Source organism: Euleptes europaea, chromosome 1 (genome assembly GCF_029931775.1).
Source record: "Euleptes europaea isolate rEulEur1 chromosome 1, rEulEur1.hap1, whole genome shotgun sequence".
Taxonomy (NCBI): domain Eukaryota; kingdom Metazoa; phylum Chordata; class Lepidosauria; order Squamata; family Sphaerodactylidae; genus Euleptes; species Euleptes europaea.
Window position 1 is genome coordinate 167,023,259 of NC_079312.1, and position 121,896 is coordinate 167,145,154.

Here is a 121,896-nt window from a genome sequence, read left to right on the forward strand (position 1 = left end):
CCTTCTATTTCCTGAATCTGGAAGAAAACAAAAAAAAAGCCTTTCCAGATTTCTGCTTCTTTCTGTATGTCTGGTGTGTGTACATTACACTCCCATGTAGAGATCTAAGTAGCAACATTATAAATTCTTCCAAAGCATCTCCCCCCACCCCCCAAAAAAGAATAAAGGAGTGGACATAAAAGAAAAGGGATGGGGGGGAGGGAATAGGGAATTACAATCATGCATCAAAAATATTACATCTATTGTTCAATTATATCGAAGAAAAAGTATATACAGGGGGTGGGAACATTATAAATTCTTTAACTGTGTGTTTTCTTGAAAACGTCTTCTATGAGATTGTTTGCCAAAGTAATGATTCCATGCAGGTCTACAGCTGAGCATACCTCTTCCCCTTTTTAGGTTTTCAGTTCCAGGTGGCCAGTATATGGATGACTGTGTGATAGAGAAGGGAAACTCATGCGTTGTGTGACTGGATTCACACTTAGGCGCTGCTGAGTAGATACAGGAAATACAAGTGCCTGGAAATGGATAACGTAGGCTCCAAGCTGCTTGTTGGATTCCTGGAAAGATTCCCTTACAAAAATGCAGAGAGAGACCCAGTGACTTACTGACCCTTCTTTCCCTTCTGCCTAAATCTCTTTAGGTTGAAGGACGTTTCTCTCACTCTGTGCCGCTTGGTGTCTTTCCTTGGGGCAGTTAATTTGCCTTGAGATTCTCTTCCCTCACCCATCCATAGATTTGAATTTGAACATGAGATATATGTTTTTAAAATACCACTGGGGCACATGGATGACCCATCCTTTACATTTTGGAGTATGCAATAATCTACATGAGGTATTTGTTCACACATTTGGAGAATTGTAGTTTCCGGAGCAGTTTTTGGATGTTTTAAAAGGCATGGATGACTATTTCCAATGTTCACAGCATTTTGTCAGTATTATGTCAGTAATCATTACAACAACCCTGTGTGGTAGGCCAGTAGTATCCTTATATTGCAAGGAGGGGACTGAAGGAGAGAGAAAGTGGCTTATTTTATGGCATCTAGTGATCTTGTGGTAGGTGAAATATAAGGTTTCCTGGTTCATGGCTTAGTGTCTTAACCACCGTGTTGTAGTTTTTTTGTGCTTGAACACATGAAGCTGCCTTACACTGAATCAGACCATTGATCCATCCTGGTCAGTATTGTGTACTCCAACTGGCAGTGGTTCTCCAGGATCTCACAGGTCTTTCACATCACTTACTACCAGATCCTTTTAGCTGGGGATTGAACCTGGGACCTTCTGCATGCCGAGCAGATTCTCTACCACTGAGCTGTAGGACTCTTCCTTTTCTTCTACCCCAATTCCTGAGGAGGTTGCTGTGCTCAGAGGGGATGCGCTACATGTTACTCTCTGTGTTGTATTCCTCTTCAGATGTTGGGGAAAGGCAAAAGGCTGAAGTGTGCGGTTCTTCATATGCCACAAACTCACGAACTTCCATGGTGGTTTCAGCTAATAATATTTGCTGACTAGCAACTTGTCAACTGCCAGTAGGTGATAAAAGTAGAAAATGGAATTTCAGCAGACATTGCTTATCGTATAGTAGTGTTGCAGGGGTTAAGAAAACTCTTAGAAAGCGCCAAATGGAGCACAGGCTTGAGTCTCAATAGAGCTGAGCGAAAATAGTATATCCTCTCCAAAAGAGTGCCAGGTTCAGTGAATTAGTTCAGACATCAGAGGGCTGGAAGCCACCAATTCTCTCTCAAATAAGAGTGAATTTTGGCTGATTCCTCTGACTTTTCCCCACCGTAAAGGAGACTCTTTGGACAGTTGCTTTGTGACAGCAAATGTGCTTTTAGCTTGGTAGTGAGTTTCCTTGTGTGAGCGATCTGGTTTCATGCAAGGGTTCCACGTTGTCCATTAAGCAGTTATCTAAAGGAGTGTTGAATCTGTACCTCATCTTCTGTTAGCCATTTATTGCCACCCTGTTGAATTTGTTGCTGATTGTTGAACATTCTCCAGACTGAACATTCTCAATTCCTTCAGTCTTTCCTCACAGGGCTTGGTTTCCAGGCCCCTGATCGTCCTCGTTCATTTCCCCCAAGAGGCCGTGGGACTGGTTCAGCTCTCCTGCTCCCATAGTGAACTGACAAGTGTTTGTTTTCATAGTTCTCATTTACAGTGGCGTAACTACCGAGGGGACTTCGTCGCAAGAGAGAAATTGTAACACCCCCCTTTTTTTGTCGTCTAGGCTGTTTGGAGCATGTGAAACGACGCCCGGAACTTGGGTTCCAGTATGTGGTATATTATGCAGAGCATTCAGAGTAAATATTCTTTGTCTGAGCGTTTGATCCGGACCATAGCAGCCATCCGCTCCTTCCCGCATGACAATGTCGAAGACCTTATCAGAAGGGTGAGTGAGGCCTTGCGCCGGAGTTAAAGCTTTGTTTCAGAGCTTACATTTTCGTTATCGGCAAAAGCCGTACGAGATGGTGTCAGATTCAGTCACGAGGCTGTTCCCTTAGGCGGCGCTTTCTCTGTGCCTCCCTTGTCTGGTACATGTTGAGACGAATTAAAGTCTTGTTAAGTTGGACAACTGGGAGAGGGCAGGGAATTTGCTGTCTCTCCTCAACTCAGTTTGGCAGCAAAGCTCATGACTGCACGGACCCAATATTTACTGTCTTTCCCCGCTCCCTTTTATTTAACACTAACCCAGCCAGTGGAAAAAAAGGCTCCCATTTCTCTCTTGCAACCCCCTCTGCTTTTTTAAAAAAGAAAGTGAACAGGGGCTGCTTGTGTTTTATTCTGGTACAGCACTTAAAATATTATAAATAATAAACTGGTCGATGAGGATGGTCCCCAATAGAAGAAGAAGAAGAGTTGGTTTTTATATGCCGACTTTCTCTACCAGTTAAGGAAGAATCAAACCGGCTTACAATCAACCTTCCCCTCCCCACAACAGACACCTTGTGGGGTAGGTGGGGCTGAGATAGCTCTAAGAGAGCTGTGACTAGCCCAAGGTCACCCAGCTGGCTTCATTTATAGGAGTGGGGAAACCAATCCAGTTCACCAGATTAGCCTCCGTCGCTCATGTGGATGAGTGGGGAAATCAAACTCGGTTCTCCAGATCAGAGTCCACCGCTCCAAACCACCACTCTTAACCACTACACCACGCTGGCTCTTGGAGAAGATTTGTGTTGGTACACCTAAACAGCTACGGTCCGACTGGCACAGCTTCTTATCTTGGGATTCCTAATCTGCATATTGTATTTGGGGCCTCTGCCACTAAATGGGCTTAAATATGGGGATGCCCTTAAAAATCCATACCCTCCAGAATACAGAGTCACAGCATGACTGCTGTGTGTCTGATTATCTTTGTTCAGTATGTTTTGGGGCTGGGGCGGTGCTGATGGTAAACTTACAGTGCAATTCTGCGCAGCGTCCTTCCACTTTAAACCTCCCAGTTTCGATGAGATTAGACTGGAGTAATTCTGAATAGGATGACACTGTTGTTGTGGTTTGTGCTGAGTACTAGAGAGAGAATGGGAAGAATGGGTTAGGGCAGGGGTGTCAAACTCATTTGTTACGAGGGCCGGATATGACATAAATGTCACTTGGTCAGGCTGAGCCATGCCTCGCCAGCCCAGATTGAAAGCAGGGTGGTGGTGGCTGCCTCAGCTGGTGACCAAGCAGCAGGCTCGCCAGTCCAGACTGGGAGGGGTAGTAGTTGCCTTAGCTGGCTCGCGGGCCAGATAAGAGCTTTCAAGGGGCCAGATTTGGCCCATGGGCTGAATGTTTGACACCCCATAGTTAGGGATTGATAAATCCCCTTGTGAAAGAATGGGATGTGAAGGTTGACTTTTAGAATATAGTTGGGGAGCATGAGGGTAGGAGCAATAACTAGGAGTTGTAAAGCTTGCTGCAGGATTTACCCCCAAAGGTAGTTAATACTACGGTTCTGACCTTTTCTTGTGTCTTGGGATCGGCTTATTTGGAGTGGTTTGGAGCTGTGGAGTCTGATCTGGAGAACCGGGTTTGATTCCCCACTCCTCACATGAGCTGCAGAGGCTAATCTGGTGAACTGGATTTGTTCCCCCACTCCTACACATGAAGCTGGCTGGGTGACCTTGGGCTAGTCACAGCTCTCTCAGCCCCACCTACCTCACAGGGTGTCTGTTGTGGGGAGGGGAAGGGAAGGTGACTGTAAGCCAGTTTGAGTCTCCCTTAAGTGGTAGAGAAAGTCGGCATATAAAAACCGACTCTTCTTCTTCTTATATTGTAATTTGTCTTCAGGCTAGATAGCGTGGGAGTCTACAGTCTGAATAATGCTGTCAGTTCTGCTTGCCGTATGATGCAAGAGATCTGGCCTTCGAGGCTTTCGTGGGAGGCGTGCACGGCTCCTGTGAACAGAGCAGGCATGAAGCTGCTCCACGTCTCTCCTCGTATCTGTTTCCTGGTGGTGTCAGTGCGGAGAAATGCAGCCTGGGAAAGGCAAGCACTGGAAGGACTTCCTTCTGCTTCTTCCTCTGCCTCTTCAGCAGAAGAACAAGGGAGATCTTGCTTTGCACTTAGAATCTTAAGGAGAGGAGGCAACACCTGTAACTGAAAAACGTTGCAATCTTTTTCTGAAAGAGGCCACAATTAATTTATATTGTGAATATATATATCTACTGACAGAACTGAAATAAGCATATTGTGGTTGCCTGTGCTAAAACGATCCCTGTGATCTTAGTCTTTTCATGTATCATATACTCTTATTCTGGGCAAAGGCGTACATCCTCCAGATGTTTTTGGATTCTAGAAACGCTTCTTTCTGACTGGTGTCTGTGTCCACTTCTGATCTGATTTACAAATGTAGGCAATTGCCCTGTTAGCCATTCTACAAGGGCGGTGTGCTATCAAGTGAGCAGTTTGGAAGGGGTGGCTCCCATCAACAAATCTGTATGGGTGGGGAAGCACTTTTTTACCGATTCTCCCCCCCACACACACACACACCGCATTTCTTGGCTGCAGTATACTTTTGCATGTACGTGTAAAAGTAATGCTCTGTGGGTAGAAATCTTATCACGTGTGGTCAGATTCACTGGGAATCCATGTCTGTGTAGAACAGAGAAGGAATTTTGAGAAAAGCTTGCTTTTTAAAAGGTCCTTGGCCAGAAAGTACTTCCTCATCACTAATCTGTTTTTTGCTAAGCGTGTGTCTATGTGGATTTTGGCTGTATAAAGAAAGGAGATCCAGGAAGATCATCTACTTCCCTTTCAGTGCAGATGCTCTGGAGTTTCTTGAATACTGCTCCTCTAGCTAGCGTGGCGTAGTGGTTAAGAGCGGTGGTTTGGAGCGGCAGACTCTAATCTGGAGAGCCAAGTTTGATTCATCATCATCATTAACCTTTAATAGGCATAGTTTGATTCCCCACTCCTCCACATGAGCAACAGACTAATCTGGTGAACCGGGTTGGTTTCCCCACTCCTCCACATGAAGCCAGATGGGTGACCTTGGGCTAGTCAAAGATCTCTTCGAGTTCTCTCAGCCCCACCTACTTCACAGGGTGTCTGTTGTGGGGAGGGGAAGGGAAAGTGATTGTAAGCCGGTTTGATTCTTCCTTAAGTGGTAGAAAAAGTCAGCATATGAAAAACAACTCTTCCTCTGTTGAAATGTGACATTCTGTTCTTCGAGGGAAGGGTTTTAAAGCCTCTCCAGCTTCAAAGGGCAACACTAAGATTTCCTCTGTTTCCGATGACTCAGCTGTCGTAGATGGAGGTTTTCCAGATCGCATTTGATGGACGCCGCCAGCTGCTTGGGTATATTAATTCCTTGGTCTCTAGAGACTGCCCGAGCCCATTAAATAAACCATACTTCAACCTAGTGGCCAAAAAGTGCAACAAAGATGGTAGTCCTTGGATGTTACCCAAAGAAAGCCTCTTACCAGTGCTGGAAGGGGCCGTGGCTCAGTGGATGAGCCTCTGCTTGGCATGCAGAAGGTCCCAGGTTCAATCCCCGGCATTGCCAGTTAAAAGGACCAGGCAGTAGGCAATGTGAAAGATCTCTATCTGAGACCCTGGAGAGCAGCTGCCAGTCAGCTTAGACAACAATGTCCTTGATGGGCCAGAGGTCTGATTCATAGGGTTGCCAACCTCCAGGTGGTGATGGGAGATCTCCTGCTATTACAAACTGATCTCCAGGTGACAGAGGTCAGTTTACCTAGAGAAAATAGCCACTATGGAAGGTGGACTGTATGGTATTGTACTCCATTGAAATCCCTCCCCTTCCCAAACCCCGCCCTCCTCAGGCTCCACCCCCAAAATCTCCAGGTATTTCCCAACCCGGAGCTGCCAACCCTACTGATTCAATATAAGGCAGCTTCATCTGTGTCCATGTGTAGAAGGCAGCATTAGAAGAAGAAGAGGAGTTTTTATATGCCAACTCTCTCTACCGCTTAAGGAAGAATCAAACTGGCTTACAATCACTTTCCCTTCCCTTACCCACAGTCTGCCAGAGTGAAGCAGGAAGTTTTTTAAATAGGCATTCAAGCAGGTAGCTGAGTTCTCTCTGGGAAGGTGAGGAAAAGCAAGCTCTGGCCACATCTAGTCCAGCTTCCTGTTTCATACAGTGGCCGACCAGATTCTCCTCCTCCCCCTCCCCCCGGAAGAGCTACAAGTAGGGTACAGAGGCAAGACTGTCTTTGTTCCTGTCCCTTAACAATGACATTGAAAGGGTTACTGTCTTTGAACATGGCAAATGGCCCATCAGTGGCTTATATGCCACACATTTGCCTAATTTTTCTTTTGAAGCTAGCTAAACTAGTGGCCATTGCTGCATCCTGCCGTTCGTTAATCCACCAGTTGACTTCCTTCTGTTTTCCTAAATCTACGCCCATCAACTTTATTGGGTGTCCAAATTCCAGTCATATTGGAGAAGGAAGATGAAGTCCTTTTTCTACTTTCTCCATCCGATGTGGCTGCACTATAAACCTGTAGTGTGGAATTACAATACTGGCCGTCTTGTTTATCAGTCCTTTTTTTTTGTGTGGTAAGTTTTTGGCTGTATTTCAATAGCCTCAATTAGTTTGTGTGTCCCCCTCCATACTATGTATGTAGTAATTAAGAAGTACCCATCTGTACTGCAGGTTGAGTATCCCTTATCCGATATCCAGACTGATTTGAAAACCGGACCTTCTGAGCTGGTATGCAGGCATTACTCACAAGCCCTCAGCAGTGCCTTGATGGTTCAATGTACACAAAATTATTAAAAATGTTGTTTAAAATTACGTTCAGGCTATGTGTATAAAGTATATACAAAACTTATATAAAACATCAATGAATTTCATGTTTAAACTTGGGTCCCATCCCCAAGATATCTCATTATGTACCTGCAAAAATTCCAAAATATTCCAAAATACGGAAAGATCCGAAATATGGACCACTTCTGGTCCCAGTCAGTCTAGATAAGGGATACTCAGCCTGTATTGCTTTTTATCAAATGTCATGTTTTAGAGAAGAGTTGGTTTTTATATGCTGACTTTCTCTACCACTTAAGGGAGAATCATACCGCTTACAATCACCTTCCCTTCCCCTCCCCACAACAGACACCCTGTGAGGTAGGTGGGGCTGAGAGAGCTCTGAGAGCTGTAACTTGCCCAAGGTCACCCAGCTGGCTTGATGTGGAGGAGTGAGAAAACAAATCCAGTTCACCAGATTAGCGTACGCCGCTCATGTGGAGGAGTGGGGAATCAAACCCGGTTCTCCAGATCAGAGTCCACTGCTCTTAACCACTATGCCACGCTGGCTCTCTGCCTTAGCATTAACAACACTCAGGAACAGATAGATTTGCTGAACCCTCTCTCTCTTTTTTTCCCTTCTATGTTCCTCCAGGGAGCGGATGTTAACTGTATGCATGGCACACTGAAGCCACTGCACTGTGCTTGCATGGTTGCGGATGCCGACTGCATTGAGCTGCTGTTGGAAAAAGGAGCTGAGGTAAGGACGCACACAGAAAATCTGCTCACACATGAGAGACGGTAGTAATGAGTAACAGTTATGCGGCACTCTGAAGCGTACCAATCAGTCTTAACTGCATTGTCTCAGAAATCCTTGTGAGATCAATTTTGTCCCATATTGAAGGTGGGCAGAGACGGGGTCAGAGTGTTATGTCTAAGGTCCAGCTGTTGATTTCCCAGCAAAGATGAGATTTCAGGTTTATAGCCGAGTCTCCTAGCCACTGTCCCGGTCCAGCTTCCTGGTATAGACATCAAGTTCTTTATAGTGGCATGGAAGGTCAGGATTTCTGCCTGTAAAAGATGGCTGTTTGCCGCAAGTTACCTTGTTCACTTGTGTTAGGGTAACTAAGGTATGCAATAAAACATACTAAGGATCATTATGGGTAGATTATATTGAGCTGTTTTGGGGGAAATGGAGCTTTCCTGTCACCTTTGAATCTGATAAACATCTGGGTGGATTAGAAGTAATCCAGTGTGATGTAGTTGTGCCATAGGGAAAATAGAAGTAATATAAAATTAGTATTAGGTTGCACAGTTGTCAAGATGACTTATACTAAAGGTGTGAACTGTTCGCTATTAGCAGTTGATACCTTCTTTGACTGTCATGTTAAACATTGGAAAGTATTGTTGGTCCCCTCATTTTGGAATGGAAAAAAAATCCATGAATATGTTGCAATGCCTAAACTAACTTGTGAATGGTTGGTTAAAGAAGGCAGATAATACTGCAGTAAAAATAATCTAAAGGTAAAGGTCCCCTGTGCAAGCACCGGGTCATTCCTGACCTATGGGATGACGTCACATCCCGACGTTTCCTAGGCAGACTTTGTTTACGGGATCGTTTGCCAGTGCCTTCCCCAGTCATCTTCCCTTTACCCCCAGCAGCAAGCTGGGTACTCATTTTACTGACCTCAGAAGGATGGAAGGCTGAGTCAGCCTTTAGCCAGAGACCTGAAACCAACTTCTGTTGGGATCGAACTCAGGTCGTGAGCAGAGCTTGGACTGCAGTACTGCAGCTTACCACTCTGTGCCACTGGGCTCATGCTTAAATGCTAACAGGGTTTTATTCCAGCATAAACTGTTTTACAAAGTGGCGGATTCTCAGGGACAGGGAAAAGAAGCCCTTTGGCAGTGTGTATTTCTGCCCTGAAACGCCTGCATTTCAAAAGCAGCTTGATTTGGAGCAGGGTTTTTTTTTAATGGCACAATGCATTTCAAGATCCACAAGTGAAACTTTTTTGGGGTTGCTGAAGTTGTTGTGGACTTTTTTGCTCCGCGGCTTGAGGTTAGGTTGACAGCGTTTGATGGCAGCAGGTCGGCTTCTGCCACCTGTCAGCAATGAATGTTGTATTTCAATACTCTCAGCAGTGGAGTCGCGCCCTGCACTTTATATGTTCTCTTTTCTTATGATAAAAAGTTCACATTGGGAGGGAGATGCCGAGGCCGCCAGGACCAGTGTTCAAAAGAGAAAAAAGATTGCAGGCCCTGATATTTTCAGAGCAGTGAGGTGAGATGAGCTAATCTCAGAAGCTTAGCAGGGTTTGTCAAATCACAGAAGTTAGCATCCTTTTAGACCATATTTATATTTGAGGACCGAGGCCCAGAGAATGCAAGATCTGCTTTGCTGGGCCAGGCAAAAGTTTTCAGCCCGGCCACCTGTTTCCCCAGGAAGCCCAAAGACAGAACAAGATGGAAACAGCCGTCCTTTCCTGCCTGCCGCAGAGATGCCGATTCTGAATGTGGGGGCAGAACAGTAGTGGAATCTTTTGACTCTTGAGATATGTTCTAGGCCCTAGGGTGAATTTTCAATTGAATGGATCTTATATGAAGGTAGCTGCACTTTTTTTATTTTTATGATTTTATGATGGAATCCGAACATAGCTGCACTGTGAATTTTATGATGAAGTCAGAACAAACACCATTTCTCCTCTGCTATCTTGTTTCAAGCATCTGAACTATTTTCTGGGGGGTATGGAGTTAGCCCTGGTAAAACTGTTGTTTGCGGATAAGGAGGCTGCCGTATCCCATATAATGGCCTTACATTCGCAGTACAAACATACAATGCTAACCCCTCTATGGTTATGCAAGGCAGAATTTTGAACATACCATACCCAGAAAGGACCTGTCCTTGCTCTTCTGGCCCTACTGATTCATTAGCTCATGCCCTTTTACAATGACGCTTTTATGAGGAACTTAGATCACATTATATCTCTCCTCTTTTAATATATAAATCTAATGCCTCTGTGTCTGACATAATGCCTTTTTTATTAAGTGACAGGGATTCCAAGGCTACATTGTCAGCGGCAAGATTTATTTCAGTCCTTATATCCCTCAAACATTAGATTTAGAATTACGCTGCTCAAGGTCAATGGATCAAGGTGCTTCTAAGGGATAAAGGAAAGTACTAATGTATATTGTAGCTGAGGTTCACATAACTTATTAATGATAGTCATCTAGCTATCCTTAGCCTATGTATTCAATGTAGTTTTTAGATTTTATACAGTTTCCTTCTTTCTTTTTACAACTACTGACTAATTTGTATGTTTGCTGGTCTTAGACTGTAACAATAAAGATTGATTGATATATGAAGGCAGCGTGTGTTGAGGGTCTTTTTTGGTCTGAATTGGGGGTGGGAGTTGAGCCTTCCATCCTCTGACTTGTTTTTTAAAGTGTGCCTGACCAATGCTGAACTTCTGAGTCAGTTTTTATGACTAAATCCTTTTAAGGTGTCATCGTCACCAAAGAATCCTTTCTCTGCTTTGCAGGTGAATGCCCTTGACGGGTACAACCGGACCGCCCTTCACTACGCAGCGGAGAAGGATGAGACTTGCGTGGAGATCCTTTTAGAATACGGGGCCAACCCAAATGCCCTGGACGGTAACAAAGACACCCCGCTGCACTGGGCTGCCTTTAAGAACAACGCAGAGTGTGTCCGAACGCTTTTGGAGAGCGGGGCCTCTGTCAACGCTCTGGACTACAACGACGACACCCCCCTGAGCTGGGCAGCGATGAAGGGCAACCTGGAGAGCGTGAGCATCCTCCTGGAGTACGGGGCGGAGGTCCGGGTGGTCAATCTGAAGGGGCAGACGCCTATCTCCAGGTTGGTGGCCCTGCTGGTCAGAGGGCTGGGCACCGAGAGGGAAGACTCCTGCTTCGATCTCCTGCACAGGGCCGCCGGGCACTTCGAATTGCGGAAGAACGGGGCTATGCCCCGCGAGGTCCTGCGGGACCAGCAGCTGTGTGCGAAGCTCACCACTTTGTGCTCGGCCCCCGGCACCCTAAAGACACTGTCGCGCTATGCCGTGCGCCGCAGCCTGGGCGTCCAGTTCCTGCCGGATGCAGTGAAGGAACTACCTTTGCCGGAGTCTCTGAAGGAATATGTCCTGCTGAAGTAAAAAGGGGCGGGGGGGAAAAAAGCTTTGTAGGATTCTGGTAGTTGCACAGATCAGTCGGCAGCTGCGCCACTCCTTTCATGGCATTTCATATGGACCATCGTAGCAAACGTCCAATAGATTCAGCGGCACTCTCTGTAGCCTTGCGGGCAGAATGGCTCCTTGGTCCGACAGTGGCTGGTGGTTTCCTTCGGCTTCTGCCTTTGCTTCTTCGGCGAAAGCGGGCGGAAGGTGTCTTTGGTGGCCACTTGCGGCTGGGAAAGCCTCAGGCACTAGCCCTGCTGTTTATACCCCTCAGGTGGATCTTTGTTAGAACCTTAGCGAAGATTTCTGCCGAGACTCGTTGACAGAAAGGGGAAATAGAGTTGTCGTCTGGAGCCGCTTCTGAAGGACAGCAGAGTGACAGCGGGGAGTGGGGGCTAATGCCTTTTATACACAGTGAAGCATTCTGATGACCCAACTTCCCTGTTTCTAGCTTCATAGTTTGGGATTTGCATGCCTACCCCCATTGCTTCATTTTGTAGCAGGAGCTGAACCGTCCCTTTCGGGGAGAGCTGCGGCTTGATGGATTTGAGCCAAGGGATCTGGAGGTCACTCATTCGACCGCCTTCTTTATATCTTTCCTGTTCACTCTGATGAGAGGTTCTACTTAAGCAGGCGAGGTGGGGGGGCAGCCCTTCTGACAGCGCTACTGAATCACAGTGTTTGGTTATTAATTTTGGGCCAGGCCTATACATGGATTAGCCTGAGGCAGTAGTGGAAGCTTGAAGCGCCCTGCGTGACTTCGTCCCGAAGGTGCAGAATATTGATTTTGAATGCTCCCTTGTCATGGGTGGAGTGGAGAACAATACATCCTGCAGATAGCAAAACTAGCATTTTGCCCCAGTTCAAGGAGCTGGGGGGAGGGGGGGGGGAGAGACACAGAGAAGTGTTCAAAATTGCACAGTTCATTCGGCTGCGCATGTAGGTGCAGCCTTCGTTGATCAGGAGTTAGCAGTAAGTGTCCCAGCCAAGCCACTTGGCTCACTGCTTGGACAGATGTAGATCATTTAAAAAACACACACACACACACCAAAATCCTAGTAGCGTGACCAGTCTGTATCTTGTAGGGTGATAAGGAAGTGAGCTCATTTCCGCACTGTGTGTTTTGCGTAACTTATTCACAGCTTAGAAGCTCAATAAGCACACACTTCAGCTTGACTCGCCGCTCCGAAATATAGCCCTAGCTGACGGCGTTCAGCTAAGCCATAGCGGCTCCTGTCATATTCAATCCACACCTGGGTTGCCTTCATACTTTACAGCTTCTTTTTAACATTGGCTATTTTTTTGCTGAATTTTCAGTGTGTGTAAGGAGAGAAATAAAAAAAAACCTGGAGGCGCCTGCTTGCTTCTTGGGGGGGGGGGGCGGAAGTTCTGAGCTCACTTTCTGGGGCTGTGCTTTCTGATGGTAACGTTCGGGCTTCCCCTGTGTCCTGTAACATGGACTGCAATCCAGGTATTCTGTCCTCTCTCACTTGATTGGGAAGATATCGCTGCCTATGTAATGGGGTGTGGGGGAGAATAAGGCTGCAGAAGGCTTCCTTGTTTTTGAGGGGAGGCATGGATATATCAGTCCTGGCAGCTGAACTTTTCAAGCCATGCTGTTGCTCCCTTGGGGACATACAGTTTTGTAATCGCAGCCCTAATCGATTTGTAAAGTAAACATTAGTGTACGTGAGACGCAACCGTGATGTCCTCCCACTGTTTAATGTAAAAAGCCATTAACTTCTTGGGAGATGCATTTGTGCCCCCAGTATGAGCAACTAAGGAACAAGGGCTGCTACTTCTGACTCCTGCAGGTCCTGCCTTCCATAGAAAGATGCTTAGGTACAGTGCAGTACTCTTCTCCCCCCAGAGCTATGAGCCTGCCTGTGCACATGCTGAGTATTCAGAATCCTAATCCCAGCAGGTGAAAATCATGCTGGGGGCCTCTCCACCCTTTTTGCAAGAGTCGGTAGGTCAAGGTACATTCAGAAAGACGGTGATTATTCGCATGGAGCATTTAACAGTTTGCTGATTAAACTTGTGATGTACTGGACAGCATTTAGTCTGCTGTGAATGTGTTCAGGGGGTGAAATGTTTATATCGATCATACTGTTTCCTTTTGCACTGTTTGTACTAGGTTGTTGCCTGATCTCTCCCACAAAGGAAGACCCTTGTTCTGTGATCTGTACAATGTGAAAGAGGCTTTATAGATGTAGAATGAAATGTATTTCTGCCCAGTTAGGAAAACCGTGTATTCTATAGGAGCAGACAGGCCTGTTAACATCTTCCCTGCAGACCCTGCTAGTTCAAGCAGTGATGCCCTGATCAGTGTTTATCCACAGGCTTCTGTAGCCAACTTTTCAAATTGCTGAAAGACCTTAAATCTCTGCTCACATGAAGCTGCCTTATACTGAATCAGACCATCGAAGTCAGTATTGTCTAAGACTGGCAGCGGCCCTCCGGGATCTCAGGCAGAGGTCTTTCACATCGCCTACTTGCCTGGTCCCTGTAACTGGAGATGCTGGGGATTGAACCTGGGACCTTCTGCATGCCAAGCAGATGCTCTACCACTGAGCCACGGCCCCTCCCCACTAACATGAGGGCTGCATTTTTGAGTTGAACGAAGGCTCAAAGGGTTGACCATTTTGACACTGCTCGCTGGTTCTCTCTCACACAAGTCAAAAACAAACCGGTAAATGGCTCTCCTTTGGCAGATCCCCTCCTCTTACCCCCCTTCAGCTGCTTGTTCCCTTCTGCTTAAGCAGATCCTGCAGAGCACCCTCTGGCAACTGTCAAACCTCTGGGAAAAAGCGACTGGTTTACCCTGAGTCAGCAAGAGACCTTTGAGGACGAGCCTGACACAGCGCTCGTCAGGCTGGGCTACTTTGCCCTTTGTTTTCATTGTGGGGATCCTTAAAACTAAGGAATGCATTCCATATTAAAGCATAGAGCTGGAAGGATCCACATGTTCAGTCACCATGACAACCTTAGGACATAAGAAAGGCCATGCTGGATCTGACCAAGCTCCATCAAGTCCAGCAATCTGTTTATACAGTGGCCAACCAGGTGCCTTCTAGGAAGCCCACAAACAAGACGGCTGCAGCAGCACCATCCTGCCTGTGTTCCACAGCACCTAATATAATAGGCATGCTCCTCTGATCCTGGAGAGCCTTTTTTTAGTGTGAACCTGGGACTTAGGGAAGAAGTAAACCTCACCTCTTACCTCTTTTGCCCCACAGTGCTCATATACTTCTGGTTTAGTTTTCAACAGAATAACTAGTTGCTTTGATTGCTGGGCTGGATTTAGCTGTTGCAAGGACTTCATGAGACGGGAGACTTAGAAGAGACCCATTCAGCTTACGGAGACCAGAGGCCAGTTTTACTCATGAGCATTCACAGGGGCATCAACCTTTGTGCCAAAATATTCCCGTTCTCCATAGTCAATGTGTTTTTTTCCCCTAACGAGCCCGGGGGCACCAGTGGCAAAAATAATGCGTGTCAAACCCTGCAAGTGTGAATGAACTGAAGAGTGCTGGAGTATAGAACTGTGAATGGCGGTATCTGTGTTCCTTTCATGCACTATGTGGAGTGGCTCTTAAAAGCAACACACACCTCTTCAAATCAGGATTATCAGAGAGGCAAGAACAGCTGCCAGCATCTCATTCAGTGTTTCTCCCCCCCCCCAGTTTGGTGCTCTGTTTCTCAGTTTAAGCAACACAAGCCTGTTGAATGGGGAACACTCTGCAATGTTGGGTTGTTGGGGAGGGGCTGTGGCTCAGCGGCAGAGCATCTGCTTGGCATGCAGAAGGTCCCAGGTTCAGTCCCCGGCATCTCCAGTTAAAGGGAGTAGGCAGGTAGATGATGTGAAAGACCTCTGCCTCAGACCTTGGAGAGCCGCTGCCAGTCTGAGTAGACAATACTGACTTTGATGGACCAAGGGTATGATTGTGTATAAGGCAGCTTCATGTGCTCTGCAGAGGCATCCTAAGGACTGGCACCATCTATTAGCTAGAAAGTCCCTGAACAATTCAGCGTAAAATATGGAACAGCTAGCTGCTCGCATTCACTGAACGGACCATGTCTCCAATGCATTAAGGAATTAAAGAGTGCAGAGGAGATCAATGTTACAGCCTCTGGACAGCCAACCTCCATTTTATTTTAGATGCTTTGAACTCTTCTGGCTTAAGGTGACGCAACTGTAAATGTACCCCTAGGGAAGCTCTGAAGCAGTTCTTGTTATGTTCAGATCGAGAATGCATTGTTGGTAAAATAACTTGCAGTAAAATTCTGATCAGCTAAAATAAATACTGTGTTTTATGATCATTCAGATGGCCACTGAATGGCCTGATCCTACAGCACTGATAATGCTAGAACAAGGTGTGTTACCCGGCCATTACATAGAGGAGAAAGATCAGCACAAGCCCCGTCTCAGCCACTCTTTCTACAGGAACAATGAGAATATTCCTTAACCCATAGATGCAGTACCTTTTCACATACCAAGATATAAGAGCCAGTGTGAATAGGTTCTTGCTTTTTAAAAAAAAATCCATCTGTGGCAGATCTTTGAGTGTGTGTGCATGTGCTGTCACATCACAGCTGCCTTATGGTGACTAGGATTTTCAAGGCAAGAGACATTCGGAGGTGGTTTGCCATAGCCTGCCTCCGCATCACGACCCTGCTATTCCTTGGAGGTCTCCAATCCTCAGGCTAGCCAAAGCCGACCCTGCTTAGCTTCCATGATCTGATGAGATCAGGCTAGCCAGCGTGGTGTGGTTAAGAGCAGTGGTTTGGAGTGGTGGACTCCAATCTGTAGAACCGGATTTGATTCCCCACTCCTCCGCATAAACAGTGGATGCTAATCTGGTGAACCGGGTTGGTTTCCCAACTCCTACACTTGAAGCCAGCTGGGAGACGTTGGGCCACTCAGCTCTCTCAGCCACACCTACCTCACAGGGTGTCTGTTTTGAGGAGGGGAAGGTGACTGTAAGCCGGTGTGATTCTTCCTTAAGTGGTAGAGAAAGTTGGCATATAAAAACCAACTCTTCTTCTTCTAGCCTGGGGCTATCCAGTTCGGGGCGTGGCAGATCTACAGCCCCAAGTATTACACAAACACCAGGTGGACAGCCACACACTACAATGAAGGAGGAACTGAAAATTCAGAATTTATTTCTGATCTTTCCTAAAACATCTTTGTTGAGAGAGAGAGTGAGTCGTAGCTGCTTTCCCGGCCGTTCAGAGTGCGCCTTCCCCAGATACCCTCTTGCGCGTGATGTGCTCTAAGTGGGCTTTTTCTGAAGTATCCAGATCAATCTTGTACTTGGCAAGAATCTTCAAGATGGGCCGCAGCTTCAGCCACCACTGCTCTTTTGGGATACGGTGCCTGTTGGAAAGAGAGAAGGCGGGTGTCTTATAAGAGGTATCAGGTTCCCAGTTCGGTGACAGTGCACGGCAGGGATTGACCATAGCTGCTTCGTCTTTGCAAGATAGTCATAGAATCAGAGTTGGAAGGGACCCCCAGGGTCATCTTGTTCAGCCCCCTGCACAAGGCAGGAAATTTGCAACTACCCACCACACCCCCAGTGACCCCTATTCCATGCCCAGAAGATGCCCTCCCTCTCATGAACTGCCTAAGGTCATAGAATCAGCGTTGCTGACAGATGGCCAGCTAGCCTCTGCTTAAAAACCTCCAGGGAAGGAGCGCTTACCACCTCCCGAGGAAACCTGTTCCACTGAGGAACAGCTCTGTTAGAAAATTCTTCCTAATGTCTAGACGGAAACTATTTTGATTTAATTTCAACCAGTTGGTTCTGTTCTGACCTTCTGGGGCAACTGAAAACAACTTGGCACCATCCTCTATATGACAGCCTTTCAAGTACTTGAATATGGTTATCATATCCCCTCCTCTTCAGGCTAAACATACCCAGCTCCAGTCGGGCCCCATGAACGCATTACCAACTTACTTTTTTAACATTAAGAAACAATGTCAGGCCAGTCATTGGGCCCAACTGAGTATCTGGTTAAATATGCGTTACTAAGGCTTTGTGACCACTACCGCCCCAGGTGAATATGACATGGTTTTTCAGTTAAGTACGTCACAATAACACGGATAAACTCATTTCTCAGTTGCAAGATGCTCAGTTGGGCCCTGTGAACCCATTACCAACTTATTTTTAACATCTGGCTTTAGTTGGCACAGATCTCAATTTGTTATCACCATCTTAGGACTGCTGACCTGGACTCGGGAGGTACAGAAGGTACCTAATGGGCTTTGTGACCACTACCACCCTGGCTGAATATGACATGGTTTTTCAGGCAAGTACGTCATACTAACACGGATAAACTGATCTGGCTTTAGTTGGCACAGATCTCAATTTATTATCACCATCTAGGACTGCTGATCTGGACTCTAGGGGTACCGACGGTAGGTACCTAATGGGACGGTGAGTGTAATCTGTGTGAAAGCAAAGTAGCCCCGACCTTGCGATTATTACACCTATGGCCACGACTACATTACATTTCAGATGTGCATTTAGCACACAAGCCAGCGTAGTGTAGTGGTTAAGAGCGATGGTTTGGAGGGATAGACTCTGATCTGGAGAACCGGGTTTGATTCCCCACCCCTCCACCTGAGCGGCGGAGGCTAATCTGGTGAACTGGATTTGTTTCCCCACTCCTCCACATGAAGCCAGCTGGGTGACCTTGGGCCAGTCACGCTCTCAGCCTCACCTACCTCACAGGGTGTCTGTTGTGGGGAGGGAAGGGAAGGTGATTGTAAGCCGGTTTGATTCTCCCTTAAGTGGTAGAGAAAGTCGGCATATAAAAGCCACTCTTCTTCTTCTAAAGGGAGTGCAGCCATTGCAAGCTGCAGTAAGTAAGCTCGTTGAAGGCGCTGTAGTTGGCTGCAGCTCCGTATCAAAGTTTGCCTTTATGTCATACGCGGAAAGGCCCTCTACTTCCTAAATACTGAGACGATATTCCAGGTGTTTACATGTTGCACTTTGTAACCCACCCACCTAGTTTCTCAGATTTCTGTTGGAATTCCAAAGTTTTGGGGTGCACCCCCCCACACACACACATTTGCAGAAATGTGTGATCATTTATTTTTATTTATTATTGGTCTTATATCCCTTTCTATATTCCGGCCGAGGCCACGAGCAGAGCAGCTAACTGTCATAAAAAATAATACATCTAAAACATAATGTGTAAATTAAAAAAAACCCCAACTTCCTAGAGACCCTGTGGGATTTAGAAAGTGGTATGAACAATTCACCCCACACCTTCCTTGTTAAAACTCAGAACTGTTCACATATATTCTCCAATATCTTTGCAATTCACAGCCCTGGCTCCCTATCTATTGACTGACGAAATTTATATACTACCCTTTCCCCGCCAAGATGGCAGTCTACAGACTCTTGCCTCTACCAGCTTCTTCCTAATTCTTCTCAAAATCATTTGCATCTCCTGGGGCGTGGGGAGGGGAGATAACAGGCTTCTTACATCTGCTCCCCTTGTTTAGAAATCTGATATATATAAAATATAAAATTATGCATGGTATGGAGAGAGTGGACAGGGAGAAGCTCTTCTCCCTCTCTCATAATGCCAGAATGTGGGGTCATCTGCTGAAGCTGGAGGATGAGAGATTCAAAACTGATAAAAGGAAGTATTTCTTCACACAACACATAGTTAAATTGTGGAACTCCCTTCCCCAGGATGTGGTGATGGCTACCCACTTGGAAGGCTTTAAAAGGGGAGTGAACATGTTCATGGAGGATAGGGCTATCCATGACTACTAATCACAATGGATACTAGTCATGATGCATATCTATTCTCTCTAGTATCAGAGGAGCATGCCTATTATATTGGGTGCTTTGGAACCCAGGCAGGATAATGCTGCTGCAGTTTTCTTTTTGTGGGCTTCCTAGAGGCACCTAGTTGGCCACTGTGGGAACAGACTGCTGGACTCGATGGACCTTTGTCTGATCCAGCATGGCCTTTTTTATGTTCTTAAGGCTTGAAGAGGGGAGTGGACAAGTTCATGGAGGATAGGGCTATCCATGGCTACTAGTCAAAATGGATACTAGTCATGATGCATACCTATTCTCTCCAGGATCAGAGGAGCCTGCCTATTATATTAGGTGCTGTGGAACACAGGCAGGATGGTGCTGCTGCAGTCGACTTGTTTGTGGGCTTCCTAGAGGTACCTGGTTGGTCACTGTGTGAACAGACTGCTGGACTTGATGGGCCTTGGTCTGATCCAGCATGGCTTTTCTTATGTTCTTATGATAGTCACCTGCCAGTGGTACGGCGTGAGCTTGTTTCCAGTCCTCCCAAGGCAGATCTACAGAACTGAATTCTCACTGATTAATAAGCTGCAACCCAGGGAGGTTACTATCATGATCCTATGCGGGCAATTTTTCAGTCTCCATTTTAAGATTTTTTTTCCTCTCTGGCATCAATGAGGGCTAGAAACTGTGGCGTGAGATCCTTAGGCTTTTAAGACAGGTTGCCCAACTCTCTTTTGCTCATAGAGCCCTCAGAGGAAGGAAGGAAAAAAACTTACTCAAAATCTGTCTGTTCTTTGATTTCGGCAAGAGGCTGGAAGACGAGGGCTCTTCTGCGCATCCCCAGGAGGCAAGCGGAATCGGCAGTGTTGGCAAAGATACGGCCTGAAAAGAAAAACGGGGGTGAAACGCTCACTGAATTAACAAAAAAAAACCTATACAGGTGAGAGAATGAGGTTGTAAAATGGACCACACCGCATTAGAGCACAGGTAGAAGATGATAATTTTGCAACATTCTCCCCTTTAAAAACAAAACGCGACAACCCTGCAAATAGAAAAGCAGCACAGCAAATAAAGTAGGGTAGAAGCTTCCTCCTTGCCATGCTAGCTTTCTATCTGCATGGATTTTTTTTTAATGTGAAGAAGCACGCAAGACTGAAAACCACCATCTGCTGCAGTCCATTCCACTACCTAATTCTCCTCCGTGTGTGAACCAGTTCTAGGAAATGGGGGTGGGGAGGGGACCTGGCGGTTGGCAACCTTCACTGCACAACCACCCCATGGAAAGTGACCACCTACCATGCCTGGAACACTCTTTAATCTTGCCAGACATCCACGCCACTGCTTTGGCACCCATCTTCGTTCCAAAGTTCCTGTCGAATGGAGTTGGTGTCCCACCCTGTGATAAATAGAGGAAGAATGGGTTGGGTTTCCCATAAAAGCCCCACCTGTGGGAACAGGGTTTGTAGATGACTCCAAAGGAGGGATTTTACTGCACCAATGCTGCTCAGTCAGGAAACCTAAAGCCCAGGGGTCCACAGCGTGGTGCCCGCCAACACCTTTCCTTGTGCCCGTGAAGTGTGGGGGGTAGACGGGACCGGGGGGAGGGCTTTTGCCAGTATGGCTTCGAACTGGCCATTGGAAATCAGATTGGCGGTAGAGAATTTGAAAAAGCTGCTTCGGCAGTAACTACCTCCACAGCATAAGGAGCAGTGTATATGCAAGAAAATATTTTAAAGCAATATGTTCATTTTAAAAGGCATCCTGCTAAGCAGAGATTCTGCCTGAAAGGCTGAAGAGTTAATATTAGTTATGCAAGACCTCACTCCCTGAGATTTTGGTGGTTGCCTCTGCCTCCTGCAGCAGCCATTTTGTGGCTGCCCCTGTCTAGGGTTGCCAGGTCTCCTGCCAGCACCCCTAGGTGCCAGCTGCTATGTGGTACAGCAGCAGCATTTTTTTTAAGTTGGCGTCGTGTGCAGCATGATGTCACTTCCGTTGGGAAACCAGAAGTAAATGTCATGTCGCTCTAGGAATCAACAGAAACTCTATGGCTTCCTAGAGTGCCCTCCCCATGTTCCTGCCGGTTGCCAGGCACAGTGAGACACGGAAGATAGGCATAATATTGATCACAAATTCTCCGTCTTATCATCCCTGCAGCTTTGTGATGTAGGTTAGAATGAGACTGGCCCAGGGTAACCCAAATAAACTTCATGGCTGAGTGGGGATTTGAACACATGTCTCATGACACTATGAGGAAAGACTGAAGGAGCTGGGTATGTTTAGCCTGAAGAGGAGAAGACTGAGAGGGGATATGATAACCATCTTCAAGTACTTGAAGGGCTGTCATATGGAGGATGGTGCCAAGTTGTTTTCTGTTGCCCCAGAAGGTCGGACCAGAATCGACGGGTTGAAATTAAATCAAAAGAGTTTCTGTCTAGAACTTAGGAAGAATTTTCTAACTGTTAGAGCGGTTCCTCAGTGGAACAGGCTTCCTCAAGAGGTGGTAAGTGCTCCTTCTCTGTAGGTTTTTAAGCAGAGGCTAGATGGCCATCTGCCAGCAATGCTGATTCTATGATCTTAGGCAGTTCATGAGAGGGAGGGCATCTCGGCCATCTTCTGGGCATGGAGTAGGGGTCACTGGGGGTGTGTGGGGGGGAGGAAGTTGTGAATTTCCTGTATTGTGCAGGGGGTTGGACGAGGTGACCCCGGTGGTCCCTTCCAACTCTATCATTCTACTGTAACCACTGCTCTACAGTAGCTCTCCTATTATCCTGCATCTGAGTTTTGACTCAGAAAAGCTTACGCTGGAATCTTGTTAATCTTTAAGGTGCCACTAGACTCTTGTTTTGTCATATAAATGAAGAAACTGACGAGAAAGCATCAGAACTATTGAGGGGAAGAAAAGGGATTCTGCTAGTAACATTTGAATAATATTCCTTATAACAAACCTTTAAATGGGTCACATGGAAAGGAAGGAACTGGGAGCTAAAAAATACCGGCTTGCCTACTATGGGAGATCTGAATCGGGGATTTCCTGGTTTACAGTTTAATCATTGCCCGGGCACCAGTTGATGAAAATCAGCTGGTGTGACCTGAAAAGCATACCAGGGACGAAGTAGAATGTCACAGACGCCAAGAGATCCAAGCACCGAAGCAGTAATTTCAGGTTGCCACTTTACTTAGGACACCATGTGTCCAACTGGTGGTCTACGAGTGAGACCAACCCTTTACGGCTCTTCCAAAAGGTCTACCTATTTGTCTTGCGTCTTGATTCAGCGGTGGCACCATCACATTCAGGGAACATCTAGCATGATTATTAAAGACTGCTGTGGCATCAACTGAATACCATGTTCTCTCGCAGCAGACTTACCTGCTGCATGTGACCCAACACGTTCTTTCTGGTGTCAAAGATGCCTTTCCCTTCCTCAGAGTACAAGTTGTATACAAAGTCAGTGGTATAGTTCTCATTGCATTTCTCATTTCTGGAAAGGCAGAAATAAAAATGGCATGTATGAATGCGGTTGAAGGTGGGCATCCACCGTTAGCAAGAATTACAAGCACCAGCAGAAAAGGAAAGCGATAAAGAAGAGTTGGTTTTTGTGTGCCGACTTTCTCTACCACTTAGGGGAGACTCAAACAGGCTTACAATCACCTTCCCCTACCCTCCCCACAACAGACACCCTGTGAGGGAGGTGAGGCTGAGAGAGCTCTAAGAGAGCTGTGACTTGCTGGCTGTCACCCAGCAGAGCTGTAACCCAGCTGTAACTTGCAGAGCTGTCACCCAGCTGGCTTCATGTATAGGAGTGGGGAAACCAAGCCAGTTCACCAGATTAGCCTCCGCTGTTCATGTGGAGGAGTGGGGAATCCAACCCGGTTCTCCAGATCAGAGTCCATCACTCCAAACCACTACTCTTAACCTCACCACGCTGGCTAGCCCGATCTCATCAGATCTCAGAAGCTAAGCTGGGTTGGCCCTGGCTAGTATTTGGATGGGAGACCTCCAAGGAATAGTAGGGTCATGATGCGGAGGCAGGCTTCACGTGGAGGAGTGGGGAAACCAACCCGGTTCTCCAGATTAGAGTCCACCGTTCATGTGGAGGAGAGGGGAATCAAACCTGGTTCTCCAGAGTGGAGTCCACCGCTCCAAACAACCGCTCTTAACCACTACACCATGCTGGTTCTCAGAGATGGAAGGTTCAATCCTGTGCTAAGAATGTACTCTCTCAAGAGACGGTTGACAAACTGTCTTTCAAGTTATCTGGCAGCCATATTTAGAGCTAAGAAAGAGTTATGCTCTGCTTACTCATTGGCTTGATGACCCTCCAGCTTAGCTGGCTATTTATTCCGCAAAACAATCCTGTGTGTTTATACGGTGGCACTTGCAGGTCCATTTCCCCCTCTGCCAGAAAACAAAGGAAATCCCTCCCCCACCCCCACCAAAGGCTTGCAAAATTGTTCTGAAGATTTGGAGTTGAATGGGAGAGAAGAGAAAGTGGATTGATGATGTCACAAGTGCCAGCCAATAGGCATCTTCATAGCCAGATGTCTCCTCATTCAAGCTGAACCATGCTGAAAATCTAAAGAACTGAAGGGTGTTTTTTGTTTGTTTAGTTTGCCTCAGAACAGAATAAGGTGTGCTGGTTTCGAGAGCAGTCAAATGCTTCCACCCCTCCTATAAGGATAGGGAAGCCACTTATTTTTTTAAAAATTGACAAGACTTGAAGGTTACCTCAATACTAGACCTCTCTTCACTGTGGTCTTCATTTTTTCTGTCAGATGCTCCACGTTAGCCTGTTAGCCAAAGAAAGATTGGTTAACGTTGATCACGTGGTTTCTTATGAAAGCAGGAGGCTGTTTCTCCAAACCATACGCAAGCCATGGTCTTTCCACACAACTAAGGCTTACGGCACTGTCTTCCGAAAGGGTGCTTCCCCCCACCCTGACAGACTGTTTAGTGCTGTGGTATGGGTTGGGGGCTTGAACGCTGCACCACAATGTATAAAATGATGTTTGGGCCATCACTTGGCAATGTTTTTTTTCAAGTGTGAAGTTCTGAATCCATTTACATCAGCAATATCATATAGTCCCTGTCCACAAATACACTCATGCTTAAGAACCTGAGGTATACTGGTCTCCTGAATTTAAACTGAAAAGAAACTGTACTCTTTGACTTGGAAAAGTTGTGTGCGTGTGTAGGAGTAAAAGATTTATCTGCCTTCAAGAAAAAAATCTACCCCCTGTTGCTCTGCGTGTTTCACTGTTCAGGGCACGTCTCCTGGTTGGAAGGAGCAAAGCCCATAGGGATGATTCATACAGAGACACAACAGGTAGCCTCTTTTGAACAGGGGGATATTGCTGCATCTTATTGCTGGGAGCAATTTAATCTTTGCTCTTTTTACCATGATGCAAAGCTACACCAGCATTACTCATCCCCCATGAAGGCTGATTCCAAGAAAACAGCAAGAGTACATCTGTGGATCAATCATGCAGAGATTGTGAAGGTCACCTCCTCCAAGGGTTAATTAATTTATTCCTCGTGGTGCATTATTGGTTGTATCATAGCCCCATCACACACTCTGGGAAAGATTGCTTCCATATTTGTGGTGGAGGCTCTGGGAGAGGTAGAAGAAGAAGAGTTGATTTTTATATGCTGACTTTCTCTACCACTTAAGGGAAAATCAAACCAGCTTACAATTTCCTTCCCTTCCTCTCCCAACAACAAGCACCTTGTGAGGTAGATGGGGCTAAGAGAGTGTGATTAGCCCAAGGACATCCAGCTGGCTTCATGTGTAGGAGTGGGGAATCAAACCCAGATCTCCAGATTAAAGTCCACCGCTCCAAAACACTGCTCTTAACCCCTACATCACCAAGATTTCCATTAACCTGAGTCGTACTGCAATGCACTCTTAGGAACAGGCCTGCTTTTACGAATCAGCTCTTAAGAGGTCTAGAAAGATCTTCACCTCCAAGTCGCGGATGGTGAAAGGGTCTTCATAAATATACGCCGCGTCAGCTCCTGCAGCCAAGCCCGCCATGGTAGCCAGGTAGCCGCAGTAGCCTCCCATCGTCTCAATGATGAACACCCGCCTCTTGGTGCCGGCTGCAGATTGCTTGATACGGTCACATGTCTAGGGATGCAACAAGTGACACAGCAAATAATACATCAAACAGCAGTGACCAGTTTTGAATGAGGGTTTTGAAAAAAATGGGTGTGTGTAAAGTGCTGCCAAGTTATGGCTCAGTTTGTAGCCAACTTATGGCGACCCCTTATGGGGTTTTCAAGGCAAGAGACGTCCAGAGGTGGTTTGCCAGTGCCTGCCTCTGCGTAGCGACCCTGGAATTCCTTGGTCGTCTCCCATCCAAATACTGACCAGGGCCGACCTTGCTTAGCTTCCGAGATCTGATCAGATGAAAAAATTACTGGACGGGAAAAGGTTCCTCTGAGAGGCTTTTGGGGGGCTCCAAAACCAGGCTCGGCTACTACTGAATCTCAGAGGTTCTGAGGTTTTGTGAAGACAAAACTAGCTCTGAGATAAATGGAAATTTTATTACCTATATTCCTCTTAAAATCTGAACTGAAGGTAAATATGAATCTTGAGAAAAATGTAATTTATTTGTTGAAATTTTAATCGATTAAGACATAAACACTGTTCAAAAACTGTAAATAAGATGTTATAGATAAACTTGATGGGAAGGTAATGAAGAAGAAAATGTAGAGGATTGTAAATATAATGTAATACCCTTTTAGTTATATAAAATCTAAAGTAGTAAGCTGGATCTATTAAAGAATGTATAGATGGTGGTGGTTAGATAATGTGAGGTAGTGGGTCAGTTTAACTGAATATGTAGTAGTAATATTAATATGCTAGTTTAACTATGTATCGTTGGAATCTCAGTTTGATCTCATTTATAGGTTTTTTATAACTTTTATATTCTTTCTTTTTTTTGTAAGCTTTGTATCTTTTATATTTCTTTGCATCTTTCTATATTTATCATATTGAAAGATACAAAGAAATATAAAAGATACAGAGCTTACAAAGAAAAGAAAGAATATAAAAGTTATAAAAGATCTTTGCAAGATCTGAGCAAGGCTGTTAAAGATAGGACGTTTTGGATTACATTGATTCATAGGGTCGCTATGAGTTGGAAGCAACTTGACGGCACTTAACACAAACATATTTTTCATAAAATTTAAAAAATAAAAAAGACAAGACTAGCAAACTTATAAATTAGCATATTCCCCTAGTTTGCATAACTGTTTTTGCTTCTGCCAGTGATGAGGAGAAACAATAAGCTATGCATTGGCCCAGAACCCCGCCCTCTGATGTCACATCAAATCCAGCCCTGGCACTATGTGGAGTCACCACAGACTCCATATAGATCATCCCAAATCTTCGCAGTCCCAAATGTTTGCTTTTCTTTAAAGGAAAACCGAGGAGTCCTAACCATTTAAGGACTCTGTCGCTTTGAAAATCCGATGTTAACAAAGTCTTGGAGGACACGTAAAAACCTTCCTACCTACAATGGCAGCAGAAAAGGAACTCAGGGGGAAGGGGGGGGGGCTCGGGTCATGTGATGGTTTAGAATCAAATCGTCTTACAACCCCCCCTCCCCACAACAGACACCCTGTGAGGTAGGTGGAGCTGAGAGAGCTGTGACTAGCCCAAGGTCACCCAGCTGGCTTCGTATGTAGGAGTGGGGAAACAAATCCAGTTCACCAGATTAGCCTCTGCCGCTCATGTGGAGGAGTAGGGAATCAAATCCGGTTCTCCAGATCGGAGTCCACTGCTCCAAACTACTGCTCTTAACCACCACACCATGCTGGCTCTCTCTGGAATTTCATGTTTTCTGCGCTCGCCTGGAAACTGGAGAACAGGTACAATGTACAGAAGGAGTAGGCCTTCTGGCTCTGTTCTTCAGAACCAGCCTGCTGCTCTGGGGCAGGGCAAACACGTAAACGAGGATGGCATTCGCCCTTGCAGTAAATGCGACTGCTCTCTGCGGAGCGCTACTTTCGACAGCTGCCACACTGCTCAGTGGGTAAAGCCAGCCTGGCACACAATGAACCGGAGCCAGGAGGAGAAAAGATGCTTTACCGCTGTGATGGTGTTGAGAGCGGTGTCGGCGCCAATGCTGAAGTCTGAGCCAGGAACGTTGTTGGAGACGGTGGCCGGGATAACGCAGATGGGGATGCAGAGCTCCTCGTACTTTGCTCGGCCTTCGATCATCTCCAGGCTGCCGGTGAAAGCCTAGGGGAAGACCAAACATTGTTGCTTTCATGGCCTGCGTTAGAAGCAGGAAGGGCACCAGGAAGAAGAAGAGGAGTCAGTTTTTTTACCCCGATTTTCTCTATCTTTAAGGAGACTCAAACCGGCCTTCAATTGCCTTCCCTTCCTCTCTCCACAACAAACACCTTGTGAGGCAGATGGGGCTGAGAGTGTTCTGAGAGAACTGTGAATGGCCCAAGGTCACCCAGCAGGCTTCAGGTGGAGGAGTGAAGAAATAATCCTGGTTCACCAGATTAGCATCCGCCACTCATGTGGAGGAGCGGGGAATCAAACACCTTGTGAGGTAGGTGGGGCTGAGAGAATTCGGAGAGAACTGTGACTGGCCCAAGGTCACCCAGCTGGCTTTGTGTGGAGGAGTGAGGAAACCAACCCGGTTCACTTGATTAGCATCTGCCACTCGTGTGGAGGAGCAAGGAATCAAACCCGGTTCTCCATATTAGAGTCCACCGCTCTTAACCACTACACCATGCTGGCTTTGCATGCGAGCTGTTCTGAGCATGCTTCTAAAATCCCGAAAAGAGCTTTCGATGTCAGCCCCTCACAGCTTCCTCACTCCCTTCTGCCAATTTCTTTTCACCTCTGTTCAGAAAACGGGCTTTCCACTCTCATCATCTCTCTCGTCCATAAGAGATACTAACTCAACCACCACCCAAACCTCACCCTGCAGAGGGATACCCTTTCCTGGCTTGGCTTAAGATGCAGATGGTAATGGAGTATGCAGTCATGGCGAAAATGACCTATATCATAAATACAAGTAACAACCTGAAATACCAACAGTTCTATGAAAAATGGAAATTATTTTATAAATATGTTGAGGCTTAAAATTAACAATAATAAAATAACAAAGTAGATAATAGCAAATGTCAAGGATACTCAACCTAATTTTACACCCAGAGAATAATCTTGACTGTCGAGATAAAACAGCAATGTAAAGAAATAATTCTGATGGTAGAGTTATAACACAGATAGTCAATATGTTGAATAGCTTATAAAATGGCCATCTTTAGAATATATTATATGCTTTAATATCTTTTTCGAGGAGCCCCATGGCGCAGAGTGGTAAGCTGCAGTACTGCAGTCCAAGCTCTGCTCATGACATGAGTTCGATCCCAACGGAAGTCAGTTTGAGGTAGCCGGCTCAAGGTTGACTCAGCCTTCCATCCTTCCAAGGTCAGCAAAATGAGTACCCAGCTTGCTGAGGGTAAAGGGAAGTTGACTGGGGAAGGCACTGGCAAACCACCCTGTAAACAAAGTCTGCCTGGGAAACATCAAGATATGACGTCACCCCATGGGTCAGGAATGACTCGGTAATTGCACAGGGGACCTTTACCTTTTACCTTTACAGTGTCCTATAATTAAGCAGCCTTGCTCAGGTCTTGCAAACTGAGGGCCGTGGCTCCCTTTGAGTCGATCCATCCCTACTTTTGATAGCTGCCATACTGCTCTGTGGGTTAAGCCAGCGGGTTAAGTTGCTCTGTGGTTTACACCATGCTGGCTCTGCATGCGAGCTGTTCTGAGCATGCTTCTAAAATCCCGAGAAGAGCTTTCGATGTCAGCCCCTCACAGCTTCCTCCCTCTCTTCTGCCAATCTCTTTTCACCTCTGTTCAGAAAACGGGCTTTCCACTCTCATCATCTCTCTCGTCCATAAGAGATACTAACTCAACCACCACCCAAACCTCACCCTGCAGAGGGATACCCTTTCCTGGCCTAGCTTAGGATGCAGATGGTCAACAAAAGGACACTCTTTTGAAGCCCAAAGGCAATAGTCATGTCATGCCTACTGAAGAGCTGTTACAAACATATTCGGGAGGCCTTGATTGTTCCTATAACTAAGAGCTCGCCAGGGAGGAATAAAATGTTTTACCTTTATACTATGTTATCAGATAAGAATCAGGAGTTGGCTTTTAAGGTAGCAACATTTGGCTGGCTGGTCTTAAAGATCAGGAAATCATGGGCTACACCGGTACAGGAAGGATCATAAGCAATTATTATTGTATATCTTCCTTTACCCATTTTAATTTTTTTAAAAAAATATTATTTTATCTTATATTTTAGTGGTGAATGATTGTCAATCATATCAAGTCTGATTGATATGATATTTGTATTTATAACCCATGTTATACTTTTAATTCTACGTATATAACAGCATTCTGATCTAGGACCGTAATAAATATTTACTTACTTACTTACTGAAGAGCTGTGCAGAATGCAGAAAATTGGGGTAGGAAGTGCCATTAAGACACTGCCAGTTTATGGCAACCCTTCATGAGGTTTTCAAGGCAAGAGAAGTTCAAAGGTGGTTTGCCTTTTCTCGCCTCTGTGGAGCAACCCTGGACTTCCTCGGTGGGCTCCCATCCAAGTTCCAACCAGGGCTGACTCTGCTGAGCAGCTGAGATCTGATGAGATTGGGCTAGCCTGGGCCATCTGGGTCAGGGCATGCAGAAAATTACCCACCCCTAAGCAACACCAATAATCCCGGAGAAGATCGCTTTCGATTTCTGTCATCTCAAGTTCTGAACAGCCAAGGCTTTCCTGAGGGCCTACCTCAAAGCCTCCAATGATGATCAAGCCATGAATGCTGTAGTCGGCGATGGTGTTACTGATTTGTTCGAAGTATTTTTTAGGCAGAGTCCTGCAACAGAATAAGTAGAGAAAACATCAGTTCCTCTCTTCCATGGAATGGTTCATTTTAAGTTCACTTGTGGAAAACACAAGGTATCTATTTCAGTAATTCCCAGAAGGCATGCTGAGAGATACTAGGGTACTGCTAGACAACTGTTAGTGTGCCTAAAGTACCTATACCATAGGGAAGGTTGCCTGTTGCATCTCTGTATGGTTTACTGCTCTAGCTAGGGCTCCTTCCAATCAGCCCTGCTTGGGAGCGGGTAGTTTTGCTGCAACTCAGCATCAGGTGAAAGGGAAGCATTCAATCGCTCAAGAAGAATGACTATCCTGTAGTGGATGCTGCTTGTTGTATCTCTGCATGAGTCACAGCTCTGGCCTGGCACCCCTTTCAATTAAGGCAAAAATATAGGTAGTTATCTCTACTGAGGGTGGTCGTTCTTACTCTTTCACACCCAAAAAGTAAGCATTTCTGGGGGTAAGATCAAACTGCTTCTTCAATTTTAATTTAAGGGCGGGGGGAAATCAGCAACTTTAATTACCTTTAATTTAAAAAAGCGTAGCTCAGAAAAAAGATTTTTTTTTCAGCCAGGGCTGAGGATGACTAACTCAGCCCGGCCCTCCCTGGTGCCGCTAGAACTATCAAGATCTTTGCCTGGACCGGAACTTAGACCTATCCAGTCTGAGATGTGGTATATTTGAGATATTATTTTTATTGTTGTTTGAGTGTGGCTTACAATGTAAGCTGCCCTGGCAGGAGAAAGGCGGGGTAGAAGCTTTTTAAAATAAAGAAAACACTTCAAAGTTTAATTGTAACAAACAACAGCCCTGGGGACATGTAAATCAATAAAGCTGTGATTGTAAAGGATCTGCGGTAAGGATTTGATACTCAAAAAGAAGGATGTAAATACAATCAATTAAATCAATTTCTCCCCATCCAGATATGGTTGCCAACCTCCAGGTGGGGCCTGGAGATGTCCTGAAATTACAACTGATCTCCAGACTACAGAGATCAGTTCCCCTGGGGAAAATGGCTGCTTTGGAGGGGGTATTCTATGGCGTTATACCTGGCTGAGGGCCCTTCCCTCCCCAGGCTTCACCCCCAAATCTCCAGGAATTTCCCAATCCGGAGTAGGCAACCCCACATCCAGATACCTTTTGGTTCCAAGGTTCGAGCCACCTTTTCCCGTCCAGCCACCAACTCCTCCCCATCCAATCTCTTCAACCTGTGGGGCAGGGGTAGGGGGAGAAGGAGAGAGAGAAGGATTCCTCAACTCGAGTGGCTCTTCCAAACTGACAGCATGGTTATCAACCTCTGTCACATAATATCACCACAATTAGAAGAAGAGATGGCTTTTATATGCCGACTTTCTCTACCACTTAAGGAAGAATCAAACCGGCTTACAATTACCTTCCCCTCCCCACAACAGACACCCTGTGAGGTAGGTGAGGCTAAGAGAGTGTGACCAACCCAAGGTCACCCAAGCTGGCTTCATGTGTAGGAGAGGGGAAACCAACCCGGCTCACCAGTGTCTGCTGCTCATGTGGAGGAGTGGGGAATCAAACCCGGTTCTCCAGATCAGAGTTCACCGCTCCAAACCACCGCTCTTAACCACTATACCATGCTGGGCAATTACAGAAGAATGAGAAACTCTTCCTTCGATGAATAAGTGAACCAACGTATAACGTACTTTTCGTTCAGCCAGGCCTTCGAACCCATCGTGAATGGCTAGCATCCTGTGGCCATGGATTAACCCGATCCTGACAGTAGACCTCACTGCGGCATTCATGCCAGCAGCTGGGGCACCCACATTCATTACGGCCAAGTTGTAGCCACTCTGCAGGAGAGAAAGGGACAAAATTACAAACCATGTCAAGTGCCCGTCGCCCATGCTGAGGTACCTCTAAGAAGACGAAGAAGAAGAAGAGTTGGTTTTTATGTGCCGACTTTCTCTACCACTTAAGGGAGACTCAAACCAGCTTACAATCACCTTCCCTTCCCCTCCCCACAAGAACAGACACCCTGTGAGGTTGGTGAGGCTGAGAGCTCTAACAAAGCTGTAACTAGCCCAAGGTCATCCAGCTGGCGTGAGTAGGAGCGGGGGAACAAATCCAGTTAACCAGATTAGCCTCCGCTGCTCATGTGGAAGAGTGGGGAATGAATCCTGGTTCTCCACATCAGACTCCACCGCTCCAAACCACCGCTCTTAACCACTACACCACGCTAGCCAGTCCTAAAGAACAGAAAAGAAATAGCCTGCCATGGTCTTTAATACAAGGTGCAGATGATTCTGCAGAGATGAAACAACTGCAAGGGGGACACAAAATTGCCCCCCTTCCCCCAAAGCAGGAGTCCCCAACATGATGCCTACCAACACTTTTACTGATGCCCACCCAGTGTTTTTAGGAAGTGGAGGGGGGCTAGGTAGGGCTTTTGCCCAGCAGGGCTTCTGACTGACTATGGGAGATTTGATCGGCTGTGCAGATTTTTAAAGTGTTGCTTTGGCAGCAGCTGCCACCACAGCACAAGAATCTGCACTGTGTTACTGAAGTTCAGCTGTGGCAATCACTTTGTGGCGGGCTCCACCTCCTGCGGCAGCCATTTTGGGGCAGCCATTTTGTTGGTGTGCCCACCACGCTGTGTCAGAATTCCAAATGTGCCCGCAGGCTCAAAAATGTTGGGGACCCCTGCTCTAAAACGTTAAGAAACGACAACACCGACCCATGACTTGAATGTCTAGGTTCACAGCTGAAGGTCACCATTTGTGTAGCAGGAACAAACTGCGTGTCATGCTCCAGGTAGGATGTTTGGGCAACCTAAAGCACCACTCAGAGCTTTCTCCAGCTAAACCTTCAAGACCAGGAATGCCAATATGCTGCAGAATTATACACAGCGCTCTTACAGCCCGGCTCAGAAAGAGTGACCTGGGCAGGGGTGGCCCGCACACCACCTTTCTGCAGTGACTCCGTACAGTAGTTTGGAATTGGCAGTGGATGCCAGCATCAAGAGATTTTCTGCTTTGGGGTTTCTAGGCCTCAAGACCATGTAGCAGCCACAGGAAACTGTGGGTGTGTAAAGTGCCTTCAAGTCGCAATTATGGTGACCCCTTTTGGGGTTTTCATAGCAACTAGTGGAAGCAACAGTGAAGAAAGCTGATAGGAAGAAAATAGATTCCTTTGAAATGTGGTGTTGGAGGAGAGTGTTACGGATACCCTGGACCGCCAAAAAAACAAATCAGTGGGTTATAGATCAAATCAAGCCTGAACTGACCCTTGAAGCTAAAATGACTAAACTAAGGCTGTCGTATTTTGGTCATGTCATGAGACGACAAGAGTCACTGGAAAAGACAGTCATGCTAGGAAAAGTTGAGGGCAGCAAGAAAAGAGGAAGACCCAACAAGAGACGGATTGACTCAAGGAAGCCACAGCCTTCAATTTGCAAGATCTGAGCAAGGCTGTCAAAGACAGGACATTCTTGAGGACTTTCATTCATAGGGTCACCATGAGTCGGAAGCGACTTGACGGCACTTAACGGCACTTAACACACACACAGTGGAAGCAAAATTATGCAAAACAGGCATGTGTAGGTTACAGAATTCAGTTTTACTCTGAGCATAAATTTGGATTCCACTGGTGCAGAATGTGGGGTTTTTTATTGTTGTTGTTGCTTTCAAAACAGAAGAAGCTGCTGTATCTTACGTTCCTTGAGAGCTCTTATCCGGCCCGCGAGCCTGCTGAGGCATCCATCCCCTCCACTCTTGATCTGGGCTGGCGAGGCATGGTCCGGCCCAACCAAGTGACATTTATGTTATAGCCGGCTCTCATAACAATTGAGTTTGACACCCCTGGTTTAGAGTGAGCGCAACAGCTTGGAAGCATAGAAAGCACTCTCTCTCCCCCCCTAGATGTGCCCCAGCTAGCCAGGGTTATGCTGTCACGCGCTTTCCACCTTGTGATTACCATGCATGTTTCCCCTCTTACCTTGGCAGATGGTGGACGTATGTGGGCCAAAATCTTGTAAACGTTCCAGTTATTCTGGAAACTCCTGCAAGAAGGGAGGGAAAAGGCTGATGGAAATGCAGTCTGTTCCTTCCTCTGCAGGAATACCTGGGTATGTTCTACTTTGTCTGATGGTCAGGCCATTTGGGGATGCCTTAATTAAAAGGTGAACTCTAGAATCACATTCATTGGAGAGAAAGTATCCAAAGGGCTGCATACAGACTTCCTGCACTTGCACTAGGAATTCTCTGAGCTATAAAGTAGGAAGGCCCTAGTACAAATGACCCCTCTGCCATGAACTCAGTTGAAGCCCACTTTCTCCCAACCGCGGTCCCTCCATCTGTAACATGGGGATAATGACACCCCTCGTTTTCCCCCAATGGGGACACAAAGTAGCTTATGTTGTTCTCTGGTCCTCTTGTTTTATCCTCACAACAACCCTGTCAGGTAGGTTAGGCCAAGAGTGTGTGACTGGCCCAAGGTCACCTAGCAAGAACATAAGAAAAGCCATGCTGGATCAGACCCAGGCCCATCAAGTCCAGCAGTCTGTTCACACAGCGGCCAACCAGATGCCTCTAGGAAGCCCACAAACAAGACTACAGCAGCATCCTGCCTGTCTTCCACGGCACCTAATATAATAAGCATGTTCCTCTGATGCTGGAGAGAAGAGGTATGCATCATGACTAGTATCCATTCTAACTAATAGCCATGAATACCCCTTTCCTTCATGAATATATCCACTCCCCTCTTAAAGCCTTCCAGGTTGGCAGCCATCACCACATCCTGGGGCAGGGAGTTCCACAATTTAACTATGCGTTGTGTGAAAAAATACTTCCTTTTATCTGTTTTGAATCTCTCACTCTCCAGCTTCAGCATATGACCCCGTGTTCTAGTATTATGGGAGAGGGAGAAAAGCTTCTTCCTGTCCACTCTCCATACCAAGCTTCCATGGCAGAGTGAGAATTTGAACCTGGGTCTCCCAGATCCTAGTCCAACACTGAAACCACACTGGCAACATCCATCTCCTCTGGAAGGCCACCTCTGAAGGGCTGGGAGCAACTTGAGCCCTTGGAATGACTGGGGGCAGGGAAGACGAGGGACCGTGACAGCGACACCCTCAAGAGTTTCAGCCTCACATCCTACCTGCAAGAGAGTTGCAACCTACTTCTGGATCATGCCCAACACTTTTAGTATCACTGGATTGATCTTTTATTTATTTATTTATTTTCGAATTTGTAGCCCTTCCTCCCCAGCAAGCCGGCTCAGGGTGGGTAACATCAGTTTAAAACCCAACAATCATACAAACACATAATACTACTACTGAGTACCCAGCTTGCTGGGGGTTAAAGGGAAGATGACTGGGGAAGGCACTGGCAAACCACCCTGTAAACAAAGTCTGCCTAGGAAATGTCGGGATGTGACGTCACCCCATGGGTCAGGAATGACCCAGTGCTTGCACAGGGGACTACCTTTACTTTAAAAGCTCTGTCTTACAGGCCCTGCAGAACCCCCTTAGGTCCCGCAGGGCCCTGATGTTCCTCGGCAGAGCGTTCCGCCCGGTCGGAGCCAGGGCCAAAAAAGCCCTGGCTCTTCTTGAGGACAGCCGCACGCTCTTAGGGCCAGGGACCACCAGTAAATTATCACTGTATGGTCTCAATGTCCTATCACCCAATTAAATACATCTGCCTGTTAGCCAAACCTACACACACTTGCCATTTAATAATCAAATAAAGAAAACCCTCGTGCTGACGCCGAGAAACTAGCAAAAAAGAGTAGCACTGTGACTAAATGGAACTGACAACCTCGATACAATAAGCAATTAAATAAATAATAATAATGAAACTTTAAGTTTAAATGTAAATTGTGTAATATTTTCAATACAAAAACATTCCTCAGAATTAACAACGGAAAATATAGTTTCACAAAGGTGCAATGACAAAAAAAAAATCATTATTTTTTCATTGTCAAGTTTCATTATTATTATATTTATTTAATTGTTTATTGTATCGAGGTAATCAGTTCCATTTAGTCACAGTGCTACTGCTTTTTGCTAATTTAATAATCAAAAGCTACCACTTATCAGTGTTCTCCTCTTCCTGCCCCATTACAACAATAGATGGCTGAAACCAAACAGCTTCCCCCTATAAAAAATGAGCAACTGAGAGACCTGAGCTTGTAGCCGCATGGATTAAAACAGGGGTGGGGAACCTCAGGCCCGGGGGCCGTATGCAGCCCCCGAGGACATTTTTTGTGGCCCTCGGGAGCTCCGGGAACCCTGCCACGGAGGCGGGGCGCAGGGTGGCCCTCCCCGAGGGTGTTCCTAGGGCCACGGCTTACAGCGCCCTTGTAGCGCCCTTTGGACCTCCTCTCACCGACTGTCGGTTGTTAGTCGGCGAGAGGGGAGGGGGAGGGACGCTTCCCCCAAGGCAGCCCCCTACAGCTGTGGCGTGCAGGAACGCTGCGGCACATTGTAAGCCCCTCTCGCTGCCTGTTGACTGTTAAGCAGTGGGGGGCGGGAAGAGGCCGGCGGCTCCCGGCGGCAGAACATGCATGCGGGAGCCAATTTGGCGGGCGGGGGCTTTTATGGACTCTGGGGGGGAGTGCATGGAGACTGGGGCCCGGCTGCTTGGTGCTCTGTGCGCCGCCGGGTGTGTGTGTGTGGGCGGGGGAGGTGGGGTGGTTGGGGCCCGGTCGCGCAGGCCGGCATGCGCGGGTGTGTGTGTGTGGGGGGGAGGCTTTTCTCTCTTTTCTTCCTCTTTTTCTGTCACTCTTTCTCCTTTCTCTCCCTCTCTTCCTCCCTCTTTTTCTGTCTCTTTCTTTGTCTACCTCCGTCCTTTTTTTTCTTTCCCTCCGTCCTTTTCTTTCTTTCTCCCCCTCTCTCCATTTCTTTCTTCCTCCCTCCCTTTTCCTCTTTCTCTGTTTTCCTTCCTCCCTTGCCAATCGACTGTGGGCTGCGCCCCCCTGGCACCTCGTTTTCTGGGGCCCACCACTGGCTGCCCTCCCACCTGGGAGGGGGGCGCCCTGCAGGCCTTCTCTGGCTGGCCTCCCCTGGGGTTGCCAACCTCCAGGTGGTGGCTGGAGACCTAGCAACCCTAGCCTCTCCCCCCCACCGGGAGATCTACACCTGATGTGGCCCCCGAAATATGTTATTAATGTGCGAATGGCCCTTGGCAGGAAAAAGGTTCCCCACCCCTGGATTAAAATGTATCCTAATAGAAACATCATTAGATTGAAGCTTGCTGAACCTTAGTGAATCTGAATACAAAACGAAGCGACTGGCCCCTGGACCAAGGTTTGTTTATGTTGCGGCAGCTCTCACTCACCTCCCTCGGAGTTTAAGAGCATCATCAAACCGCCCTTCTTGCATCGCTGTTGTGACATCTTTTGTCTGGTAAAAGAGGAAGGAAAAGGTTACAGAGGAAGAACTTGGCATCTGTGGAAAAATGGTTTGGGACTTCCCCTCACACGAAAACAACAGCTGCTTTCAGTCTGTTCTAGAACGGACACAATTTGTTCACTCCATTTTTACAAAGAGTCCAGATATCATCACTGGTACCCATTGCATTCTGCTGGTTTCCTTGGTGGTGTTCTGTCTTTTTTGATACTCGATTTATGGAGGTCCCCTCCCAAATTAAACCACAATTGCAGTGCCAGCTTATACAGAAGGGACTGAATGACAAAGTACTTCTGAGGCTTTCCAGCACTACTGTCCCTTCCTTCAAATTTTCTTCCCTGCCCCTTCATTTTAAAGCCATTTCTGATTCTAGGCTTCTGCCACTTTAACAAATTTCTTCCTGCTTTTATGCTGGCCAGGTTTAACATTTTGCCCTCAGAACTGAGAGAGGGGAGATATCGTAAAGTTCCATATATGAACAGACTCTGCCCTTGTGAGTATGCTCATGTTGAAACTGTTACTCATGTTTTGTTATACTGCCATTTGTATGCAGAAATCTGGGTCAAATTCTTATTACCCTTGCTAAGTAAAAAGGAGGAGTTGTCTGATAAATATAAATTATTCTTCTTATTGAATAACCAGAACCCAGACTTAACCAATCGGGTAGAAGAATTCTTACAACGTGCAATAAGCATAAGGGAGCTTGTATCTTAACTGTGAAATTTTTAAATTTGATCCTGGATGTATTTAAACTGTTCTGATTATTCCTTTTTATGCCAATAAAGGTGATGGTTGATTGACTGATTGATTGAATTTCTTCCTGATCATTCACCTACCCACTGCTTTTGTGCACTGCCCCCCTAACCAATCAGTTCCTGTTCTCTACAGGAGGGCAGGTGTTAATTGCAGGTTTTCCCTTTGTAGCCGAAGCAGTTGCTTATAATTTTACCTTTTCTTTTTTCACAACTATAATATGTAAGTTTCTAATCACAATGGACAGAGGTCCTGAAATACAAATAGACCTTTAAAACTGCAAACCAGCGTTTAGAAGCAGAAGAGAGCCCATGCCGGGAGGACTGGGATAATAAATTAGCTGAATATGCAGTAATGGCAAAATTAAGGAACTATGTCAATAAAAGACCAAGCAAAGAATTTCAAGACAAATGGAAAGCACACTAGTTATATATATTTTTAAATGGGGAGGAAAGAATGAGGTCATTAAAATAATATATATGAATTATTAATAATCTTGATATACTGTATTGAAAATGTTCATTACAATTCATCTTATAATATTGTCTAACATTATCGTGTATATCAAGTATTGTATAGGGTCTCTTATGATTATGCTAAGATTTATTATTATGATAACCATTATTTAATGCTTATTATTATATTACTATTGTTAATTGTTGCTACCATATTTTATTGTTTACTGTTTAGAAGAAGAAAAAGAGTTGGTTTTTATATGCCAACTTTCTCTACCACTTGAGGCAGAATCAAACCGGCTTACAATCGCCTTCCCTTCCCCTCCCCACAACAGACACCCTGTGAGGTGGGTGAGGCTGAGAGAGCATGACTTGCCCAAGGTCACCCAGCTGGCTTCGTGTGTAGGAGTGGGGAAACAAATCCAGTTCACCAGATTACCCTCCGCCACTCATGTGGAGGAGTGGGGAATCAAACCCAATTCTCCAGATCAGACTCCACCGCTCCAAACCACCACTCTTAACCACTATCATTGTCTATTATATTATATGCACATTTTTTTCTTCTGATGTAACTGGAATTGAAGTTAGGTACAATTTATATTCTCTTTCTTTTTTTCCCTGTTCTGTTTATCTTTATAAAAAATAAAATCTTATTAAATAAATTACAACCAGTGAAAGGCCTAGTTTGGTTGTACCCAGAGCAGGCCTTCGTATACCACCATTCCTCTTCACTCACCCCTGCAGTGGTAGTGGCTTGTAGGTGCACAGATTTGCCCACAAAGTGTGGCAGAAAGGAGAGAAGGGTACCAACAGCAGGCAAGGATGGAGTGTGCCCTCACCTGAACAGATGCTTCACATGAAGAGTCCACAGCTTCATATTTCTGACATTTTAGAAGTGAATATGATAAGTCACATAGTTCGGCTCGCACCCGATGGTGCCATTTTGGTAATGCAGCAGCCGTTCCCCCAACGGAACAAGGTTTCACTTGTAGCAGAGGGAAGGGCGATATTTGCTGATTCTGACCCCCATGCACTTAGGTTTGCCAACCAACAGGTACTAGCTGGAGATCTCCTGCTATTACCACTGATCTCTAGCCGACAGATATCAGTTCACCTGGAGAAAATGGCCGCTCTGCCAACTGGATTCTATGGCATTGAAGTCCCTCCCCAAACCCCGCCCCCCTCAGGCTCTGCCCCAAAAATCTCCAGGTATTTCCCAACCTGGAGCTGGCAACCCTGCACACACTGCAGATTCCCAATTTATCCCACCCCCTTCCACTGTTCCTTCAGTTGCACGGTGTCATGGGCCCTGCTTTGGGAGCTGAGGACTCAGAGGACTCTGAAGCTGAAGTGGAGGAACAGGTTGCCTCTGGGCCTTCAGTACCTCCATTGCAGTCAGTAGCACAGGAGCCTGAAACAACTCAGCAGGAACCACAGCTAGGCAGAGAGATGGAACAAGGGCAGACAGAAGCTACTCTTCCCCCAACCCCTGCAGCAGAATCTGAGAATGGCAGCCCTCCAAGCTCACCTGAACCTGATAGGCATATCAGGACTCGGCAGCGTGTTGTTTTGCAGGGTAAAAGGAGGAGTGCTCCCTTGGAGAGGCTAAACAGACAGAGAACTGGTGCTGAGTCTTTTCAGGATGAAGCCTAGCTTGGAAGTGCACTGACTGATAAAGGCAGTGCAGGCATGCTTTCACTTTGCGGAAGCAACCGTGCAGTTTCTCTGTGTTCCTGCTACTGCCTCTGATTCATCTTTCCGGACGTTGACTCCTGCTTCTTTGACGACGCCTCTGACTTCTGACCCTGGTAAATAACATAATCTTTGTCGCCTGCTCCGAAAGGGGCTAAATACCTCCCGCACGTCTGAGGACTGCGGGCACCGCCCAGCCCTTGGCCTACGCCGGCACACACCACCCTGAACGAATGTGATTTCAGGGAGCTGAGATGACCACTACAAGATTGGGGGGGGGGGTTAGGCAGGCAAGTTATCTTTCTATATCGTGACTCGGCCTGTACAGCTTATGACTCAAGCCTTTAAAACCTAGTTTTCAAAACCCAATGTTTAGTTTTGTAGAACTGCTCTCCTACTGCATTCTGCTTTAGCTAAGAGTTCCTCCTGTCAAGTGCTTTATTTTATTTTTTGCTTTTCTCTAGCACATTGACTCACAAAGGACAAATGTAGTCACGGTACCACCTCTTAAGTTGGTTATCTGAAGGAAAGCACTGTAAAGATAACATGTATAACATCTCCATCTAAGCCTGCAGGAAAATTTGTTCTGAATACTAGCCTTAAGAATATATCTTCACTATACATTTATATCGCTTTTTAACAGTCATGCCTTCCCCCCAAAGAATCCTGGGGACTGTGGTTTGGGGGCCGTGCTGAGAATTCTTGCCCCTTCCCCTCCTCAAAATTTCCAATGTACCTGGGAAGAGGAAACTACCGTTGAAGCAGTAACAGTCTGTACCACAGACACATGTCCCAAGGGAGGGATGGAGCCTATCTCCACAGATCAGTGTGACAGAAGAAGAAGAAGAGCTGGTTTTTATACGCTGCCTTTTCTCTACCTTTAAGGAGTGTCAAAGTGGCTTACAATCGCCTTCCCTTTCCCTCCCCACAACAGATACCTTGTGATGCACGTGGAGCTGAGAGAGTTCTGGGAGAACCGTGACTGGCCCAAGGTCACCCAGCAGGCTTCATGTGGAGGAGTGGGGAATCAAACCTGGTTCTCCAGATTACAGTCTGCCGCTCTTAACCACTACACCGCGCTGACTAATGGTAGCTGAGACAGCCAAGATACTCACTACTTGGACACACTCCATGAGAGGAAGCCGGACGGCCTGGTTGCCAGACAGGCTGACGACACACGCTGGCGTATCGGGGGTTCCCTCCAGTAATGCCATAACTGCTTCCACACCCATCCTGCTTCCCTGTGAGATGAAGAGAGTTTGCTTGAGTCCCCCCAGGATTTTGTTTCATTTCAAGACCAGGGATTTCCCAAGGGCAACATACAGACCTGTGAATAGGGTTACCAACCTCCAAGTGGCGGCTGGAAATCTCCCATTATTACAACTGATCTCCAGGCAATCACCTGGAGAAAATGGCCTCTCCGGAAGGTGAACTCTATGGCATTATACCCCATTGAAGCCCCTCCCCTCCCCAAATTCTGCCCTTCTCAGGCTCCACCCCTAAAATCTCCAGGAATTTCCCAACCTGGAACTGGGCCATAAATCTCTTAATGTTTAAGAAAAAAAGAAGAATCAGTTTTTACACCCCACTTTTCTCTACCTTTAAGGAGTCTCAAAGCGGCTTACAATCACCTTCCCTTCCTCTCCCCTGCTTAGCTTTCGAGATCTGATGAGATTGGGCTATTCCGTGCTGCCGTCCCTCCCCAGAGATGATAACAGCCTACTATTGCTAGTGGAACAACATAAGAACGATGTAAGTTTCGGCTCCCCTGAGCTCCCCCAAATCCTTACCACATCTATGGTGATAGGCACTTCACTGGCAAAGCATCTGTAAAAGTAGCGAGGACAGAAATGTCATGCTTTTTATTTTTACCAGGATACGATCAAAGGCAGAGGGGGTCCCGCCACGCTGCACATGACCCAGGATGGTGACTCTCGTGTCGTAGCCCAGGCGTTTCACGACCAGCTAGAGTAGAAAGAGAGGCACAAAAGAGGCTTATTTTACCGAGCCCCACAAATGTGCAGACAGAAAGATTCCTGTCTCAAGGAGCTTACAATCACAAATTCGGGAAACAACGAGGAGAGGGTTGGGAATGCAGAAAGAAACACGGACGAGAATGTTTTCCCATTCCAGGAATGTTAGAATGGAAACAGGGAAGTCTGTGTTAACTGGCTAGAGCCACTGGGTAAGATCTGCCTGGGTTTGCTTCTCCTTAGCTGCAGGTACTTAAAGCCTGGGCGGATCCCAAAGGCGTGAGCCTGAGCACATGAGCCAAAGGGTTCAGGCCTCAGGGTTGTAGTCACGACCTAGGGAGAAGGGTCCACTACCAGAGAGATGAAGGGAGAGAGGGTGCCAAAAGCCATCCCCCCTTCTATTTCTTTTTGTTGAGTTGGATCAAGACTAATTTCTGCAGAGACAAGGATTTCCACTCACATAGAGCGACTTCCCCCTATCCCCCAGCAGCCTGAAATGCCCCCCAGAATCCTGTCCTCAGGAGAGACAGGACCCCAGGAACAAGACTGAGGAGGACATTTGGGGCTGCCACAGGAGGGGCAGGAAACTCATGTTCCATTCCCTGCACCCATGCAAATGTCCATTAAGAACATAAGAAAGGCCCTGCTGGATCAGACCAAGGCCCATCAACTCCAGCAGTCTGTTCACACAGTGGCCAACCAGGTGCCTCTAGGAAGCCCTCAAACAAGACGACTGCAGCAGCATTATCCAGAGCACCTAATATAATAGGCATGCCCCTCTGATACTGAAGAGAATAGGTATGCATCATGGCTAGTATCCATTTTGACTAGTAGCCATGGATAGCCCTCTCCTCCATGAACATGTCCACTCCCCTCTTAAAGCCTTCCAAGTTGGCAGCCATCACCACATCCTGGGGCAGGGAGTTCCCCAATTTAACCATGCATTGTGTGAAGAAATACTTCCTTTTATCTCACAGTGGGTAGCCGTGCTAGTCTGTTTGCAGTAGTCAAAAAGGGCAAGAGTCCAGTAGCACCTTAAAGACTAACAAAAATATTTTCTGGTAGGGTATGAGCTTTCGTGAGCCACAGCTCACTTCTTCAGATCTGAAGAAAATTTCGGGTCCTCAAAGCTGCAAAGCTTGGAAGGACATGGGCACTCCCTGCCGAAATTTCAAAAGCTGGGAGCAGGCGAGAGCAGAAGTTTCCAAAGACATCATAAGAAGAGCCCTGGCGGATCGGACCAGCGGTCCATCTCATCTGAGCTTCACACAGCAAGTTCTGCATTTCAAGAACCGATGCCTGAATGCAGTTTACCTTCTGATTCATGATTTAACTCCCTCGCTGTCTACATGCTGCCCAGTTGAGCAAAGCTTGTGCCTGAACTCCCATTTAACCCTGTTTCCCAAATAGTTGCTGCCAATACTGTGGTTATCCTCCCCACCTTCACTGCACAGGGATGGGGAAGGGCCATGGCTCAGAGGCAGAGCATCTGCTTGGCATTCAGAAGGTCCCAGGTTCAAACCCCAGCATCTCCAGTTGAAAAGATTAGGCAAGTAGGTGATGGGAAAGACCTCTGCCTGAGATCCTGGAGAGCCGCTGCCAGTCTGAGTAGACAATACTGACCTTGACAGACCCAGGGTCTGATTCAGTATAAGGCAACTTCATATGTACATGTATAGGATAGTGTATTTCTGGTGCTGAAAGGGATGGAAATTAAAGACAGCAAGGAAATTAAGCAGTGGCTGAATAAGTAAAACACATTTAAGCAAAAGGCTCCTAAGAATAAAATCTGGGTGTTGCATAATTAGCAGCTCTCATGCCTTTGTAATAGTTTTAGAAGATGCAGCTGGAAGACCAGCAGACATCTGCAGCACTCCAAAACAACAGTTTTTCCCCACCGCAAGAAAGTGACAAGACAAAGAACCACACTCGCCTCCAGGTACAGTACCCTTTTTCTTCTCTTCCAACTGTACAATCTTAGAATCAGAGAGTTGGGAGGGACCACCATGGTCATCTAGTCCAACCCCCTACACAATGCAAGAAATTCACAACTACCTCCCACACACACACCCGGTGACCCCTACTCCATGCCCAGAAAATGGCCAAGGTGCCCTCCCTCTCATCAGCTGCTTAAGGTAATAGAATCAGCATTGCTGACAGATGGCCATCTAGTCTCTGCTTAAAAACCTCCAGGGAAGGAGAGCTCACCACCTCCCGAGGAAGCCTGTTCCACTGAGGAACCACTCTGTTAGAAAATTCTTCCTAATGTCTAGACGGAAACTCTTTTGATTTAATTTCAACCCGTCAGTTCTGGTCCGACCTTCTGGGGCAACAGAAAACAACTCGGCACCATCCTCTATATGACAGCCCTTCAAGTACTTGAAGATGGTTATCACATCCCCTCTCAGTCTTCTCCTCTTCAGGGTAAACATACCCAGGGTTTACCTCTTCAGGGTTTACCTCTTCAGGGTAAACATACCCAGCTCTTTCAACCTTTCCTCAAAGGACTTGGTCTCCAGACCCCTCTAAAGCCCTTTTGACCACACTGATAGAAAGCCAGATATGTTGCCACCTGCTTGTAACTTTATTGTAGCGTGGCCTCAAGGCTCAGCAAAGGGCGCTGACACGAATCCTCTGGCAGAGCCAGGGTGACCCCCTACCTTTTTGATGTCTTCTGAAGTGATCGGCTTGCCGTGCTTGTCAATTGCTCCTTCAGCCACGATAATGATGTTCAGCCTCGAGCCTCGGTTTCTCGTCTACAAGGAAGGGAAGTGGTGAGGAAAGGAAAACTGAGCCTCTTACGTGGGCAGCCAGTTCCAGATATCTCTGTCCTAAAATCGGGGACTCTGCATTTTGCTTTACCTCAGTTAGCCTCCTGCACAAATGTTCTTCCCAGTCGTCTTCAGGGGGAGATTCTGGAATGAAAACCCAGTCTGCGCCACTTGCCAAAGCCGTTACGAGAGCCAGATAACTAGAGTAGGAAAGGAAAGATAAAGGATGAACCATGACCGATCTGGTCCAAAGAGAACCAGCTAGTAGGTGTAGTGGTTACAGCCCTGGACAGGGGAAACTCAGGTTCAAATCCCCGCCCTGAGTCACTTGGTGATCCTGGGAACCTAAGGGTTGAGCTGAGAAATAAAAATTCTTAAAACTCGAAGAGGCCGAAACGCGTATGGTCTATTGGTCATTTATATTTTGCATATCATCGATGGTGTAGATTATTTTTGTAACAATTTATTCTTGTGGTTTTATACGTAGCCTGTACTCCACGCCCAGTATGTGTGTGTTAACTGCCATCAAGTCGCTTCCGACTCATGGCGACCCTATGAATCAGTGTCCCCCAAAATGTCCTACCTTTGACAGCCTTGCTCAGATCTTGCAAACTCTGTGGCTTCCTTTATTGAGTCAATCCATCTCATGTTGGGTCTTCCTCTTTTCCTGCTGCCCTCAACTTTTCCTAGCATGATTGTTTTTTCCAGTGACTCTTGTCTTCTCATAATGTGACCAAAGAACTACAGCCTCAGTTTAGCCATTTTAGCTTCTAGGGTCAGTCCAGGCTTGATTTGATCTAGAACCCACGGATTTGTTGTTGTTTTTTGGCAGTCCACTGGGTCCAGGCCCAGTGTTTTTATTCTTTTTATTGTGTACACCTAATAAATATATAAATATAATACTTTTTAAAGAATTTTCAGTTCTCAGCTCACCTCTTAAGTTCCCTGTACTTTTTGGTTGAGTTCTTTCCCCCTTTTGACTACTCGGCGATCCTGGGCCAACCACACTCTGTCAGTTTAACCTGCCTCACTGCCTGGCCTAACCTAACCTCTTGAAAGACTAAAATGGGGGAAGGGAGAGCCACAAAGCCCTCCCTGAGCTCCCTGAAGGTGGGATAAAAACGTAATATCCAGATACAGGCAGCCCCGCCCTCCACAAACTGAAAAAAATATAACTGGAAAAAGTGCTAAACAGAAAAGATAAAGTTCACATGTGACTAAATAATAAGAAACATGATTTGCCGAGCAATCCTAAACAGGGTCATATCTTTCTAAACCTAATGGGCTTAGAAGGGTCTAACTCTGATGACTTCTAAAAGTGTAATTATCCCTCTTATCAACTTCTCTGGGGAAAACTGGCAGTTACCTCATTCTGATATTCAACAGAGCTGAGAGAGGGAAATTGTTCTTTGTCCCAGCAGACTGACTGGCACATATGCATGCAATATGCATTTGAATCGGAGCGGGTGAGACTCATCCTGAAAGGAGATGACACAGAAAGCCAATTGGCAATTGACAGGGCGGGAAGAATGATGAAAAATTCCTGCAGGCTGTTGGCGAAAGTTCCTCTGCTCCGAAGGTAGGGAAAAGTCTCCCTCCAGTTAACCAAAAGGGTATGTTTTTTGTTTTTTTAAATTATTGATAGAACAGAAAATTATGGAAGATAAAACATCTATGGTAGGCGGTACACACAAACAGGGACGGAGACATATTTTGGCACATGCTAACAGAATGGGCGAAAACGCATGGTCGCTTTAGCCTCTTTTATTCCCTGTTTCAGCCAGGATTCAGCCAGGATCGAACACATGCAGTTCACCAAAAGTGTGTTCGATCCTGGCTGAGTCCTGGCTGAAACAGGGAATAGAAGAGGCTAAAGCGACCATGCATTTTCGCCCAATGTTTGCAGACTCAAGACAACAAATTAGCCTTCTGACCTATGACAAACATAAACACTGACTAGCAAAGTAACGTTCTTTCCTACCCGCAGTGACGACCCATCACTTCCAGCACAAATGTCCTCTGGTGACTGTCGGAGAAAAAGAAAGCCAATGCAACATGTTAAGGCTGGGTTTGCGCCGACTGATTTGTGTACAAGAAAACATCCACATCTCTCACACACACCTCTCTCAAAACAACCACATCTCTCACCCTTGGCCTCTTAATGCAAATATTAGGTAAAGGTAGTCCCCTTTGCAAGCACCGGGTCATTCCTGACCCATGGGGTGACGTCACATCCTGACGTTTACTAGGCAGATTTTGTGTATGGGGTGGTTTGCCAGTGCCTTCCCCGGTCATCTTCCCTTTACCCCCAGCAAGCTGGGAACTCATTTTACCGACCTTGGAAGGATGGAAGGCTGGGTCAACTGTGAGCCAGCTACCTGAAACCAACTTCCGTCAGGAACCTCAGGTCATGAGTAGAGCTTTTGACTGCAGTACTGCAGCTTACCACTCTGCGCCACGGGGCTCTCAATGCAAATATTGTGTGTGTAAAGTGCCGTCAAGTCGCAGCTGACTTATGACGACCCCTTTTGGGGTTTTCATGGCAAGAGACTAACAGAGGTGGTTTGCCAGTGCCTTCCCCTGCACAGCAACCCTGGACTTCCTTGGTGGTCTCCCATCCAAATACTAACCAGGGCTGACCCTGCTTAGCTTCTGAGATCTGACGAGATCAGGCTAGCCTGGGCCATCCAGGTCAGGGCAATGCAAATATTAGGACCTCATAAAACAGGTACCAATTTTAGCAGCAAGTCCATTGTGCTCTGCATTGTGTTTGACACGTGGTTTGCAATGTCCTTCCATTCTAAAATATTCCTCTTTCCCTCTTATTAAACAAATGTAACAACCTTCCTGCTTTAGTATCTCCTTATCTGTTTGTGAGCTTTTTCACCTATCCAATAACCCCACCAGGGAGCAAGCAAATGGCTCTGCACATATCTCCTTAGTTTGCCCCATTATTTCAGCAACTGCAAGTCATGAGGAAGGGCAAAGAACTCCTGAGATTTCTTTCGCTATTGGTCGCTCGCTGTCAGACCTAGCCACAAGAAACGTGCTTACTTTAAAAATGTATGCTCTCAAAATGCTAAATTCTTGGTCCCAGTATCAACTTCCTGTGTTTTAAAACTGCTATCATAGAATACACCCAGCCAGTCCTGCTTAGTGCCCACAAACCTTACCTTTGGGCAGTGGTAGCGATAGCATCCACTATTTCCATTATCCTGTGGAGAGCGGAGTCTGTGCCGATGGTCATGTCAGTGCCACAAAAGTCATTATCAATAGAGCCAACCATGCCAACGATGTTCAGGAAATTAGACTTCTTGGCCTCCTCTGCCGTGATGGCGCCTGGGAAGATATTGGCCAGAGAAGAGCCAATGGAATGTCAGTAGATGGGAAGCATATTAGTGTGGTGTGGTGCATGACCTATGGACCTTGCGGAGCAGCACACCCCCACTTCCCCGGCAGTCCATTAAGCCCCACCAAAATTTTGTTCCTTAAGGTCAGCAGACCTTAAAGAACAGCACAAGGAACAAAGTGAGGGATCTAAAGTGGGGGGAGAGGAAATCAGTGGGAATTGCTGCTCCCTCTTCCGAAGACTTAAGTGTTTGAACTGTGGTGTAGTGGTTAATAGATGGTTTGGAATGGTGGAGTCTGATCTGGAGAACCGGGTTTGATTCTCCCACTCCTCCACATGAGCGGCAGAGGCTAATTTGGTGAACTGGATTGGTTTCCCCACTCCTACACATGAAGCCAGCTGGGTGACCTTGGGCTAGTCACACTCTCTCAGCCCCACCTACCGCACAGGGTGTGTGTTTTGGGAAGGGAAGGGAAGGTGATTGTAAGCCGGTTTGAGTCTCCCTTAAGTGGTAGAGGAAGTCGGCATATAAAAACCAACTCTTCTTCTTCTTCCTGACATCAGGCCGAGAAATAATTTTTAAAATGCAACAGTACGCAATTCTGACTCCCTTATCCTGAAACTGACCAAAAGGGAGGAAAACCCCATCTCAACACTGTCGCTGTCTTCTGTGGGTTAGCATTAAAAGAGCGACAGCATTTAAACCCAGCCTCTCTTTATACAAGAATTGAGTGTTGCCACAACCCAGATGCAAGAAGCTGAATTAGCAAGGGGGTAACTGCAAGATCTGGATAGCCCAGCTTCGCCCGAGCTTGACAAATCTCGGAAGCTAAGCAGGGTTAGGCCCTGGATAGTACTTGGTTGGGAGGTCACCAAGGAAGTCAAAGGTTGGTACAGAGAGGCAGGCAATGTCAAACCACCTCCCTCCCAAGGTGTCTGTTGTGGGGAGGGGAAGGGAAGGTAATTGTAAGCCAGGCTGATTCTTCCTTAAGTGGTAGAGAAAGTCGGCATATAAAAACCAACTCTTCTTCTTCTTCTTCTTGTTGATCGGGCTTGCAAATTGGAGCAGATTCAGGTCGGAACCATGGGAAACATGGGTTCAAGCCACAGCCCTACCCTGGCTCCTCATTTCCGTAGGTCACCTCTTCCCCAGCCTTTGCAATGGGAATTGGAGCCTCCCTGTGCCTCAAAGAGGGCTCAAGGATCAGACAGAAAAAGATGGGTGTGCTTTCCACTCCTACAATCACGTAGACAGAAGCTCGCAGTTACTAATGGGAGTGCGAAGGAGCATGCATGTTCAGGAGGGCTACAGTGTAACAGAACGGCTCAGTAAGTCATAAGAACATAAGGCCCTGCTAGATCAGACCAAGGTCCATCAAGTCCAACAGTCTGTTCACACAGTGGCCAACCAGGGGCCTCCAGGAAGCCCACAAACAAGACGACTGCAGCAGCACTGTCCTGCCTGTGTTCCACAGCACCTAATATCATAGGCATGCTCCTCTGATCCTGGAGAATAGGTATGCATCATTTTTTATAAAGGGAACAGCATTATAGTCTATGCACTGTTTTTGGTATATATTATCCATTTAAGGTATGTATCCTCTTGCTTTTCTACTTTTGTGATTCCATTTTCTGCACTGTTTGACACCTCTGTGATACTTTTTTGGGGTTACTACAAAAAGGACAGCAAGATGGCTCCAAGAATACAGACATGTGAAAATACACTCTTAACAAAACACCGAGCAATAGTAAATACATGCATACAAAAGGACAATCAATCAATACATTCTAAACACTACACTGTTGTAATTGAGGATTCATATACACTCAAAGAGACAATTTATAACAATCAGCTATATAACAATTAGTGAAAAGTCCCGCGGTACTGTAGTCCACTGACAACAATGTATTGCTACTACCCAGAAGTAATACACTTGCAATGGGCTCGCTCCAAAGTAGCAGTAGATGTAACTTCTCTGAGTGGATGAGCTTCTGAGTAATAATAAACGGAAAGCCTCGCTGAGAAGCATAGAAATATGCAGGTATGTGTTCTCCGGATTTGATACACGTTTCGACAAAGATACTTTCTCAGCCTGTAATAATATGCAATATTATGAAAACTTTGAGTGTCTATGTATCCTCAGTTACAATAGTGTAGTGTTTATACTGTATTGATTGATTGTCCTTTTGTATGTGTGTATTTACTATTGCTAGGTGTTTTGTTAAGAGTATTTCCACATGTCTGTATCCTTGGAGCCATCATGCTGTCCGTTTTGTAGTAATTATATAGTATCAGCATAGGATTGTAATTAATACTTTTGGGGGGCATTGTTTCTAATTCTGGTAATCCTGGTCCTCTTGCAGTGCTTTCGCAACGTGTAACCCTGCTGGAGTCTCAGTGAGAAAAGCAAGCTAGAAAAGTAGACAAGCAAACAAATCTAACTCCTATCAGATTCCAGCATACGGTCCTCTTGGCATCCGCACGGCGCTTGCATCCAATCCCAACTGGAATACCTGCTTTGACCAGCTCCTGTAGCAGGGTGCTCCATTCTGCACGGAAGGTGTCTGCTCCGGTCAGGCTCCCATCGCCCCCAATCACACACAGGTTTGTTATTCCTCTCTTTACCAGGTTGCGAGCGGCTTTCAGGCGTCCTTCGTGTGTGCGGAAGTCTTGGCACCGGGCACTTCCGATCACTGTGCCACCCTGGCAGGGGTGAAAAAACAAACTGGGTAAGAGTGCAAGCTTGGAATCAGAAGATAACGTTAGGGCCAGAGTTAGCAAAAAGCAAGAGAGAGAGAGAGAGAAACAGAAAGAGAGAGAGAAAGAGAAAGAGAGAAAGAGAGATGCTCGGTCTAGTTGTAGAAGAAATGCTGTATAAGATTTCTAACAATATGACCAAGCTTTTTAGCTCTGTCTCTTTAGCCCCCAGTACATTCATTTGCCTTGACACTACTGGCGTTTTAAAAAACACATCTATATATAGTCCTATGAGGAAAGGTTGAAGGAGCTGGGTATGTTTAGCCTGACGAGGAGAAGACTGAAGGGTGTTATGATTACCATCGAGTAATCATCGAGTAACTTGAAGGGCTGTCATATAGAGGATGGTGCCGAGTTGTTTTCTGTTGCTCCAGAAGGTCGGACCAGAACCAACGGGTTGAAATTAAATCAAAAGAGTTTTCGTCTAGACATTAGAAAGAATTTTCTAACAGAGTGGTTCCTCAGTGGAACAGGCTTCCTTGGGAGGTTGGTGAGCTCTCCTTCCCTGGAGGTTTTTAAGCAGCTAGATGGCCATCTGTCAGCAATGCTGATTCTATGACCTAAGGCAGATCATGAGAGGGAGGGCATCTTGGCCATCTTCTGGGCATGTAGGGGTCACTAGGGGTGTGGTGGGGGAGGTAGTTGTGAATTTCTTGCATTGTGCAGGGGGTTAAACTAGATGACCCTGGTGGTCCCTTACAACTCTATGATTCTATTATTGCTTTTCAATATCTATTTTCAGAGCAATGTACTATGTGACCAGTTCAAAGCAACAGTAAAGCTAATAAAACCCAACAAATAACAGATCAAAAAACCCTCTCAAAAGCCAGGTGGAACAAAATTGTATGGTTAGCTATACACAGCACACTGCATGAAGCAACTGAGGCTGAAAACCCTTACAGCAGAAAGGAAAAATATGCCCCTTCCTTAGGGTTGCCAGCTCTGGGTTGGGAAATACCTGGAGGTTTTGGGGGTGGATCCTGAGGGGGGTGGGGATTGGAGAGGGGAGGGACTTCAATGCCATAGAGTCCAATTGCCAAAGTGGCCATTTTCTCCAGGGGAACTGATCTCTGTCGCCTGGAGATCAGTTGTAATAGTGGGAAATCTCCAGCCACCACCTGGAGGTTGGGAGAACGAAATGGACACCACTGTACAGGTATCAACAGATTTGGAAATTAGTACAGGAGCGAAGCTGATTTAAACAAAGTGCAAAAATACTTTATAAGCTACCACATATACGACAACATATGACAAGTAATACACCAACCCTACAAAAAACCATATATACACAATGTACAAAAGTAGTTTGTCAAAGTTGTCTCAATAATGAGTACATAATCTTCTCAATGAAGGCAGATGTCACGTAGTAAGATAGAGGCCATCAGTTTATGGAGGATACAGCCGTTTCAAATTCTTAGCTACACTTTGCATCCTTACCCAGAGAGGGACGTGGTTTTGCTCTTTACCCCTTGAGGGACAATTGAAGTAACCTACATTATGATAAAGAAAGATATGCAGGATATTGAATGAAGGACTGAAGAAGAATTGCTTGATAAGCTAAGAATTTGAAACGGCCGTATCCTCCATAAACTGATGGCCTCTATCTTACTACGTGACATCTGCCTTCATTGAGAAGATTATGTACTCATTATTGAGACAACTTTGACAAACTACTTTTGTACATTGTGTATATATGGTTTTTTGTAGGGTTGGTGTATTACTTGTCATATGTTGTCGTATATGTGGTAGCTTATAAAGTATTTTTGCACTTTGTTTAAATCAGCTTCGCTCCTGTACCACCTGGAGGTTGGCAACCCTACCCTTCCTGGTGCCCATGATGGCCATGCCCTGTGGAGAATACATTGCCTGAAGAGAAATAGGATAGAAGCTTAAGGAATTGCCTGTTGCTGGAAAGCAAAGCAAAGGGAGAAGAGATCTTTTTTCAGAACCTGTGAATGATTTCCAGCCTGTGGTTAAAAGCAGAAAAGGGCTATTCACCACCTCATCAGTTTATGTGAAACCTTCCCAGACAGCAGGCTGCCACTACTGAAAAACAGAACATTGAGATTCTGAGGAGTTTAACCTCATGGAGGGAACAATAAAGCTTGCCTTTTGGGGAAACATACATTTCTGTTGCGGGTGACCCCCTTCTAGAGACACAACTGTAAGGTCTAGCTGCCTAGGAAGAAGCGTTGGTTTTTATATGCCCACTTTCTCTACCACTTAAGGGAGAATCAAACCAGCTTACAACCGCCTTCCCTTCCCCTCCCCACAACAGACACCTGTGAGGTCCGTGGGGCTGAGAGAGTGTGACTAGCCCAAGGTCACCCAGCTGGCTTCGTGTGTAGGAGTGGGGAAACAAAGCCAGTTCACCAGATTAGCCTCCGCCGCTCATGTGGAGGAGTGGGGAATCAAACCCGGTTCTCCAGATCAGAGTCCACCACTCCAAACCACCACTCTTAACCACTACACCAAGCTGGCTCTCTGGTATATCCAGGAAGAGGCCTGGATATACCAGAATCCTCTGCAGTTCTCATTCGCATAACACAAACAACCTCCCCATTATGGAGTATGACTGCAGGCAAAGGTCAGCTCCAATTTCAAGTTATTTTGGGCCTCAGACATTAGTTGTGACCCCAGCAGCAGAAGTATCATTACACTGAAGAGGGCCAGTCTGGCCAATGACCTCAACCGAGGAAAAGGTCAAGATCTTACAATGATGTTCCTCCGGTCAGGAATCCCTTCCCGCAGACAGCCAAAGGACCTTTCTCCAACTACAGCAGCAGAGAGGACTTCCCTCAGAGGGCAAAGAAGAACATTTTGGACTGACAACTCTAATTTCTGAGTTTCACAACATTTTCCCTCAGTTTGCTTGCCAACTTGACGCGCCGATCCAGTTTCCAAGGACTGCTCCAGTACAATCACAGGGCAACATCCAGTGACGCTTGGGTGCCGCATTAGAAGCCACAATGAACAATTGGTACCCAGTGAGGCTTACAAATCCACTACAAACTTGAGCAGGAACGCCTGGTTTGGTGCCAGCCTTTGAGTTGTAGGACCATTTTCATTCAGAAGTCACAACTCACGATCAAGCCAGGGTTTATAAAGCACAGTTTGTCCCTGACTGCAGCCCCAAGAGGGTCATCAGCTCTCTAGCTTTCTTGTTGAGGCCATTAGCCAAGCTGCAAGAAAGCCTACAGCAAGCAAAAAGATACGTTTCACCTCTCTTTTTGCCTTGAAGTGAATGCCTTGTGGCTCAGTGGCAGAGCCTCTGCTTGGCGTGCAGAAGGCCCCAGGTTCAATCCCTGGCATCTCCAGTCAAAGGGACTAGGTGAGTAGCTGATGTGAAAGACCTCAGGATGAGACCCTGGAGAGCCGCTGGCGGTCTGAGTAGACAATACTGACTTTGATGGACCAAGGGTCTGATTCAGTATAAGGCAGCTTCATGTGGATTTTTGGGAGGGGCAGTGGATCAGTGGCAGAGCCTCTGCTTGGCATGCAGAAGGTCCCAGGTTCAATCCCCAGCATCTCCAGTTAAAGGGACTAGGCAGGTAGGTGATGTGAAAGACCTCAGCCTGAGACCCTGGAGAGCCGCTGCCAGTCTGAGTAGACAATACTGACTTTGATGGACCGAGCATCTGATTCAGTATAAGGAAGATTCATGTGTTCACGTGTGTGTGCAGTGGTTCTCAACCAATGGTAGAAATGCCACCAGTGGGATGAAGGGTTTCATAACAATTACTCAGAATTTGCACTCCCTCAGTCCCCATGTGTTTACCTGCTAGGATTACAGAGTACCAGAGGTCTAAAAAATAGTTAGAGAAGCATTAAAAATACCAAAAGGTGTATATATAATTCAAAAATTACAAGAAGTTAATAGAAAATAATAAAGATTGTTATTGCAGTTACAAAAGTATAAGATGGCACCATAAAATGTCCACTATTTAAAAGATGGCAACAATAGGAACACTATTTCCTTTCTCCCTTTTTGTTACCTGCTATTGTTGCCTGGTCGCCCCCTTGGCCATCAGCGGGGAATGGGGGGGGGGGAGGTAGGGTTGCTAGGTCCAGGTTTGAAAACTAGAGATCTGGGGATGGAGCCTGGGGAGAAGAGGGACCTCAGCGGGGTACAATGCCACAGAGTCCTCCCTCCAAAGTATCCATTTTCTCCAGGGGAACCGATCTCTGTAGTCTGCACAGGTCCCACTTGGAGGCTGGCATCCCTATTACCTACAAGTGTGACATGCCATCTTCTGCCAACTGATTATTCATCTGTGACCTTTTGGCATGCTAGTAATAGACTAGTTGTTTCTTCTAATCCTCCATTCCCCTGACCACCAGTAGGTATCTTTGATTCACCACTTCCTGCTGACTTTACTAGCCAAGGATTATCCATTATGCTTCTGCAATTTTGCTAAATTCTTAAATCTTGCCATAAATGATGAAACATAACAACAGAATGCCTGTAAACATATGAATGTCCTTTTGGGCTTTTTTGTTCCCAGCCAGTGTGGTTAGTGGTTAAGAGCAGTGATTTGGAGCGGTGGAGTCTGATCTGGAGAACCGGGTTTGATTCCCCACTCCTCCACATGAGCGGCGGAGGCTAATCTGGTGAACTGGATTTGTTTTCCCACTCCTACACACGAAGCCAGCTGGGTGACCTTGGGCAAGTCACAGCTCTTAGAGCTCTCTCAGCCCCACCTACCTCACAGGGTGTCTGTTGTGGAGAAGGGAAGGTGATTGTAAGCCGGTTTGAGTCTCCCTTAAGTGGCAGAGAATGTCGGCATATAAAAACCAACTCTTCTTCATTGTGGTGGTTCTTTAACAGGGTGATCATTGGGACATAAGATACAAACAGCTGAGAAACTCTGCCTGAGTGCATGGCAACTGTTCAAACAGCAGCATGGAAATTATCTTGAGAAGCAGTAAGGGCCCGTCCTCCAACTCTGCAATGGTACCACATACAAGCACATCCGGACTCTCACACACCCACAGGCCCTTCTGAAAAATCTTAGTAAACGGCCCTTGTGAAGACGGACACCTCTCAAGCGTTTTGCAAACTGAGGAGGTTCAGGGAGACTTACCAGCTGCAGCATCATGGACACGCTCTCCCAGGTGGCTTCCTTAATGTTGTCCCCACCATCCACAAGCCCTTGGTAGCCCTGAAACAGAACACACAGAAGTGCATTACTGAAAGAGAAGCATTAAACCTCTCCTCTTCTTAAAGGAGGAGCCCCGTGGCACAGAGTGGTAAGCTGCAGTACTGCAGTAAAAAGCTCTGCTCGCGACCTGAGCTCGATCCCAACGGAAGGTGGTTTCAGGTAGCCGGCTCAAGGTCGACTCAGCCTTCAGTCCTTCCCAGGTCGGTAAAATGAGTACCCAGCTTGCTGGGGGTAAAGGGAAGATGACTGGGGAAGGCACTGGCAAACCACCCCGTAAACAAAGTCTGCCTAGTAAACGTCGGGATGTGACGTCACCCCATGGGTCAGGAATGACCTGGTGCTTGTACAGGGGACCTTGACCTTACCTTACTTCTTTAAAAGGTCAGTATGTACAAGGAGCACCGCCAACGTCCAGGTGGGGCCTGGAGAGCTCCCGCAATTACAGCTGATTTCCAGACTACATAAATCACTTATTTGTTTATTATTTATTTGAAGCATTTATTCCACTTCTCCTGGAGAAAATGGCTGCTTTGGTGCCAGGTCCCTCTTTGCCACCAGAGGGAGGTTTGGGGGCGGAGCCTGAGAATGGCAGGGTTTGGACTGTAATAGTATGAGGCAAGTATTGGGTTAAAATTATAATTTTGTAATTATAATTGTAATTTTAGTCACTGATAACAGTAACTGAGCGTCTTCAGGGGAGGGAAGAGATTTCAATGCTGTAGAGTCCAATTGCCCAAGTGGCTATTTTCTCCAGGTGAACTAATCTCTAGCAGCTGGAGATCAGTTGTAATAGCAGGAGATCTCCAGCTAGTTCCTGAAGGTTACAACCCTATAAACACAGCAGCACAAGACCAAACTATGCAAAAAGTGCTATATTCTATGTGCAGTGACCAGATATAAGTGAACACTTATTAATATATACAGTTATATTATCTAAACAAATAGAACTATCTACAAAGGTTAGACATTCTTTTTTAGAATCATTGTTCTTTTGGGATTATTGTCCATATATAATCTTTTCAAGGTTGTCACAATTGGATGCCTTGTTGTTGAAGTGCATACGCAGAGTCGTATCCCGTTGACTGCACTGTCAATACGAAGTTGGGATCTCACGAACTTCACAGTCCGGGGCGTATATTACAGAGGTCCGGATTATCGTCCTGTTTCGACCCAAAGTCTTCATCAGAATGTGTTCAAGGCAGTTAGTATGTCTGCTCTTGTGATAGGCGGTTCCTGAAGGTTGGCAACCCTCTTTGGAAGGTGGACTGCATGGCATTATACCGAGGGCCACCAACACGGTGCCTGCCAAGTGTTTTTAGGAGGTGAGCGGGGCCAGGTGAGGCTTTTGCCCAGCAAGGATTCCGATTGACTATTAGAGATTTGATTGGCTGTGCAGATTTTTTTAAATGTTGCTTTGGCGGCAGCTGCCACCACAGCACGAGGATCTGTATCAGAGCTGGCAACCCTATGCTCTGGGCATACTGATTCAGTTTGCTTGACCCACACACGCGCCCTCAGACTCAACTTCCACATTTAGCTATGAAGCCTGGGGCAAAACTATACACTGTCCCAACAAACACTGGCTCGCCAACTCTGGTCATGTGATTTCATTGTATTTGTGTTATTTATAGTCTGCCTTCCTCATGGTGCCTCAAGCTGGATTGCACCAAGTAAATCAACGCAATCTGTAGGATGAGTGATCAAAAAAGCAGGGCAATAGGATTGGGATGGCAGAACTCTGAACCAAAGCATAAGTATTAAACATGGCGTGATAAACAAGCAGTAAATGGTATCACATAAGCAGAAACGCAATGCACTGAGAATAAGATAATGCATATAGCACCAGATATCACATATCATATTGGTCATTTATGCAGGGGAAATTTGTGTTTGGTTTGCTGCAGTTTTCTGCTCCAAATTCTCAAACCTCATATGCATGAGGGTTCCCACCCCGCAAACCAAGAGTATCTTGTGATTAATTAGGCATCCCCAGTGAATCATGAAGCTTGAGTCCCTCCCCCTGAAAACAAGCCTTGTTGCACTTTACTTGGAGGGGGTGGGTCAGCTCTTAAAGGGGCTGTGTGCGCTTTTGCTGGGTATTCCTCCACAGCTCCCTTCCGGGAGCTGCCTTCCAACCTTTGCAGCCTCTCTTCAGTGTCTTCCTGCACATTTCATGACGGTTTAACTCCCTCTTTTGTGCTTTGCTTTGAGGGAAGGGGTTGGATGGGAGGGACAGACACGTGGGAGGGAGAAACCAAAATGGGCACGGGGAGAGAAACCTGAAGTTAAGAGCTATGCATGGAAATAGGGGGAATTTGGTCGCTCTTGCCTCAAAGCAGTATTTAAATTTGTTCTAAAACAGGATCCTAGAACTGCGGCGGAAGAATGAGGCCACAGCAAAGTCATGTCTGAAGGTCGGTAAAATCATGAATAATGCAAAGGAAGCCTCGAAGCAGTTCAGCAGGGACTGCGAAGTAAATACCTCTGCATAAATGGCCATACAGTAGTAAATAAGTGATTGGAGGATCAGTCTCTCCAGTGACATGTAGAACCTGAGCTTTGGCTTTATTTACTTACTTCGTTTATAGTCCACCTTTCTCACTGAGAGCCAAAAGCAGATTACACACAGTCCACCTTTCTCACTGAGAGCCAAAAGCAGATTACACACAGTAAGTCAATACAATAAGCAATGTAAAAGGACTGGGATTACCGAAATCTGAACCAAAGCGTAAGTATTAAACATGACATATTAAACAAGCAGTAAATGGCATTACTTAAATAGAAATGCAATGCACTGAGAACAAGATAATGCACAAAGCACCAGATATCACATACCATATACAGTAGTAAAGCCAACAAACCCGCTCCCTTCCTTGAAACCTCTGAACCATTCTGCTACAATCTAGCCCTGTCACCTTTATAAAAATGCCCTCCCAAACAATTCTGTTTTACATAGTTTGCAGAACGCCATCAATAAATATACTGCTGGTACGATTTTGTGCCTTAAAAATTTCTCTCTCCAGAAGGATCTGCTTTGTTGCAGAGGCAGGGTCACACTTAATTCACACTCATCCTGTGTTCATAACAGACCCCAGTTTTTGAACAAAACACCCATCTGTAAGCCATAAAATTTTTAAGGCCTTCCAGCAAGGACAGGTTTTTATACTGTGCAGGTGGACAATATAAAACAGAAGGGAAGGGGACCCCTCCAGAGGATTGTAGCTCAGAATTAAATGCCGTTTGTAACTAAACAAAGAGAGGCACCGGCTAAGAAAGAAAGTATTATATCAACTTACCTCATGAACAAAGAACACTTTGGCACCTGTGTATATCCCCACACGGACCACTGCCCGGACAGCGGCGTTCATGCCTGTGCAGAAAGGAGGAAAAAGAAAAGTTGTTCATGCCCACAAAACAAAACTGGATTATGGTCTGATATAAAAGATATCTCCGTAGCAATTTCTAGAGGCTGTAAGACCACAGAGACCTGACCATCTAATTTACACTAAGAAATCCTACCGTAGGTGGATTCTTCATTGAGCAGGGGATTGGACTAGATGGAAGAAGGAGAAGAAGACTTGGCTTTTATATGTCAACTTTCTCTACCACTTAAGGGAGAATCAAACCAGCCGACAATCACCTTCCCTTCCCCTCCCCACAACAGACATCCTGTGAGATAGGGTGGGGCTGAGAGAGCTCTAAGAGAGCTGTGACTAGTCCTAGGTCACCCAGCTGGCTTCGTGTGTAGGGGAAGGAACAAATCCAGTCCACCAGATTAGCCTCCGCCGCTCATGTGGAGCAGTGGGGGAATCAAACCCGGTTCTCCAGATCAGACTCCACCACTCCAAACCACAGCTCTTAACCACTACGCCACGCTGGCTCCCCTGTATGGCCCCTTCCAACTCTATGGTTCTAGGATAAAGGAGCCACTCTACCTCTAGCAACTCTATGGTCCCTGGCACTGGTTCCCCTGTACACAGTGGCATTCCATTTATGACCAGCCTGAACATTGGCGTGGCAATAACGTGTAGTACTTGTTTTTATCAGCTACGTGTTGCCCCAAGCAGTGATCTTCCCCCATCTCACAAGGCTTTTTACAAAAAGGAAAACTGGAATTGCACAACAGTGTACATTATTGCAATTTGGTGTGCATGGTGCATGCTGCTACTACACACCTGTGCACTTTTTCTTATGTGTGTATCACTGCCCCATTATCCTAACATTAACAACTTCCTATGGCTTGTCAGGAAAAGGGTCCCCATGTTCTACAATTATGACATTCATCTTTGAAACATTGGTGAACACTATATGGAGAGAAGGAGGGGAGTCCACAAGGGAGTGTCTTTGGCTGGAGGGTGGGGACACGAAATCATTATGTGTGATCCAGGTATTGTATTTTAGAGGAGCCCGGATGTTACTTTACCCCCTATATTCAGTGGCTTTACCCCCTATCATCAGTGGCTATTTGTATCAGCTAGCTTTTGCAGTTTTTTGCAGCTAGCTTTTGATTTTTTAATTGCACATTTTCCCCCGTTTGGAAGTGGCCATTCCCCTTACCCGGAATTGCACTTATTTTTTATTTTTAAAAAGCTCTTTATTTGGTTATTTGGTTTTTTGAAAAACACACACAAAGAAATACAAAATAAGCAACGGTACATAAATCACAACGGTCACAACAGAGCGGCTCAAAGGTGTTGCAATAAGAGTCGTTCTACAACAAAAATTCTCACAAGGTCAACGTTCTAGGTGAACCACTGAACCGTTAGCAAATAGGGCAAAAAAACCAAAACAAAAACCTCCTCTGAAGGCCTGGAAGTTGTTTGGTGCAATTTAATGCACAGGTGCTCATGACCCAAAACAAGAGAAATTGGGGGTCTTCCAAAAAAACTGCCGAAGAAGAGGTGGTTTTTATATGCGGACTTTCTCTACCATTTAAAAGAGACTCAAACTGGCTTACAATCACCTTCCCTTCCTTTCCTTTCCCTTCCCCACAACAGACACCCTGTGAGGGAGGTGGGACTGAGAGAGCTTTAAGAGAGCTGTGACTAGCCCAAGGTCACCCAGCTGGCTTCATGTGAAGGAGTGGGGAAACAAATCCAGTTCACCAGATTAGCCTTCGCCGCTCATGTGGAGGCGTGGGGAAACAACCACAGTTCTACAGATCAGACTCCACCGCTCCAAACCACCGCTCTTAACCACTACACCACGCTGGCTAAGACAAATCGCTGTGGCTCCTCGATGGGATCACATCTCCGTCGCAAATACACAAGTGTGCAAGATCAGTGGCACCGCTGCAAGAGTTTGCCCAAGAGATTCAGAACCAGATTCCTTGAGAGGCTAGGACAATGTAAACCACAGAGAGACGAGAAGCCGAAAGAGCAGAGTACCCTCTTGTAGGACAAAGGAAATGGGAGAGTGAGGAGGGGGGTTGGGGGGTTGGCTGCCTCGAAAGCTGGATAAGAACTCTCAAGGGGCTGGATCTGGCCCATGGGCCTTATGATTGACACCCCTGGTCTAGGGTAAAAGGCCTTTCATATCACCTGCTACCCAGTCCTTTTGACTGGATATACCAGGGATCGAGCCTGAGAAGATGCAAAGCAGATACTCTCCCCAAGCCACAGCCTCTCCCCTTATTTGCCTTTTATTTCCTACAAGCTCCCCAATGACCAGGGCAGATTACATAATTTTATACAGACCGCTCAGAAGGATTTACATCTGAAAAAAGTATACCAAGACTTCAGCTGTCTACTTCGCAACTCATGTTGTGGAAGAGCCAGAAAGTATATGAAGATCTGAAGAAGTGAGCTGTGGCTCACGAAAACTCATATCCTGCCAGAAATTTTGTTAGTCTTTAAGGGGCTACTGAACTCTTGCTTTTATCCTCATAGAAGTAAGCCATCAGTACAAGCTTTGCATCTTCCTTTGTTCCCAAACCTGCAGAAGAGCCAATGTGGTATAGTGGTAAGAGGACTGGGTTAGCAGTAGGGAAATGTGGATTCCAATGTACTTGGGTGATCCTGGACCAGTCATCATAATCGCCCAGATTAATCTACTTTGCAGGGCTATTGCAAAGGAGTAAATGTGACAACACCCAGTGTACCACTGTGAACTATTTGGAAGGTGAGTGTGATACAGATGAGATAAACTTACTTATGTTTTACTGTTTCAGTATTAAAAAGCTATGCATTACAGATCTGAACACACATGAAGCTGCTTTATACTGAATCAGACCCTTGGTCCATCACAGTCTTGTTTACTCAGGCTGGAAGCAGCTTTCTAGGGTCTCAGACCTTTCACACCATCTACGACCTGGTCCTTTTTAACTGGAGATGCTGGGAATTGAGCCTGGGACCTTCTGCATGCAAAGTGCATGCTTGTATGTATATACCGGGCTCAGAAGCTTTGTTAGGAAAGAAAGAGGATGTCACTGTTTAACCGATAAAGCTTCCTTTAGTTTTGACAGTTATGAACCCTGCCATGTGTCAATGGACATGGCCAGTGCTAAGAATGAGCTACAAACTATACAATATAACAAAATAATAACATTTATTTCAAGGTGTACACAGCAAGATTGTTAAAAACACAGGGCCTTGAATACAAGCTACATATAAAAATCAGTTATAAAATTCTTATGCACAGCTGATATAACAATGTAAATGACCAATGCTTGACCAGACGCGTTTTGGCCAGAATAGGTCTTTCTCAGTGGTCATAAATACATACATTGCCAATTCTGATTCATCACAGGTTGATGTATGCACATTCGGAAGCACTGTTCATTTCGCATCAGATTGTGCGAGCCACTGTCCATGTGGCAAAGACCCACAATTTGGGTTAAGAATTTACAGCAAGCCACACAAAATATTAGATTAAAATATTTCTTAAGGTTTATTTCTGGATGTGTTTTTATAATTTTATGTATTTATGATTGCTGAGCCCTGACCTGGATGGCCCAGGCTAGCCTGATCTCGTCAGATCTCAGAAGCTAAGCAGGGTCAGCCCTGGTTCGTATTTGGATGGGAGACCACCAAGGAATACCAGGGTTGCTGTGCAGAGGAAGGCACTGGCAAACCACCTCTGTTAATCTCTTGCCATGAAAACCCCAAAAGGGGTCGCCATAAGTCGGTTGCGACTTGATGGAACTTTACACACATGATTGCTGATGGCCTACTCAGGCCGAAATGCATCTGGTCAGGCATTGGTCATTTACACAGTTCTATCAACTTTGCATAAGAATTTAATAACTGGTTTTAATATGTCGCCTATATTCCAGGCTCTGTGTTTTTAACAAGTTTACTGTGTAAGCCTTGAAATAAATGTAATTATTTTGTTAGACTGAATACTTTGCAGCTCAACCTTTGAAGCTCTGTCTACATATCTGGTTGAGTTCCCCCCCCCTTTTTGTTGTTCCGCTGCTAAGAATGAACCAGGTGTTACAGACACAATCTAGCACAAGGGAGTGGTGGCGCATGTGCAAAAAACCACAACCCTGAGGTTGTGATGAACTGAACTTTAAGACAGAGTAAACGCCTAAGGTCAAAAGCCAAAACATTCTTGAAAAGAAATTTCATACCTTTTACATAAATGAAAAGGCTCAGGATGGCAGCGTCAGAGAAGCACTTCAGACAGATCATAAGACCAACATCTTAAGTTCTGTTCCTGTGTCACCTTTGGGAGTTTGGATGCAAGCCCAGCATCTCGATACATGACGGGACAAGCAGCTCCCAGGGTGTTCCAAGCTAGTTTCTCCAGAGTGAAGCGGAGATACCTCCAACCGTTCCAGTTTGGCCCTGACATAAGTCATAACATCAAGATTGATCTAAAGCAATGCCTAAAATGAACACTGGGGGGGGGTGAATCATAGAATCATACGGTTGGACCACCAGGGCCATCTAGTCCAACCCCCTGCACAATGCAGGAAATTCACAACTACTTCCCTGCCACCACCCCCAGTGACCCCCCACTCCATGCCCAGAAGATGACCAAGATGTGTTCCCTCTCATGATCTGCCTGAGGTCATAGAATCAGCATTGCTGACAGATGGCCATCTAACCTTAAAAACCTCCAGGGAAGGAGAGCTTACCCCCTCCCAAGGAACAGCTCTGTTAGAAAATTCTTCCTAATGTCTAGAAGGAGATTAGGAGAGAATATCTCCAGATCAGTGGGAAATCCAACTAAGAATTAAAATACAGTCATACAGACTTAGGTTAGAAATTGCAGCAGCAATACGTTTCTTCACACAATGCATAGTATAATTGTGGAACTCCCTACCCCAGGTTGTGGTGATGGCTGCCAACTTGGAAAGCTTTAAGAGGGGAGTGGACATGTTCATGGGGCAACAGAAAACAACTCCACACCATCCTCTATATGCCAGCCCTATATATCCCAACTGCATCCTCATATGACTTGCACATTTTATTTTGGGCATGTTGACATTTAAAGCAAGTGCCTGCAACCTGTCTGCCAGTCCACCGTGCTTGCCGGCTCCAAAATATACTACGGCGGTTGCAGAGGCGCAATCCAACACCACTCAGAAAATCCCCCCCGCGCATGTGACTGCCCCCATGGAGAATCCATGAACCCAGGTGGCTGCTGCTTTGGAGATCTTGCTTTCCCTGAAGACCAAGGAGGCTGCAAAATTCCCTCAGGTTTCCATTGGCCTTTCAGAACTCATGTTAGGACACCTGTGTTCTGGCTAATGCAGTAAAAATAAATTCATTCATTCATGTTAGGAATCAAAGCCGGATTCTTCTCTGATGAAACTTGGTCCCCGGGCTCTCCAACATCTTGAGGGCAAGAGGGATTACTTTGTGTTGGCCTGTAGGGATTACTTTTCACTCCCGGGTGTTTTGTGCAAGGAAATGGAAACCTCATGCTTAATTGTGCCGGCAATCAAAAGCATGTGCATCAACCTATTTCGTTCCCATATTTATTGCTTTCTGAAGACCAAATTTATTACTATTTTTTCTACTTAAAACATAATTGCAGCACCAAATCGAGGCTTCCAAGGGCTACTGTTCTTTTTAGAAGAAGAGTTGGTTTTTATATGCCGACTTTCTCTACCACTTAAGGGAGACTCAAACCTGCTTACAATCATCTTCCCCTCCCCTCCCCTCCCCACATCAGACATCCTGTGAGGTAGGTGGGGCTAGGAGAGTGTGACTAGCCCAAGGTCACCCAGATGACTTCGTGTGTAGGAGTGAGGAAACCAACCCGGTTCACCAGATTAGCCTCCGCCGCTCATGTGGAGGAGTGGGGGAATCAAACCCGGTTCTCCAGATCAGAGTCCACCACTCCAAACCACCGCTCTTAACCACTACACCACACTGGCTCTCTAACAAATGCATTTTTAATGCATTTTCCTTCTCCTTTATATTTGTATTTATATGATGTTAGCCACCCTGAGCCCGGCTTGCTGGGGTACTACTACTACTACTACTACTACTACTACTACTACTACTATTAATTTATTTATTTGTACCCCAGCAAGCCAGGCTCAGGGTGGCTAACTTTATCATCATCATCATCATCATCATCATCATCATTATTTCATGTCTGAGTAACGATTTGCCACCTTCTCTGGCCAGTCCTATCCCATTAATAAACACTTGACTTTTCTTACCTTGTGTTTGAAATGACCTATTTTTGTGATGAGGCTATAACAATAACAAACAATAAACTTTAAAAATATGAGCAGTGACTGTGGCTTGTTAAAAAGTGAAAAGAGAGTCCATCAGACACCTTTCCCTCTTCCCCAACGAGAACTGATAATCAAATATTTATTCACAAGCCACAAGGGAGAACGGAATGTCCCAGAAAACGGGAAGTAATTAATTAGCCTAAAGACAATGGAACAAAAAGGAAATAGAAGGGAGAAGCAGGTCCTTTGCTGAACAGACACATGGCAGAATCTTGGTCATGGGGAAACATCTTTTCTCTGGGGAATTCAGAACTTTATTAAATGCAATGTGGAATCCTTTATTTCGATTGCATTTGCAGCCAGATGCAGAAAAAGAAGGATCGAGCAGTGCAAAAAAAGGCCATCATATGGAACCAGTCAAAGATAGTTAATCGCTTTAGTCAGCTTTGCAATAATCTCTGTAGCTGCAACAGATTCAGATAAATCCACAGTTCAGGAACAAACAGCAAGAACTGGGGATTCTGCAAAGGTAAATGAGGAATTGCAGAGAAACAAGGGCTCCAATCCAAGACCCTTGAGAGTGAATGCAGGTAAGCTCTCAATGCTGATTCTGTGAACTTAGGCAGATCATGAGAGGGAGGGCAGAAAGGTTTGCATCAATGTTTGGCTCTCGTGGCCCTTTCTTGCATGCCCAAAGAAATGCCAATTGTCGCTTTGGGTGCCATTTTCCTCCAGGTCAGATTGGCCAGGGATCCTGGAACTTTTTTTGTTTTGGCCATGTTCTGGGCATACTGTAGTAGGGGACAGTGGGAGTGTGGGGGAGGTAGTTGAGAACTTCCTGCATTGTGCAGGAGGTTGGACTAGATGACCCTGGTGGTTCCTTCCAACTCTATGATTCTATGATTTGGGCAAGTAATTGCTGACAAGCTGAGTGACATGTGGCAAGATGTTTTTAAGTGGAATATAAATATATTTTTTAAAAATCCAGAACAAAAGCAGAGGACTACTGGGGAGGAAGGCAGAAGTGGTGGCAGCACGGGAGAGTGGGAAGTAAAAAGCGAAGCAGGTGTGGGCAGCAGGGACTGGCTTGTTGGATCAGACCGGAGGGCTTTCTAGCCCAGTTTTCTGTCTCCAGCAACGGCCAGTCAGATGACCTGAGGAAGCTCATGAGAAGGACATGATAGTGATAAGGGTATCCCCTACTGAGAAAGGCTGTAATTTTGAGAAGGAGAAGCACTTTAATAGAGTGCGGACATTCCTGCTGTATAACACATTGACCAACTAAAACATGCCCAGGCTCATCTGGATGAGCTCACCTTGATACGCTCATCAGAGGCCCCAAATTATCTGAACATAAACTAGGGTTGCCAGGTCCCTCTTCACCACCGGTGGGAGGTTTCTGGGGTGGAGCGTGAGGAGGGCAGGGTTTGGGGAGGGACTTCAATGCCATAGAGTCCAATTACCAAAACGGCCCTTTTCGCCAGGTGAACTGATCTCTATTGGCTGGAGATCAGTTATAATAGCGGGAGATCTCTAGCTAATACCTGGAGGTTAGCAACCCTAACATAAGCTCATCGGATGCCCTGAAAGTATCCAAACACCCAAGTCCTTCTTAATGGTTCTCCTACTGGGATTTTAACCATTCAGACTCGTTTTGCCTCTTCAGGCCACCAAGCAAAAACCCAAACCCGGAAAGCGTCTAGAAGAGGAACCAATCCACTTACCCTGGGCATCTCCTCCAGACGTCAACACGGCAATGGCCTTGCCAACTCCCATAGTGTCGGTGTGTTCATGTTTTGCTGGGTTCTGCGACATTCTTCTAGCTGAAAAGTCAACACCAACAAGATTTTAAAGGGGCTGACGGAGCAAGCGCCCTCTCTCCCTCTCCCCGATGCCTTCTTGTCCCTCGCAACAGCAAGGCAGCAGTGCCGGCGAGACCCGGAGCGTTTCTTGTAGACCTCACGTGTTGCCCTTTTGAAAGAACACTCCGCCTACTCCCAGTAAATGACAAGTGAAAATGTCACTGTAAGTGATCCCGGCTGCAGCGTCAGCCACACCTAATCCTAAAAGGCTCCCAGCCAGCTGCCACGGGCATTGGTGAGCAGCAGGTAGAGATTTTAAATCAGTAGCTGTAGCGTCCGTCCATCATTTTCAAGGTTTTTTTTTTTTTATAGGCCTTAATCCCCAATTAGGGTTTGTGCCAGCTCAAGTGCTCCACGGCCTTGATAAGATTTCCAAAGGAGGCGAAAAGACTTTGAAATCTCTGTAGCCAGGGCAACAAGATCCTTTGGAAGAACCAGCCTTCGGGACGCAATGAAAGCCTGCATACCGTAATGCAGGGGTGTCAAACATAAGGCCCGCAGGCCAGATCCAATCCCTTGAGAGCTCTTATCTGGCCCACGAGCCAGCCGATCTGGGATGGCAAGTCCCAGCCCAACCAAGTGACTTTTATGTCATATCTGGCCCTTGTAACAATTCTGACACCCCTGGTGTAATGGTTTTAACACTGGACTAGGACCAGAAAGACCCAGGTTCAAATCCCCAGTTGGCCATGGAGGTCACTGGATAACCATGGGTCAGTCACTCTCAGCTTAACCTATCCCAAGGGCTTGCTGTGAGAACACAGCAAAAAGAAGGGATCCAATGTACAATGCCTAGTTCTCCTTGGATGAGAGCAGGATTAAAAATGTAGTAAATTATATTATTACAATCAAGTATTTTGCCACAGCAATGGATGGATTAAACGAACCTGCCTTGTACTGCATCAGCCCTTTGGTCCATCAAGGATAGCATTGTCTGTTTAGTCTGGCAGCGGCGCTCTAGGGTCTTTCACATCACCTACCGCCTGGTCCTTTTAACTGGAGATGCCGGGGATTGAACCTGGGACCTTCTGCATGCAAAGTTTATACCCTTCCATTGAGGCACAGCAGCTCCCCAGATTGTGAATTGCTGGCAGAATCTTTTAATATATAGTTATTCTATCTATCTCTGCTCTTATAGATATAGCCTTGAGCAGAAAATAAAGGAATAAAATGCCTTACTTAGTGTAATTCTTTTGGTATTTAATTATCGCCCCTATAAATTTAACCACAGAGTAACAGCATCACAACAGCCATGTCACCTGCTTTCAGTGGATGCAATAACTTGTAATGAACAGCCTTTTAAATTAATTACAATTAAATAAATTACTCAGGAATAAATGAGCATTATTAATAAGAAAATATCAATGTAGGTGATTTTGAGATGCTGATGGAAATGTACAAGCACGGCCAACTTTTGTTATAAGTCACATCTTTATAATCTTGTTCTTCATTCCTTGCTATATGAAAACACAACGGAATCAAAACCGCTCCCCAAAAAGGTACGCGTTTAAATCTCAGCTTCACAGTAAAATTGATGTTCCCCCATTAAAACTGGCTGCCACTGATGAACGGCCAGAAGCTTCAGTCAATTAATGCTTGCACTCCAAGTCAAGAAAGCCGAACAACTTGCATTAACGTCTCAAAGTAGACTCAACACAGCCAGAGCCGCCTGCTTTTTGCGGACCTCACTAAAAGGGCCATTGTCACCGAAAGGATAAATAAAAACACCCCTCCTCTAAAACACAACCTCAGCCGCAATCTTTTCCAAATGGGCTATGAGAAGCCAAAGCTCCAAAGTTCAAAAAGCCTTGCTTTTGAAAAGAAGAAATAGCACAATCCTGTGCAGTCTTACACCAGTAGCCTCCTGATTCCTGCAAACCACACAATGAAATCAATGCCCATCTAGGTCAAACCAATTTATATTATCCCTAGCAGCAATAAAGGATTTTTGTTATGTTCACAAAGATGGCCTCTACTGTTTCTGTGCCCAGTAAGCAGGTTCTTATGAAGTATTCTGGTGTTTGGATTCTGTACCATCCCTTCTACAGTTGCCAGTTCCAGATTGGGAAATTCCTGGAGATTTGGGGATGGAGCCTCGGGAGGAGAGGGAGCTCAGCATGCTATAATGCCATAGAGCAGGGGTGTCAAACTCATTTGTTACGAGGGCCAGATATGACTAGGGTTGCCAGGTCCTTCTTCGCCGCAGGTGGGAGGTTTTGGGGGAGGAGCCTGAGGAGGGCAAGGTTTGGGGAGGGGCTTCAATGCCATAGAGTCCAATTGCCAAAGCGGCCGTTTTCTCCAGGTGAACTGATCTCTATCAGCTGGAGATCAGCAGGAGATCTCCAGCTAGTACCTGGCGGATGGCCAGGTACTAGATATGACATAAACTAGATATGACATAAACGCCGCTCGGTCGGGCTGGGCCATGTGTACCATAAAATTTAATGCCAGGTACCGGAGATACAAACTTAATAGAAGACACAGGCAAAGCCAATTAATGATTTTTTAAAACTTTATTTTTGTACTTAAAATACAAACAGGGTTAAAACAATAACACTCTTACAGTCGGCACGGCAGCCCAGGTCAGGAGCAGGGTGGTGGTGGCTACGGCTCACAGGCCATATAAGAGCTCCCAAGGGGTCGGATCTGACACCCAGGCCATATGTTTGACATCACTGCCTTAGAGCCAGTTCTCCAAGGCAGTCATTTTCTGTAGTCTGGAAATCAGTTCTAATTCTGGGAGATTTCCCCACCTGGAGGCTGGCATTCCCTTCCCGTGCGCTTGGTTTATCTGTCGAATCTACTGGGTTTTTGTGTATTTACAAAATTTTAAATACATGCACACTGTGAATCTTCATATGGGCAATTCATAGTTTGCAGAAATTACATAATTGGCAAGTAAGACATATTAAATATAAAGCTACTTATATTAGAGAAGTGCAACCCTTTACAGTTACTCCGGTGGAAACCCACTGAAATCTATACAGAGTAACTCTCCATAGGATTACATCGCCTGTGCATCTACTGAGAACATTAGAAACCGGAACTGTGAATGCAGTCTATAAAATTGTAATTTTAATGGCTAAGTAAAAGTGTGCTTTCTTTTTAACTTTCCTCGGATGAATTATGTTATTTCATGTACAAGTTCTTGGTCTATATTGATCGGTATCTCTTTGGGATGAAATTATCATTCTTGCTTCTAAAAAAGTAAATCAGCTCACAGATGATTTTAGTTGAATGTTAGCAACACAAGGAATTTGACAATATTTTGCAACACTGAACAGTATTACCCCCTAACAAGGAGCCCAAATATTCCCAATTATGTCTGTCTGTTTGCTGAATTGTTTTTATTGATTTATATATATGCATTTTTAAAAGTGTTTTAATATTTTGGGTGTTCACTGTCTTGAGAACCCTGAACTGGGTGGAAAGGGCAGCATAAAAATGTTTTAACTATATAAATAAAATATGTCATAATATGTCAATAGCTGCATAATTTACAGGTATTTTAAGCTTTATGGGCAATACTGCACATTAAAAAAATATGAAACTTATATCCCCACAGCCTATATCACCTTTTCCCAAGCTTGTCTTTATATATGCTAAGAAAAAAACAATTTTTAAAAAAAGTTATCTATTAACACAACAGTGGGATTGTGTGTGTGTTAAGTGCCGTCAAGTCGCTTCCGACTCATGGCGACCCTATGAATCAACGTCCCCCAAAATGTCCTATCTTTGGCAGCCTTGCTCAGGTCTTGCAAATTGAGGGCTGTGGCTTCCTTTATTGAGTCAATCCATCTCTCGTTGGGTCTTCCTCCTTTCCTGCTGCCCTCAACTTTTCCTAGCATGACTGTCTTTTCTAGTGACTCTTGTCTTCTCGTAATGTGACCAAAATACGATAGCCTCAGTTTAGTCATTTTAGCTTCTAAGGTCAGTTCAGGCTTGACTTGATCTAAAACCACGGATTTGTTTTTTTGGTAGTCCAGGGTATCTGTAACACTCTCCTCCAACACCACATTTCAAAGGAATCTAATTTCTTCCTGTCAGCTTTAAAAAAACAGTGGGATTAGCCTGTGCCAAAAAATGTAGTTTTGAATTTTGTGGGTATTTTTTCCCCTTCTGTTATAACTGGAATTTTTGCCTTTGCCATCCTCAGGAATAATAATAATGCATATTGTAAGATGAAGAAAAACATTTTTGGAAGAACATCCTTGGCTGGCTGGATGCCAGCCCATAGAACTTGCAGTGTCTATACTGTCTTCAGGTTAGTCCCGACTCTGCCCACCTGCCCCATCTCAGTCCGTTACCTAGCGTGGAAAATCGTGCCTCCCATGTCGCTTCGGCAGCATCGTTAAAATAAATGTCAATTGCCTTTGTATTTGCCATCATGGTGACATCTGATACCTTTTCCTCCATCCTCCGAGGACCGCGGTCATAGAATGTTCACCCTGGCATTGCTAGGAGACCCAGGCACCTCATTCTTAGACCCCAGGTCACAACCACCGGAGGGTTGGTGGTTCACCATTGTTGACCATTTCGCAGACCGTCGGGCCAGAAGATCCTACTGCGATAGTTTCGCTTGAGCGTGGCACGTGTGCGCACCAGGTAGGTGAGAGCAATTTCCAGAAAGACGACCCATTCTCAATCAAAAGCCCCAAACCAACAGTGGATTCATTTCCCATTGTTATTACAAAGGCAGATTCCTGATGTCCTAACTAGTCAGGAGACTTTTTCTTCTGGTGGTGGATTCCCAGTGTTCATGGTTAAGATTTAAAATACATTAAGGGCTCATTCCTGAGGTTGGGGGGGGCAATTGGGCTTGGGAGGCGGCGTGACCCCACCACCAGCGTAGGTGCCTCTTATTCCGTGATAAGAGGCACTTACAGCCCATTCCTGAGATGTCAGCGGCTGGGGACGGCGTGGCCAAGGTGCAGCTGCGGCGCCTCTACAGCCGTTTCCTGGCCGCTGAAATGCCCAAAAAAGCCTTTTAGAGGCTTTTTGTTTTTTAAATGGGGCTTTTAGCCCCATTGAAAACAGCGAGGCTAAAAAACAGGCACAGCCAGGCTGTTCATCCTGGTGGTGTACCCGTGGTGAAAGGGGACAGGAGGCTGCCTATAGGCAGCGCCACCCTCCAGCACACCCCAGGAACGCCCCTGGGATGCCAGCACACCCCCTGGAACGCCAGCGTGGGGATTTGCACCGGTGGGATGCTGGGAGAAGAGCCAGCCGGTGTCCCTGGGTGGCACTGCTGCGGCAGCACCAGGGGACCGGCATCCGGGCCTCCCCACTGGCGTTGGGGCCACTCATGGCGGCGTAAGTAGCCCGGGTGCCGGCATGGGGGGAGCAACGCCAGCGCAATCAGGAATGGGCTGATATGCTGGCGGAGGGGGCAGTTCCATCAGCGCCCGAGCACTATGGAGCTGCATGCTGCTCCCCTGGCAGCGCAGTCCCTCCGGGACATAAATCCCAGAAGAGACATGTGGCGCCAGAGTGGGGGGCGTTCCCAGAGGCGGAGCTGATGGTAGTCAGCTTCCACAGCCCCTCCAGGCTGGGAACGCTCCCCCCAGAAACAGCGTTCGCAGTTTTTCTTTTTTAAAAAGGCTTTTTGCAGCCTTTTGGAGGCTGTGGAACCTCTTTGGAGGCGCCTCGGCAGCGCCTCGGCCACACCGTCCCCAGCCGCCAAAAGGCTCAGGAACGGGCTGCCCGCTTTCAGCTCTCGTGGCTGTTGCTAAAAAGGGTGAAAGCTGTGCCCACTAAAACATGTGAGCCTACAGGTGAACTGGGACAGAATTTTAACAGTGCATCCATAAGCTGAGTTAGATCCTTCTAAGCCCACTGAAATCAATGGGCTGAGAAGGGCATAACTACTACTACTACTACTACTACTACTACTAATAATAATAATAATAATAATAAACATTTATACTCCACCCTCCCCCGGCCAGGCTGTGCTCAGGGCAGCTACCAACACCATCAAACATAAATAGCCCTTTCTTAAGAGAGTTCCACCAGGCTGAGAAGGCCCTGGCTGAGGACAGCTGGATGCTTAGGAATACACTGTAAGTTGCACAATGAGCGACCCTCTTATTCTTTAGAGTCCTCTGCATCTATGCAGGCTTAGTCTTGGACCACGGTATAACTTCCACCCCTCTAACAACTGTGCATCCATAACATCAGCCCCCCCTCCACTTCCTCCTGCAGGATCAGCATTGAGTACGTTGAGGGTATTGCCTCAAGCCTGCTAGCCTCCCTGCTGAAGCACAGAAGAACTGGTTTCTATACAAATCAAAACACAACTGAGTCGGGAAATCAATCATGCATGCTATTTTTGTAACGTATGTATGTATGTACTATGAACTAGAAACCTTTGACTTCCAAGTCTGCAGAGTCACAGAGACAAGCTATTTACCTATGTTCACTGCTACCAAGAAGCAGCCTCATTTTTCAGGAGGAACTTAAATCTGTGGCTGCATTTGTAAACAAATTACGCTCCCGACGTGATAATCTCAGTCTCTTTTTCACAGCCATGTCTTAGGACTATTTGTGGCACAGAGCAGATATAAGCTTCTGTGCAATATTTTTTGCACCACGACCTAGGAAGCCCTGACATAACTGGGCCCGTATTTGAACAAATCTATTAGGAATACCAGAAGACAACATTGCTGGCAAAGCCACGTTACGAACCAATCAAGGGAGAAACACTACTGCCATCTTCTGGACGTTACGCAAAAAACAGCTTTTGGATCACTGGTGGTAGGTACTGCTAGATACAACTGACTACCGGTACATAAGTTCTTATTTAAACAGCTCGAAGGAAGCGCATCTGGATCCCATACTGCCACCATACTCCCATACTGCCACCACCTTAACCCCCATATGTTATTCACTGTCCTGCCAATATAGGCAATGCCCTAGCATTCAGAGGAAGCAAAACTGTACCCCCTAATATAGCCTCTAACATAGCTAACAGCTTTCAGGATTTCCTTGAGAATCGCCATTAACCAGAAACTACAAATGCATCCCCTAAAATACGGAAGGATACTGAGAAGGGGGGAATGTTAAGCAGGGTTTCTGCCATTACATCATTTTGGGAGGAAAGTTATTTATATCTTCTTGAGCGTAAGAAGGCAGACTCTCTCCAACGTTAGTTGGGGCACAGGGTTTTTTCTCTCCCCCCAAGTATTAAAAGGTTTCAGAACTATTGATCTAGGTGGATGTGTCGATACGCTTCTGGTTCCGTTTTCACACAAACATGCGTAATTTTGTATTTTATTAAGCTCAGGAGGCAAACCAAAATAACGCCACGTTCTTCATTTTTACAGTGTCATACAGTTTTATTTACTGTTAAAGGCAAACGGCAGAAACGCAATAAAAGGTTTTTCGCGTTACTGACGTGGTTGCCCCCCATTCTCAGTCCTTCTTGAGAAGGCTTGTAACGGACGCTTATCTGGCCATCTGCGGGAAGTAAAATTCCCCTGGGGATGATCCACAGTGCTACCCTAAAGACCTTTTCCAGGAAGTAAACCCCACTGAACTGACTTGAGTATGATTCTGAGCAGGCCTGCTCCGGAGGGAACTGCAGGCGAAGGCATTTCTGTAAACCCAAAGTTGGTTAGTTGTTCTCCCCACTCCCCAATTTCAAGGTGCCACATATTATTAATCGAGGCATGAACACATGAAGCTGCCTTATACTGCATCAGACCCTTGGTCTATCGAAGTCAGTATTGTCTACTCAGACTGGCAGCGGCTCTCCAGGGTCTCAGGCAGAGGTCTTTCACATCACCTACTTGCCTAGTCCCTTTAACTGGAGATGCTGGGGTCTGAACCTGGGACGTTCTGCATACCAAGCAGATGCTCTACCACTGAGCCACAGCCCCTCCCCCATTTGTGACAAATGGGTGTTGTGTAAGCTACTGACTTTTCTGGACTTCTTGGCCAGGCTCCTCTCCATGTAAACAGAAGCCACGTTACCCTTAATGCACTTCCAGGCTTGCCTCTCTAGCCCTTGCTTAATCTTACCAACCCCAACCCAGGATTGAAAGGTAGCCTGCTGTAAATCAGTCGCTTTGTAGCTCGTCCCTTTAAGCCGTCGACTGGATCGATGAGCCCTTTGGCGGCAGGCCATCAGTGCCAACTGAGCCAGCTGTCATATTTCGTGCCAAATGGGATCTGGCATGGCTGATCGATAGCAGTTCGTGTCACAGACATGTCCCCATAGCAAACAGGCCGAGCGAATGTTGTATGGAGGCACACAGACCACACACACACAAACACCCGCTTCAAGCATGCTGTGGAACTAGCCCAAGATCACAAATCAAACTTAGAACTGAGACTTTCATTTAGGGGTAGGAATAAGAACATAAGAGCATAAGAAAAACCATGCTGGATCAGACCAAGGCCCATCAAGTCCAGCAGTCTGTTCACACGGTGGCCAACCAAGTGCCTCTAGGAAGACCCCAAACAAGACGACCGCAGCAGCATCCTGCCTGTCTTCCACAACACCTAATATAATAGGCATGCTCCTCTGGTACTGGAGAGGATAGGTACGCATCATGACTAGTACTCATTTTGACTATTAGCCATGGATAGCCCTATCCTCCATGAACATGTCCACTCCCCTTTCAAGTTGGCAGCCATCACATCCCAGTTCAGGGAGTTCCATAATTTAACAGTGCATTCTTCACTTTTAAAATGAAGAAACAGAGTAAATTCTATTCAATACAACCGCAACAGCCAATCCACGTCTAGGATTTTGCCTTGATCTAACCAACGGATCTTCACTAACCTGGTTGCTTATCTTTTTCCTCAGAGAAGGAGTAGAAGGTAAAGAAGAAGACAACAGCTGCAAAGGTAAGGGACACCGAAATGAAAAGGCTGGATCCTACTACAGAGAAATCCAGGGGAGCCCACATAACCGGGACATGCCTGCTTTCCTGTATGATATTTATAGATGTGTGTCAGGCCTCCCTGACAGTTATTTAGGGTGTGCCGCTCCCTGGTTGGTGGATATAAAAGACATGGCCTTTGAAAAGATTCCAGTCATGCTGCACTGGAGACTAGTTTTGGAAGATGCAAGTCTTTATTTGCTCTTAGAAGCCAGGATAGGGTTCCAACCTCCAAGAGGGCCTGGCGGTCTCCTGGAATTACAGATGACAGAAATCAGTTCCCCTGGGGAAAAATGGCTGCTTTGAAGGGTGGACTCTATGGCATTAGACTCTATGGCCGAGGTCCCTCCCTCCTCGCCCCACCTCTTACCAGGTTCCACCCCCAGATGTCCAGGAATTTCCCAATCTGAAGTTGTCAACCCTACATCAGGAAGATTTCCTTTAAATCAGCGTGGCAGCACAAGGTATAACTGACCCCTTTCCAAACAAAAGGAGACAGCATGGGGAAAAAATACATGAATTATCTCAAGCAGGTGGAAACATACATTTCCTTTGGGTACCAACCCCTCACGGTCAAGTACAAGCAGGTTATCCCGAAATATATGTATAATAAACCTTAGCAACAAAATTAATCATGTGTTCACTGAACAGTCTTAAGAATATTAAATGTTGGTGGGGGGAGGTGGTTTTTTGCTGAATGTCATGCATCTAGATTTTATGGAAGCATCACATCTAAATAGGACTTGTACGAGGGACATAGCATCACAACGACAACAAAATCAATATACAAATCTAACATTGCTAGGCATTACTTTACTGACCCTGAGGCTCATTCTCAAGACCATCATGCCATTTTCCTGGGACAGCCCCATTCAGAAATTCTCTCTCAAACCCATCTTCCTCCTAGATCAAGGATAGGCAATGCTAGCCACACATGCTAGGCAACTGCATAGCAGACTGTTTTGTCAATGCAGAGGGCTGGTTCTCCACCCAAGGGGCTAGGGTACCCATGGGCATTGGCAGCATTGCTGGGCCTTACCTTGCTCCTCGTGAGGCTGGCTAATTACACCCCACAGCTCTCTCATCCCAGAGCCCGACATCTTCATAGAAAGACACTGCAGGGTTGGGGGGGGGGTTGCACACAGGCCAAAAAGATTTCCTATTCGCCATCCTAAGCTAATACATTCACAGTTCACTCATCATCCTTGCTTTGGAAACACATTCACATGCCCCCTTCTCAATTCTCAACTTGGCACTGTTCAAAAATACACGAAAAATATACTGTTTTCCCTTTGCCTCCACCCCCAGATGTAGGGTTGGTAACAGGCCTGGAGAAAGCTGTCCTGTCCCTTTAGCAGGGGGGAATTCATGCATGGAAATGGGCAGTTGAAACATTTCAGGGAATGGAGACATATAATATTCCATTAAGCCTCTGTTTAAAGGGATGGGGCATTTTTTCCTCTCCGATGGCCAACAGGCTAGCTTAGACAGTTTTTCTGAAAAGGTACAGGGATCCCATAAGGAATTTTGCATGAGTGGGGAGGGAATAAACGACATGCAAATACCAAAGTCTCCCCCCTCCCCAGGAATTTTGAAGGTCCTGAGCCAGCTAACCCCTCCCCCCCTTTAAACCGTAAAATAGGCTACAACTACGGGGGACGGGAGAAACCACATGCTTATCATGCAAGAAATCCCTGCAAAATTAAAAGTGGTCCATCTTGAAGAAAGGTCTGTTCTGGACCTCTGCCCACCGCGCCAGTTTTCCATTTAAAGGGCATTACTAACCTAGAGGAGTTTTGAAAACTGCAATGCAATATGAAGCGTTAAAGCCCATCCGACCATGCTCAGCTATTCGCCCCCTCATTCCGTTGCACATCTAGAGCAGGCCTAACACAGATTTGCCTTCAGCTTTCCAGTCCTCCTGGGGCATTTTCAGTCCCCATCAAGTTGTTTGTCAAGCATCCCCCCCCCCACCACACACACACCTTCTGCTTAATTTACAGTATACAGTATTTTTCCAGTATACCTGGGATATCCCGCATGCAGGCAGGCGCACAAACAGGCAGGCGCACAAACAGGTAGGGTAGTCTGGTTTCGTGTCTTATATAACTCACACGGGAGTGGAGGGGCAGCCAGCTTACTATTAGATATATTGACTGGACGAGCTCACGGAAGAACAGGGGTTATCAACACTGGCCATTTATTCATGGAAGGTTTTGCATTGGATTTGCCACTCTTTAGATGCACTTCCCCCCCCATCCATATTCTCAAAACTCAACAATAAGCCCCCCATGCAGAGTTTTGAGAATTCAGAAGGGGGAAATGTGCATCTATGGAGTGACAAATCCAATGCAAAACCTTCCACGAGAATGGATGCAGCATGCTTTGGAATGCAATGCAAGACAAACCGCTTGCAACGCCGGCGCTGCATACCACTTACTTAAAGCTAGGAAACTAAGGCCATTTATGCATGGTTTTTTTTTGCCTTGGATTTGCTGCTCTCTAGATGCGCATTTTCCCCATCCGAATCCTCAAAACTCTGCACGGGGGGGGGGGCTTATTGTTGAGTTTGGAGAATTTGGATGGGGAGGGGGGGAAATGTGCAAACCCTCCCACGCATCATTGCCCTAAATGCACCCACGCGACACACACACGCACCCCGCCCCGACAAACTAAAAATAAACTGAGATCCACACGTTATCAGAAACACGGGTGGAAGGGGGGAAAAAAAACCCCATTCCGAGCAAAGCAGCCTCGGCTGCAGACTCTTACCGGCGCGCGCTGAGAATCCTTTCTGTAGCCACGCCCCTTTCTGTAGCCACGCCCCCTCCCGCTCTCCCCGCCTTCGGCCGCGTTCTCTGTTTCGCCGGGAGGAGCGAGGGGGAGAGAGAGAGAGCGAGAGAGAGAGAGAGAGGGAGAACGCGCATGCGCGAGTAGGCCCGGAACCGGGAGGCGCGAGCACCTGTCGGCGAGCGCTTCCGCTTCCGCCTCGCCTTGACGTTCCCGCCTCTTCGAATCCGGTGGGAAAGGGAAGAAAGGAAGGAAGGAGGTAGAGTCGTTGCCTGAGGAGGTGTGAGGGATGGTCTTCGCGGTTTGTTTCTCCGCCGTTGCTTTCGTTTCCGGTACGGGGGGGGGGGAAATGGGGCGCAGTAACCATGGTAACCGCCCCCGGCCGGGTGTCTCTCCCGTTCCCCCCTGATCCCAAGCTCCGAGGCCGGGCCCCTCAGCTGCCCCTTTCCTCTGCTTCGTGAACCCCCTTTCTCTACATAACTTTATAGCCCGCTTTTCCTTTTGGCCCTTCGGGTGCGAGTCCGGTTTTAACGTCGCCTCTACTTGCAACGGAGGCTGCCCGGTGCTCGAGGACTGATGGGGCTCGCAGGATCAGGGGAGAGGGGAAGTTAAAGAATTATACTTTTTAATATGTGAAATGGAATGTATAATGATTTGGAAAAAATAAAAATTTTATAAAAAAAAAAAAGAGGACTGATGGGGCTCGCGGCGCGATCCTATGCAGGGGGACCCCGGTCTGGAGGGGGCTGAGGCCGGAGTCACTCTCTTTAGGATCGCGGCGTTGCTCACGTTTCCAGAGCGCTTTGAAAGGGGAGGGGCTGTGGCTCAGTTTGTAGAGCCTCTGCTTGGCATGCGGAAGGTCCCAGGTTCAATGCCCCGCATCTCCAGTTAAAGGAACCAGGCAAGTAGGTGATGTGAAAGTCCTCTCTGCCTGAGAGCCTTGGAGAGGGCCTGTGGCTCAGTGGTAGAGCATCTGCTTGGCATGCAGAAGATCCCAGGTTCAAACCCCGGCATCTCCATTTAAAGGGACCAGGCAAGTAGGTGATGGGAAAGACCTCTGCCAGAGTCCCTGGAGAGCCTCTGCCAGTCTGAGTAGACAGTACTGACTTTGATGGACCAAGGGTCCATTAATAGCTGAGTCCCATGTTCCTGTTCCTGAGTTTTATGTTCAGTAGGATTTTTCTCTGGTACACAATCCTGAGATTGGGGAAGGGCTGTAGCTCAGAGGTAAAGCATCTGCTTGGCATGCAGAAGGTCCCAGGTTCAAAACCCCGCCATCTCCAGTTAAAGGGACTAGGCAAGTAGGTGATGTGAAAGACCTCTGCCTGAGACCCTGGAGAGCCGCTGCCGGTCTGAGTAGACAAGACTGACTTTGATGGACCCAGGGTCTGATTCAGTATAAGGCAGCTTCATGTGTTCAACGGTCGCACCCAGCCTCGTGTTGTCATCAGCAAGGCGGGGATTCCAAAACTGGGCAGAAGCCAGACAGAGATGATGGGCTTTCGGGCTTCTTCGACCTCATCCTTCTCAGGATTTCCAGGGGGGGTTGGGGTTGGAGTAAGATTCTTAACACGAAGCAGAGGTCGCCAGAACCGATTGGCCGGAGGGGGGGTCAAGGTGGTCTTCTCTTGAGCGTGAGAGCTTCGTATTCCCCCACCCCATGACCCGTCAGGTGCCATCCTCTGTGTGTGTTAATGTCAGACTTCAGTACCTCGTTGCATCTCAGTAATAGTAAGCTTCACTCCAGACGTTGCAGAGAGTTTAAAGTTTTATTAAGAAAGCAAACGGGTTCAGTAGGTCTATACAAACTTAAGGTCAGAAAACAGATGGGGAAAATACAGGTTATCTTTATAGGGGACACACACTAGAATTGATTACACGTAATGGCTTTGAAATGCAAAACATTAGGGTACTTTCAAGTTTCTAGAGATGCCAGGGTTCCGGCAGAATTGACACCTTGAGAACCGATAGCAGATTTACAATAGGAAGTGGAAGTATTAGTGCCTCCGGCCTTCACACCTTCCTCCCAAACTGAAGAGACTTTCCCACGAGACCGGGAGGGGGGGAAACAGCACGGAGCTTGCTTATCCGGGGCCCGACTGGGTGCCCTCGCTGACACTTAAGTGCCCTCAAGTCGCTTCCGTCTCATGGCGACCCTATGAATCAACGTCCACCGAAATATCCAATCTTTGACAGCCTTGCTCAGATCTTGCAAACTGAGGGCCGTGGCTTCCTTTACTGAGTCAATCCATCTCTTGTTGGATCTTCCTCTTTTCCTGCCGCTGTCAACTTTTCCTAGCATGGTTGTCTTTTCCAGTGACTCTTCTCATAATGTGACCAAAATATGACAGCCTTAGTTTAGTCATTTTAGCTTCTAGGGTCAGTTCAGGCTTGATTTGATCTATATAATTTGGGGAGGGGCTGTGGCTCAGTGGTAGAGCCTCTGCTTGGTATGCACAAGGTCCCAGGTTCAATCCACGGCATCGCCAGTTAAATGGACTAGGCAGGTGGGTGATGTGAAAGACCTCTGCCTGAGACCCTGGAGAGCTGCTGCCAGTCTGAGTAGACAATACTTATTTTGATGGACCAGAGGTCTGATTCAGTATAAGGCAGCTTCATGTGTTCAACCCACTGATTTTTTTTGGGGGGGGGGAAGGTCCATGGTATCCTCCCCCCCCCCCAACAAAAAACAGGCATGATGAAACTCCACCTGCTGATCCAGGCATTGTCTCTAGATGCGACCCTAATGAGGCTTGCTGGACCATACCGCAAATTAATCATCTGGCTTTGATTTTTTTGTTAAAAATATTTTTGTATGAAGCTTAGGTTGGCTTGCAGCACAATAAATAGCAATAAAACCCCACCACATTTGAGTCCAGTAGCACCATAGAGACCAAGAAGACTTTTGGTATATAAGGTTTTGAGAGTCAAAGCACTCTCGGAAGGGATCACAGTAAAAAACAGCTGTTGGTAAAAGGCCAAATACACGTTAGCTTGTTAGTGCCTATTTTCCGTAATCTTAGACCTTCCATCTACAAAATGGAAATAATAGTACTAATCTATTTGATAGGGTTGTTGTAAGGGCTGCTGAGCCACCCAAGTGTCTTTTACTGAGGGTTGCAGGCTTGGAATACTGAGAATAGTGTGCGTGGCATTGAGCACTCAAAGCACTGCATAAATGCAAAGTGGTGTAGCTACTGCTTGGGAGAGGATAAATCACTTGGAAATTCTGCCCCCCTCCCTCTAGCATACTATAGACCCTTGAACATCTCTGTGTCTTCCTCCTTTCCCATCTTGCTTTTTTAAAACTGCTAAAGCTGTCTTCAGTGTGGTTTGTTTTCAATCTTGGTGACACATCCTTACACTTAAGAATCTTTTCTAGCTCTGTCATGGCTTCTCTTCCCAGTCTCAATCTCCTTCTGATTTCTTGGTTGCAGTCTCCCTTTTGGTTGATGACGAAGCCAAGGGACAGAAAATCTTGAACAATTTCTTCATTGTCAGCTAAGTCGTATAATTCCCCTTTAGTCATTACTTTTGTCTTGTTGATGTTTAGCTGTAATCCTGCTTTGGTACTTTCTGCGTTATCCTTCATCAGCAGTCGTTTCAAGCCTTCGCTGTTTTCTGCCAGTAATGTGTCATCTGCATATCTCAATTTGTTAATGTTCCTTCCACCAGTTTTCACTCCACCTTCATCTAAATCTAATCCAGTGTGCCTTATGATATATTCTGCAAACAGATTGGATAGGGAGATAAAAGTATTTTTGTTCTCTGATGCTAAATTGCTGTGTGGCATCCTTCCTGCATTTCTCCAGCTTGCTAACCTGAATTTCTGCTTATTTCTGCTGACTCCCTGGTTGTCTCCTGTCTGTCTCATGCTTCATTTCCTCACATTATGCTCATCCTGCCTTTTCCATATTTCTCAGAATTTTGCATATTCCTCTGTAGCAATGACTGCTGTAACTTTATCTCATTAGTCCTGTGTTATGTCCCCAGGATCTATTGTGATATCTTAAGCACATGAAAAATTTTATGGCACTAAATCTACTCCTTTGTCTCCCTTCTGTATGCCCAGTTCTTTCCCATCTCATCCTTTCAGTCTGGCGAGAAGAGAGGATAGTCTGTTTTGCCTTGTGAGTAGTCTTAAGCTGGTCTACTTGGAAGTAAGTCCTGTTTTATTAATTAATTTACATTATACAGCATGGATTCAGAGAACATTCCCATAGACTTTTAAAAGTGTGTGTGCAAGGGAATCTTTTTATCTACCCTAATTGTGACACCAGAATGGGCCTATCGGGAAGGGAGTGTCATGTACTTACATATCTTCCTTATGCTAACAAACAGCCTGTCTTGGACACAGTTAAGTAGTTCATTTCTTTGAAAATCAGTAAATCAGGCACCAGGAAAGGTGTCATAGGGCGGCATGGTGCCCCCAGGCACCACATTGGGGACCCCAACAGTATAGTATGAAATGTCAAATGTGCACGATGCTGCAGTCAAAATCAATAATCCAGCGATGTGCATGAGATAACATAATAATTAGTGAACCCTTGTTTAGAATTTGTGTTTCAAAGAGCCACAGATTCTGATTCTAAATTTCCAAAGGACAGAAACAGTGTTTTAAATAATGTATTTCTGTTCATTGTGAAGCATCTAGTTTTTCATTCAGTACACTCATAGTAATGGTTTGTTCTCGTTTTTCTTAAAATCCTTGTTTACCCCCAGACCTTGCCAGCTTCTGCCCTACATGTTCAGGAAACAGGGTGTTTGTACTAGACAAAAATTCTATTTGAGTTCTGCGTCCACTGGGGTGCCAGTTTTATATAATGCACTTGCTTTCTTTTCAGGCATTTAATGTTTAAGCCATCTGTCAGTTATGTGAGCAGTTGCCGTCATGGGTGAGTATTTTTCATACCGACATTTATAGCCTTTGTCAAGACTACAGGAGGCATAATGCCTCTGGCTCCGGCGTTGGAACCAGTCTTTAGCCAGTGGCTTCCTCACCCTTGCCATGGCAATGCTTGCTCTTCAGAAAAGGCAATTTGCATTGCCTGCTTTTGGGAGGAGCAACAGGGAGGTAGGTTCCCATCTGCCCTGCTAATACCACATTGGGCAGTCTTTATCTGGCCATGCAGGCTTTTGCAAATGGTATTCTGGCCATAAAGGGGGCAGGCCCTGCTAGTAACCCATTGGGCAATCTTCCTGTGGCCATGCAGGCTTTTGCAAATGGTATGCTGGCCATATAGGGAGCAGGCAGGATGCTTTCCTATCAGGCTTTGAGTTTAGTGGCACAAGTTGTGAATTTCCTGCATTGTGCAGGGGGTTGGAATAGATGACCCTGGTGGTCCCTTCCAACTCTATGAATCTTTGTACTGCAGCTGCAATGCTACTCTATTGAATCCGTTTATGAATAAGGGATAGGGATTACTTTTATGGCCTGTGATTGTTTTTACTTAGCTTTCTAGAAAGTGTGTACTGCACCTTGGAAAATGAAAGCTGGTCACTATATCCATGTTAGTAGATACTATATTACAATTTGAATGAATTCTTGATAGCTTGGTGTGTTTGTCAGGTTTATCTTCATTGCCACATGAAGAAAGTAATAAGTAATTGGGGGGGAAGCTCACATGTTGCCTCGTTTTCGGTACAGCGGCTGTTCTTTGCACAGTCCAAGATAGCCTATTTTATCGCACTTCTTTGTTTTCTCAATACTTCATAGTCTGGGAGGAAACCTTTCTGTTCTACAAGTCCCACTGAGATGAGGACTTCTGCAACAGAATGGCTGTGTTTTTGTTCAACTGGTGTTGGCTTCAGTGGTGCTTGTAGAAGTGGAGCCGTCTTGGGATTGCGTATCCTCTCTTTCCATCCAAGAGTCACGCGCTAAGAAGCTTTCTTTCTTTCAGATGAAACTGCTGATTTGATGAAGGTGGATGCCGGAGACTACGCGTTAGCAAATCACACCTCTAAATTCAAGGCCCATCCTCTACAACAAGATGCTTTCTCAGGGGATCATCTTCTGTTGTCTGGCAACAAGGTTTGGGAATCGGTACATTTGCTTTCTTACCAGTGCGAGGGGTGTGTCTTTGTAAATGAATGCATAGATTAGTTCAGAAATAGTTTTCTGTTATCTCCCAATCAAAACTTATGAGGGATTAATTTGGGGAGTTCAAATAAAACTGGGTTTGATTTCATGCAAAATAAACTTGTATAAAAGATTCTTGGAATTCTGTCATTGCTGAAAATGCTGCAGAATTCATCAAGCTCTTCTTTGCTAACTAATAACCATGCTAAGCCCTTCCAGAATCTTCCTCTAAATGTTTTCTGTCCTGTTTATCTTCTCAATAAGCGTCCAAATCTAAATAATTTCTTAAAGCAATACAATTTCCACACCTAGAATTGTGCAAAGCATCCTACCTGTGTCACTCCCTAAATTTACATAATTGCTCACAGGACACTTTCATGTTTCAGCTTGCAAAATTCTAGGGTTACTGTGTAATGCTTGTTTTAATATGTTTAAACACTTACTTGTATTTTTGTAGCCTTTAAAGAGCTGCATGATGCACCTATTATGCCCCAGAGCATAATGGATCTGATTAATTCTAGTAATATCTTTTGTGTTTTTTTTGTTTCAGTTTTCATCAGACAAGTTTGGCAGTCTGGAGGGACCTTTCACTGGTCCAACTGCAAATGCCTCATGTAGTCTCAATTATTGTTCAGGTGAGACAGGCTGTGTTGGCTTCAGCTCAGGGATCCTTCAAAATGGGTGCAGATTGTAGCAGCGCAATGAAATTGTTTTGGTGAGAGTACCTATGCTGAAGTTAATTCTCTCAAAGTTCTAGGGCATGGCTGCCTTACTGCAATTAAACTGTTGAGTCATGCCCTCTTGTTAAATAAGAAAGTTCATTTTTATCAAAGCAAATTGAGTCCTTGTTGAAACATGAAGTGGTTGGAGATGAACTTAGCTAGAAATTGGTAGCTTGACCCTAACCCACTCTTAGTTATTTATTTACTTTATTGATACCATTCTACTTCCCAATAGAGACCCAAAGTCTCTATTACAGCATTCTGCCCTTTATTTTACCCAAACAATAGCAGCCTTGCAAGGTAGGTTAAGCTGAGTATGCATATGACTAGCCCAGTGTCACCCATCAAGCTTCCATGGCAGAGCAGGGATTCGAACCTGGGTCTCCCTGATCCTGGCCGGACACTCTAATAACTGCACCGTGCTTGCTCTGAAAACTCTTGCAACTGGTGAAACTGGGCAAACCTTTGGCCACGTGATACATAACAACTTGGCAGCCTGTTAGAATGGTCTTTTCTGGATTTGGTGCCAAGGGTTCTAGATGGCCACCGCCAAGTTAAAGGGTGAAGCCCTCCCCCCCATAATTGTATATAGTGGGATCACATCAAAGGCAATAACTAGGGTTGCCAGCTCCGGGTTGGGAAATACCTGGAGATTTTTGGGGCAAAGCCTGAGGAGGGGGGGGGGTTGGGGAGGGGAGGGACTTCAATGCCATAGAGTCCAATTGCCAAAGCAGCCATTTTCTCCAGGCCATTTTCTCTTATTGGCTGGAGATCAGTTGTAATAGTGGGAGATCTCCCTAGAGGTTATATACAAAGTAACACTTCCGTGTGTATCAGTACGTAGTACAAAATCATACACAGAAACCAATATGCACAAGGAATATAACAAAATGCAAAAATGTATTACATGCCAAAAAAGCAAGTATAAGTCAACTATATACAGATACTGAGATGCGATAAATATGATTATGTAAGTCCCATGTCTGACACTTTCTCTCAAATCTTCTTGTTTTACAGGTGCAGGTCAGAGACTTTTCTCTATTGGATATATTCTGGTGTGCTCCCCTTGTCAGGGAGGAAGAGGAAGACAGCTGTTTCAAGTTCTAATTCTTCATCAGTCCCTCTTCATATCCATTTTGTATCTCATGTTACAAATTCCAATCCCTTCCTGGTCTGACTTGCAAAGGTTCCCAGCTGGATACAATCAAGTTAGTAAAGGTTCTAAGATGGATATGAAGAGGGACTGATTAAGAATTAGAACTTGAAAACAGCTGTCTTCCTCCCAGAATATATCCAATAGAGAAATGTCTCTGACCTGCACCTGTAAAACAAGAAGATTTGTGAGAGAGTGTCAGACATGGGACTTACATAATCATATTTATTGCATCTCAGTGTTTGTACATAGTTGATTTATACTTGCTTTATTGGCATGTAATACATTTTTGCATTTTGTTATACTCCTTGTGCACATTGGTTTCTGTGTATGCTTTTGTACTAAGTACCTGGAGGCTGGCAACCCTTGCAATAATGCAAATGCTGCTTGAAACACTAAACAACTGTACACCAGTGCAGGAGCAGCCCAGTTTGATTAACGGTGAGGCAAACTGCTTGTGAGACTGCAGGTGCAATAATTTTTTTTTAAAATCTCCTTTTAAATTTCTATTAATTCCTTTCAAGATAATAAAGCAACTGTATAAGAAAATGCTTGTTCCTATATAGAACTCCTGTGGAGGCCAGCAGTGCTTGAGATGGTTACATCTTTTTGTAACCGGAAGCCTGGATGCGAGGCTATGAGTTTCTCACTTAACTGTTCAGTACTTCTTTCCTGGCAGAAATTTCACCCCCTGAGAGCTATCAAGCTGCGGGAGCACTGAGGACATTTGAAGCGAGTGCCAATGGCCAGTGGAGGAGTTGCATTGCTCCCCTTGGTTCTGTTTTACAGAAGCCCAGAGCAAGTCGGAGTGCATATTTTGAAACTCGCAAACTCTCAAGGTACATACAGTTTCATACTTCTTATAAATTGTATTCATAACGGATACCCAGTATAATAGAAAGATTATTGTAAAAATCATTCATCAGTTCATTAGCTAAGTAATTCCTGGCCAACAAAATTAGTTCTTCCCACAATAATTCTTGCCATGCTCTTTAAATGTAAAGGTTAAGTCAAATGGACTACTGGAGTGCATTCTCCCCTCGATGTCCATGGGTTGATGTCCTTGGCTTGTCCTCTGGATTTTCTTACTTTTTGGCACTATTAATGTTATTCCTTCTAACAAGTCACAACTCAGTCACCTAAGAAATGAAAACTGCAGTTATGGTTATAGTACAGGGCGGGACTAAATGAAGGGCATTTGTCTACACCAAGATGCCTCTCGGTGTCAGACATTGCAAATAAAAAAGTAACCTGCTGCTATTCCAAGAACGTTCTTGTCAGTGGGATACTGGACGATATTTGTGGCCAAAGAGGGCTATAATAGAATAACTCCAGGGGCACTTTAAAGACTAATGTCTGTTTCTTTATGACCTTTCATAGAAATAAATGTTGTTAGTCTTTAAGGTGTCATGGGACGTCTGTTTTATTTTACTACCATAGACTAATACGGTTACCACTTTGCGGTCATCAAACAGGGCGTAGAGGCCGAGGCAGTCCCCTGATGTTGCCTCCTGGCACTGGGATTCAGAGGTTTACTGCTTCTGAATGTGGAGATTCCCTTTAGCGGTCACAGTCCTGTGTCCCACACCTTAAAAGTCTCATTGGTCGTACCCAACTTGGTAGGCAGGAACACAAGTACCTCATACTAAGGAGCAACATATTTCACATAGCATGAGTGCTTAAGTTGGTGCACCAGAAAACTTTCTGCTGTATTGTTGGCTGAATACCACCACCACTGCCCCCAAAGATGCTATGATGTGGAATGGAGTACAATGAGGTTTTCACATACAGAGCAGTAGAACTCAGGCCTGGCCAAGTTTAAGTGAAAGTGAAAGTGGAGGGGGCTGTAAAGAGGGGGGGAAATTGTGAGCTTTGTAGTAATTGGGATGTGGGCAGCCTGGATACGCAACTTTGAGGGCCTAAACAATTGTGATGGTGACAAGCCGTATGGTTTGAGTCCCTGCCAAGTAGAGGGTCGAAGGACAGCCCTATGGGAGGGGAAGCAAAACCTTCTGAGTTCTCATTCTAAAACTCCCTTTTAAAAAAACTGTTTCTCTTCTAGTGGGGCTCCAGGATAGGAAGTAGCCCCTGCCGGGAGATAAAATGACTTATATGATGTTGGGCGAGTGAAAAGGACAGGGCAAAGGATGGCCTCCCTTCCCCCCCCCCCCCCCAGTTGTGCTGTTCTTCACATCTCCTTCCGCTGCCCCCTGCCTTGTGCGGACTTGGCTATGGGATGTGTCGCGTTTCAGTTCCTGCCTGCTTCCCTGTAAAACCTGTACAATCCAGGAATCCAGCTCCATCTGGTGACCGGATGTGTAAAATGAAGATAGTCGGCAATACAGTTTTAATACAGTTTTTATCATTTGGACCATCAGTTTTAAAATAAACGCATCCTAAGTTATATACCGAGGCCCTTTCGTTTCTCTGGGTTAAACTCAGTAATCTGAGCACAGGGATCGTGAACCATCCCTGCACTCCCCCCCCCCACCCAGAAATCTTATCCAGACTGGGAAAGTTGATTCTCAAAATTCAGGGACCTGCAGGAACTAACCGCCATGTGGGTCGAGCTTGAATGAGGTGGAGTGTGAGGGCAAAAAGACTCTCTCTGCCCTCTTCCGTTAGCAGAACTCGGAGAGAAGTGGCAGGAAAGGCTATTTCATCACCTCAACAATTCAGGTTCCCTTCCCAACCTACATGGCTATTAGTCTATGCAGATCCACCATCCCAGGGCTCAACTTCCCCCACCAAAGTATGTGAACACATGAAGCTGCCTTATACTGAGTCAGACCCTTGGTCTATCAAAGTCAGTATTGTCTACTCAGACCGGCAGAGGCTCTCCAGGATCTCAGACAGCGGTCTTTCACATCACCTACTTGCCTAGTCCCTTTAATTGGAGATGCCGGGGATTGAACCTGGGACCTTCTGCATGCCAAACAGATGCTCGACCACTGAGCCACTGCCGCTCCCCTAAAGACAGTGGAAGACAAAATAGCGGAAATGGCTAAACTTACGGCATTGATAAATCAAAAAGTCAATGTTCAATTTATGGGTGAATGGGAGGCATGGAGGGTTTACTGTGAAACTGAACTTCAAATGGGGAAACTTGAAGGTTATTCATTAATCTAATCCATTTTTCAAAGATATAGTTGAAGCAATGTGGTATATTAACTTTGTTTTAATCTTCAATAACTGTATATCATTATACTTAATGTTTGATAATTAAAATTCTTAATTGTTATACTATATTTAGTTTTAAAAAATGATGAAATAAGAATATTTGATTTGAAATATTTTATAACTACAGATGAATTGATATTGATCAAAAGTATTAAACAATTTTAGGATTAGAATTTTTAATGCAAAAGACTTAATCAGTTTATAATGGGATGGAAGAAGATGAAGGGGAAGTTTTTTATTTTATATTTTATAACAAAGATATACTTTCAACTATAGTGTGAACTTTTCTTTTTCTATATTGATAAATTGAGTATATTGTTGAAATAGTTTGTTAAAATATTTTGAAAAATAAAAAATGTTTTCAAAAAAAAAAAGACAGTGGAAGACAATGGCTCTAATTTCCTGCTTGAGTGTGCAGCATCTAGATTTAAAAAATTGGTACTGTCACACTTGCCAAACCAACTCACAGGCTGGTCTCTTTCTGCAGCGGGACATCAAACTCCTTGGCAGGGAAATCCAACCATCATTGCCACATTTCTGCCTATGAAAAATCATTTCCGATCAAGCCTGTCAGCAGTCCGTCATGGAACGCTTCGTGCTGTCGCCTGCAGAGTCCCAAGAAATCCCAGAGAAGGTTCATCAGTACGGCAGAAGAGGTGAGCAAAAGGGATTTGAGATGCTTATGCTTGGGTTTTTGTTGGGTGGGAAAGGTCTCTATACACACACAAGATGAGCTGTGTTGTAGCCACACACTGTGTGGTGGTGATGAGGCCTCTCTCAATGATTTTGTCAGGTAGTGCAATGTCACAGAAAGGTAAAATGGACCTCAGGATCTCTAGCTCTGCTTCTACAGTCAGGGCACATAGATGGCACAGGGAAATGGAGGGGCGAGAGAATTGGGAGAGAGAATGCCGCCAAGAAATGTCAGAGGTAGAGGGGTGGAAAGGTTCAGGAAAAGAGAGCGTGCAGAGTAGAGAGGTGTCCGCATGAACGGCTAGAATGAGTAGGGCTGAAGTTGACATACTGATCTGAAACAGCCAGACAGATCATTGGCTGCTTTTTTGCCTGCTGTAAATACGGATTTGGAATGGAGAGGCGCCTTGAGAACTGGACATGCTACAGACAAGTAATCCAGATCTCTCACTTCCTTTATATTGGGCTGGTTTGAGAACGCTGATCCAGACCACACTTGGTGTGGAACTGTAATAGAAATCTGCAAAAAATCACACACACACTCAAGCCTTTCCCCAGTGGAGAATGGGTGGTTGGATACACTTTTTGTGTGTGGCAAACGTTTCCTTCTATAGACTCCCCCCGCCCCGGATGTTGAAGGGAAACCACTGCCACCCAAAATATTTGATCCCACTCCAGCTTCATGACATGTGGACCAAACTGCTCTTTGCTTTTCGAGCAGTATTTTAAATATTAAAATGTTTCAGCCCTGATTTTTCAAACTTTAAAAAGGTTCAAGACAACTAAATAATCAGAAACCAAAATACAAACTAGAATGCGGATCTTCAGCTCTAACCAGCCTCGACGACTCTTTCTTTATGTAATTCTAGTTTGTATTTTGGTTTCTGATTATTTAGTCATCTTGAACATTTTTAAAGTTGAAAAAGCAGGGCTGAAACATTCTAATAGTAAGCCTTTATCAGCATGTTTGACTTACAGAGGCTCAGGTCATTTTTTTAAGTTAAATTTCTCTGCTTAAGCATGAAGAAACATTGAAGAAGAGTTGGTTTTTATATTCCGACTTTCTCTACCAATTAAGGAAGAATCAAACCGGCTTACAATCACCTTCCCTTCCCCTCCCCACAACAGACACCTTGTGAGGTAGGTGGGGCTGAGAGAGTTCGGAGAGAACTGTGACTAGCCCAAGGTCCACCAGCTGGCTTTATGTGTAGGAGTGGGGAAACCAACCCAGTTCACCAGATTAGTGTCCACCGCTCATGTGGAGGAGTGGGAAATCAAGCCCGGTTCTCCAGAGTCCACCACTCCAAACCACCACTTTTAACTATTACACCATGCTGGGCTCTCCACGTCTGCGTGAATCCAGAGTTTCGTGAGTTACTTGCAAACTGCCCTTGTGTTTTTCCCCCCTTCCCCAGACTGTTCGAGAGGAAGAGAAAGAAGTTTACAGGCAGCTGCTCCAAATGGTTACAGGAAAAAAGTTCTGCACCTCCAAGCCCTCTTCGCTGTTCTCTCTCCACCTGTGAGTCTTGGAAATGTGTTTTCTAGCTGGTTGCCAGCTTTATTGTGTTCACAGTTGGTTTTTGGAAGCTCTGATCTTCAATGGTTATGCAAGGCAGAATTTTGAATTTACCATACTCAGAAAGGACTTGTCCCTGCTGGTCTGGCTCCATTGACTCATTAGCTCATGTGCTAATTTCTGTGCCATTTCTGTGAGGACAGAGCATGATATCTCTCTCCTCTTTTAGTACATAAATCCAATGCCTCTGTGTCTGATATAATGCCTTTTTATTAGGGATCCCAAGTTCAGTCCTTATATCCCTCAAACATTAGATTCAAAATTATGCTGCTCAAGATCAATGGATCAAAAAGCTTCTAAGGGATAAAGGAAAATTTCGTTTTTCTTTTTTTTTCTTTTAAATTTGTTATTGATTTCCCAACAGGAAACCACCACCCAAACAACAATAACAAACTTTTTAATAAACAAACCTAGAAGCTATATAATTTAAAAAGCCCAACATACATAAAGTTGAATCAGAGTATTGACAGAGGGCTAAGTATTTAACACATTTTCCAATTTATCTTGCAATTACAGATAAGAGAGGAATTCATTGATGGTATTGGGTTTTTTAAAAATCTTTATATATTTTGGACTTAATTCCTTTTCCATAATCTAAGGAAGGCCTTAGATGCTGAATACCTTTCTGATTCACGTATGAAATAAAACCATGCTACGTTTCATAGAAATCTGATATTTTAGCTTTACCTTTGACTACTCTTAAGTTGATGTGTCAATTTTTTTCTGCCATAGCTATTTGCCACAGTTTGAAATACCAAGACAGTAGTGTTAAATGTTCTGCGGTTTTCCAACATTTTGCTATTACCCTACGGGCTGCCATCAACATAAACACTATTAACCCCTTGGATGCCACTTTTCCGTTTTGTTCCCCCCCAGATTGTCAACAGAGCCAATGCTCATGTAGCATGGATGGTTTGATGCGTAATATTTGTCATTTCTAAGAATAATTTCCCCCAAAACTGATGCTACAGGGCATGACCACCACATAAGGATAAACTCACCTTGAGGGTTGCAATTTCTCCATCCTTTTTTATTATTTGTATTGCTTATTTTTGCAAGACGCACTGGAGTAGTATCGTTGTAGTAGTTTCAAAGAATTCCCCCTAAGGGCTGCTGATACAGTCTTCCTTGTTTGAGTCATCCATAATTTATTCCATATATTTTGTTCTATTTTTCTCCCAGTATCATGAACACATGAAGCTGCCTTATACTTAATCAGACCCTTGGTCCATCGAAGTCAGTATTGTCTACTCAGACAGGGAGTGGCTCTCCAGGGTCTCAGGCAGAGGTCTTTCACATCACCTTCCTGCCTAGTCCCTTGAAGTGGAGATGCTGGGGATTGAACCTGGGACCTTCTGCATGCCAAGCAGAGGCTTTGCTACTGAGCCACGGCCCCTTCATCTTCCAATTTGACATGCTTGCATCTGTTTCGATTCAATGAGGATACGTTTTGAAAATCCTTTTGCGCCGTTCGGTTTTGTCTTTCAGGCCCCGATGTGTGAGTTCCAGTAAAAACCTTGTGAAAGAATATGAAAAGAAAAGCAGGAAACCAGCTGAAGTTTATGGCCTCACTCCAGGCAACCAGCTGCCCGAGGCCGTCAGGACTCCGGAGCACCACTCACACAATTCACTGCCATGCCCCCTTGGTAGTTATCCGTCGCGGCTTACCTTTGAGCCTCAGGACAGCAGTACGCCGATTCAGCAAAATAACACACCCTCTTTGGATGTGCAGCCTGAAGGTAACAGCAATAGATGCATAGATTTATTAGCATAGGTTTATTAAATACGGTCATTTACCAGCATAACAGTAAAAAAGTAGAAGTAATCACAATAGTACACAATCGTACAATGGCACAATTAGCGAGCTGTTTCACATAGCCAGAACGATCTCTGTATTCTGGTAGCAACATAACAAAACTTCGCCACTGTATGCGAGATGGTGGGATTCTTATCTTCAATTAGAAAATTCACCATTAAAACACTACCAGGGCTGGAGTAGCTGGTGTATCCAGGGAACCTGGACAGCAGAGGTGAGATCAGGCAATTTCTGACGTCCCTATAAAATTCACAGTTCAGTAAAATGTGAGCAATTAACTCGATCGCATTGGCACTGCAGGGGCATAACCGTGCCTCCATAGGCTAGCGTTGGAATCTTCCACTAAGCAGGGCTGATGGAAAGGCGTTAAACCGAGCTCCAGAGAAAGCCCATTGGTATTTAGAGAAAGTGATAGCTGTTTACAGCAATAGATGTAAATTGAATGATGTGATCACTACACTCTGTTTCCAAATCATCCATGGGCACATGATTTGGTATTTCGTTCCTCCTCACTATAAACTTGTAACGTGGTCTGACACCATCCCCATTCTTCAGAAGGGAAATTTGTGCCCCAAACTGGATGCCGCTCACACGTAAGCAGTTCCTGCTTTCAGTGGGACTTGGTTCCTAATAAGGTTATGACACGAGAGCTGGCGGATTGTGCCAATGTCCAGGGATGACCACCAGAACCACTAGAGCTTATAGAAATGCAGTTGTTTATTTACAGTGCTATATACACACTCTCTCCACCTTAACTCCCGACACAGACTCACAGAGTCTTACACTTATATACAATGCCACCACCAGGCATTAATTAGCAGTACATGCTTAGTCACTTTCCAGGTGCAACACCACATCACACCTCAGCCTCTGGCCTCAACTTGATCTGGCCAGTATAATCAGGCCTCCTAGGGGCTTTCCAGGCCATTGCGTCAGCCTATGGTTGACAGTTAGATCCATGCCATCTAAGTCTGCCTGTCACAGCTAATATGACAGCCTTGCATATTCCAACACTCCTTCTCATATATGTCATATTAGTTTGGACAGTTGCAAGAATCTGTTACGATCCACCACCTTGGTAAACAGATCTGCTATATTAGTTTCACCTGTACACTTTATTACAGTTATCTGACCATTTGTTACTGCAGCTGACACATTTTGGTACCTTATTTTAACATGTTTGCTCTTGCCTCTAAAAGATTGCTCGTTGGCAAGAGTTTTTGCTGCTTCATTGTCAGAAAACACATTCACTGTACATCCAATTCTTTCAACAAGAACACAAACCATTCTACTTGTCCCACACACTCGCTAATGGCGCTATACTCCGCTTCACATGAGCTAGTAGTCACGAATGATTGTTTTTGGGACTTCCAATGAATTGGTGCCTTTCCTAGATACAAAATATACCTACTGGTGGACCTTGAATCTTTTTCATCTGCCCAGGAAGCATCCGCATAAGCTGTCAAGCTTCCTTCCTCTGCTCTTAAGTGCAACTGCTTATCCACGGTGCCCTTCAAGTACCTAAGAACCCGCTTAGCAGCCTTCCAGTCTCTTTGCTTTGGAGACATATTTTGCTTTGTGAGACAGTGTACAGCTTGATAGATATCAGGTCTTGTCTAGCAAGCTAGATAGAGAAGGCTACCGACTAGAGATTGATACAGTTCTCTGTCACACTCTTCTTGCCCTTCTGTCTCATCTTTCCCATACCCTGTGACCATTGGGTATTCCACAGCATTTGCATTTGCCAAATTAAACCTTTCCAGCAATTGCTGTATTTTGCTTGGTTGAGATAAGGAATAAAACCCTTCCTTGTCTCTAGTCACTTGCACCCCCAAATAACTTTGAATGGGTCCCAAACATTTCAGTTTGAACTTGGTACTCAACTCCTTCTGAAACTGTATCTGTTCTTGTGTTGTACTAGTGACCATACAAATATCATCTACAAACACAATCAAGTAAGACACACTTTGCCCCGTGCTTCTTGAATACAGACAGGAGTCAGCCACACTTTGTTTAAATCCCAATTGCTTTATGGCTTTGTCAAAGCAATTGTACCATTTCCTTTGCTGACTGATGGAGACCATAAAGAGCTTTGTTAAGACATAACACCTGGGCTCCCTTTGTCAGTTTAAACCCGGGAATTTGCTCCATGAAAATTGTTTCTTTCAGGGGAGCATTGAGGTATGCAGTTTTAATATCATAGTGCCATACCTCTAACTTCTTTAACCCTGTAACTGCTAGAACAGATCGTACTGATTCAGCCCAAATCGTGGGGCTAAAGACTTCGTCATAGCTCAGGTATTTTCTTTGGCTATATCCCTTGCAAACCAGCCTGGCTTTTCTCTGCACAGCACCATTTGCAAGCCTCTTTACCTTGAAAATCCACCTGCAGCCTATTACCGGTTGCCCACTTGGCAGTGATGTGGGAGTGAACACCTTATGCTCCTTCAGAGCTTCCATTTCAAAATTCATCACCTCAAACCATAAATCTCTCTCCTTCTCTCCCAGAGAAAGCATTTCTTGATAATTAGCCGGTTCATGCAGTTGCACATAATTCACAGTCACAGTTGTACCCAAACCTTATAGGAGCTTTTCCTTTTGTAATTCTGTCAGAGCGTCTGACCACCATTTCCCTCGCCTCCCCTCCTCAGAGCTCGCAGCTTCCCTGCTGGGAGTTCTCTGCGGGGAAATGTTTATCTCTTGGGTTTCTGCCTGCTCGTTTAAAGGCAACTGCACTATCTCCAGCTCCTTTTCTTCCCCATTCAGCCTTGGCCAGTTAAAAGATTCACCAAATGTAGCAGACCTTCTGAAGGTAATCTTATTCTGGGTATCTGCAAACCTGTAAGATTTGGCTGCATTTTGATAACCTAGGAAAAGTAATGGCTTGGACTTTTTACCTCCCTTTCTCCTTTGATGCAAAGGAACATTTACCCATGCCTTTGTCCCAAACACTCTCAGATGTTTCAAAGAGAGATTCTTCCCATATAATACCTTATAGGGAATGTCATTGATGCTTGATGTCCACAACCTGTTGATTAAATAATTTGATACCTTTATAGCCTCACCCCAAAATCTAGGTTTGAGCTGTGAGTCTTCCAGCAGAGCTTGCATCATTGATTGCAAATATTGATTCCTGCGCTCTGCGACTCCATTTTCCTGTGGGACCCCGGGGTTAGCTAGTCTCTGCTCTATCCCCTTACTTTCCAACCACTGAGTCAGGGAATGTGATAAGAATTCTCCACCCCTATCACACAGTATCTTTTTTACTTCAAGGTTTAACTGCCTCTCAACTCTGGCTAGCCAATATTTGATTGTTTGACAAGCCTCACTCTTTTGCTTCAAGAGATAAATCCAGCCAAAACGCGTCCTGTCGTCCACAATACATAAAGCATATTTGTTTTTGGAGACACTGTCAGGATAGAGGCCACTCAGACCCATGTGAACAATCTCTAGGGGTTGGTTACTAACCCTGCTGCTGGCTTTTGCCACTGGACCCCTCCTACTTTTGACTGATTTGCAAACCGTGCAGTCCAAGAAGGAATTGCATTTGTTTAGCTTTAGGTCACCCCCTAAAGCCTCCAGGGTTTTCTTTAGAGTAGAGAAGGCAACATGACCAAGCCTTCTGTGGAGGAGATGCACACAGCCGTCATGTAGCTTAGGATTTAATGCTTCCACCGCATTAAATGACTCCTCTGGGGACTGTGCACCACATACACTCCTGTTTAATGTTCCCTTTCAACAGAACAGCCTCTTGCTTCTTTATCAGGCATGTTTTATCCTGAAACACCACAGTAAAACCATCCTGAGCAAGAGATGACACACTCAATAAATGATTCTGTAGCCCTGGGACACATAAAACTCCTCTGGATGTGTGTTTTAAAGCTGGGAAAAACACCTCCCCCTCACATTCCACCTCCAAACGTTTCCCGTCCGCCAAACTTACATGGGTTTTGGCTGAACATGTTTTAGATTGTAGCTTTGAAACATGGTTTACAAAAATCTTGCTGGCTCCACTGTCTATGAGCCACAGACTGTCCACTTCTCCAGTCTCTGCCAGCACAACTGAGGTATACAAGGAATTTCCAGGCTGTTTTCTCAGACGCCTCCTTGCCAGTTCATTAGGGCAATCTCTTTTGAAATGCTTCATTGATCCACAGCTGAAGCATTTTTTCACAAAGAGCACATGTTCCTCCGGTTCCTCCTTGAAGATTCCACTCCTCCGCTCAGCTCCACGGGCTTGCTTTGTCTGCGCAGAGTAGAACGCCATCCCTCCGGTATGGCCCCTCAGCTCGGCTGATGTCTTTGGCATTGTTATTGGCATTGGCTATCTGGGTGGTCCCTCTCTGGGGTGTACTCCCAACTGCGGGGCTGCTGTCTGCCGCGACGATTGATGAGCTGCTTTTATCTCCTGATGCGGTCTCGCCTGGGCTGCGGCCATTTGGTCCTGGCTCTCCCACCGTCTTGCTTCATCTTCAAGGATCCGTCCCGACACGTATTCAGGTGTTAACTGTGCCGCGTCCATACACTCCAGGGATGTTATTAACACATGGTAGCTGTCATCCAAAGACCCCAACATGATATGCATTCTGTCCTCTGGAGAGTAATTCTTCCCCCTCAGCTCTAGCTGTCTGAATAGCTCCGCTAGACTTCTGAGGTGCTCGGCTGCAGGCGTGTAGGGTGATTTATGGCTTCTGTACAGCCCCCTCGTTAATGAGAGGATAATCCTGGCTGAAGTCCGAAGATGTATGGTCTTCAGAGCTTCCCACGCTTCTCAAGCATTTGGCTTCCCTGCCACGTAGACTAACTGGCTATTGTCTACTGACAGAATTATGTTTGCTAGAGCCTTACTGTCCCGTTCCCGCTCTATCGCAGTTACAGGCACCTGCTCTACGGCTGCCCACTGAGCCTCCCGCTTGAGATAATGTTCCAATCTCACCGACCATGTAGCATAGTTGTCTGAGGTCAGCTTTTCCACAGGTAACTGAGATTGAGCCATAACTCCACTCAACCTGCCTGCTTCCTTAGCTGCTATGGCTTCTGGAATCCTGGATGCTGCTGTGCTACTCCCACTAGTCCTGTGAGGCGTAGCAGACTGGGCCCATAACCCTGACGCGAGAGCTGGCATATTGTGCCAATGTCCAGGAATGACCACCAGAACCACTAGAGCTTATAGAAATGCAGTTGTTTATTTACAGTGCTATATACACACTCTCTCCACCTTAACTCCCGACACAGACTCACAGAGTCTTACACTTATATACAATGCCACCACCAGGCATTAATTAGCAGTACAAGCTTTCCAGGTGCAACACCACACCTCAGCCTCTGGCCTCAACTGGATCTGGCCAGTATAATCAGGCCTCCTAGGGGCTTTCCAGGCCATTGCGTCAGCCTATGGTTGAAAGTTAGATCCCTGCCATCTAAGTCTGCCTGTCACAGCTAATATGACAGCCTTGCATATTCCAACAGGTTACTCGGGTTTGAAGTCTTAAATCTGGCTTGCCCAGGCTCGCCTAATAAACAAAACAGTTCGACGAGAGTTTGAACCCAAGTCCACCGCATCTCTCAAAGTATGAATAAAGCAACTTCTGTTGTAAGTGCCGCTGGGGAATAAAAAAAGAGGGTCTGAATGCTGTGTTGTGCTCCTTTCAGGATCTGACTCTGTCATAATGCTCAATGGCAAAGACTTCAGATCTCCAGCTCCAAGGTGAGTGTTCCCCCACCCCACCCCCCCGGACTTGCATTTCCAAATTCTGGCAAGCAAGGGCAGGAGCTGCTGCTGGGGAATGTAATGAAGACAAAACCTTCCGTGTGCCTTTCTTAAGGCCCAGCAATTGGGGCAGGCTAAGCACCCCAATTTGCAAGATCTGAGCAAGGCTGTCAAAGATAGAACATTTTGGGGGACTTTCATTCATAAGGGTCGCCATGAGTTGGAAGCAACTTGACGGCGCTTAACACACACACAAGCACCCCTCATCCTTTTGTCTTTGTATCAGTGCAACTACAGGGGCCCTTGAATTCAGGCTATGCATTGTGGGGCAGCAGAAAACGGGGTTGGGGCTGCAGTGTGTTGGTATAGGTGTGTGAGGTCTGTTCCTTGGATTTCTGCCAGGGGTCGCTTGTCCTCTTCTGTCACGTCAGGCTGCTCTCGTAGCCTGTTTTCAGCACCTTCTGATGGCGGGTTCACAGCACTGGAGCCTTGTTGGCTCCTTCCTTGGCCTGTCAGCCGCATAGGCAAGCCTGGCTCTTTCTCATCCTCTGATCCCCATCAGGTTCTTAAGGTCCCGGTATCATTTTAAGTTGCAGCTTTTTCTCATAGTCTGGCATTAGTGCATGTAACTGGACCGAATTATTGTCTGTGTTCTTCGCTTCATCTAAAACTCTCTCCTGAGTGTCCCGCACAGACGAAACATTTACACTTCTCTCCCCGTCTCTCTTTCAGTACCCCTTTCTTCCAGGCCGAATTATGGATCAAAGAATTGTAAGTGTGTTCTTGTTTTGACTATTAACTGCTTTGATTTGGCATAGGGCTGGATGTATTTGGGCGTTAGGCTTTTCTTTTAAACACACCGCGTATTCTTCCAAGCCATGGTGGTGGTTGCCGATGCAGCCACTCTTTCTCTCAAGCCCTTTAGGAAACCACTGCCAAATCGTGGGGCTTTTCCTGGTGTGCTGATAATGCTTTCCTTCTAGCTTGCCTCTACTCTTTTATTGTTAGGCTGATATTTGGAGGATTTGGATGGTCGAGGGAGGCGCAAGTAAGGGAAAGCTCGGTTTCTCGAGCTGAATATCATAGCTTTTTCAGGGAGTGGCTGGAGCTGTCCCCCCAAAAAATTCCATATATGCTTTCAGTGCATAGGGGTAAAATGTGTGGTGTTTTGGGACCAAAAACTTCTTCGTCATCTCCTGATACAAGGAAACTGGTCTGGATCACACACGCGAGGCAGGGAAGCAGCAGAAAGCTGAGGTGGAAGAACGGACTGCCTCTTTTCAGAATGCAGGCAGAGGAACAGGGAGTCAGCGGCGCAAGCAAAGAGAAGGCGTAGAACTTTTCTCCCCACTGTTACTGTTTTCTGTTTATGTAGAAACAAATTTTAGAGGTGTAGGCATGTTATTCTGTGGCAGAAAAGCAAGTGGGAATTTTACAGCACCCTAGAGATTAACTTGTGTTTATTGGAGAGCCAGCGTGGTGTAGTGGTTAAGAGCAGTGGATTCTGATCTTCAGTAAGCCTAGGTAACTTTGTGGCATTTTGCTGTATTCAGGGGTTGCATTAAACCCTTTTGGCTCTCTGAAATCATCAGTAATAATAATAAGAGTTGGTTTTATATGCTGACTTTCTCTTCCTCTTAAGGAAGAATCAAAGCAGCTTACAATCACCTTCCCTTCCTCACAACAGACACCCTGTGAGGTAGGTGGGGCTGAGAGAGCTCTAAGAGAACCGTGACTAGCCCGAGGTCACCCAACTGGCTTCATGTTGTAGGAGTGGGGAAACCAACTTGGTTCACCAGCTTAGCCTCCGCCGCTCACGTGGAGGAGTGAGGAATCAAACCCGGTTCTCCAGATTAGACTCTGTCGCTCCAAACCACCGCTCTTAACCACTACACCATGCTGGCTCGCTAGTAATAAGTTACCAGTTTAGCCGTGCTGATAGATGTAGAAAGTGAAGTGAACTAAAAAGCTAGAGATCGCTGTCTGGTTTCGTAGTGTGAATGTGCATTGACTTTTCCCCTGTTGGTTTCTAATGCTGAACGCTTTGCTTTCTGCATACAAAGAACCAGCGTCTATGACTCCCGAGCCCGCGAGAGATTGAGACAAATAGAAGAGCAGAAAAGGTTGACGCGGCAGCTGCAGAGCCAGGTGAGAAGCTCGCGTCGGTTTCTGGAATTAGCGCTGGATTTAAAACTGAGCTGTATACAATGGTGCAAAAACCAAACTAAACCACACCAGGCTCTGAAAATTTTACAATTTATATAGATAGAAATGTTCGCAGGGATATAAAGGTGTAGCGTACCAACGATAAATGACACAAATTAAATGCAAATGCATTAACCCAACCCCACAAGAAAGGTGAAGAAGAATCAAAACTAAAGTCCAACAGACATGTAATAAACTCCATGGTAAAATATCTTCCGCAGAGGGTAATTGCCAAAATGGTCAGGTGAGTGTTCTTTACAGCAGACAACTGGCTATATCCAAGGGAGATCAAGGGAGACGGACGTTCCAGATAGAAGATTAAGATCAAGGTAGATCAAGGGTGACAGACGTTCCGGATAGGAGATGTAGATCAAGGGAGACGGACGTTCCGGATAGGAGATTAAGATCCATTTGCGCCAGTGGCTTCATCAGTCACTTGATCCCCATAAAGCCATCATATAACTTAGTCTGAAAGAAGGGTGGAAAAAAAAGACTTTATTTTTTATTCTTCTTTACTTTTCTTGTGGGGTTGTGTTAATGCATTTGCGTTTAATTTGTGTCATTTATCATTAGTACGCTAGACCTTTATATTGTTCCTACAGACATTTCTACCTATATAAATTGTAAAATTTTCAGAGCCTGCTGTGGTTTAGTTTGGTTTTTGGATTTAAAACTGAGCCAGGGAAGGCTGCCCAATTTTCTAGGTTCCTGCTTTGCTGAGAATAATATTGGTCAGTGCAAACACGGGCCGTAGGGGAAGAGATGTTGCTTTTGCTGCCGGGCTGCCTTGATTTGAGTTTTAGTGACTGCAGATTGAAAACGAAGGGACAAAACTGATCCCCATTCAGTGGAAGTAATACGATTTCACTGCTGATCCACCCCCCCACACACACACTTTGGTCTGGACCCTGAATAAACCGAATGGCTGAGCCTGTTTGTCCAACGTCACGTCCCCCCCAAAAGTGCGAAAGCCAAGTCGTAAAATGAAATCTTGCTATCTTAAGAGTGTCTGTTGCAGAGACTGCAGAACCAGGAGCTTTCCATACCTGATTCGGTGGACCTGCATCTGCGAGTACCCCTTGAAAAGGAGATTCCCGTGACGATTGTCCCGGAGGAACCAAAGACAGCTGACGGCAAAGACGAGTTCCCTGAGCTCACCGAAGTAAGTCTCGAGTTGATGCTGGCAGGATTTGAGGGCCTTCATAAAAATAAGGGTTCACACAGCAGAATAAGTCACATGGAGAACGATAGTCAGTTTTTATACCCCGCTTTTCTCTACCTTTAAGGTGTCTCAGAGCAGCTTACAATCACCTTCCTCTCCCCACAAAGAACTACACTGTGTTACTGAAGTTAAGCTATGGCAATCATTTTGTGGCTGACTCCGCCTCCTGCGGCAGCCATTTTATTACTGTGGCCAGCATGGCGTGTCAGAATTCCAGATGTGCCCGCAGGCTTAAAAAAGGTTGGGGACCCCTGCTATAAAACATTTCCACTGATGGAAGGTTTTTTTCGTCAGCTGACCATACTTCCTCCCCACCCCTCTCCCAACACAGTGCAAACTCTCCACCCTACGCATGCATCCTGGGGGACAGGGGACCTTCCAGAACTGTATGCCGTATGCGATGAGGTGCTGCAGTATGAAGTGGAAGGAGGAGTGAGAGGTCTACAGTGGGTGAGGGGAAGGGTGAAAATACATCCCCTCCATTCACGGAAATCCTCTCCAAGATCCAACTCACTGCCTTACTCCCCAGCAACACTCCTGCGCATACTTCCTGGGCTATGTTGATGCCTGGCCTGAGCAGCTCAGAACTGAAGCTTCTCTCACCTTTTGCTGCCTCTTGCTTGCAGTCTCTCGAGCCAAGGAAAGCAACACTTGTCATGGCGATTTGAGTCTGCAAGCTCAATCCTCTGCGAGCCCAATCGCACCCCCTCACCACAGTTGAAATAAGCAGTGTTTTTGCATTATAACTGAGCATACATTGTTTGAGGAACATTATTCCAGATTCAACAGTATTTGTCTACATTCTGGAGCTGTTTTTCTTTGCTGAGTTTTTTTTTAACCTACATTTTTAACAAGTGTTCTGTTTTTGGGCTGGGATTAAGGTCTTCAGACGAAGTGGCGGAAGTCTTTCATCCCTTTTTATTTCCTTTAGGAGATGGAAAGGGAAATAAAGTGCGTGTTGCGAGGCGGGAACCAGGATGAGGTCCTGAGCGAAGCCTTCCGGTTAACGATAACCAGAAAAGACATTCACACCCTGAGCAACCTCAACTGGCTCAATGACGAGGTAACCCCGTCCATGGCGTGATCGTCATCCTATGCTGAAACCCTTCTTTTTGTACTCTGTAGCTGTTTGATGGTTGTATAAAATCTCAGTAGAGCAGTTGGAGCCGGTTTGCATCACCCTCATGCCTTTGTTATCGTGCCTCCTCTTTTTAAGTAAGCGAGCACTGCAGTTGTGGCTGATAAAACCCACTTGATGCTGCAGCACCTCATCACATATGGCGCATAGTTCTGGAAGGCCCCAGAGACTCAGCAGCTTTTCAGGGAACTGCTGGGTGATGGTCAGGGTTTTAAATGCTCTTTGCGGTGTGAGAGCCCGTGTAATGGTTAAGAGCAGAGGACTCTAATCTGGGGGACCGGGTTTGATTCCCCACTCCTCCACATGAGCGGCGGACTCTAATCTGGGGAACCGGGTCGGTAGCTCTTAGCCCGACCTACCTCACAAGGTCCCTGTTGTGGGGAGGGAAAGGGAAGGTGATTGTAAGCCGCTTTGAGACTCCTTAAAGGTAGAGAAAAGTGGGGTATAAAACCAACCCTTCTCCTCCTCCTCCTCCTTCAAAAAGAGCATACTGTGTTACTTGACCATTATGGTCTGTACCCCAACCTGACCCTGACAGACAGGCCCTAAGTGACTTCTGAAAGCAGTAATACCCAGATGAGGCTTGCAGTAAATGGGGGTGGGGGGTACTCATTGACTAACTGCCTTGGATGGAATCACATTGTTTAGTGAAGAGCCTTGAAACTGTACACAGGTGTAACACAACAGCATTGGCTGGGCTCACGCAGTTATAACATTTCGCTTGGCTAGGTAGGAGCACAGAGATCAGTTGCCATCTCCAGTTCAAAAAGGATCAGGTAGTCGGCGAGGTGAAAGACCTCTACCTAAGAACCTGAAAAGCTGCTGCCAGTCGAAGTAGACAGTGCTGACCTCGATAGACCAGTGGTCTGACGCAGCGTACAGCGCTCCATGAATCAAACCCAAGACTTTGGCTTTAGTCGCTATCAGTGCCATGGCCAGCCCACATCTTGGTTCTCTTTCCCTTTCTCCCCAGACCCTGTCAAAATTACCTGATGTTTTTGAAACCTTAAACATCGCAAATCAAACGTGCGCATAATGTTTAGAGTACTTTAAAAGTTTACAGCAGGGGTGGGGAACCTTTTCCTCCCCAAGGGCCATTTGGATATTTATAAGATCATTCGCGGGCCATACAAAATGATCAACTTACAAATTAGCCGACTAAGCCCCAAGCAGGCAGCTGCAGCTTCCCCAGATGACCTCTACCCCCCGGCATGGGCAAGCAGGCAGACATCCAACCGGTGGCGCACTCGCCCACCTGGTGGCACAGGATGGTCAGGGCCGGATTCAACAGCCGGCTCCTGCTACCTCCTCCTGCAGGGATGAAATAAGGACACACTGGCTAAGAACTCGCCCCCCCCAGGCATTCTGGCCCTGCCCCCTTTAACTTCTCCATTGTCGCCACTTCCACCCTCAGCCCTCTTGTAGTACAGAGGGAATACGTTTCTCCATGGCCCGGGTGGGAAAGGGTTAACACAGTTTCTTGGGCGGTCCTAGCAGCTCCATAGCTAATGATTCTTCTGCAAGGGGGGAAAAGGTTCCTTTTCTCAGCAAAACAAACTCACATCCGCCTTCAGTAGAGGCTATTCCTGTCCGCGAGAGGGGGCGGATCACCAGTCTTAGATCCTTCTGAGCTAGAGATCTGCCAGGACCCACAAAGGGCCAGACCAAATGATTTTGCAGGCCTTAAATGGCCCCCGGGCCTGACGTTCCCCACAGCTCTTAAATTAATGAGCAGTTCTGTTTTTGATAGAAGAGATGATTGGAGCAGCTCTTAAATTAATGAGCAGTTCTGTTTTTGATAGAAGAGATGATTGGAGCAGCAGACTTAGCAGCCAACAAAGTTGAACGCCACCCTTTGCACAAACGTTCAAACAAATGTTCTTCTATGAATGCAAAAGGCAGGGCCATAACGGTGGGGGGGGCAGGAGGGCAGCCACCACCCCTGTGGCATGCAGAGAGTGGCAGAATTGTCTCGCCTATAGGCTCCTCTGTGCTAGTTAGGAACGGCAGTTCTGCCGCCCCCTCTGCATGCCACAGGGGCGGCGGCTGCCCTCCTTGCCCCCCCCAAGCTACAGCCATGGCAAAACGACAGCTTTAAAAATTGACCGGTTATCTCGCAACTGTCTTAACAATGTTTGTCTTTACCTCCCTATCAGATCATCAATTTCTATATGAATATGTTGATGGAGAGAAGTAAACAAAAAGGGTTTCCAACTGTTCATGCCTTTAACACGTTTTTCTTCACCAAGTTAAAAACCGCCGGTTACCAAGCTGTAAAACGTTGGACTAAAAAAGTGGACGTATTTTCTGTAGATATCTTGTTGGTGCCTATTCACCTGGGTGTCCATTGGTGCTTAGCAGTGAGTATGGTTTTTTAAAAAAACATGATGAAATGTTTGTCGCCTACTCCATCACAGTGCAAATCAACTTACAAAGATAGCCAAACATATACCCACATCACAAATAAAAATCACAGATACATAAAATCTAAAATAAAGCAATAACAATTGAACTCCCAACCCGAATATTTGGTCTAGAACTTGGAGAGCCAGGGTGGTGTAGTGGTTAAGAGCAGTGGACTCTAATCTGGAGAACCAGGTTTGATTCCCAACTCCTCCACTTGAACGGCGGACTCTAATCTGGTGAACCGGGTTGGTTTCCCCACTCCTACACATAAGGCCAGCTGGGTGACCATGGGCTGATCACAGCTCTCTTAGAGCTCTCTCAGCTCCATCTACCTCACAGGGTGTCTGTTGTGGGGAGGGGTAGGGGAGGTGATTGTAAGCTGGTTTGATTCTCTTTTAAGTGGTAGAGAAAATCGGCATATAAAAACCAACTCTTCTTCTAATCTTATTAATTTACATATTCCTTAACCTCATAAATCTAAGCCATCTCAGACCCCCCTAAATGGAAGCTTAAAGTTCCAAAAAGCAAATCAGCATTAGAAAGATTTTGCCTATCAACTCAAATTTCACATACCAATGGAATAATACTTCTTCATGTAGCTTCCTAAGTTTTGCCAGAGAAGACCAGGTATAGCTCTGGCAAGGTATTCTGTAAAGTGGGATAACCACAGAAAAAGCCAAAGCCGTACAGATGAGTAAAACCTCCCAGAAAGAGGGAACGATGAAAAGATGGCCGTCTGTTGGTCTTAAAAGTCACTCAGAGGTAGACTGGGAGAGTTAGTCCTTCAAGTATGTGAAATGTGGCTCCCAGGTTTTGAAAGGTTTTATAGGTCAAAATTGGCACCTTGAATTGAGCCCAGATTTCCACTGGAAGCCATTGCAGTAGTTCTAAAATCTGTGCTGTACATGGATAAGCACCCCTTACCAGTCAAGCGGCACGTTGCTGCATTCTGCATCAACTTCCGTTTCCAAGTTACCTTCAAGGGTGGCTCCCCATACAGCGTGCTAACAGCAGTCCAATCTGAAGGTTACCAAGCTTGAATGGATGTTGCTAGGTTATCAGAGTTAAGGAAAAGAGACAGCTTTGGAATCTGATGTAGCTGATAGAAAGCATTCCTGGCCACAGCACTCACCTGTTGTTGTTTTTTAAGGCTAAATCTAGGAACACTTCAGGCTGGTCACATGCTCAGGTCAAGATAATTGAGCTCCTTCCAGCTTAGGCCATTGATTCTTAATGGGCCCTCTACAGATTTTATAGATGGACATTCTACATTTTCCACTTTCAGTGGCTGTTTACAGCCAGTGATGGAGAATTCTTTTATACTGCTCACCCCGCCCTGAGTATAAAGTCCCAGATCCTAGATTTCTTCTCAGGGTTCTTAAAAATGGTACACAGCACATAAGAATCAAGCCTAACATTATGGAGTGTTGGGCAAATCATGAGAGGGATGGTATCTTGGCCATCTTCTGGGCATGGAGTAGGGGTCACTGGGGGTGTGGGTGGGAGGTAGTTGTGAATTTCCTGCATTGTGCAGGGGTTTACACTGGATGGCCCTGGTGGTACCTTCCAACTCTGATTCTGTGAGTTGTCTGGCCATCAGCTGCAAGCATCCTGTTGAATGCATCCCTGAGATCTGTGTATGATATGCATGTATGATAAATAAAGTCGGTAGTTCTGATGATCTGTAGCAAAATCCAAAAACAGTCTTATAATTACTTTTATTAAGACCAAGCAAAATAACTGCATGGTATATAGGCTTTTGAGTTCTCCAGAACTCTTTTTTTAGGATGGATGTTTAAAAAAGGGGGGGGGGTACGGGGGGGTGAACTTAAGGCTCCTTCATCAGCCTCCTGTGTAGAATGTTTTGCTTGGTTGTGCTGTTGGTACCCCTTAGTATGCTCAGAAGTGAAAACTGGAAGCTGTGCAATTGAAAATGCCTTAAAAGGCTGAGAATTGAAATATAGTGGGGAGGGAAAACCCATGAATGGATGCCTTGACTATGTTTTCTGTCTGCTTTAGGTCATGGACTTCAGGAAAAAAACCATCACATACTATGATTCAATGGGTGGAATGAACAGTGAAGCTTGCAAGATACTGTTGTGAGTATTCCACAATATTTTACATGGTCCTACTGGTGGAATGGGCCTCAAAGGCCATCTCGGTCTGAAATCCATGCATTCAAGTTTTCCTAGTTGGAGGGACTAAGAGCACAGAGTGATAAGAAAATGGGGCTCGAACTGTCCCAGCATGGTCAGATATACCTTAATTTCCAAGACATCCCAACAAGACGTCAGTAAAAATAAGCAGGCTGCAGTAAGTTCAGAGGACCCAGGTGGTTTCTGACATGCAGCTTTATGAAAAATATGGAGGTCTAAATCAGATTGTTGCAGTTCTAAAGAGAAATTTGTGTACTTCTGAATCAGTAGTCCAAGAGAGAGAAAATTGTCAAGTCGCTTCCAGCTCATGGCGACCCTATGAATCCGTGTTCTCCAAAATGTCCTATCCTTAACAGCCTTGCTCAGGTCTTGCAAATTGAGGGCTGTGGCTTTCTTTATAGAGTCAATCCATCTCTTGTTGGATCTTCTTCTTTTCCTGCTGCCTTCAACTTTTCCTAGCATGATTGTCTTTTCCAATGACTTTTGTCTTCTCATAATGTGACCAAAGTACGACAGCCTCAATTTAGTCATTTTAGCTTCTGGGGAGAGTTCAGGCTTGATTTGATCTAGAACCCACTGATTTGTTGTTGTTGTTGGGTTTTGTTGGTGGTCCACGGTGTCCATAACACCCTCTTCCAATACCACATTTCAAAGGAATCTACTTTCTTCCTGTCAGCTTTCTTCATTGTCCAGCTTTCAAACCCATACATAGAAACACCCATGCTATGGCATGAATTAACTTGATCTTGGTTGCCAGAGACATTCATATCCTGCTTGTCATACGCAGTGGTTCCTGACGTTACAAGAGCAATTGCCAATGTATAGGTAAAGGTAGTCACCTGTGCAAACACTGGGTCATTCCTAACCCATGGGGTGACGTCACATGAACACATGAAGCTGCCTTATACTGAACTTGACCCTTGACCATCAAAGTCAGTACTGTCTACTCAGACTGGCAGCAGCTCTCCAGGGTCTCAGGCAGGGGTCTTTCACATCACCTACCTGCATAGTCCCTCAACTGGAGATGCCGGGGATTGAACCTGGGACCTTCTGCATGCCAAGCAGATGCTCTACCACTGAGCCACACCGCCTCCTCACATCCTGACGTTTACTAGGCAGTGTGTTTGTGGGGTGGTTTGCCATTGCCTTCCTAAGTCGTCTGCACTTTACCCCCCCCCCCCAGCAAGCTGAGTCCTCATTTTACCGACCTTGGAAGGATGGAAGGCTGAGTCAACCTTGTGCCGGCTACCTGACACCAACTTCTGTCGGGATCGAACTCAGAAGAATTCCCAATGTATAGGGAAGGCCAGAGTGAACTCGGACTGGCCCTGGGACATCTGTTCCAGCCCGTGTGATGGCAGCCGAGTTAGACTTGTGATAACGGCTGGGGCCACAGGGAGGATGACTCCGGGCTTTTGGCTCGTTGTTGCTGCCCTTCCGGTAATCGCTTTTCCCTTTCTATTTCCTTTCAGGAGGCTTTAATTGGTTGAATGCAGTGGGAGGATCACACCGGGAAGAGGGGACGGAGGTCCTATTCATGGTTAGTGACCCTTTCATGCTTTCAATCTTTAGAGCTTCCTGATTTTTGGTGAGTTTGGAATGATCCGTCTGCACCCTTTTTAGAAAAGGGAGAGGTTTACGGCGATGCCATAAACCTCGTGGCTTACTTTGTTGGGGTCTTCTAAAAAAACATGCCTCTTTCTCCTGGAAATCATTTGATACAAAGTCATCTAACCAAGCGGGCGCAGAGTCAAAATGAAATTAATTTTGAAAGGGTTTCAGGGAGCAAGTATTGGGAAGGGGTCTTTTCTGCCTGAGAACCACTGCTAGTCCCATTGGGGGCTAGATCAGGTGTGTCAAACATAAGGCCCACGGGCCGAATTCGGCCCCTTGAGAGCTATCCATCCCCCTCCACTCTTGATCTGGGCTGGCAAGGCATGGCCCAGTCCTACCAAGTGACATTTATGTTATATCCGCCCTTCGTAACAGTTGAGTTCAACACCCCAGGGCCAGATGAATCGATGGAGTGCAGCTTGTGTTTGTATATTGGCATTCTTAGCGGCATTTGTGCTGTTGTATGTTGGAATATGAAGTGTGCCTGGTTGTGAAATCTAGGTAGAAATGGGACATCCCCCCAGTTAATAATTATCGGGAAGGCTTTCCCAGAGAAGGTGCTGAAATCCTACCTCGGAGGGAATTTCTCAGTGATCTGCTGTTGAAAAAACGCTGGCTGTTAGAAAGCCATTGATTGGGAGCCGGCCTTATTGAGCATGTTCTACCCTCCCTTCCCTTCTAGATGTTAAGCCTGGTTTTGCACTATGTGGGCACCAGTGAAAACCTGTAGGGCCTTTTTGTGCAAGTCTAGCAAAATCAATATTGAATGAGAGCTGCTTCAGGCCTTAAAAGAAGCAGCCAGTGCTTTTCTTTCCTGGGTCTCACCTCTGATGTGCAAAGGGAACACCTCTGATGTGCAAAGGGAAGAACAGGGGCAAGTTGTGCGGAGAAGTTCCATCACCTTGGCTTGCGGACTGAGTCTTCTGTATGTCACTGGGGGGGGTGGTATGTCTCTATGCCGCCATGCTCTGTACTCACAGTTAGACTTGCGCATTCTCTTTATCAGAGAGGAGACACCTCTGGAATTGGTGTAGTGGTTAAGAGCGGTGGTTTGGAGCAGTGGACTCTGATCTGGAGAACCGGGTTTGATTTCCCCACTCCTACCCATGAAGCCAGCTGGGTGACCTTGGGCTAGTCACAGCTATCTTAGGGCTCTCTCAGCCCCACCTACCTCACAGGGTGTCTGTTGTGGGGAGGGGAAGGGAAGGTGATTGTAAGCTGGTTTGATTCTTCCTTAAGTGGTAGAGAAAGTCGGCATATGAAAACCAACTCTTCTTCTTCATATAACCTATCTTACATCCCCCTCAAGAAATCATTTTATTGCTGCTTAAAAACACAGCTCAAGACCCCAAAGTCCCGCTGTTGGCCAGCTGAACAATTTAATCTAGGTTAATCTGGGTTGTTAAAAAAAAAATAGGGAAAAAAAGTCTGTTGTTGGAAGAGAAAAAGGTTTTACGTGGTTTGCCATAGAGCTTTGACGGATACAGGCCGCTGCTTCTCAGAAAACAGTCTAAAGGCCTCTTGGGTATATGGGACTGGGCGTATGGCTTCTTCAGAAGGACAACCCAATCTGGCCTCTCGGTTCAATTCAGTGACAGAATGGGCCAGCGCAGTCGTGAAGCGTGTCTTTAAAAAGGCACGGTCACCGGGAGAAGCGAAGAGTTCCAAGCGTGCATGCCCCTGTGTGCATAAGCTCTGTCAAAACGTATCCCGGGACCCCACGCGGCAGTGGACCAGCTGCCAAAATTACCCCCAAACGGCACAGCATATAATTAAAGCCGCTCTGTTTGTGTGTCAGAGGCAGACCAGGCTGAATGGGTCACATTTATTTGGAGTGAGGTAGGGGCTGGGCAGGGGATTGTGTTTGGCAAATAGGCCTTTCATCCAGCAGGATGCGTCCCAGCAAAAGTTGAACAGACCTATTTGCCTTGGAAGTATGGCCCAGGGTATTAGCAGCAAGCCATTGGAAACAGTCAGCAAGTGAAGGCGGTGAATGCTTCTATTGCTTTTGGAGTTTTTAGAAGGAGGCTGTTAAGCTAGTTTGCTGTTCGGCTGATTTGTGTACCACTCTCTGGAAGAAAAAAACTATTATGGGACTGAGGCCTTGTCTGGTCCCCCTGAAGGATCAAAGCATTGCCATTCAACTGGCTTTTCTGAGACATTCTAGGTAAAGTTGTAGAGGAAAAAGGATCACAGAAAACTATAGAAAATAAGCTCTTAGAAATTGAAACATGTGAAGTATGGCATTGTGTTGTGATACATGTATTTGTGTTATGTGTTTCTATTTGTTTTAAATAGTTTATGTGTATATATATATATATATAAACTATTTGTGTGTCAGATATATATAAAACATATATACATATATATATATATATATATATATATATATATATACGTTTTAAACATTGTTTTAATGGTTGAAATGTTGGTTTTTTAAAGATATTTTATTAACATTTTCAGAAAATATACATATACTTCCATCCACACAGTTTACACTTACTTCTGGGGTCAACACGTATCTTAAACATTACTCCATTATTATTATTATCATGTTCTCTTAATATTCTCAATCTATGATAATTAACCAATATTCTACTTCAAATTAACAGTTGTTGCTTTTATATGTGTTTATATTCTAAGTTTATCTTAAACTACATCTGGTTGAAATGTTTTAATGTCCGCTGCCTTGGGGATTTGAGTGGACAAGCAGCATAGACATGTTTTAAATATAATAATATATATATAATATATCCCACTAGCTGCCATTTCACCCATTGTTATCTCTAGATCAGGGGTCCCCGACCTTTTTGAGCCTGTGGGCACATTTGGAATTCTGACACGGCCTGGTGGGCACAGCACCAGAATGGCTGCCACAGGAGGCGGAGTCAGCCACAAAATGATTGCCACAGCTTAACATCAGCAACATAGTACAGAACCTTGTGCTGTGGTGGCAGCTACTGTCAAAGCAGCATTTTAAAGAAATCTGCACAGCCAATCAGAAGCTTTGCTGGGCAAAAGCCCTACTTGGCCTTCCCACTTCCTAAAAACACTTGTTGGGCACCAGAAAAGGTGTCAGGGTGCCATGGCACCCACGGGTACCACGTTGGGGACCCCTGATCTAGATACTAACTTCTCCTAGTGAAGAAGTTAGTTGGTTTTTATATGCCAACTTTCTCTACCTCTTAAGGGAGACTCAAACCGGCTTACAATCACCTTCCCTTCCCCACAACAGACACACTGTGAGGTAGGTGGGGCTGAGAGAGTGTGACTAGCCCAAGGTCGCCCATCTAGCTTTGTGTGTGGGAGCAGGGAAACAAATCCAGTTCACCAGGTTAGCCTCCGCCGCTCATGTGGAGGAGTGGGGAATCAAACCTGGTTCTCCAGATCAGAGTCCACTGCTCCAAACCACCGCTCTTAACCACTACATCACACTTAACCACTACACCATAATCTAGTGGATTATTTCTCACCTCTAGTTTCTACTTTAAACACAACAGACACTACTTGGTGCAATGAAATCTTGTGTTTGGGCACGGAGATTGCTGTTAACCACCCCCTTAACTTCTTGGATACAGATCCATTCTTCTTGAAGGCAAAACGCTTTACCCTGTGTGTTCTCACCTGCGTGAGCAGCCCGATCTGGACAGGAGGGTGATCAGCCCAGGGTTCTCCTTGCTGCGTTCTCCCCCCCCCCCCAAAAAAAAAGAGTTTAATGGTTCAGTCCTATGCAGTTACTGAAATCAGTGAGTTTAGACTGGAGTAACTCCACACAGGTCTGTATTGTCCATCTGCTTCATGACCTACCTGTGGGGAAGGGATCAGGGATGCAGACGTGGCCTTGGACTGGGAAGGAAGAAAACTGGAGCAGGGTGCAATATTGTATGGAAGCCCCATGCGTTTAGTCAGGCTTGTTTTGGCTTTAAGATTGTGAGTGGTTTCACAGTGAGGGCCTCCTAAAGGAATCTATGCATGCGGTGCTCATCTTGCATAGATTCCTTTAGGAGGCCTTCACTGTGAAACCACTCACAATCTTTTTAAAAAAAAATTTTTTTTTTGCAAATTAACATTTAAAGAAGGCTCTCTTTGTGTTTTTTTCTTTGGACTCTGCATTTTTTTGATGCTACACTTCAGTTCGAAGCGTCACCTAAAGGTACTCTAAATAAAATGCCATTCCGTGTATGCATTTTTGACAGGTGGACAGATTTTGTTTTCCATTTATGTGGCTACATTTGCAAGCTTTGCAGTAACACTTAGGGGCAAAAACGCATTTTCCTTCAAGTTAAAAATCCTAAGCAAGGGTAAATAAAGGTTCTACATTAACACGCTGGTATCAACACACACACATCTTAAACTTAGTCTTAAAGCCAAAACAAGCCTGACTAAACGCATGGTACTTACATACAAATGTGGAGCTGAAATTCTTGACACAATTTCGTTTCCTGGGGGACCTTTTTTAGCCAGAGAACCCACTTGTTTTCATCAGAAGATTTCCATTGATGTTTTGTTTGTGGCCTTAAACCTTCTGCGATGGATGGTTTTGGAGCTGAGCTGAGCTTTTAAACCGGGCTGTGAAAGAGGCATTTCTGAAATTAAAATCAAGCGGCTTAAGTTAATGGTTGGTTCCTTCTTGCTAAACACGTTCTTTCTCGTTCTTTCCTAACTTCTGCAGGCAGTACCTAAAGCAGGAAAGCCTGGACAAAAAGCGGAAGGAATTTGATGCCAATGGCTGGATGCTGCTGAGCAAAAGGAGCCAGGTACGTTGGCCTGATCTAGCAAGCTGCACAAAAAAAGGTCCAAAATAATGAATATGATTTATCGCAGCCTGTGCACACATCCTTCCTCTTAAGGGAAAAATGAAAATCCCATTTCTTCCCCATCTGATACCCACCTGTATGCAAATGTTTGGGCCTATGTGTGCCACGACGGACAGTTGAAAAGACCTGCATCGTAGAACTTGTGACTTGAAACTCTGTGTTATCCTGAAGCTTTTGAGCGCCTGAAGCGACTAGTCTTTCCAGTGGCTGCTACAAGCCCCAGCGACTGGAGCGACTTCTTCTTGTGATTCTCTCCTTGCAGACAGAGTTTGTCCGCGTGATTCTCTCCTTGCAGACATTGTTTGTCCGCGTGCCTCCGGATAGCACCTTCTTGCTTCCGGCAAAGAACAAGCAGCTTGTCTGCAGTTGGAAAAGCAACCAGTGACCAAAAAAAAGATGAGGAAACGGCTGGGAGCGACTACTGAGCTAGAAGTAGCGAGGCACTGCTGGAGGGCAAGAGGGTGGCAGGCCTGTCTTTGCCTAAAACATGGGACCCGTAGCACCCGTTGGAACTGATAGTGGGTCCAGGCGCTTGGAGGCTTCTCTACATGTGGAGCCTGTCACATACCAGCGTGGTGTAGTGGTTAAGAGCGGCCCTTTGGAACGGTGGACTCTGATCTGGAGAACCCCCACTCCTCCACTTGCACGGCGGAGGCTAATCTGGTGAACTGGATTTATTTCCCCACTCCTCCACATGAAGCCAGCTGGGTGACCTTGGGCTAGTCACACTCTCAGCCCCACCTACCTCACAGGGTGTCTGTTGTGGGGAAGGTGATTGTAAGTGGGTTTGATTCTTCCTTAAGTGGTAGAGAAAGTCAGCATATAAAAACCAACTCTTCTTCTTCCTCTTCCTCCTGTACCTTTCCTTGATAATCAAGTTGAAGTTTTCCCAATCTAGCCATCTTCGTGACCAGAATGACACTGGGCCATTTGTTCCCATTCATTCAGAAGACTTGCTCTTTCATATCATCCCCAGAGTTTGGAGGGGCTTCCTGGGGCTTCTTAAACCTTTCATTATTCTGAGCTGTTTATAGCACAAGTATTTGATAAAGCTAACATGAGGTTTTTTTATCACCTAAACAGAAAGGGCTGGGTTTGTTTGTCTTTAAAGGAGATCCCTCAGCAGATGAATGGCAGTGACTGCGGGATGTTTGCTTGCAAATACGCTGACTACATCGCCAAAGACAAGCCAATCAACTTCACTCAGGTGAGGCGGTCTGCTGGGGTAGCGGTTGCTATATGGCTTAGAAGGGCTGGGTTTACGTGTTCGCAGTGGCGTCTTTCTGCCTTTAGTTAGATTTGTGCTTAAAGCATCAAGGAAACAGATTCTGTACGCAAAAGAAGAGTTTGATTAAAGATATCCCCGTAGATCTGGTTTTGTCCTAAAATTCTGTTTCTAGGATCTTGGTTTTCAAGCTTGGTGTAGTGGTTAAGAGCGGTGGTTTGGAGCGGTGAAATCTGATCTGGAGAGCCGGGTTTGATTTCCCACTCCTACACACGAAGCCAGTGGGGTGACCTTGGGCTAGTCACCGCTCTCTTTGAGCTCTCTCAGCCCCACCTACTTCACAGGGTGTCTGTTGTGGGGAGGGAAAGGGAAGGTGATTGTAAGTCAGTTTGATTCTGCCTGAAGTGGTAGAGAAAGTCAGCATATAAAAAGCAACTCTTCTTCTTCTAATGTTCTAAGCAAAACCAGTGGGAACAAAGGAGGGAAGGGTGACAGCGGGGTGGGCCTGTGGCTCAGTGGTAGAACCTCTGTTTGGCATGCAGAAGGTCCCAGGTTCAATCCCCGGCATCTCCAGTTAAAGGGACTAGGCAGTTAGGTGGTGTGAAAGACCCCTGCCTGAGACCCTGGAGAGCCACTGCCGGTCTGAGTAGACAAGACTGACTTTGATGGACCGAGGGTCTGGTTCAGTATAAGGCAACTTCGTGTGTTCAAGGGTCTGGATGCTTCTGAGGGATGCTTCTGCTACAAGATGGCCCAGGGAGGATTGGCCCGTTTTTGTTTTGTGTTAAAGATCTTTATGCCTGCTTTCCTCCCCTGCAAGCAGCTTCACAGTAAGACCCATTGAACAGGCAGGATAAAAACAGCACAGCACAAAACGGCACGCTTTTTGCAACAGGCCACAAAATCACCATTGCTGAACAGGCCATCAGATCTTCAGCAAATGCCAAATGAAACAAACATGTTTTGCAGCCTTTGCAGAAAAGACAGGAGAGAGGTGCCTTTCTGCACCTTCTCAGGGGAGTTATTCTAGAATGAAGGGCAGCTATCGCGAAAGCCCCATTCCCCCCCAGAATTTGATCTTACCAGGGCCAACAAGTGGAACTGCCAGCAGGGCCTGCTGTTGGTAAATATGGGGGGAGAGAGGCCCTTTGGTATATGGGCCCTGGCCCGTGAAGAGGTTAAAATGAACACCATGAACGTAGCCTAGATGCAGATGAGCAAGTAGTGTAACTGACACAGAAAAGGCTGCATGTGAACACGCGCTGTCCAGTGCACCATTCTGTACCAGTTGAAGGCTCCACGCTGCCTTCAAGGCCAGCCCCGCGTAGAGCACATTGTAGTAGACACACCCGGAAGCCCCATAATTACGGATCAGTTGCAGTGAAGCCAACCCAGTCTAGAAGGAGATGATTCCGCCAGGCTAAATGCAAATGAAAGAAAGCACTCTTAGCAACAGCAGCCTTGTGTTCCTCCAGAAGCAAAATTCTATGATTCTATAAGTCCTGACCTGATAAGGTCAGTCCCACTCCATTACATTAGACAGTTCCTTTCCAATGACACGGCATTCCATATGTTCACAAGATTTTTTTTAAAGATAAAAACCATTAGAGGGATAGTCCTGTTAACTCCTGCCATGTGATTTGAGTAGTCCAAAACAATTTAAGCGATCAACCACATCAAAGAACACTGGCAGATCTAACAAAATCCCCAAGGTAGACTTCCCCCTCATCCATCTAGGTGTGCCCTGGTGGCAGGACCCTTATTCTTGGCCAGTCAGAAGGGGCTTGACGATATTGATGAGCAAGTTTATAGAGCAAATGTACTTCTTAGCACAACCAATCCCCACTTGGTCGGCACTTGCTGTTATGATGTCAGAATCATTTTCCAACTTTTTTGGCGGTCATCCTTTTGAACAGAGTAGTATTTCATATGTGCCTGAAGTACAGCGATCTTGTGTTTCAAATATCTTAATATGTTGCTTTTATTGCTATAGGTCTTTTGTGCGTGGCTGTTTCACTGGCCGTCACCCCTTCGATGACGTTGGGTCTTTGTTTGGATTATGCAAGTCGTTTCAGACCATCAGAGGTTGCCTCGCTCTTCCCTTGCGTTTCCCCGCATTTTGCCTGCATTTTCAAATTCGAGATGAAACAGCTCCTGCAAATCACGGGGAAACACAGGGGGGAGAGCAAGGCGACCTCTGACAGTCGGAAACGGCATGCATAATCCAAACCAAGACCCGAAGTTGTTGGAGGGGGCAAATGAAACAGCTATATATAAAAGACCTTAGACTCATTTAGAGTTTTTCTCCCCCCACCCCCGCCGAGCTTTCATCCCACCAAGAACCAGATTCCATGCGATACAGGACTGACACTCAATGACATCTTGGTCCAGTTGATTCCCCCCCCCCTTTAAAACTTTGCTTAAGTTGTGGGTGTTTAAGAGTTGGGAATGTGGTGGGGCTGGAGTTGCCAAAAGAAAGTTGATGATCTTTCTGAAGTAGCTCAAGGCCTGGGCTACAGTGCATCAGGAGATAACCATTGACAGTGTATTTCCCACTAGCCCATTGTGCATTAAATCCTGACATTGGCCTCCGTTCCTGAAATGTTGATTTGCTCCCTTTTCCCCCCTAAAGCAACACATGCCTTATTTCCGGAAGCGGATGGTCTGGGAGATTCTCCATCGCAAGCTGTTGTGATTTCACGTCAAGCGCAGGACCCTTCAGAGACTAAATAGGCCTTTACCCTTCTCAGCCATCTCAGATACAGACTGCATGGGATTTCCACTGGTACTTACCAGACTCAGTTTAAACAAACTTCTGTGGACTTTGAAAAGAACAAAATTCCATTTCATGGACCTCTGTGCTGTGGAACCCTTTCAGAAGCACACTTGCCTTTTGTTTTTGTTTTTTGTCATTTTGGAACCCTGTTTTTACCAACACTGATGAACACTCCTTTTGACCGTCCTGGAGTTTGTCTTTCTCTTTACTCGTGAGCCCTGCAGCTGATTTGTAGAAACGATTCAAGACCTGCCGAACTTCAGTTTTGGGATGGGGGTGGCGCAAAAGCACTTGGGCGGTTGCACTGTTTCCGCCACGACCTTTCAACTGGATTCCCTGCGCTCGGTGAGGACTGCACCGCAAGTGACCACCGCTGCAGCTCATACCAGCAATTTCTTTTCTGCAGCGTGAAGCCTACTTGCAGATGCACAGTTAAGCACTCACGCTCACACGTCTGGGGACCTGATCGGCTGATGTTTCCCAAACGTGTGTGCGTGCTTTAATTCCAACATGTTGTGTACTTGGCTGTGGAGAACTCAAGTTGTTTCCCTACAGCGATGGTTAAGACGTAGCTCTGCCCCATTTGTTTCTAAATCTTCCGAGGACCAGGTGGGAAGAGGAATGCTTGAGCATGGAAAGCTCTGATAAAACACACCAGCACATGAAACGTCCCTTGCTGCATAGCCCTCCCTTCAGTCCTGCAGCAGGTGCCGCTCAGTGGCAAAAGAATGATCTCATTTCACCAATGCTGAAGCCAAGGATCTTCCTCGCGTCCAAAATCCGTTTTGCCCTAGTGAATCGTCGATGAGCTTTTGTCTCACCCTCTCTCTGGACGCTCAGGGCTAGCTGCCCTGCCCCTTAGAATGGGGAGATGTTGACCCACGGAGGGGAGGCTTTTTGGTCCCTGCCCCCTCCAGTACTGCCTCTCATGGAACAGAGGGTAGGAATGGAATCTGACTGGGGGAAGGTCGGAGCACTTTGGGGGCCTTGCCTGGGGTTAACCCTGTAAAAGCCAGCACATACCCTCTCCCCCCTCCTCCCATTTTCTTGGCCTGTAAATGAAATTGTAAGGAGATCCTGTAATAAAGGTTGACTTGTTGCACGAGATCCCAAAATAGGATCCATACTCTGGGGTCTGTGAGCAAGTGAAGCAGCTATCGGTCGACCGGATGGCCGACTGACAATGGAGGATGGAGCTCTGTAGATTTTAGGTACAATTCGCTTAAATTTCTTTTATAATTATTGGTTCAACTGTTTTTATATACCATAAATATATTTATAAGCCTTTCCCACTGGTGCAGTGAACAAATATATATACGTGTATATATATATTGGGCTTTGCAGCTATTGTACGTACTGTATGAAATTCTCCATGTGGAATTCTCGCCTCCTTCCCCCCCTTTTGTTGTTGATAGCCATAAATGGCGGAGTCGAAAGGCCATCTAAATTGGAGCACTTCCTCCTCCTCAAAGCCCACTTTTAACAGGGGCTGTCGGGTGTCGCAGGACAGCATATAGAATCTGTCTGGATTCTGTATGAAGCGTATGTTAAGACGTGCTGCCAGTGGCAGCTTTGGTGTGTACATATAATAGGCAGACGTTTTGCAGAGCCCAAGGCACCCTGATTCTCCCTCGCCAGCATATCTTTAACCGAGAGAGGGACTCTTGCAATGCCACCCTTAAGCACCCTCTCAGTCCACCGATATCAAGGGTGTAACTCGGCTGAGAGCGTCACTGTCGATCTCTCCTAGGCCCTGTCGGGGGGGGGGGATTGCATTGTCTCCTGCTGCCAACCAATGCTGCAGCCCGCTGTGCACGACCCCTGTGCAGCCTCTGTTTGTTTCAG

At 45.8% G+C, this 121,896-nt stretch overlaps 3 protein-coding genes across 3 annotated transcripts; 2 read left to right on the plus strand and 1 right to left on the minus strand.

Annotated features, from left to right (window-relative positions):
* The first annotated feature begins 2,236 nt into the window (after nucleotides 1-2,236).
* On the plus strand, nucleotides 2,237-11,367 carry ASB8 (ankyrin repeat and SOCS box containing 8). The gene is made up of 3 exons (XM_056862062.1): nucleotides 2,237-2,391; nucleotides 7,851-7,955; nucleotides 10,738-11,367. The coding sequence occupies exons 1-3, from the start codon at nucleotides 2,275-2,277 to the stop codon at nucleotides 11,365-11,367; spliced, it is 852 nt and encodes a 283-aa protein (XP_056718040.1). The 5' UTR covers nucleotides 2,237-2,274.
* Nucleotides 11,368-16,601: 5,234 nt separating this feature from the next.
* PFKM (phosphofructokinase, muscle) lies at nucleotides 16,602-76,812 on the minus strand. The gene is made up of 23 exons (XM_056851785.1): nucleotides 76,670-76,812; nucleotides 67,751-67,845; nucleotides 59,683-59,756; nucleotides 56,309-56,386; nucleotides 50,981-51,170; nucleotides 48,291-48,456; nucleotides 47,099-47,143; nucleotides 45,209-45,317; nucleotides 45,007-45,102; nucleotides 42,246-42,338; nucleotides 41,489-41,614; nucleotides 37,403-37,467; nucleotides 34,062-34,125; nucleotides 31,772-31,918; nucleotides 31,236-31,306; nucleotides 30,003-30,090; nucleotides 27,266-27,418; nucleotides 25,133-25,297; nucleotides 23,899-23,960; nucleotides 22,540-22,651; nucleotides 20,469-20,568; nucleotides 19,949-20,054; nucleotides 16,602-16,768 (listed from the first exon to the last, which is right to left on the minus strand). Exons 2-23 carry the CDS (start codon nucleotides 67,839-67,841, stop codon nucleotides 16,621-16,623), a joined length of 2,349 nt encoding a protein of 782 aa, XP_056707763.1. The 5' UTR covers nucleotides 67,842-67,845; nucleotides 76,670-76,812; the 3' UTR covers nucleotides 16,602-16,620.
* A 7,642-nt stretch (nucleotides 76,813-84,454) lies between these two features.
* Nucleotides 84,455-120,082, plus strand: SENP1 (SUMO specific peptidase 1). The gene is made up of 17 exons (XM_056849331.1): nucleotides 84,455-84,458; nucleotides 85,464-85,594; nucleotides 86,193-86,277; nucleotides 88,197-88,356; nucleotides 91,185-91,353; nucleotides 92,806-92,909; nucleotides 94,455-94,705; nucleotides 100,435-100,489; nucleotides 101,225-101,263; nucleotides 102,556-102,640; nucleotides 103,716-103,859; nucleotides 104,851-104,982; nucleotides 107,214-107,417; nucleotides 109,483-109,562; nucleotides 115,906-115,990; nucleotides 117,162-117,257; nucleotides 119,908-120,082. Exons 1-17 carry the CDS (start codon nucleotides 84,455-84,457, stop codon nucleotides 119,968-119,970), a joined length of 1,887 nt encoding a protein of 628 aa, XP_056705309.1. The 3' UTR covers nucleotides 119,971-120,082.
* The last annotated feature ends 1,814 nt before the right edge of the window (nucleotides 120,083-121,896 follow it).

Coding starts and splice junctions, on each gene's coding strand:
- ASB8 (XM_056862062.1), top strand. CDS start 2,275: ATGTGGTATATTATGCAGAGCATTCAGAGTAAATATTCTTTGTCTGAG. Junction 2,392..7,850: donor TCGAAGACCTTATCAGAAGG/GTGAGTGAGGCC, acceptor ATGTTCCTCCAG/GGAGCGGATGTTAACTGTAT. Junction 7,956..10,737: donor TGTTGGAAAAAGGAGCTGAG/GTAAGGACGCAC, acceptor TCTGCTTTGCAG/GTGAATGCCCTTGACGGGTA.
- PFKM (XM_056851785.1), bottom strand. CDS start 67,841: ATGTCGCAGAACCCAGCAAAACATGAACACACCGACACTATGGGAGTT. Junction 48,457..50,980: donor ACAGGAGCTGGTCAAAGCAG/GTATTCCAGTTG, acceptor ATATCTTCCCAG/GCGCCATCACGGCAGAGGAG. Junction 20,569..22,539: donor TGTTGGGTCACATGCAGCAG/GTAAGTCTGCTG, acceptor TATTTATCACAG/GGTGGGACACCAACTCCATT.
- SENP1 (XM_056849331.1), top strand. Junction 88,357..91,184: donor GAAACTCGCAAACTCTCAAG/GTACATACAGTT, acceptor CTCTTTCTGCAG/CGGGACATCAAACTCCTTGG. Junction 92,910..94,454: donor TCGCTGTTCTCTCTCCACCT/GTGAGTCTTGGA, acceptor TTTGTCTTTCAG/GCCCCGATGTGTGAGTTCCA.